This window comes from Pteropus medius, unplaced genomic scaffold, assembly GCF_902729225.1.
Source record: "Pteropus medius unplaced genomic scaffold, Ma_sr-lr_union100, whole genome shotgun sequence".
Lineage (NCBI taxonomy): Eukaryota > Metazoa > Chordata > Mammalia > Chiroptera > Pteropodidae > Pteropus > Pteropus medius.
The window spans coordinates 22,751,566-22,892,145 of NW_024351729.1; the positions used below are offsets into that span (position 1 = coordinate 22,751,566).

Below are 140,580 nucleotides of genomic sequence, written 5' to 3' on the forward strand. Positions count from 1 at the left end.
ACAAGCAGTTACTCATTAACCCTCATAGTCAGAGGGCAGGAATCTGTCACTGCCAACAGGGAGTTGCTGAGGCCTGGCTCTGCCTTGGAAAAGGTGCTTATCATCATCACAGCTTGGAGTCAGACAGAGAACGCCATGGACCGGAGAGAATGCAATACCAGGCGGAAGAACTGAACCTCAGTTAAAAATTGATTTTAACTCCTTCCTAATGGTTACTTACCTATGAGTACTCAGGACAAGCCGGAGATGGATTAGCTGCAACCATGGAAGGTAGAAGGGGATGGACGGGATTAGATAAATGGTCCAATTCCATCCTCTGTAACTGATCACGGGTCATTGATCAAGTTACTACTACTATTATTATTTTTCATATGTCTATCATCTCTGAAGCCCTACCTCACACCTTTTAATGTTTCCAGCACCTAGCCTACTACTTTGTAGGCTAGTTTCTCAAATAGTGCTTGCTAAAATGGATTTTAAAATTTTGCAGAACATTTTCTCAAAGCCCTTGAAAAGTAGAACTAACCCTACATGGAGTCTCTGGAACTTTGGAGAGACAACAGGTATGGGATGAGTAGCCAGAGCACACCCCCTGAAAAACAGTTAAGAATGAGGGGCCAGCATGGCGCCTGGCACATAGCAGATACACAGAGGTTCAAAAAACTGATGATGCCTGCAATGGACCAGAGAAGGGGAGCGGTGCCTGACATGCTGTCAGTTCTTGGTGACTTCAAAAATAGTCTGAGTAGCAATAGCTGCCAGCACAATAGCCAAGAAGAAAGGACAGCAATAAATTCAGGTCTCAAAAAAACAAACAAAAAGAAATGATAATACTACCCTGGCCCATTAATGAAAGTATTCTAGTAAGGAAAAAAGAAAGGCTAATGGTGCAAATCAAGTAAACTTTTCCTGCTCTGTAAAAATAATGATGACAATATAATTTGTGATAACTAACATTTTTTGAGCACTAAGCACTGTGTGCATGTAATATGTAAGCATTGTGGAGCATTGTGAGGTTAAACAAAAATCTTACAACAACCCTATTATGGTCCACTTTTATAGATCTCAAAAGAATTTAAAAACTTATCTCAAGTCTCCCAGCTCATAAGTGGAGGGGCTGGATCTGAAACCAGGCCTTCATGACTCCAGAACCCACATAGAAACCCCCAAACTGTCTCTTTTAAGGAGACAAATGTTTTCGGTGTTATTTGTGAATGAGTCAGGTCTCTTTCTGGCCCCTCCCTCTGTTAACAAGGAATCTGGGCCAGTGAGTTCTTTGTTCAATCACAAAGGAGGACTGGACCCCAGGGTTCAGCCTCTCTCAGGAGGCAGCTCCTGGAACTCAGGGGCCCTGAGTGATTCCTGTAAGTCAAAATAAGAAAGGATCTCATGGTCATGGCTAGAGTCTAGGTTCCAGGTACCATGCAGGGGTCGATGGGGGCCAGATGAAAGTTAGTCTTGGGGCACAGAGTCAAAGGCTGTGTGTAGATCCAGGGAACATCCCAGCTAGAGTCCTCAAAGGCCCTTCTCTTTCCCGAAGAATCTCCAAGAGCAAGGTTTTCAGACCTCACCCGGGACTAGGCCAGAGCAGAGGGTACCCCCTATGCCTGGACACAAGCATGGGGAAAGCAGGACTCATGGAGGGTCTATGTTCACAGAGTGGAACTGAGACAGAAGAAGACAGGAACAGGGAAAGGGACAGAGAACTAGATGAAGACCCAGTCACAACAGCAGCTTCCCTGCAGCCACCTGCCTGGTTGAGATGGAAACGCTGATTCCAGCTCCAGCCCCCAGACAGGCTAAGAATATCCCAGAAAAGCAACAGCCACCACCCCCGCCCTTCTTGATCTGCTCCTACATCTGGAGTGCTATGCTGGGCGCCAGCGAGGGCAGGGAAGAGACGGGGTGGTGGTGGCGGCGGCGGCAGAGAGATGCTTGCTTGGGGTGGGGGTGGGGTGGAAGGGAGGAGGCGAAAAAGGGGCTTGTGGAGGCAGGAGGTGAACTGAGAAATAAAGCTACTGGAGAGTGCTGGAAGGATTGGGCAGGGAGAACTGTTCTCATGGGGCAACGAAAGGAGGTGAAGGCAGGAGCCAGGGGTTGGGGAGAGAAGATCCAGGGGTGAAGATGAGGGAAGGCTGGCATCGGTGACCTAGAAGGGAGACCAAGGCTTTATTAAGGAAAGAAGCAGAGCTTATGGTGAGAAAAAGGAGCCCCCAGCTCGCCGTTGTCTTTCCCTTACCCTTAATCTTGGGTCCTCCAGCATCTCAGCACTAGCCTTTTCTCTCCCTGCCCCAAGGCACCTCTTCCTCATCTGTGCTTATCAACTGTATTATCTGTTATAAAAAACCCTATATTTGGGCTCCTCAATTAAGCTCTTCTAGCAAGGGGCCTGCTAGAATGTGAAAGACATTGAGAATGCAGGATCTCCTTCCTGGCATCTAGTAGCACCTCCTTAGTCAGGTTCATCTCTTCTCTCTGCTCATCCCCTGTTGCATGAGGAGAGGTTTCGCTCCCTTGATTGCCTTCCCAGGGCCTATTCCTCCTCACCCCAGCTCTCCTGGGGTAAGGTCTTCAGGAGAGGAAGGGAGGGCTGGGCTGGTGCACATGTTCTCCCTTTGCACACCTCAGGAGCTGAGACCTTGGAGTGGAATAGTGGATCAGCGGAGGTAGGAGGACAACAGAATGCAGTCATTCAGATGCCCAGACTGAGTTTCCAACCTGGCTGTTTAAAAAACCTGCATTGTCATCATCCTCTTTGTAGGGGCCCCTTGAAGACATGGGGGTGCAATGACCTTGGATTCTGGGACCTCTGGCCTTGATGATTACCGGGTAGACCCTGGACTTTGGCCATCTTAGCATCCTGTTATTTGTCTCGAGGGCTCCTCTAAAGCTTGGAGGGACCTAGGAAGATTTACATAGCTGAGAGCCTGAGCACCTCTCCCCTATGTCTCCTGGGATGAACTGCAGAAGTAAAGGCTTCACGCTGATGCTGTGCACACAGGGACTGAGCCTACCAGGCAGAAACAGATCAGGGAGAACCAAACAGGGCTGCAGCTAGAGAATGAAACAGATTCACAGGACAGATTTTATTTAGAATCAGAATTGTGTAACCCAAAGAGGCTTTAGGAAACATTTTAAAATTCAATTTCTAAGATATCTATTCCTTTAGGGTTTATTTTCTGTCTGGTAATAAAAATATATAGAATTCTTACATTTTAATATGAAGAAAGGGAGGCCCAGAGAGCTGAAATGACTTCCCCAAGTCATACAGTTTATAAGCCATGGACTAGAACTCCTGCCTCCTAGACTATGGCCTCTCAAAGAGGGGGATGAAAACAGCCAAAAGAAGAGTCTGAGCAGCATTACCTGAAAGGTGGGGCTCATCTTCCTGGGGGATCAACAAAGGGCTCATCTCTAAAGCGAAATTGTGATCTTCATCAATAAGGCCATGTTCCTACAAAGACTAAAACATTGATCTAGGCCCTCAAGTTCTTGGTCTAAGCCTGCAGTTCTGGCCTTAAAGAGCCTTTAGGAATAACTACTTATCTGGACAGGGCACTGTTCTAGGAAACCTCCAGAGTGGTGGAGACAGATAAGGAGCCTGGCCTCAAGGGGGTTTTCATCTAAAGGAATCTAATACAAAGGAGCATGTACGTCCAAGGGAAATGTACAGATAAGAAGTCACATACAGATACTAACATAGATAAATGAATCAGTCACAGAATATAGACCCTAAACACAACCTAACCGGAAACAAGGACTTGCAGATATGGTAGGGAATGTCGCTGTCCTTCCATAAAGCCCACCTTCTCATCCAGTCTTTCTGGTTTTACTACACTTGTCCCCCTTGGCCTCCACCCTGTAGAAATATAACCTCCCTCTCTCCTACCTTAATGCCTACAGCTTTTTAAATAACAGAAATCCTGTCACTCTTTATGGATTTGATGATTTTGTCCTTTAAAATTCCATCTATATCCATCTTGCACATCTTGGACCAGGGACTCAGAGGCCAGCCCTTAACCAAGTTGTTATATAGCAGCTGCTGCTGAGAGAAAGAGATTAGAAAGAGAATTAGATACCTTCCAATTAGTCCAAAAAGGCTTCCTGGAGGAAGTGGAATGTCAAGAGCTTGACAGAAGAAGGCAAGGTAGTGGTTTGAGGTGGGCAGGATCTGGCCCAGTGGTAGGAGCTCAAAGAGTCAAAGGAATAATCACACTAGGAAGTGGATAGCAGGTAAGCCAGAGAGAGGGTCTGAGGGAGGACAAGGTAAAGAATGAGAGCGAGGAGTGATACCTTTTAAGGTACCCATTCTGGGGACCCTGAAGCAGAAGGAGAAATTCTTTCTTTCTTTTTTTTAGTTAATTTATTTGGGGGGAGGGGGAAATTCTTGATTCTGACCCAGAGGACAACAGGAGGTCACAGCTGGGCCTGGAGTGGGGATGCCATGGTGGTGACATCTATGGGTGCTGCATGGAAGATCTTGTCCTAAATGTCACTAGTGTTATGTCAATGAGAGACTCCCAGGAGCAGAGCTGGAAGGACCCACGTGCCATTCAGACCCACGTGCCATTCAGATCCACATGCCCAGTGTTTCTGCCAGTGCAACTCAGTCTCTGTGGGGCCTGTCCTTAACTACTTGTGAACCAACTATTCCTTAGGTGTCAGATAAGGGCTGACTCAGAAGACCTTGTAGGAAGAAGTGGGACCAATTACAGAAGCTGAAAAAAGGGAGAATGGGGAGGTTGAGCAGGTCAGCTTGGGCTGCGAGAGAGTAAAGAACAGATCTGAGGGAGCAGGAGAGACCCTGCTGAGTCAGTGCATGTGGGCGCTGAGTCAGGAAGGGGTACAAGTCTGTGCATATAGTGGCAAAGAGATAGGGAATCAAGACAGGCAGACCACAGGCCTCCAGGAGAGTGTGAGTAAGCAGGGGCTATGGGATAGCTGAAAAAAGCTGGTGTCTCTGGTGGCAGGAGCTGCAGCCCAAGGGGATTCTGGAACAGCCTATCCAGAATGAACCACACACACGTGTGCATACATACCAACCCTGACAGCAGTGGATCCTTGGAGCCCTGTTAGTTGTCTGTGAGGAGCATGGAGATGACTCCAGGGACTATTCCTAGGATTTTGCTGAATCCATAGGCAGGGGCTTCTCTCCCCAGCATACTCATCTCCAAGGCCCACTTAAGAAGCCAAAGACCCCTGTGTTGGGGACCCAGAGAGCAGGCCTGCAGAAAGGTGGACACCATCCTACTAGGCTGATAAAACAGCCCAGAACCAGCTGGGCTCAGGACCTGAGAGTAAGGCCTGGAGATTCTCAAATACAGGACAAAAGCTTTGTGGACACTGAGGAGAAAACAGGCCCAGAGAGAAATGTGCAGGATCTAGCCTAATAGCTTGCAGCTGGGAATGGGGACAGCTGGGAACTGAATGGCAGGAAGCATTTAATGATGAAAATCCACCTCAACCTAGACCCAGGATTGGACTGGAGTTTGGGCCAACCCTCTTAGATCTCCCTCCACTCAAGATGCTTTGTCTGCTGTCTGAGCCTGGAGAGACCAACCCATATAATTTCCAGCATTTCTCCAGAGGCCAACCGTCCATCACCCACCCAAATATGGGATCAGACTGTGTTGGTAATGATAAAGAGCACAAGAGGAGCTCTCCAGGGACCAGAAACCAGGACCTCTCCCCACAGACTCAACTGCAGAGAATCAGGCTGGCAAATAGCGGCCTCGGGGACAAATCTGAGGGTCTTATCCTCAGAGCAAGGGCCCAAGGAGGTGGATTGTTACCTGCAGGCAGGCCCAGGCCCTGTCAGCACCCCATTATGGGCAGAGCAAAAATGGGCCTCCTGCAGGACCCTGTGGTGTCCTCGTGGGGCGGGGCGGGCGGGGAATGGGGGGTTGCGGCGGGGAGGGGGGAGAGCTAAGAGGGAACGGATCAGATGGCCGGATTAGAGAACCAGTACAGTGAGACCCAGCTGGGGCCAGGGCGCCCTGATGAGGGCACTCACTGCCCATGCTGCCCCTCAACGAAAAATCAAAAGAGGGGAGAGCCTGTTTCCATGGCTTCTCTGGTACCGCGATCCAGTGCATCAAAACAAGCTGACCCAGGGCCCTAGGACCTGCATGGGGAGGTGGGAGTAGCTACCCGCCTCCCCAGCTCTGACCCTAGGGGAGACTTCGAACGACCACCACCTCCTCTTCCTTTTTCTGGTGAAGGGAAAGAACCAGAGACAGAGGGTGGGGGTGGGCGGGACTTGGAATGGGCATGCAAGATTTTATTGGTCAGAGGAGCTGCTGGTTAGGCGGAGAACTAGGGCGAGGATTGGCTGCGTGAGGCGGGGCGCGGCGCCGCGAAAGAAGGGGCCCAAGGGGTGGGGCTGACGCTGCAGCTGGCGCAGCTCAGACTCTGAGCAACAGCCGCGGAGCAGCTAAGCAGCCAGCTTCTCCCGCCGGTTCCCGCGCCCGGGCCGGGGCTAGGCCCCCCCACCGCCAGGTCCCCGCGGGCTGCAGCAGCGGCGGCGGCGGCGGCGGCGGCGGCAGCGGCAGCGGCAGCGGCGCCGCCCGCGGTTCCCGCCGGGGCCCGGGCGCCGGCCCCGCTCTGCAGGATGGGCACGGTGCTGTCTCTTTCCCCCGCCTCCTCGGCCAAGGGCCGGAGGCCCGGCGGGCTGCCGGAGGAGAAGAAGAAGGCGCCGCCCGCGGGGGACGAGGCGCTGGGGGGCTACGGGGCGCCGCCAGCAGGCAAGGGCGGCAAAGGTGAGAGCCGGCTCAAGCGGCCATCCGTCCTCATCTCGGCGCTCACCTGGAAGCGCCTGGTGGCCGCGTCTGCCAAGAAGAAGAAAGGCAGCAAGAAGGTGACGCCCAAGCCGGCGTCCACGGGCCCTGACCCCCTGGTCCAGCAACGCAACCGCGAGAACCTTCTCCGCAAGGGCCGCGACCCCCCCGACGGCGGCGGCGCCACCAAGCCCCTGGCGGTGCCGGTGCCCACGGTGCCCGCGGCCGCCGCCACCTGCGAGCCGCCGTCGGGGGGCAGCGCGGCCGCCCCGCCGCCAGGCTCGGGCGGGGGAAAGCCGCCGCCGCCGCCGCCTCCAGCCCCGCAGGCAGCACCGCCGGTGCCTGGCGGCTCGCCCCGACGGGTTATCGTACAGGCGTCCACCGGCGAGCTGCTGCGCTGCCTGGGCGACTTCGTGTGCCGACGCTGCTACCGCCTCAAGGAGCTGAGCCCCGGCGAGCTGGTGGGCTGGTTCCGCGGAGTGGACCGCTCGCTGCTTCTGCAGGGCTGGCAAGACCAGGCCTTCATTACGCCCGCCAACCTGGTGTTCGTGTACCTGCTGTGCCGCGAGTCACTGCGCGGGGATGAGCTGGCATCCGCCGCCGAGCTGCAGGCCGCCTTCCTCACCTGCCTCTACCTCGCCTACTCCTACATGGGCAACGAGATCTCCTACCCGCTCAAGCCCTTCCTCGTGGAGCCCGACAAGGAGCGCTTCTGGCAACGCTGCCTGCGCCTCATCCAGCGGCTCAGCCCGCAGATGCTGCGGCTCAACGCCGACCCCCACTTCTTCACGCAGGTCTTTCAAGACCTCAAGAACGAGGGTGAGGCCACCGCCGGCGCCGGGGGTCCACCCAGCGGGGGCGCGCCCGCGGCCCCTGCCTCCTCCTCGGCCGCCAGGGACAGCTGCGCGACCGGAGCCAAGCACTGGACTATGAACCTGGACCGCTAGGGATACCCGAGGGCCGCGCCCGCCCCCAGCCCCCGCCCCTGATACATACTCAGAGCCCCGGGGACCATCAAGCTGCCGTCGCTGTTACCGCCGCTCCGCGCCCTGGCCGGAGTAGGAGCCGCCCCTACCCCGCAGGGGAAAGTGGAAGCTAGGAAGCCAGAGGCCACGGTGTCTGGATTTGCTGGGCGTAGGGTGGGAGTGGAGGATTAGCGCGGGAGAGGGACCCCCTACCTCACCCTTTCTGTCCGCCTGCATTCCCATCTCTCCAATTCTGCCCAGGTCTCCCCGTTCCCTTCTCCGTATGTCTGTAAGTCCCTCTCCCTTGGTTCTGTCCATTTCCTCCCTTCCTGTATCTTTATCTTCCATCCTGTCTGTCTTTCCATTTTCCGTTCCTTGGGTGTGTACTTCCGTCTCCATCTTAGCCCCAACCTATCTCCTTTTGCCCCCGTTTCTCTTTCTACACCTGTGACCCCATCTTCCCTTCTTGTTCTTTTCCCTCTCTCTTGGCATGTGTCACCACCTTCCCCCTTGTCTACCTGCACCCCACCCCGCCTGTGTCAGCTTGCATTTCTTCCTCCGACTGAGCCCCCGTATCCCCCTGCCCAGACCAAAAGAAACATTAATTCTTAATTTGGATCGACTGAGGTGCGGGGAGAAACTGCAGCCCCAGGAGCTCAGACAACCACCAGGATGGTCCCTCGCCCCACCCCCACCGCCTCTCCCTACCTTTCCAACGTGTTGCATGCCGGGAGTTGGGAGGAGGGTGATGCCGGCTTCAGGAGGCTGGGGTTTGGGAGCAAATTCAACCAGGAAGGCCACCCCGAGGGCAGCGGCGCCTCAGCGGAAGGATAGGAAGAGATCGAAAACTCTTTTTACTCAAGGGGAGGGGCACGCTCTTCCTCATCCTTAGGTGTTTTTGTTTTCCTCCCCCTTTTAATTTATTTGGTTGTTTCTGGAGGGGGGGGCGGGGAGGGTTTGGGTTGGGGGCTGTCTGAGGTGCTGATCTGATGCCGGACCGAATCCTCCCGGGAGGGTACCAGGGACTGGGTTGGGCCTGGTGCCGTGTCCAAGGTGCCAATGATGCGGGCCGACGGCGCGGGCCACAATGTCTGTCTGTCTGCCTGTCCGGGAGACAACTATAAAGCGCTGGAAGCGCCTGCAGATGGTTTTGCACCGGCCTTTCTTTGGGCCCCGGGCGGGAGGGAGCAGGAGTGGGACTGGAACTGTCGCAGGCATGGCAAGGAGGGCCCTCATGGGCCTAGTGGAGAATGTTGAGTCCCAGAAAGCTGCTACTCTACTCTTTCCGTCCCCTTCCCCACCCCCACCACTGGCTTCCATTTTACAAAGAGTAAAGTAAAGTAGTTAAAGGTTGAGGCCTGATGATAACGCTTAATTCCACCACTTTACCTCCGCCTCCATCTTGTCTGACCTAGCCCCTCAAATGCCCAGTCCATTTCTGGATTAAATGATGAAGATAGCAGAAGTTGTTCCCCTTTTACAGAGCTGTCCATTGAGGCAGAACTAGCTAGTTATTATTGCTGCTTTTTTCTTCTTCCTCCATCGCTCCCCACCATATATGCGGTTAAAAGTCCAGTCAGACCTAAGTCTGTGTTCATTCTCAGGTGGGGTATGACTGCCACACTCAGCCCTACATGCTTTCCCCCACCTGCTGTGCTGCTTCGAGGCTTCTTTGGTCACACACTCACCCAGAACAGCCTTTGGAAGGCCATCTCTGCTTGAGACTCATACCTGGCCCTTTATCCCCAGGAATGTTAGGACACAGGCAGCCCAGGGGACAGGAGCCATTCTTTGGGTTTGAAAGAAAAGAAAGAAGTTATTTAACCTGAGATCCCTGTGTAGTCCCCTTTGCCTTCTTAGACACATGGCTAAGCGCTCCGTTCACTGTTTCATTGGCCCAGGGAGGCCTGGCGTCTCTGACCCTGGTCGCCTTGGAGACATGGAGAACTTGACAGAGAACCCAGCGAGTCCAGCAAAGACAAAACCTGAGCTCGCTGTCCGTGGTGCTGACCGGAGCGCTCGGGCAGGGTGGGCAGGAGTGGCAGGTGGGGGCTTGTAGGAGCAAGAGGAGTTTCGGATTTGGCCTCAACTAAGTCTTCTGGATAATTTGGGATTGGGATGTGATCTAGTCTGGTGACGAGTTACAGGAGTCTAGCCCGAGAACCCAGTAATGCTGGCTTCCACCTGCCCTCCTTGGAGGACAGACTTCGACACTCCCCCTCGGCGCAGCTCCTTTGCACCCGGCCTGGAGCCGGAAATCCCCAGTCCAGATTTGTGAATCGAGTTCTCCGGGGGGGAGGGGGAAGAAAGAAGGGGGAGAGAACTGGCGGAAGGGAAGGCGGGAGCAGCCACCCATTGGCTGGAATTTGGCGCAGTCAGCGCGGTGCCGTCATCCCTCTTGGTTTGGAAGGAGGGAGGGAGGAGCACTTGGGTCACCCCGCGGCTGTCGCCATAGTAACCAGACTTAGCCAGCAGGCGGGGCCACCTCTCCATTCTCCCACCTCTAGCAGGGGAAACAATCCTGGTCCGCCTTATGTGAAACTAGTTTGTGAGACTACTTGATTGGAATTTCTAAGTCAGAAGAGCCTAAAGCGAATGGGAAAGAGACCAGAGAGCCACAGAGACCCCCCAAACATCCTGCCCTTGGGAGGGGGCCTGTAGATTCTTCCCCTGAGCCCATAGGCACGGCACCCTCCTTGTAACACACACACACGCACACACACACACGCATCCCTCCAGGAACTTGTGGTCTGGCACTCAGACCTGGAGTGAGAAAAAAGCCTGTCAAATTAAATCTCACTTTCTTGCCATGCCCTAAGGCATGAGACACTGCCATAATCCGATTAGGGGTGAGGGACTGGAGGAGGATCAGCATGAATACATGGAAGAATTAGCCTCCTGGGTCAAACTTGGTCAGACTTCTGTTTTCTGGCAGAGAAGGCAGTTGTAAGGAGAAAGGCTCAGAACGGTCTTCTGACAAGGCAAAGTGAAACACAAGAAAGCTTAGAAAGAGAGTGAAGTGCCTCCTTTTTCCCCCAGAAGTGAACCTCGAGAAAAATAAGCTCAGGCTCAGGAGGGAGGTGGAGAAGACCCAGAGCTCTAGAGAGAGCCTAGCAGGGGTGAGGAGTGAACTGAGGAAATATGGAGATGGAGAATAGGAGAGAGAAACTCAGCTGGAACCATGACTCAGCACTCCCAGCAGAGAGACCGCAGAGAGGATAGGGGAGCAGGAAAGCAAATGGGCACGTAAACAGTGATCCAACAGCTTGCATGATACACGCATTGATATACAACAAAAGGCACACATTTTAACCCAGAAGCAGGTGCATTTATGCTGATGAAGATTTGTTCAATCATTACATATGTATATCTACTCCCCCCATTCCCTGCCCCCCTTTTGGAGCAGAGGACGAGCTGTCCTGAGAGTTATGCTTGTCTGTCCCTGGAATACCTTGGTATTAATGGGAAAGGAGAAATGCAAAAAATTGCAGACGTGTGTGAGGGGGGGTTGTCATGGAAACTGTTTTGCCTGCCAGGCAGGATGCCCAGCAACCAGAGCATCTGGCAGTATCCAAGGGGATATCCTGTGGCCTCTACCCACTAGGACTGCCTCAGGCACTCAGATGGGCATCTCTGGGAAATTTCTACAACAGAGACTGCCAAAGCAAACCCCTCCAACAAGGCCACCATGACCAAGGACAACTGGCAGCTAGCTATGGGGGCCTGACCTTCATGTGCCCCATTTAAGTGGTACTTCTCACCCCTTTATATATCATAAACAACATTTACAAAGAATGGCCTCCAAACATCAGAGTTATCACGTAAAAGACCTTTTTTTAAGACCACTACCTTTCCTCGCAGCACCTTGCCAGACACTCTAAGAAGGTCATCTATATCCACACAGGCTAGATATGTAAATGAGCGATAGAAATTTAGTTTTAGTTCAGTGACAAAAGATTAGGTACAAGATAGATAAACCACAGGGCACAGCCTCAAGATTCAAGTTTCTTTGAGTTTAGTTTAATGCATTGATGAGGTTTTTAGAGGTAGTTTCTCTGCTGGGTTTGCAGACTGGCTGGCTGACTTTTCACCCCAGGCACAGTTCCCCCTCCTTTTTCTCAGTATTCAGGTGTAACCTCTTAGTTTCTGGCTTAGAATGCCTCCAATCCACTTTGGGCTTTTTTTTTTTAACCTGGATTCTTTGCACTATTTTTTTTTTTAAAGCAATTACCTGCTCCCAAGGTCCCTTTCTACTTAGCGCTATTGCCCACAGTAGTTACTTTCCTTTCTAAGACTTTTCCCTATTTCTTTACACTCCTTGGTCATAGTCTCCTGTGATTAATATTTAGCTTTAAGCTCATAAATCATAAAATCAGGTTTTTTTGTGTGCATTTTTATATATGACAGCCTAAAAGGAAGGAGGGATGATGGTAAATACTATACATAAGAAAAGAAGTATTTCTTGACAATCTTTCTACATTTTACTCATTTAAAAAATAATTTCTATGTTATCCCAGAAAAACACAGAATATCAAGAAAAGCCTAAAAAGGAAGTATAATGATGGAGAGTTTGCCCTACCAGATATAAAAATGTTTTATAGAGCTAAATAATTAGTATATATGGCACTGATACAGGAATAGACATATAAATAGAACAAAATAGATTATCCAAAGCTAAACCCTGGCATACGTGGAAATGTAATATATGACAAAGACATGACTTCAAATCCATTGGGACAGTATTCCTTTTCCTCCAGTGAATACTATCTTTATTTTTTATGAAATTCCCACGTATACATTGGTCTGTTTCAAGACATTGCTTAGTTCCATTGGTATACTTGACTATTTCTGAGCCAAACCACACTTTTAATAACTGTAGCTTTGCAGTATGCTCATTGTTCTTTTGCTAAAATTGTCTTGGCTATTCTTGAACATAGTCCAGAAAAACTTTAGAATCAAGCCTGTCAGCTTCCATAAAATTTCTTTGGGACTTATTGGGACCGTATCACTTTTATAGATTAATTTGGACATATCTGACATTTTGCAATATTGAGTCATTTCACCCAGGAACACATTAAGTGTTCCACTTATTCATGTCTCCTTTTAAGTTATTTAATGAAGATTTACAGCTTTCTTCATTTAGATGTTTCCTATGTTTTACATTAGGTTTATATAGGAGCATATTTTTTTATTGTTGTTGTGAGTCTGTTATTCACAATTATTCTTCTTGTTTTTACGTAGTTATGGGAGAACCTTAAGTTTTTGTATATTAACCTTATATCTTACTAAATATACTAATTTCATTAGTTCTTAATTGTTTCCCAGTTGAATCTCTTGGATTTTCTAAGTATGCAGTAATATTGTATGCAAAAAAGGCATTTTAATATCTTCCTTTCCAATATTTTCATATAGCATATATTTTTTCTTATCTTATTACATCGACTAGGACCTCCAGTAGAGTGTTCGGAGGTAGAAATGATGACAAGGCTAGAAGGGATAAAAAAGATATTCTTGCCTTGTCCCTGACTTATGGGAATACTCATATTTCACTAACTGCTTTTTATTTGTCTTTTAAAACTGAATATTCTATTTTGATTATATTTGGATCATAGTATGTCATCTCAAACCATTCTTTGGAAGTTGATAAAACGTTGATCAAAATAGTTATCCAGATTGCTCATTCTGTGTGGAACACCAACTGAGCCATGTTGGCCTACACAGTCCTGGGTATGCTCAATTTGGGGGTAAAGGACAGGATGGCTGAATGTCCCCCTGGGACTCGTTTCTCCCCCCCTGACATTTAAAGGCAATGTGATGTGACATACAGAACAAAAGACTAGGAGTCAGCGTTTTGAGTCCCCACTCTTTCATTTACTAGCTATTGATCTAAGACAGTTATTCAGCCTCTCTGAATTTCATTTTCTCATCTATCAAATTTTCTCATCTATCAGATTTGTTCTATCTGTCAAATGGCTGTAATAGGAATGACCATAGACTATTTTGGGGGTAAAAACCATTGCTACGGTAGTCAGCACTATTAATAAATATTGACAAAGGGATTAAGGGACCATGACAGAGTTCAGAATGGGGCCTGGGGCTGCTTTGACGAGCTCTGCTGGCTCCTGAAGTAGTGTGGAGCCCTGGAGGCCTGGGCCTCCTGTGAGCTATCTGTGACCTGGGTGACATGTGTTTACTCCTTGCTGTCAGGATGTGGCCCAAGTGGGACCTACGTGCCTCTCTCTGGAATGCCAGCCAGGGGACTTGCTTCAGCTGCTGGTGTGTAGATACTTGTGCCAGCCTGGCCTAGTACAGCGGCATTCTTGAGTCTAGGCCTTTGGGCCAGCAGGACAGGCCCTCTTGGGACTCCTCACTCCAGGGATCTCCCTGCCTCAGGCTGGTCGAGGACAGAAGGGAAGAACAGCTGAAACCCGCCTCCACAACTTGCCTGCTTTGTGAGTGGGGGGGCGGGGGTGACGAAGAGGTGAATTTTAGGGCATCTTGGGACACTAAGCATGAAGAAACTTCAGAATGAGAGCACATGGAAAAGCATGCACACATGTGTGTGCCAAAGCCCGAACTAAGATTCATGCTACAACGTATAGTGGAAATATGCTGAGATTTGTGGCAAATCTGGGCCCTGCTATTTCCTCACTGTGAGATCTTGAGACATTTTGCCCTCATATGTCATATAAGAATTAAAAAGGTGTAATATCAGGTGAAGTCGTATCTATGGATGTGCTTTGTCAGCTGTAAAGCACAGTACACATATAAGGTGGTCCTGAGTCTGGTCCTTAGGTGCATGGTCACAGACATGACTCCCGAACAGATGTGTATGCAAGATGAACCTTAGAACTTGTCTCTGAGCCTCTGTGTGTCAAGGGTAGAAAACCAAGGGGAAAAAAGTTGGCGGGGGACGGTTGGGAAGGTGATCATAGGAAAGGAGGATGAGGCCTAGAGGTTACCATCAGAGCCTGGGACCCTTCCTCACTTTTCCCATTCATCTCCTCATCGAGTGTCACCCAGATCTCTCCATGCTGCAGGATGAAAAAGGAAAGCACTGCCTGAAGCCTCCCTGACAACTTCTTGCTGTGTTGCTAAGCAACTTGGCCTTCTCTTCCAGAAAAAGGAACCCAGTGTTCAAGGTCTGGCCTTCTAGCCTCCTTTAGATACTTCTTCCTCCCCCAACCTCACAGAAACTCAAAGAAGGAGCTTCTCTGACTAATGGAAGGAGAACTGGAGTGTAGAGTTAGAGGATTAGACTGGTGGAAGTTTAAGCTTATAGGGTAGGTCTCTCTATTCTGGGCCGGTCAATGCTGGGGGGATGACAGTTATAAAGCAGCTCTCCATGCTGGATTCTTTTAGCATATGCTCTGCCCTTGCAGCAAACCAAACCAAATGAATTGGGTATAGTGAGCATCTCCATTTTACAGATGAGGCCACTGAGGCTCAAAGAGAGAAAGTAGCCTTCTCAGTCTCACAGGGAGTGGGCTCCTTCTACGCTACCATACCATTTAAGAGAAATACAAGGATCACAGTTGGTGACTTCTAAAATGCATTTCTTGCTTTGATATGTGTCTGGAACCCATGGTGAATGCTGGAACTGGGAACTTGTCTTGGGTTGGGCATATAGTCCTGCCACTTCTGGGCCTCTCAGAATCTGCTTATTTCCCCATAAGAGATTATCAGTGGAATAAGGAGTGAAGAAGGGAATGACAGCTGGGCTGTTAGGGTTTGAATTACATCTCTATCATTTAGTAATACTGTGATTTCAAACAAGTTATTTAACATTTTGTGCCTCAGTTTTCCTTATATATACAATGAGACTAAGACCAGAGCCACCTCCAGAGGGTTGTGGGGACAAAATAAACGTAAAGCTCTTTAAATAATGCCAGGTACATACATGTACATACACGTATGAGGCATTATTTAAATTATTATTATTAATTATTATTATTATTACTTCTAAAGCTCTTTTACATTCTTAGTGGTTAAAAGAATTTACTGCCCCAAAATCTGAAATTGGATTCTATTCTGCCCTTTCTTGCTGTGTGACTTTAGACTTAACCCCTCCATGCCTCAATTTTCTCATCTATAAAATGGAGAAAAGTCATAATATTTACTTCAGAGTATTGTTACAAGATTAAATGTGATTTGTATGTTAGTTATTGTAATATTAGTTGCTATAAGAAGAAAACCTCCAAATTTCATGTCATAGTCCAGTACATGCTGATGGGAAACTTTTCTCCATATGATGTTCTAAGGACCAAGATCCTTCCATATCATAGTTCTGCCATCTCTTAAGAACTAGTCCTCCTCTGAATCCAGGTGGCAGACAGAGAAGGCACACCCACTTCTAAATACTTTGGCCTGGGAGCAACATATACTATCATTTCCAATAATATTCCATTACTGAAAACAAGGAAAGCTGGGATATTAGACTCTGTCTGGATAATCACTTCCCAGTGGCAATTCTACTGTATAAAATAAGGAGCATGCAACTTAGGGGAGAGCTAGCTGTGTCTGCACACTGAGAGAAGTAATATTAGGAAATTATTTAGGTATTATTAAGTGTGAGAAGTATGTTAAGTGTTATTGCTAATATTATTTTTATTTAATGCATACAATAACCATAGGATGTAAACATTACTATTATCCACATTTTGTAGGAGAAAACTAAGTCCCCAACAAAGTAGACATATTCCCAAAGACACACAGCTGTTAACTAGCTGAAATCCTATAATTCTAAATTTGGTACATTCTCTTGTTACCCCATAAAGAAATGGAAGATGCTCTGAGTATAGAAGGCTGACCTATGCCATGTGGTTGTGGCCCCATAACCAGTAAAAAGGCTTGGTGAAGCTTACCAGGTGGGCCCAGGACAAGGTCTGGATTGGCCTGGCAACATAGACATAGCCACTCAAGCTCCTTTCCAGGGTACTTGGCAGGCATTTGATTGGGACTAGAAAGGAAGAGGTAGGTTCTTGCTTTGTTTGGGTATTTTTGTTTGTTTGTCTAATAATATAAAACTGATATATATATACAACTGTTTTACATATATATATTTATATATATATATATATCAGCGCTTACATAACCATTTAATCTTTCAAACATATATATATATATATCAGTGCTTACATAACCATTTAATCTTTCAACCCCATGAAGTAGGTTTTGTTATTGTATTCCTTTTACAGATGGGGTAATTAAAGCACAAAGAAGTAACTTGAGGTTACTTCTAGTAAGTGACAGAGCCAGCACTGGAACCCAGGAAGTCCAGCCCCAGAGCCCTTGCTCTTAAACATCATGTTATGTTGCCTTTTGTTTACAAAGAATTGAAAGGAGGAAACAGCAACCAGATTTAGTGGAAGAGAATTCTCAGAAAAAGCCACAGTGAAGGGGACACCGGGCCATTTTCTTCTAGACATGAGATCCGCCATTCCAGGACAGAAGACAGTCAAAGAGAAATCCCACTGACCAAACTGGATAGGAATTGCCACCAAAGTAGAGGGCATTCAGACCCCTAGCCTCACCCCAGAGTACAGTGATCTACTCCAAGCTTGTGAGTGCACAATTAAGAAAGACAATGGGGCAACAAAACAGTCCTTGCTTTGTTCTTTGTCAGTTGGGGGCCCTAACCAAGAACAATTGTAAGACAAGCCTTCACTTTGTCCATACCTGAATGGGCAAGCAGCAGGTCACTTTTACATGAGAAAGAAGCTCTCCAGGAAGATCCAGCAGGAGAGGGTCTGGTGTGCCAGTGAGGACTTGAGCTCTGGGATGACAGCCTGGGCCAGTCACTTAATGTCTTCAGGCTTCAGTTTCCTCTTCTGAAAATGGAGGTAACTACCCCCTCCTGGCAAGCTTGTGGCCGAGCAAAGGAGATGCCACATAGGAAGCATTAGCGTAGGCAGAGCCTGGCACAAAGTCAGGTTCAATGAACTGTAGGGCACATTTTTATTATCAGCAGGTCTACTTGATATGGTTTATAATCAGATTGAGGAACAAGCTGAAGTTGAGTTCATTTGAAAGACATACTGAAGAAGAGATGAAGGCCAGAGAAGCAGAAGACCCTGAGCAGCCCATTTTGATATCTGCTTATGGGTTACATGAGCTAACGTATGAGAAAGTACTCCGTAAGCCTCGGTGCCCTAGGTGGCATCATTGCCCTGTGATTATGCAAGTCTCAGGCAGGGTGGACATGGATGTCCACACACTGCATGCTAGTTAGGCCTTTGTTCCATCCACACATGAAGGCAAGTGGAGCTTGGTAGTACAGAGCATGCATTGCTGGAGGGGACATGGTCAGTGTAACCCGGGGGTGGGGGGTGGGGTGATCTTACAAATGAGATGACCAAAGGCCATTTGGGACCATGGAGAAACTAACCACTCAGTGCACTAGGAAGAGGCCTGGGAGAGGAATCAGAAGACACAGCCCTAGAGCAAGCCTTAGGACTTTGGTTAATACTCTTAACATATTGGGCCTTGGTTTACTTATACTCAATAGATAAAGCAATCCCTGTTCTGTCTTCTTCCCTGACCCTGGAGGGGATTAAGAAAACGATGGATTAATAAAATAATGGATGTGGAAGCTCTTTGTAAACTCTGTAGTGCAAACATATGGGGGGAGAGGCATGTAGTGATCCATATTTCCACCAAGGACATGAATGAGGAGATAGAAAAAAGGCTCAGAACTTCAAGGAATGAGAGAGGGACTGGACCCTGCCTGGATTGGGAGAGGGACACAATGATCAATACCTTGGAGAGCCAAGGACCAAGGAGTGAAAGGTCAATGAAGACTGGCCTGGATGTCAGGAAGCAACATATGGTAAGAGTGTGGCTTCTTTGGGACTTGACTTGGGTAGAGTAGTCATCCCCAAACCACAGTAAATGGAATCCCAGAAAAGAGATGTGACTATCTGAAGGTCATATAGCAAGTTAGTTGCCAAGCTGGGACTAGAACTCAGGTTTTTCGGTTCCCACTCCCATATCTTAGCTTCTCAAACTGTCTCTCTGTGTAGGACAGAACAGAGGGGGAGGCAGGGTGAGCTTGAGAATGTAATTTCATAGGTAAGAAGACCTCCTAATCTAATAACACCTTCCCCAGCTGCCCAAAGAGGCCCGAAACCCCTCTTTTACTGCTTCGCTCACAGCACTTCAAAAGTCTTAAGGTTGGAGAAGTTGCCTAGTCCACCTTCCCTCCCAATCTCTCAAGGAAGGGTCTACTGAATACTCTAGTAATGGAGCACTCCTCATCTGATATGTTCCGTGGCAGAAAGTTCTTCATTATATCAAGCTAACATATTTGTCTTACTGTAGCTTCCTACCATGTGTCCCAGTCACACTGCCCTTAGTCAATACTTCCTGGTCCTCTGCCACAAGACAGCTTTTGAGTCATTGAGGACAGCTCTGTGCCCCTCTCCCCACTTTGATTTTCCAGATTACATCTTCCATTGTTGGTTCTCCAGCCTTCCTCCTCTCCTCTTCCTGGGTCCTCTTGTATGTTCCCCATTTGGTCTTCTCCTGAAAGTGTTATCTAACATCGTGTACAATATACTGAGGGCACAATTATTTGAGCAAGGGGATCCTTTCCTCCATCCTGGGTGCCATAGCTGCACCAATGCATCCTCAGATCACAATGATTTTTCTACATTCACCCTGCAGGCTTCTATTTAATGATGCGTTGACTAAGATACCACAAATTTACACAGGCTTTATTGAACCCTACCCTTGCCACGCCTCACACTCTGGTCTCCTATTACTTTTTTTTTTTTTTTTAAGATCTAAGGGCCTCACATTTCATGCTAGGAAATTCACCTCATTACATTTGACCCATAATTCTGAGCAGTCCAGATTTTTCTGGAACCTGGTTCTGTGCTTTCCTTCTCCCTCTCAGCTTCCTTCCCCCTGCAAAAAGATCCTTTGCTTCTTCTTCCAAGTCACTGAAGACTCCTCTGGCTCCTCTGTTCCCTGGAATACATGAGCTCACCCTCCCCCTCACCCCACAAGGTCTATAGGGCATAATAACATGAACCATGTCAATGCCAGAATATTAGACAACTAAAACAGGAAGCCATTAAATTATAAAAGACAAAAAGAAAAGGAAGGAGATTATGACAAAGAGTTATGAATAGTAGCCTCGGTGTAATGGGACTATAGGTGACTTTTCCCCATATTTCATTATACTCTTCATCCAATTAATATTTAATGGAGGCCTTATATGTGTATTTTCAAAATTGTTTATGCTGAGTATGTGTTATTTGGAAAACCAGAGGAAAAAAGTGAAAATAAAATGAAAAGAAATGAAGACTTTTCTTAGGTGGACCTGGATGGTTTCATCACTTTTTGGGAAGGGGCATTCAGGCCCTCGCTGCACTTAATTGTCCTGACTTCCACCAGCATGTCCTCTTCCTGCTCACAGGGCGCAGGGAAATCTCCCCAATTGCCTTGTGGGAGCCCAGGCATTCCCTCCCACCATTCAGTGAGGAACCTTTGGTCTAGGAAGAGATGTGCCCCTGCGAAAGAAACACCAGGACCATAGGGAAGGGGGAGCAGAGACGTGCTTAGTCGTACAGCTCGAAGTCCAGGCTTTCATTTCAGATATCTTCCCCGGTGTTGTTTCTGTCTAAGGGAATGCGTTTAAGGCAGTTTTCCTGCCAGTAGGTTTTGAAAAAGGCGCAGAAAGACCATAACAGCCGGGGCCCTCGTCGGCGCAGAATTCAGTAGGGCCTCCAGGTGGTGAGGAAAACGACCCGGCCAGAAGAATGACCCACTGCCCGGACTTCCCGAGGCCGGACCTGGGATGAAGAACTGCGGTTCGCTCCTTTCGCCCTACTTTCTGAAGGCCAGGGTTAGCCTGGAAGAGTCGGGTCCTGCGCCCTCTGTCGGGGGAGACACCTGGTTCCACTGCGCCGCGTGCAAAGCCTTCCCAGGCTTAGCTGCATCTGACCTGGGCTTATCCTCCTCTGACCAGCAGAGGGCGCGCGCCACCAGTGAGAAGGCAGGTGCCACAGCAAGCAGCCGCTGGGAGCAGCAGGCGTGGAAGTGGGGGGAGGGTTCCCTCTTGAAAATGAGGCAAATCCAGAAAAGATAGCTATGGAGATATGCGGGGTAGATTGTAAGTGAAGATGAGAAAGTCTGAGTGAGGGTAGGATGAGGAAGAGAGCAGAGGCAGGGAAGGGGATGAAATGGGAGTGACTGAGGAAAGGTTGTGATTGGGAAAGATGAGACTAGATGGGATGGAGGTTGGGATGAGGTGAAGGGTAGGTTGAAGTCTGGCTGAGATGGGGGAAGGTGGAATGCCGGTGCGTGTTGGGACGAAATTGGGGTGGAGTGGAGTGAAGGGGAGGGTGGAAGGCAGGGTAAGGCAGGCTGAGGTGGACTGCAGGGTGGGGGGCAGGGGCTGCATCAGAGGGTTTCTCTCTTAGGGGGACCCACCCACCAAGGGCTTCTCGCTCCCCTCCGGTAGCACCCCAGCCTGCTCTGCCCTCATTCTCTCCAGCTCTTCCTCAGCAGGCCTTTATGCTCAGGCCTGAGCTGGGCATCTCACTTCTTTCTCCCCTGAAGAAAGGTTCTAGTGCAGCAAAGAACGGAGAGAGGAGGCAGCGGGGAGCTTGGGAGCTTTAATGGGTCTGGAAGGGAATAGAAACACACTGAGCCATCCTGCAAGAGAGTGGGGGTGGGTGGCAGGGTCCCAGATGCTACTTAGGTGAGTCATGGGGGACAGTGGCCCTTACCAAGCCCGTTGAGGTGCCCAGGAGGAGAAGATGGACTGAGTGAGGTCTCCACCATACTGGGATCAGGGCAGCTCCGTGGGGAAGAGAAAAAATGAGAAAAGATTTGTAATTCGAAAGAGAAAGGACATAATGGGGTGGCGGGGCGGCTTGCAGGAGCAAGGCCGAAGTATGGGTGCAGAGGAGAAAAAGACCAGGGAAGCCTGGGAACCCCCTTCAGGGATCTGGAGTCTAAAAGATGGAAGTTAGAGGAAGTGGTGGGTGGGGGAGAGGCACAGTCACCTTCCCTGGGGGGATGGAGGGGGGGAATCATTAAAGGAAGATTGAGAAGGCTTCAGTACCCTTCCCCCAGGGCTCCGTGCAGGGGATGGAGTCAAATCTGAGGTCAAATGAACAGTGGGGAGGCGTCAGGCCCCCTCCCCAGGACGTGGATGGGAAGGACCGAACGATGCTCGGGCGTCTGGGAAAGGGTGCGCGGCACCCAGCCGCCCCGTCTAGTGGTAATGGCCCCCCAAGTGCGAGGCGGCGGCCACTGCGCCAAAAGGCCCGGGCGGGGGCTGCAAGCCCGGGCTGGGGTAGAGCGCAGCGGTGGCGGCCGCGGTGGCGGCGGGGCCGGGGCCCGGCCAGTAAGAGAAACCCGCCGGCGCGACGCCGGCGGAGGCGGCCATGAGGTTGAGTTTGGAGAGGCCGGGGAAGGGCAGCGGTGCGAGGCCGGCCGGCAGCTTGTAGAGCGCGCCGTCCTGGGCTGCGGCGGCCGCGGCAGCAGCGGCGGCCGCGGCGTGGGCGTGCGCGGGGGGCGGCTGGCAGGCCTGCGCTAGGCCCTGGAAGTCGAAGCGGTAGGCGTAGCGCTTGCCGTGCACCTTGCTCATGATGTTCTTGTCGTAGTAGTAGCGCAGTGCCCGGCTCAGCTTGTCGTAGTTCATGTTGGGCTTGCTCTTGCGCTCTCCCCAGCGCCGCGCCACTTCGTCTGGGTCCGTGAGCTTGAACTCGCCGTGGCCCCCCTCCCACGCGATGCAGCCGACGTTGGCACGGTCCGCCAGCAGCTCCAGCAGAAACTGCCACAGCTGGATCTGCCCACTGCCTGTGGGGAGGGGGGCGGTCAGCCACAGGCTCCATGGGGGAGGCTGAAGGTGGGGGAAGAGGCGAGGCGGGAGACAGATCCAGCCCGCGGAAAACGGTGTTCGGGAGGGAAAGGATAAGCCCAGCTGTGTAGCTGGGCGCAGCTGGAGCGTCTGGCCAGAGAGGGGCTGATCAGCAAAGCCGTCCTAGCCATTACCTCGCTTTTCCACAATGAAAATACGGCTCACACTTAGGAGGACGCAGCCCCGCGGGCGCGTGGCTTTGTAAGAACTGGGGGCATAGAGCGGAGCATCGCCTCCTCTGCATGGAGGCAGTAGCGCGGCGAGACACATTGGCTCTCGGAGGTGAGCAAGGACCCGATATCAGCCCCTACTGTTACCTCCGCTAGGAGTCCTAATTCAGGGCAGAGCCTGCACAACCGCAGGAGGGGTGGACTGCCCAGGTGGTGGGACTGCCACATCCCAGCTGGATCACATCCAGAGATCCAGAGAGAAGCGCAGGCTTGCAACAGGACCGCCCCCACCACTGCAAGGCCCAGCCCCCAAAGGCATACAACTGCACCGCAGCTTGAGGTGGGAAAGAGGTGATGGCCGGCATCCTTGTGGTACCACATCGACAGGAATGAGGACAGTGGCCCCCTAGGCGTGAGAGGAGGGGCAGCCTCTGAAAGCTCCCCACCTCCGCCATGGGCTGGTGCTCAGAGCGCTGTGCTGGCACTAAATGCGTTCGGCCTCTTTTTCGGAACAGGCGGGATTCCCAGCATGCGAAGATGTCATACTTCCCCAGGGGGAGATGCACAGCTCTGAGGAGAGGGTCTGAGGCCGGGAAGCTGCTGTGCTTGGCTCCCTGCCTTCTCCCATCTTTGGTCCATCTCCAGGCTCTTCTGCCCTCTCCAGATTCTGGAGTTGTTGGAAGCGGCAAGGAGGTTTTCCCCAAATATGCATGATGAGAGAGTAAGACGCCCCAGAACTCCTGCTCCCCTGTCTTGGAGCCTCAATCAGACAAATGGAAAAACATTTTTGGATACAATCCACCCCCCTCTTTTAGAATAAAATGGATTTTCCTAGAAGTTGTCTGATTATTACTTCAAATCGGGTCTGGTGAACCTCTCTTGCTTTTTCAATGACTTGCTCAGAACCCAGGTGCTGCCGTTCACAATTTCAACCCTCACCCCTCCGTACAAGCCCGGCAAGGAGATACCTGGCTCCAGGTTGGGAGAGTTGAGGTTTAGGGTCAGAAGCAAGGGAAGGTTTGGGTGAAAATGTGCAAGTGGCATTGATGCATGACATCAGAGGCTTGGAAACGAATTCCTATTGGGAGCCGTATTCCCTTTTGAATAAAGCAGTTGCCAATTTTGTTTTTACAGTTACTATAACTCGGCGAGATATAGGGTATTTTGTGTGTGTCGGGGGATGGACCGTGGGGAGGCTTTGCTTGGAAGGCTAGCCAGGCTACCTTCCTACCAACAAGTCAAAGCCAAGGATCATCTAGCCACCAGCAGAGAGCTGGCTGTGAACCTGGGAATCAACTGCAATGACCCTGTGGACTTGGCCCGCAGAGCCTGGCTACTGTGGGTCAGTGAGGCAGGTAGGCGCTGCCCCGAGTACTAGTGGTGACACGGCCTGGAGTGGCCAGGGAGTAAATCTCTGGGTCCCTTTGCCCAGTGGTGCCAGGGCCTTTCACTCCTGCTCCCAGAAGGGAAAGGATGCCAAGCGTCTCAGTTCTGTCCCCACGGTGAGAGAAGAGTGAGTGGGGGCGGGGATCCTCTCCCTCTGCCCTGGTCTACAAGGTCAGAGCTGGGACTCCAAAGATTCAGGAGCCCAAGGCCATTGAATGCCCCCCTCCTTAACCTCCCCACAATCATGTCGGGATCCTCTGCTTCCTAGAGCCTGGTAGTGCACAACGCATCCTCTGTTCTGGAAGCGGTGGCGCCCATCCTTCCTGGGTGGGTGCTCTGGCTCCCGCCCACTGTCCTCGCCCCTGCCCACCCAGTCTGGCCAGCCAGCTCACCTTTTTGTACCGCAGGGCTCAACGGCCCCCACCCTGGGCTCTTCCCTTCCTTGAAGAGACCGTCTCCGACGGGATCTGTGGAAGCAGAAGAAAACAGGCGGTCTCAGGCGGGGTTGTAGGATTGACCCAAAGGGCTCCGGGTCAAGGCTTGAGAAAGGGTGCCTTGGCTCCTGGTGTTAGGCTGGGGGCCCGAGCTGCCCGGCTCCTCCTCCCGGAGCCTGGCCCCGGCGTGCGCCGCGTGGAGCCCCTCCATAACGCCCAAGTCAGGAAACGCGTCCAGGAAAAAGGAAATCCGCTTTCCGAACGGGCCGGCGGGAGCCTTATAAAGCCGAGCCGGGACTGCGTCAGCCGAGCCGGAGCGCACGGAGCCCAACCGAGAAGAGAAGAGAAGAGGGCGCCTGGAAGGCTGGGCCGGTGGGAACGATCGAAGCATGGAGGTGAGGAGCCACGAGGGCGCAGGGGCGACGCCCGGCGGACCGCAACCTCCCGACACTGCACGCGTACTGAGTCCCCCACTACACCGAAGACCCCTGCTCCCCCTCCGGGCTCTTTCAGCCCCTGAGCGGGCGCCCTCTGCCTCCCAGGCTCCTGCTCTGCTCACTTCGAGTCCTCTAGACCTCACACTAAAGCCCCAAAGCTCTCCATCTGCCTTTCACGTCCTCCAATGCCCTAGATTGCTCAGTCCTTCCAGGAATCCGAGTCTCTGGACCGCGCCCCTTCCCCTGGACCCCAGTGTCCGTTTCCCATGCCCCAGCCCAGACTTCCCGCCCTGGTCCTGGTGCCTCCAGCCCCCAGCTGGTCCCTGGTACCTGGCAGGTACATGTTGATCAGCAGGGGCTGGGAGGCTCCGCTCTGTCTCATCGCCGCCAAGAGGCTGGGAGGTGGGAGGTGGGGGGGTACGAGAGGGGGACAGGCTTTGCGCTCAGGCACCCAATCCCGCCCAGGCGACCATGGTGCCAGGGAGAAGAGAGGCGCGAGGTCCCAGGGCCTGGCGGGGGAGGCTGCCCAGTGGCGGGGATGGAGGGGTCTGGAGCAAAGCTCCCAGTTACCAGGCTTGAACCTCCGGCCCCCCCGCGCGGGCAGGGGCCGCAATTTCCGTTTAATTAAAGCTCAGCGCCTCAGCCCCCGGACCCCGCCCCCGCCCCTCTTATCGCCCCATCGCAATAAAGTCTCCAACGCGCGGCGCCGCAGCCAAGCGCACCCGGCAGCCCCCCGCGCCCCGCAGCCGGGAGACGAGCGGGGGATGGGCTTGGGCCTCGCGCTGTGATAGGGGTCGGGAGCGCGTTTCTTTTCCGCCTCCCTGACTCTCAGCAAACATCGTTGGGGCGGAGAACCCGGCCCCACCTCCGACCCCCGGGGCCACAGCCCCTTCTTCCCGCCCATTCTCGCCCCCCTCACCGCTCCACTTTCCTCCCTTCCTTCCCCACCCCCACCCGGGTTCCCGTCTCCAGGCTGCGTTATCTGCATCTTCACTTTTAAATTTCCGCTTCCCTCCCTCTCGCCTGTCGCTGCGCTCCCGGGCCGGGCAGCCGTTGCTCCCTTCATCTCCGCCCCCCTCTCCCCGGAGCCCTCTCCCTCCTCCTCCTCCTCTCCCATTCTCTGCTCTTCCCTGGAGACCCGATTTCCTTCCCTGTCTGCCTCTTGCTTTCACCCACTTCAAGGCTTTCTAGGGCTCCCGGCCCTCTGGAGCAGTGCTGGGGCGTCTCCGCCACAACTTCTAGGGGGTTGTCCTTTGTCCCCCTGTCTAAATCTCTCCTACTGCCATCTTCCCTCCTGCCTCCTCTCTCCCTCTGTCCTATCACTTTACTTCGCCTCCTTTTCTCGTTCTTCTGTTCCCACTAATCTGTGGTATACAGTAAGCTCATGACCCCCCTTCCATTTCTTCGGCGAATATTCCCATCCTGGTTATCCCTGAGCCAGGCTGAAATTGGCACCTTGCTCTAATAGGAGTAGAGGGACTGAAACAGGGTTGTGTACTGTACAAGGCCCCCAACCCAGGGGGAGTGGAGGCCGAAATCCGCTCCAAAAAGGGGGCAAAGATGCTGATTGTGTATTAGCAAAGCTGATGTAGTTCCCAGGTGGCCTGGAGTCTCTCGGTGCCTGTGGGGTTTCCCGACTCCGAAAAGGCTGCTAAGGAAGGATGCTAGCTAAACACTAGCTCTGGGCCAGGAGCCCACCTGCAGCCACGTAGCACTTGGCGGCTACTGTCAGAATGGATCATCTCAAGGTCTTTCTCTCCTACTGCTGGAGCCTAGGAAGTTACCAGTTACCAGGCTGCTTGGAACCCTCCGGCCTCCCGCGCGGGCGGGACTCCGGGGCACATAGATTAGAGTTGGCAAGTTTACTGCAGGACCCCTGGTCCAGGAGCGCCTGCCTGAGGATGGCTGGAAAGTCTCACTCAGTGGATTCTACAGGTCTCTCAATTCTTCCTCATTTGTTGTAACTGCTGGAGTGTTTGTCTTTATTGGAGGAGGGTGCAAAGGTCTGAGGGAGCCATGGAGGAGTGTGGGAGGCAGAGCCTAAGGGAAAATGGGGAATCCCAGGACCCTAGAGGATTCTCAAGGGGCAGGATGTGGACATGGAATATGGTAGGAGCAAAAATGAGAGGTTGTGATGCCCCTTGGAGACCAAATTCAGAGCTTCACAGGAGAGGAGGGCCTTGAGAGTATGACAAGTTCCAATCTCTCTCTCTTCCCTGCCTTCCTCTGATAGAAAACAAGAAGCAGGTCAGAGCTGGGAGAGTGGGGAGGCAGCAAGGTTCACCCACTTAATGTTCTTACTGGAAGGCCGAGACAGAAAGGAGAGGCTCTCAGAGTGGGGGGTCTATCCAGACATCCCAGCTGTGAACTGGTGAAGGATCAACATCTCAGGCTCTGAGCCCATATCTTACCGAAGACTCAAGTGCTAAAGACCTATGTGAGCTTCAGGAAGAGTTGTTCCCCAACACCACCTGGGTCTTGATTGCACCAGAAAGAAATCGCCTTCCTCCCGTTCCCTTTGGTCTTTGGCTGAGTGCAGCCAGTGGGCAAGTCCCAGGCAGGGAGCAGGTACCACAGGGCTCTGCAGACCATCAACCTGCCTGGCATGGGAAGAAGATGGGAAGGTGAAAACACTCAGGCCCAGCAGGGCCTCCATGCACCCCCCTCCCTTTTAGTTGCCAGTGTGGGGAGCACACTGGATCTGAGAAAATCTAGAAGGTCCATGCCTGCAAAGGCTACTATAAATATTAGCTCCACCAAATCCCTGGTTGTACCGGTGGGAGAGGGCTCTGTTTAGGGTCACATTGTCAGTTCCCGAAGCCATCTTGCTGATGTTTTCCAGCAGCCATAGACCCTCTTAGTGGTGGAGATGAGACTCCCTTCACCCATTGTCTGTCCCCCAAAACAGGGAGTGGGGAGAGGGGCTGCTGGGCTCTGAGGCCAGTTTGTCTGGATTCAACTCTGGGTCCCCCATTTCCTAGTTGTGTGGCTTTTGTAGAAGTTACATAATCTCTGTCTCTTCATCTGTAAAGTCAGGTTTACAGTATTTATCATATAGAATGATAAGGCTTATACAACATATGCTGAGTGATCGGACAAGGCTCTATACATTTAGCTGTTATTATTGCCATACCCCAAGGAAAAAATTAGGAGCCTGTGACCAGGCAGGAACCCCAGGCTCCTCTGGGGCCCAAAAAGGTTTGGGGGCTCTGTTGACACCTTAGGTCAGCCTCCACTTAACAGCCTGGATTTGGGGTCAGGAGTCCTGTGTTCAAGTCCTGGCTTTGTCACCAATTAAGTGGATAACCTTATTGAGGCTTCTCCCTCTCAAAAGAGCTCCAGTTTCTTCACTATTGAAATAGATGAAGCATGGAATGTGTTAACAGGATCAACTGCAACAGTGGCCATGGACTCTAGACCCCACCTAGGTACAAAGCAGAATTCATACCCCTCCTAAAGCTCTGTCCCTTGGTTTCCCAACTGAACCCTGAGATCCATGGGGGGAGGCAGAGGAAGGAGCATCCTAGATGACTGCCCAGTCCTTTTCCATAACACCACAAGCCTTTTCAGGAGTTTTTCATTGAATCCTCACAACATCTCTGTGACACAGACAAGTCAGGGATCAGTAACCCCAATTCACAATAGAAGGAATTGAGGTTCAGAGGTACTATGTGATAGGGTCTCAGGCGTTCTACTTCTTGTCCAGGGCTCTTTCCTGGAGCAGATGCCTGACTTTGCACCCCTGGGGACTTCCAGGTCCAAGTCTGACTGTCCTCCAACATTACCCTGCCTCCCCTGAGCTGGGGCAATGATCTAGGCCACTCCTTACCATACCATTAATAGGTCCACTAGGGGCTTAAAAACACAAACAAGATAAGGGGAGTCCCCAGGACCTTGGAGTCCCTGCCTATATGGGACTGAGGGTATCATTAACTGGGCAAAAGAGGGAACTGAGAAGAAATTACACTGGTGACAAGGACTCTGATGGCTGCTGTCTCACTCAGCCCCACCATATCTGTGCGCTTCTGTCACCTGCCACAGAACCAGGCTCACTGCGGTCCAGGGCTAAGAGGTAGCCTCTCCAGCTCATAAGTTCTCTAAAGAGTGGGGAGGGAGAGGACGAATGAAGAGGGGGTTGTTTGGAATAGCTAAGAATGAGGGTATGAGAATGCTTTGTACTTGCTGGAGCCCAAACCATGTAAGGGATTGTTATTATTTAGACAAAGGGTCTGGAGGTTCTGCTCAGAGAGAGGAAGTCTTCCCCCTTAGAAGGCCCTGGGAGATAGAGGAACTTCCCACTAATTCCTCCTCTCACATATTTGCTCTTCCGTAAAGCAGAGATTGTATAAAGCTCAGAAAGGGGTGCAGGTTTTCCAAAGATGGAGAGAGACCCAGGGTGACAATAAAGGCTGGAAATGCCCTAGAGGCTAGAAAGGAACACAACAGATCTCCTGCATCGAGCTAAGGAGGCCCTAGCCTACATGATGGTGCCTGGCCCAGGGGGTGTGTGCAGATTGATATTTAACTTTGAGCCCTGCTGTGTGGCTGTGCGCACCCCAACCAGAGAATGAGCAAAGGTGCCATCTGAACCAGCAGCATCCCTAGCCCCATCTGATAGGCCTTTACCAAGGAGCAGTGTGGGACTGATTGTAATTAACAGGATGCCCAAGGTTCTTGTCAGTTTCTTGTCAGCCCTGTTAGAGTTTAGTCATACACATCCTAAGCCAGTTTATGCTCCATAATCACAGGTCTTGGAGCCTGAAGGGAAGGTCAGGTTGGCAGAGAAGGACCCTCAGGTTGGCAGAGAAGGACCCTCAGAAGAATGAGAAGGGAGATCACAAAACAAGAAACCACGAAAGAGGCAAGAAGGGCAGACAGGTTCAGGAGCCTTTATTGAGGGTCCTCATGGGAGGTGCTGGGGCCATGGAGTTTATTGCTGGACTCTCCGAATGGACTGCAATTGCCCGGTGTGGGCCTGCGTGCCATATTCACTGTAGGTACGGAACTCCCCTCCATGCCGGTCGTGCTCCAATATGTACTGGTAGCCCCGGTAACCTGGGTACTGGTAGGCCACCCACCTAGATGAGTGAGGGCACAGGGGTGGTAAGGAGGCTCTACCCCGCAATGATGTCTTCCATTAGCAATCCTCTTCCTCATTCATAGCCCCAACCGCCAGCTCCAAAACCATTGCTACAGTTTCTCTCCCTGCCCCGCCCACTGCTCCATGCCTTTCTCACCTTGTCTCTCTCCTATTCCCATCTCCCACTGCCTCTTCTTCCATGGTTTCAATCCCTTCCTCTATTCCCATATTGTTCTCCCGACTCCTGTTCTCCTTTGACCTGGCCCCTCTTTTCCAGTCTGTCTCCACCATCTCACTTTCCTCTGTCCACCAGGCCCCAGCACCTCTCTTTACCATGTTTCTTAGCACTCCAATCCCCTTTCCCCACCCTCCTCCCTGGGCCCATTGCCTCCTTGTTCTTCTCATCTCCCCTGTTCCAGTTCCAGGACTCACGCTCCAGAGCTGACTTTGAGGGAACCCACATCCTTGCTGGTCCAACCCATGGAGGGCAGGGATGGGTAGTCATCACTGAGTTCAAACTTGCAGCCCTGGAAGTTGTCCCCCTCAAACAGTGTCACACGGCTGTCACTGTGGTTCTGAGACACAGGAAGATAGGGGTCAGGCCTTCCAAAGTGGTATTAATGAATACATTCTCAGCCCCACTCCTCCTACTCTGCTGCCCAACATAAGTTGTGCAGATACTTAGGCTCCATAAGCACTCTCAGGGTTTATTCCATTAGCTTCCCAAAATCCTAGGAAGCTGAGATGCTAAGAGATCCTTAGCCTGGTCCCTTCTATGGCTTTGGGTTGAGGTGGTGAGACTGGGGAGGGGTGTCCCAGAGACACTTCCAGGTCAGGGCTAGAAATCATCTTGTGACATTGACCTGTTTTTCAGGACGAAAATCAGAAGTCTTAAGAGAAATATGGTCCACTAACCAAAACAGTTTTTCTAAGGGCTTTATTAACTACCCAATCCCCTGCCCGGCACCCTGAGCAGTCCCTCACAGGGGAGGGCCCAGCTAAGGGATGTCGGATGGCAGGGTTAGAACAGACAGGACAGGGCCTCAGTGTTGGTTGTTTCTGGGTATCCATAGTCCCATGTCCTTCCCCCTGCAGGACTCTTTGGCCTCCTGGAATGGAGAAGCTGGACTGAGTCAACACCTGTTCTCTGCCTTCCACCCCTCAGCACCAGGCCTCACCAGTATGCTACCTAAGTGGTACCTAAGTCAACACAAATGGGAAGTAAGATGCTCCCCTTTAGTGTATTTACTTTATAACTATCACCCTCCCAACACACACACAGACTGACACCTTTTCAGCCTTGATCCCTGGACTGAGTTCTAATCTCATCTTCATGTTAACCCTTGTGACTTGGGACAAGTCACTTTGCCCCTCTGAGCCCATTTCCACAGCAGTGTATGAGGTTAGCAGCAGTCGCCCAGATCTCACAGGGATGTGTGATGACAGAGGCATTTGCTCACACTTGCCAACAACTGGATGTGAGGAACCCCATGCCTGCGCAAGGCTGGCAGGATCTCGGTGCTGTCCGTGGTGCTGATCTCCGGCTCCTGGCTCAGGCCCACATTCCAAACTTACAGAGATCTCTCCGGTTCTGGGAATTAATGCCACTACTACCCACCTAAGAGTTGTTTACACACCCCCGTGCAGTGAGCAGATGGCCTTTCCAAAGTGTCATGATGAGGCCAGGACTTGGAACTAGGAAGCAAAGGGGGCAGGGATGGGTGGGGATGCTCACCGCACAGAGCACTGGCCGGAAGGAGAGCAGCTGGTCACTGTGGTGGCCGCCACTGCCACTCCAGGCGCTCCAGCGAGGATAGTCACCCTTCTCCAGAATGAATTGCTGTCCCTGGAAGTCGGGGTACTCATAGGCCACCCAACTGGGGAAAGATACGGGAAGCTGGGAGGCATCTGCCCCAACTGCATTCCTTTCTCCTCGTCCCCCTTTCTTGCTGTGATTGAAAAGACTGAGAAACCAATCTTTTTCTCTAACCTCAGGCCCTTTTCTTGACATACCCATCACATTACAATCCTGCCCTTCTAGAGGCTAAAGACCCTAAACAAGCTGCTGTTTGAGGGGTCCAGGCTTCCAGCCCAGTGCCCCTAGATGGGATGGAATTTTCCAGCTTACAAAGATCACCCAACGAAGCGCTCCTACATCAAGGATTTAGATGCCTGCAAAAAAGTAGGAACCCCCCAACCTGCGTTGGTAACCTGTGACAGCAAAAACTTGTCATTGCAGGGGCCACAGGCTCTAGGAGACTAGGCTGGGGCTATCGGAGGAGATTTTGGTTTCTTTTGCTAGACAAAGCTCAGAGCCCTTTAACTTCATAAGAAAAACTTTGGAGAAGACGTAACTATGCTGGGAACCCCGCAGGGGTCAAGCTGGTCCCACAGCCTGCCCCCCATCGCCGCAAAGGGCTGCTTCCTGCCTTTATTCCTTTAGGTCACACGAGGATACACTCTTATGATTTGTCTTGCGACGGGTGGGGAGTTTGGGGGAGGCCAAGGAGTTTCCCATGTTGGCGGGTCTCTCTCAGGCAGGGCTTACAGTTGGGAAGCGGAGGGCTGCTGAGAGCTGAGGCCCAGGCTCAGAGCTTGGGCCAGGGTACCCCCCGAGACCCCAACTCAGCCCAGCCGCGCCCAGGCGATCACTCACGCGCCGTTTTCCACCTTGACAGAGCGCACCCTGCGCAGGCCTCCGCGCTCGCAGATGTTCGCGCAGTCACTCAGCAGCCGGCAGCGACGGCCCTGGAAGTCCTCCTCGTCCCAGAGCGTGAGGCAGGCGGGCGCCGGGCCCGGCGCGGGGGCGCTGCTCATGCCGCTGCGGCAAGAAGGACGGGACCAAGTGCTCAGCGTCTCGCGAGCCCTCTCCCCGGCCCAGGCCCGCCCAACCCGGAGAGGGGATGGGGGACCCGGGGCAGGACCTGGGCTGGCTTGGGCCCGGGCTTGCTAGTGGCTATCCCTCATCTCGCCCTCCCTGCCCAGAAAAGACCCTGCCCCAGCACCGAGTATTCACCGGGTGGGTGAGCGCGGTACTGACGGAAAACAGAAAGGCTGCGCGCGGACCGGGCGTGCAGGGCTTTATACCCAGCCTCCCCTCCCTCCCCGCACCCTCTCCCGCCGAGGTAGGGAGAGCTGAGTCAGCGGGCAGTCTGCGGTCAGCCCGGTGTCCCCTGGGGAGCCGAGGCTTTTCGCGAAGCCGTGGATCTGGCCCCAGCCCTCGGGGATCACAATAGAAAGTGCTGAGGCACAAGTTCTGCTCCCGCTGCCACCGAAGCTGACTCTGCTTTTTCTTTTGGGGGGGACCTGAGCCAGGCAAGGCGCAACCGACCTCGGAGCAGAGCGTGCCCTCCCTGGCCCAGATCCTCAGGGATAGAGGTACCAAGCTGCTTTGCGTCCCCCGCTAAAACTGCGCGTTTGGGACTCCAGGCATGCAAGTTCTTTGCAACATCTAAATTCTACCTCTTCTTCAGCCCTAGGTCGAGGCCTCTCTTTTGGGCGACGCTAGGGCAGACATAGGCAAGGCTCCTTCAAGCGACTTTTCTCACATTCTTCAGTACTCTTCCTTGGAGGATCCATTGCAGCCCTTTTCCTTCTAAACCTGAGTTCCCAGATCCCGCACCGCGTTCCTGGAGTTTTCTCGCGCGCAGGGGCCAAGAAGAGGCGATGACCAAGATTCGCCGCAAGGCGGCGCCGAGCGTGGGAAACATGAACTGACCAAGGGAGGGCGTGGATTTACAAAGCGTTTAGGAATAATAGTAACTAAGGAAGTGGCTCACTGGGGTAGGTAGGAAGAATGTTTCAACCTTAGAGTTGTCGGAACTGCGAAGCTGCCAGCAGCCAGAGGTCCAGGGGTCTGGGGGATCCGGTCCCGACCTCTATCTGAGAGCTAGCAGATGATCACTGAGCGCCTAGTTCAGGCCAGGCACAATGCTCAGAGCTTTTACGCACGCGTGATCTGAGCTAATTCTCGCCCCAGCTCGGTGAGGTAGGCAGTGTTACTGCCCTGCATTTCACAGAATAAGCGGCCGCCCCCGACGGGTTCCGGAACGTGATCAAAGAGGTGGCCCAGCTGAGATGTGAACCTGAACCTGGCTTCTGTTTTGACTGTAGGTTCTAGGCCCTTGCCCCCAATCCCAGTGCCATGTGGTTGGGGTAAGTGTCTGGAGAAGGGGAGGAGGAAAGGAGAGAAAAGGTTTAGGAACCCAAGGGAGGTTCCACGGAGGACATTTCCTCACAATTTGCAGCAGAATTTCCTAACTACACGACTGTCAATGAGACACAAAGGCTTCTGGCAATATTGCGAATTTTCCTTCACGGAAGAGGTAAGTATTCCAGCTGAAGTCGAGGGGTGAATGAAAGGGAACTAATATTTTGTTGTTCCCGTGAGCCAAGTGCTTTCCTCATAGACCCGACAACAGTCCAGTGAGGTAAGTTTGGGTACACAGACGTGGAAACTGAGGCTCGAGGAGGTACAGGGTCTTATCCAAATTCACATTGGTAGTCAGTGTCAGAGCAAGATTAAAATTTAGACCGTTTCATTCCAAAGCCCGTGCTCTTGCCACCTGAACTCCTGTGACTAAAAAGGCTCACAGGCCAGATCAGGCACCCCCGCTCCCAGAAGTCTAGCCTTGCTGGCCTTCAATTCTTTCTCCTACTGCCAAGTTCATTCCTACCTCTGAGCATTCCCATTTGATGTTCTCATTACCTGGAGCCTCTTAGTTACAAGATCTTGGCGTGGCTGGCCTTTGTTACTTCCTGGGTGACCCTGTTCCTGCCTTCACTGTCTATCACATCACCCTGTTTTCTTTCTAGTGTTTATCACTCTATAAACTTATCTTTTTCGTCTTATGTTTATGGTGTGCTGAGTGTTTCCTTTTATACTAGATGTAAGCTCCATTAAAGGGGCGGGGCTGTGTCAGTCTCGCTATTCTCAGACCTAGCACAGTGGTGGACACATAGCAGGTGCTCAATAAGACTTGAATAAGTGAGCGAACGAGGTGGTCAGGTTGGGTCAAATGTCCATGGGGAAGAGCTATATAGGAAATTCTACAATGAGCATGTAGGGGTCATGGTTTGCCCATCCTACTAACCTGCCCACCTCTGAAGTTCTGGGGTGCCCGGAACAGGTGGAGGGGGAGGGGCAGCCAGAGTCTCCCTTGGCTCTCTTTTTGCTGGTGAGGAATTGCTCTTGAGGATCACAATGTATGTGAAGGTGAATGCAAGAATACAGGGCCCTAGAACATGGGGAGTAAAGTCCAAGTTAGGAGAATTTGAATCAGGGCAGGGACGACCACAACCAGGTTTGAGAATGCGTTAGAACCATACCCAATCCCCTGACTCCCTATCCTAGAGGAGGTATGGAGAGACACAAATAAACTGTAATTTCCCCCACACCGTAAGGGGGAAATACAAACTATCGAGGGAGGCAAGGGCCGGTCCTGGACTCTTTGTGTACCGGCCCTTGGCCTTGGTTTCTCAAGTCGGGGCTATGGCAGCGGTAAGAGGTGAGGAACCCAATCTTTTCTTCACGCCCTTCCCCATCTCTGTCAGGCAATTCTGGGTTCGGCCACCAGGAGGCGCGGGTGGGCCGCGCTGGGTAGAAAGATGGCGCGGTGTGGCGGGTGGAAACCGGAGTTGATGAGAGGCTGAGGTCAGGAGGGGCGGCGAGCTCGGGTGGCGAGTGCGTCAGGCTGTGCGTCTGCGCTGGTCCGTGACGCGGGCCCCGGGCGTTAGTCCCGAGGCAGCGGAGTGCCTGTCAGAGGCTGGACGATGTGTTTGAGGGAGCTCAGGCATGAGTTTGGCATGATCCTGAGGTCGGGGCTCCACCTGGAAGGGCCGTTTCAAGTCCAGGTGTTGGTCAGAAGACTGTGTTCCGCAGAGGAGGGGGCAGGGAAGAGAGAGGAGAGAGAGAGAGAGAGAGTTAGTTTTCAAAAGCTTGGGGGGAAGTGGTGGGAGGTACAGCTGAGATCCAAGTTAGAATTAGGAGTCGGGCTGGGATTTGGAGTGGAGACCCAATGTGTTAGAAGGGCCAGTGCTCCTAAGATCTGATCTTGGCTCTGCACTATGCAGCTGTGTGGCCCTAGCCAGCCACTCCCCTCCCCTGTATCTGTTCCCTCATCAGGAAAATGGTGTGTAGGTCCCACCACCCCCACCCTGCAGTTCATGGCTTTTAGTTCTAGCTGTCTGCACCAGATCTTTCAGAAATGGGTGCCCCAGCAATCCCAATAGCCACTTCCCCAGAAGACCTCTAGACTTCTCTCAGGCTCTCCCCCATCCCCCCAGATCCCTCCCTGGTTCTGGGCCTCAAAGTCACAAGAAAGGGAAGAATGGGCCACTGAGAGGAAGGGACAAGGAAGAGGCTGTCAGGGGTGGGGGGATGCCTGGTATGCCAGAATGGGACTCTGGGCTTCTGTCCTTTTACTGTACTATGGACCCCCAGCTTAGTTTCTCCACCAGGCTGGTCCAGCTCCAGCCCCACTGCCTCCCTTCACCCAACCTCCTCCTAACCCTCTCCCACCCCCCAGCAGCTGGTCCTGTTTGTTTTCCTAGATCAGTTGCACTCTGAGCTTCCTGAAGGATGGATGCACAGGTGGCTTTGTTTGCCAGCTCAGCACCCTCACCCCTACCTCCTCCACATCCATAGCCTCAGCCTTTGGAAAGATGTGGAGGGGGGAACTGGGTAGACAAAAAACAAACAAACAAAAAACACTGTCCCTAGATCACACTTCCAGAGAGACCTTAAGATCTCAGAGATCTCATCACCCCAAAAGAACCCCACCCCACACCCCATGCAGTCTTTGATCTCATATAGGGACCTTTGGTTCCACAGAGAAATCCTCAGGACCACTTCCCTTCTCCCATGATTCTACCAAAATGTCCATCCCATAAGGCACCTTAAGATCCCACAGAGAAACCCTGAGACCCAGTCCTGTTTCCTATAGATCCCATTCAGACCCCCATCTCATATGGGGACATGTAAATCTGATAAAACCTCCAACCCAATCCTAGGCTCTCATCCAGGTCCCAATCCCAGGTAAAGGTCCTGAGTATCCCCAGAGAAGTGACGTCTCCCTCATGTAGAGCCCTTTCCCATGAAAGGCCTGACTTATTAGTGCGGCCGGGCAGGCGGTGCCTGGTGGCCCATGACCTCTCCTCAAGCTGTCCTACTCCACCCCTTACCCCTCATTTCACTGGGAAATCAGCCAGGGCTTTGGTGACTGAAGATGCAAATTCTGTGAATGGTGCCCTCCTGCACCCTGGCGCCATCACCAGCCCCTCCTTTGCAGCCTGGCTCCTCTGCTCCCCCACTCCCCGCCCCCACTCCAGGTCTGGAGCCAGGAACAGGCAGATGAGCACTTTCCCTGGGGCTGTGAGGTCTGGTCTCCTGGGAGACAGAGATAACACGGGTGAGATACCGGCTCAGCTCGGGCAGGGTGGGACAGCTGGGCCCCAAAGAGGTAAGTCCTGAGGGGGCGGGAGCCCTACCCACACAGACCCACTGTCCCGTCAGCTATAAACAGAGCCCCTCTTCTCTGCCCCTCAGTGGGGATGGAGAACTGGCCACCATCCAAGGAGAAGGGAGGCAGCTTTCACCACCACCGGCTCACACAAAGCCACTGGCTCACACAGAGCGACAGGGAGAGGGCACATGCATACACATGTTCGCCGCAGGCACATAGGCGGGTCCCACATGCATCACATGCGAACGGTCTCTTAGGGTGCAGCAGGCACTTTAAAGTCAGACTCATTGATGAGTAGACATTTATTCGCTTACCTATTCCTCAAATATTTAATAAGATGTATTATGTGCCAGACACTGTGCTGGGCGTTGGAGTCACACATGAATATGGGCTTTCACATGCACACATCCCACTCCACCATCACCTAGAGAAGACTGTCTTAGTCACCCACCCAGGATCATACAGATGCTGAAGAGTGAGGGTTCTGGAGTTACGCTGCTGCCTGAGTTCAAATCCAAGCGCTACTGCTTGCAAGTTAGATGAACTTGCACTCTACTTCTCAGTTTTTCCCTCTGTAAAATGGGAATAATAGTCTTAAAACTGTTGTGAAGATTTAAATGTAAAACATAGAACTGTTCGGCTATACACGCCCAATAAATTTGAGCCATTACTGTTGTATGGTTGTGGTTATAACTGGTTTTGCTGCATGGCTCTGCCCACCCCCTGGGGCTGGGGTCAGGGGAGGAGTCAGGACAGCAAGCATAACTCTGGGATCTGCCTCCCCCTTCCCAAACTTGCTTACGGCTGCCAGCCTCCACTCAGTATGGCCAGGCTTCCCGTTTCACCCCAATCCAGCCACTCTGCTCAGGATTTCGGTTTGGGAGGGTTGGGAGGGTCCGAGAGCAGTATCCCCAAATCCTTTGTTCTTGTGCAGGCCTCTGCTATCCTGGAAAGGACGCTTGAGAGTGGAACTGGAGATCGGACTTTTGGTCTCAGTGCTTTTCCCGGCTCCATAGGTGGTCTCGGGCAGGTCACCCCCTCTCTTGGGGCCTCAGTTTCGTATCTGTAAACTAACTGCTGGTTCTGGAGGGGCCTCCCAGTCCTGACTTCTGTGATCCTGTGATGCCTCAAAAAAGTTTCCTACCCTCCTTGCCTGGCCTCTGTTCCCCCCGCACCCCCGAGGCAGAGTGAGGGGGCAAGTTGCCCTGATGTTGCCATGGGGACTAATCTCCAAGAAGGTCAGTGAGCTTCTGGTTCTGCCTTGGCTGGATGGGGATTAGCACCTGGGTATGAGCCCCCACCCAATGCCTCCACACCCATGTCGCCCCACTCTCACATAGGCCCTGAGCAGCCTCCACACCCAGAAGTTCCAAGGCTGGTCCAGAGTCAATAAATAGGTGGGGAGTGGGGCAGGACAGCTGCCATAGCTGTCTGTCTGTCCATTTGTGGCCAAGAGAGAAAGGGAGAGAGATGGAGTCAGATCATGATCTAGAGGCTGGAATCTTGTCCTTCACCTTCTGCCCTTTAGTGGGGAGAGATGGGTCTCCCAAGACAGCCTGTCACCTCTACCTTCAGTCCTGGCTGTCCCATTCACAGTCCACGTGAAAGCCACCTCCGTCTCCTGTTGGGGGTAGTTTCCCCTTACCAGTGTGGGGTGGGGTGGAGGCCATTTCCATGTAGCCTCCCTCTTCCTCCATACACACTGTGCCTTCCACCTCTGGTTACCCCAACCTCTGACCTTCTGTCTTTAAATCCCTCCATCTCTCCAAAGTATATATCTCTGTCCCTCTGGTTTCTCTCAGGTTGTCTCTGCCTCTGTCTCTGGTCTCTCTCTAGCTCTTGCTTTCACTGTGTTTGTGTGTTGGGCGGGGGTGGGGGAGGGTTGGGGAACAGGGTGTCTGCAGTTTCTCTGGGCCCTGAAAGTTCTTCTGTGGTTCTCATACCCCTCTGCGCTGCACCCTCTGTCTGTCCTTCTGTCTTTCTGCTTGTATTCTCCACTTTCCCCTCATCCTTCTCCCCAATTCCATTTCCAGTTGGCTATTTCCCAGTCCCACCGCCGCCTGCACTCCAAGCTCAGTCTCTTTTCCGCTTCCTCCACTCCCTGCTCCCTCCCCCGCCCAGGGTGCTGACAGTGATGACAGGAAACAGGCTCAGGCTGGGAGCTGACAGGGGAGGGGGGAGGGGGCCTCTCCAACAGCAGCTGCTGAGCACACCCCCTCTCCCCACCCCACCCAAGCCCAGCACCTGCAGGCCTGCCTGGTGCCTAGAGACTCCACCCCTGGCCAGGCAGGGGAGGAGAGACTTGGATGAGAGGCCTGATCCCTGGCCAGGGCCAGGAAATATGGTCTTGGCGATGGTGGGGGTGTGGAAGTCCAGGGAAACTTGCCTGGAAGTGGGGGCGAGAAGCAGTGGCTCCCTGTTACAAGGGCAGACACCAGCCCACTGGTGACCTTACCTTCTCACCGCCCCCTCCCCAAGGACTGCTGTTTCTGTGTGTGTGTGTGTGTGTGTGTGTGTGTGTCTTGGGGTCATCCCCAGGGAGAACTCTGTTGTGCAGCCCTCAAGATCTGGAACCCCCATTGGGGTTGGGGGCAGGGGTGGAGCTCTAGCCCTCTTCTATGATTGTGGAGGGGAGAGGAAGACCTCAGGCACAGGGAGGACGTGCCAGTGCCAGGCCAGGCCTCTGACAGGAACATCATTCAGTGCCAGGCAAGGAGCAGAAAGCTGGGCCCAGAACAGAAGCCTGGTCAGGGAGGAGGGAGGCCAGGATGGGGGCTGCACACACTCTAGCCTGGGACCCAGGCATCTCTCCCCTTCGCCAGGGCTGCTGCACAAAGATCCCACCTGCAGTGCCCTCCTCTCCCCAGACCTGCCTGGGATCTGTCAGAGCCATCTCATCCCCACCCTCTTCCTTTCTCTCTGCTCCAAAGACTCAGCAGATCCCATGGGGGCCTGGAGGTAGTCCGGTGAGGGGTGGCAGCGGAGTGGGGGTGGTGGTGGTGCAGGAGACAAGCCAGCCCCTCTAGCATTATTCAAGTTGGGCCAGAAGGGACCAGGGACTGCTGACCTTCATTCTCCTCTCCCTGGGGGCTGCCTCTGCCTGAGCGTGCAGGGGTACAGCCCCTCCCAATGATGCTTCCTCACCCAAAGGGCAAACTGGGGGTCCTTATTGCTGTTTAAGGAAGATTCTTCCTTCCAGCCCCAACCTACCACTGGCCCCTTCCTCTGGGGCTGGCTCAGCACCGCCATCAATTTGGGGAAGGGGAATGGAGGACACCTGGAGTCACAGGACGTAGACTCAGCTGGGGACTCAGACTGATCCCAGGCCTTGTGTGGAGCCCTCACTTCTAGGCTGTCCAAGCAGGAGGCCAGGGGTCTAGGGCCATCTCTGTCCTCCTCCTCCACGTCAGCTCTTAGCACTTTGAGTTCCCGGAAAGGAGGACGGTCTGCCTCAGGTTTGGGTTGTAGCTAATTACCCATGGACTCCTGCCTAAGCTGAGGGCCACTTAGACTCACCCCAACACCCAGCTGACTGAAACAAGAGGCCTTGGGATTATGAAGTTTAGGAAAGGTGATGAGGTGCTATGCCTGGGGACTGCATCGGGCAAGGGCTACTAGACCCTGTGTTTGTCTTTTCCAATCAATCTGACTGTTTTCAGACATAAGAAGACTGGAAGAGAGGCTAGGGAGATGGCAGGAGTGAACCCTCGGGATGACAGCACCAAAGAAATCTGGAGGAGGAATTAGATCTCTGTCATGGTTGTAGCCCTCCACACCTCACCGCTAGTGCTCCAACCCCGTAAGGCCTCCAACTTCCCCGGGTCAGCTAGAAGCCCAGAAACCAGGTTATGAGGACTGGTGAGGCCCTCTCTGGAGGCCAAACTAACCTCCTCATAGTGCAAAATGGGAAAACCCAAGGAGAGGCCAGGAAATGACTTGCCCAAGCCACAGAGGTCGCTGGGACAGAGCTGGACCAGAAGCAGGGTTTCCACCTCCGGAAGGGCTCCTGTTCCGGGCCACAGCTCCCTATGCCCCCCGGTGGAGCCTGCCTGGCGGTCCGCATTAACCAGAATGGAGCGGGCAGCCGGGGAGTTGCGGGCCTGGCAGTTCAAGGCAAGGCGGGCGGGGCCGGATGGGAGCCGGATCTCCCCTGGGAGCGCCGCACAGCCTCTCCGACTCGTTTGGCGGCGGCAGCGGCGGCGGCAGGTGCCTGCGTGGCGATCTGGCTGGGCCCCCGGGCGGGTGCTGAGAGGCCGCCCCTGCCTCACGCGAGCCGAACGAACAAAACGCTCAGGTCCGGTTTGTGCGAGGGGCTCGTCGCGGGGCGGGAGCGGAGGGCCGGGGGCCTGGTTGTGGCCCTCGATGTGGTCCCGGTCTTCCGAGAGCGCAGTGCCGGATAGCGCTCCGCCAGCCGCCGCCCTCACCTGAGCACTTCTGCGGCTGACACGTCGGCGGCGGCCGGAGCGGCCAATACAGGTACGCACCTGGCCCGCCCCTCCCTTTCTGGCCACCCTCCACCTGACTGGGCCCTGCACACGCCCCGGAGCTTGTGCCGAAGCCCCGGCTCAGCGTGCTCTTATACGGCCTGTTCAGTCCCGCCCCTAGACACACATACACACACGCACACTCACACCTGTCCGAGCGCCCGTTTGCTCGGGGCAAATATTGACTCAGAGAAGGCGGAGCGCCCTCCGCCCCCCCTCCCCGCCCCCGCCCCCGCCGGAGCTCTGGGGCCTAAGCTCCTCGGAGGCCTTGGCGGCGGGTGTGTGTGTGCGGAGGGGGTGGGGGGGAGTTGTCGGGGACCTGGGCGCCTCTGGAACAACACCAGATGTCACTTTTCCACCCACCTGCCTCTGGCGGGGGTGGGGGAGAGGGTGGGAGGAGCTGAGGAGCAGAGGATAGAGGCTGCCTGGCTGAGGTGAGGGGGAGCGGAGGTGGGTCTCTTAGGGAAGGCGGGACTACTCTTGGTCTGGGGATTCAGATTCACGATGGGAGTCTCTGCAGGATGTGTGGCCCGCTTTCTGGCGGTGACCTCCGCCCGCGTCCCAGCGTCTAGTTCTTGGCTCTCTGGGACGTGACTTGGTTTTTCCCTTACTTCCCATCCTCTTGGCAGAGTGCCGGAAGCCCGGAAGCTGCTGAAAAAGGCTAGTGGTGAACGGCTGAGCCTTGGAGCAGGCGTGTCTGGGAAAGGAAAGGGGTGGTCACCTCGTCCCGCGGCCACCTGCTGCACTGACCGGGCCTGGCGCTCCGTTCCTGTCCACCAGGCTATGCTGGGGCTAAGGCCAGCCAGGCCCCTCCCGGAAGCGCCCTCCACTGGCCAGACCAGGGCCAGCGCCTGGCAGCGAGCCGCGACAATTCTCGCCTAGCTGTGGTGTGGAGTGGAGAGGAGCAATCTCGCAGCCCCTAAGCCTCCAATGAGTCACTGCGGTCTGCTTCGGCTGCTCCTACCATCAGTCTCTCAGAGCGCGCGCGCGAGTTGCTCCCGCGTCGGGGAAATAAAGCCAAGGCAGATACGGAAAAAAAGATAGATGCTTTACTGGTGGGGCGGTGGAGAGGGGGCTGGGCAGAAGCTAGGGAAGGAAGTCGGAGGGGCTGGCCTCTGGATACGGCAAAGAATCAGTAGGAGGCGGCACCACCAACCGGGACACCTCGATTTGTTGTGGTCCGAGGGGCGCCGCCGGCTGCAGGTCCGGAGTCGGAGCCCTGGAAGACAGAAAGCTTCGGCTAGGGGTGAAGGCGAGGCTTTGGGCCAAGCCTGCCCGCTTCTGCCTCCCCTCGCGGCCCTCCCGCGCTGTCGCGCGGCCGCTGGCCCGGGCGCCCCCACCTGGGAAAGCTGAGCGGAGGCAGGGCGATGACGCGGGGCCGCGAGGTGAGCACCACCTCCCCGCGGCTCGCCTCCACCAGGATGTTCTGGATAATGTTCTCCAGCAGCGCCTCCTGCAGGTTGGCGAAAGACGGGAGCCTGCGGGGGACGCGGGCGCGGGTGTCAGCGCCGCCACCTGCCACGCTCAGCGTTCTCCGTGCTGCACCGTGTGCCGCGTGCTCTACGTGGATTTTCATTTAACTCCTCACCCTCCCAACACTACGAGGCATCCTTGTTCCAATTTTACAGACACTCAGACTGGCTTAAAGGGCCCAAGTTGCCAAACGTCATGCTGCTGGTACAAGTGCTAGGATTCGGATCCAGGAAATAGTAGTCCCCATCTCAGGGCCAGGTTTGGGGAAAGGCGTCTAGCGATGAGAGAGGTTGCAGAAGGGGCTGGGGCTCCGGAATCCCGACCCAGACAGAAAGTGGCCACAGAGCCGTCCCAGGGGAAGGTGGTGCAAGAAGAGGTGGTACTTCTCTCCTGGTTCTAGAAAACCATTTAAGAGACTTTGAAGACTATACCCTCCTTCGAAGTGGTGTGATGGTGAATGTTAACAGCTGGGTCTTGGAGAAAAATATCAAGGCTCAGATCTCCATTCTGTAAATACTCCCACCCAGGCCTTACGCTACCAATGTAATGTCAGTGAACACTGACTTGGGAAGAGATGCACTCAGTAGAGGCCACCCCCGTATACCATTGCCTCGCAGGATCCTTCTGCACACAGCCTGCCTCCAAACCCACACCTGGGTCTGGCTGCTCACCGGCTGATGGCCTCCTTTTCATTTCGCTCCTGCTCCTCCTTCATTATGACCTTCAGCTGCTGCTGCCACTGCCATTTCTGGGACTCCTGGGACACGGGCTGCAACGCGGGCTCGATCCCTGTCCAGGTCAACTTCTCTTCCTTCTCCCCCATCACATCCTCTGCTTCCAGTTCCTCCTTGCCCATCTCCTCTTCCTCTTTTATGTCCTCTTCCTCCTCCTCTTCCTCCTCCAGCTCCTCCTCTTCCTCTTCCCCCTCTTCCTTCTTCTCCAGCCTCCATTTGTCCTCCTCCAGCTCCTTGCGTCCTTCCCTGTCCTCCCAGATGTTGGAGGACGGAGACAGGTCTGGCACTACTTGCAGGCTGCTGTTCTGGGCCATGAGCCTGGCGGACTGCTCATTCCAGAACTGGCAAAAGTAAGGCACCGGCTCCACCAGGCTTTGGTCTATGGCCTCGTGGAAGGTCTTGTCTTCCAGCAGGCCCCTGGTGGCAGGAAGGGAGACAAGGTCCTTGCTAAGAGGCCTTGCAGCCCCCTGTGGGGCTCTGGTTTCAAGGTTCCCTAAGAGGGGTGGGCGGTTCTTGCCTACTGTGTCCACAAACAGGTGCTAGGTGGGGGAGGGGAGCTCTTGGTCCATTGCCCCTCCCATCCTTCTTTAGAGGAAGGCGTCTTAAGGCCCCATGGAGTCTTAAAAGGGAACCTTATATGGTGGAAGCAGAGCCAGGAGGTCAGAGTTACACAGATGAGGGGCAGGAACCTGGGGAGAATGTTAACTGGCTCCAGACCTCATCTACTAGCTGTGAACAGGGCGGAACTCAGGACCCAGCCTAGGATCCCTCTAGCCAACTCCATTAGAACTTGTACATTCCTGGAGGGCCTGTTGCCACTTGTGGAAGGATCTTATAAGGAAGTTCTATTCTTCAGGAAAGGAAGGGCTGGGACTTTAGGGGCTGTGGGTGGACCCAGAGTTGAATGAATGAGGGAATGAGGGTCCAGGTGGTCACCTGATGATTGTGTTGAGACAGTCAATCAGTAGCTGCTTCTTCTGCTTTGAGATAGGGGCCCATTTGTCAGGGGATTTTTTCTTAGAAGCCTTCAACTCCTCCTTGGCGTACTTCCTCTTTGGCAGCTCCCTGGGTGGGCCATGACATTGAGTGGCCTGGGCAAGCCACCATACTGGGGTTGGGAGCATGAGCAGTAGTGGTGGCCGCATCGTCATAAAGACATAGATGAATTTCAGGTGGCCCCAGCTTTAACTCAAACATGGTGCTACTACATTTGGGGAATTAAGCTCGACCCTCAGAGTCAGCATAGGACCTAGAGAAGCTCTCTAAGGGGCTCTAGCTCTTTGTCCCTCTCCTGATAAGGGCTTAAGCAGTAATGGGGGCATCCTGGGCCCAGCAATGCTCCATAACCCCCACTGCATGGCACTTGCTCTAAGCCTCAGCAAAGGTTGGGTCTGGGCAGCCCCCGTTCCAGAGTGGGAGAGGTGGTTGAGAGCAGAGGGAGACCCCTCCCTCCCTGAGAGTTCACCGGTGCAAGAAGTATCGGGGAAAGTCGGAGAAGAAGTTGGCCAGGAAGTTGTCGGTGGCGTGGGTCCTGGCAGTGAGGCCCAAGTAGAGCATGCCTGGCGAGGGCGGCTGGGGGCATGGCCAGGATGTCTCCTCCTTTGGGATCTTAAGATTCCAGCTGGTGGGCCGGCAGAGAGACTGCTGTTTCTTGATAGGGGGCAGCGTCTTTGGGATGGAAAGGGGGAGGCATGAATGGCAGGGGTTTGGGGACTGCGCTCCCATCACCGATGGGTCTCTAGCCCCCAAACCAGGCCTTTGGGGTCACACAGGGGTTTGACTCCACCCACTGGCACTTTCATCCTTCCCTTTTAGGAGGCTGGACCAGGGGTTGGAAGTATTTCTGAGAGTGAGCAAGGATCCTCTCAAATTATCACAAGGAGATGGGCCTGGGGTTTATGGCCTTACCTTGTACCTCCTCATAGGTTCACAAGCTGTACAATATGCCCTTCTCTGTGGAAGCAAAAAGACCCCAGCTTAGAGTACAAGAGGCTTAGAGGGACTCCCCTCTGCTTTCCCTTCCCACTAACCCACCGGAGATCTAAGGCCAGTCCCAGGACCTGTTGCCCTCTTGGTCCTGCCCAACTCCTAACCACACCTTCCTTAGGGAAATGTGGCCTGCAAACAAGTAAAATATGGTCATCCAACTGAAGGAAAGAGGAGACGTCATCAAACACATGCAGGTTACCCCAAGGGAGCTTGTCCTTGTGCCCTGGAGATTTGTGGTTTGGTATGACTATGACAGGAAACAGCCTCCCTTATTAAGATTTAATTCAGAAATCCTTTCTTCCATGCCCTCAAGACATGATTTCCATCCACGGTTGGGCCAGAGCTTCGGAGGGGAGCACTCACTCCCTAGGGGTTTAGTGTGGTAGACACAAGAGTGATCCAGGTACAAGAATGGCGGAAGCTAAGAGATTGTAGGAGGAACCAAGACAAATGTTTTGTCCCATATTTATCATCAGTCTCCCCCCACAAATGCTCATAGCCCATGTTTAATGAATGCTTACTGGGGGGCTGGGCACTTTACACGTATTAATTCATTTAATTCTCCAACAGAGCTATGAAGCAGATGTTTTACTCGCATTTAAAAATCTTTTTAAAACTTTTAACCTTGGGAAATTTCAAACGTATACAAAAGTTGAGAGAATGCTACAAAGAATCTTCCGTTACCCACTACCCAGCTTCGACAATTAGCAACTCATGCCAGTCTTATCTCAGCTACACCCCACCTCTGGATTATCTTGAAGCCAACCCCAGCTATCACATTTTATAGTTGAAGACACAGAGAAATTAAATAACTTGACCAAGATGACAGAGCCGGAAATCGCCAAAGCCAGGAATCAAAACTGGGCCACTTGTTCTCAGAGACTGCACCCCAAACCACCATGTGGAACTGTCCTCCATCAGAAGGTGAGCTCTATCTTGTTTCCCCCGGGTCTTCAGTACCCAGCTCTAAGAAGGCGCTCGTTAAATACTCACTACATGAAGCCTTCTACATCCGGCGAGTCTCTTGCGGAGACGCCGTGCTTAGCATAAGGAAAGAAATCTAATCTCTTAGGTTTGCGTGTAGGACCCCCTTGGATTACTCCCTCTGTTCCCTCCGCTAAGGCCAGTCAGAAAGATCTGTGGTGTTCAAGGGCCACTCTGCCCTCCTCACCTTCACTGATTGCCTATCTGTGATGGTGAACTCCACTTCCTGCCGCACCTTCTCGTCCTTCCACTCCTGCAGTTCCTTATGGTACTGCTTCAGCAGTTCCTGCCGGTATACCTGCCGCCCGGGACAAGGAGGGAGAAGACCAAAGTCTGGGGGGCTTATAGCCAGGCCTTGCCCTAGACCTGTGCTGTGGGCTCCCTACTCTTTCAGGGACAGGCTCTCTGGGAGTCTGGGGAGTTCATAGCCCGCCCCGCCACCCAGGACTGGGAGCTGTGCTCCATCCAGTTTCTCTTTGGGGCTGATCCTACCTTGCACACCAGGTCCATGCTGTAGAAACTGGCATGCACTGAAGCCTTCAGAGTCACCACAAATGGGATCATCTCTTCAGGAGCTACCTTCCCTCTCATGGGACTGACGGACACCTGTTGATTTGGGGAGGGAGTCTCTGGAGCTTCACGGGGATGGGATAGGACAAGATGGGATGGGATGGGATGGGATGGGATAGTATGAGATATTTCTGGAGCCCTGCTGAAGGTTCTGATTCTGTGGACACAGGAAACTCTTACCTCCCCTAAGTCTAGAGGCTTCAGCTGCCAGACAAAGATGATTGTCTCATTCTTGGAGATGTTGTTGAAAAACAGCAGGCGCCTGCACTTGCTCTGCACAGGAATATTTCCCAGGGAGATGTGAGACTGGGACAGGAAGACGTTCTGTTGGTGGAGACAATACAGCAGCAACTTTGGGAGGTGAAGAAATAATCATAGCAACCACTGCCAGTTACTGGGTGCTTTTGACAGGCCAGGTACCATGGTAGGCAATTTACATGCATTCAATCCTCCCAGTAGCTCTATGGTATAAATACTACTATTATCCCCATTTTACAGATGTGCTGCTAAGGTTCGGAGAGCATAACTATTTTCTCCAAAGGTCTCACTCAGGTTCTGCTGGGATAAACCCAGACGATATCACTCTAAAGCCTATGATTTTGACCACTAAAATGGGCATGGAAGGGCTGAGGAATCACAATTTGCTTAGAGAAAATAGAACTCAACATAATGGAAGTCCCTGAGGGATGGTTGTAAATTAAAGGGTGATCAGCTGTTGGTATCATCGCTGGGCACAGAATAGGAGCTATGTTGTAGGAGTGTCTGGAAAGACTGAGGCCACATGAAAGGGGCACTTTCTCTCTGTCCAGACCAACCGCCTCCAGGGTCGGGACTATGTCTGATTCTTCTCTGTGTTCCCAGGGCCTCAACAGTGCTCATCCTGCAGTAAGAGTCCAAAAGGAGCAGGAGCAGAAGGGTGGACAGGCAGCTGTATGAGGTGATAGTGACTGAACGGGTGCGTGGAAAGATTCATGGAGAACTGGGTGGATGTGCGGATGCATGGATGAGTAAATGGGCATGTGGGTCAATGGGGAGATGGACGGATGGGTGGATGGATGAATGGGCCAGACCTCCCAACGGTGAGGAGCATAAAGGTAGTGTTATTAACCTTAGATTTCTTTCAGAGAAATCCATCTAGGTCCAGGAGAGGGACTGTTCTGTTTGAAGATAATATCTTACAGCCCTAGAATTGGAGAGCTTTTTTCTACCCTTTCTAATAACCCCATCCCAATGCCCAAAGAAGGTGGGATGGAGGGCCCTGCAGCAGGTGGAGTGGCTTGAGCAGGAACACCTGTGGGCACTAGGTGGCAGGGTAAGCCTCTTGTGAAGCTGGTGGTGCATCCTAAATCTGAAGGGCTGGTTCCAGGCTTCGTCTCTGTATTCCTCCTTTCTCAGCATCATCTCGTTTCCTTCCCAGCCTCCCCTTCCCTTTGCACTGGCCACCCTGGGCCCTCAAGGCTCCTCCTAGGCCTCAGGTCTTTCTAGCTTCTTTACCCCTACCTGTCTAGAGATCATCAGTCTTGAGTGTGTGGAGCTGCTGTCCCATGAGATGTTGTGGAAAGGGGCTGTGTCCCCCATGACATGGGGGTCATAACCCGCTCCCTGGAAGTGGATGATGGCTGAGTTCCATCCCAGGATGTGTATTGGCACATCTACCTGGGAAATTAGGAGGATGGGGGAAGGGACTGGTCAGAGCAAGATCTGCTGAGGAGGCCAACTCCAACCCCGACTCATGATAGCCCAGGCTGCTGCTCACCGTGTAGGTCTTGGCCTCAATAGGTGAGAAGATCCACAAGACCCGAGCAGTTGTGCCTGGCTGGATCTCCCCTTGAGGGTTGAGGCAGAAGAAGATAGGGTGATCGAAATTTTTTTCCTGAACCTGTGACAGGACGTTGGTCTGGATCTCATATGTCACGGGCACCGAGCCACCATTATACAGCTCATAAATCTGCAGAGAGTATGAATGGAGAAAGCTCCAAACCGGCTCATGGCTGCAATGCAGAGAGCCTGGGCTTCTGTTGGCCTCCATGAAGTCATGCTTACAGGACCAGAGCTCCCCTAAATACCTCTGATTTTCCTATGGCTTCATCACCCAAAAAGTACATAACTGTATTTTCAATCTGTGACATTTTAGGATAATCCGTAAGCCTTATTTTATTTGCTCTCAACTTACCTTTGTCAAGGTGTAAGGGGACACTAATGCTCATGTCCTTAGTCTTAGAATTTAGGGAAATGTCCATGCATGCACCATCTAGATCCTTCAGCATTTTCTAGGCTCTGGTTCTAATCACCTGTAAGGCTGCCACTTTTCCACATTTGCCATTAGAGGCAGTACTGCTTAAAGGTAGGTAAGGGAGCACAAGGAAGGTGTGAGGTCCCCCAAGACTAACTCTAAAGTATAGGAATCACAGAATATCCTAGAAAAAAAAAACAGAGATTTTCTGGTCCAATCCTTCATTTTAGAGATAAGAAAATGAAAGCCAGAGAGAATAAAGAGTTCATCTGTATTGAAGTGCCCTCCCCCGCCCCGGCCCCTGCCGCCCATCTTGCTCAGTACTCACTCCTAAATATGCTGACTTTATTTCTGTAGCCTGGACCACCCTCTGAGCTCCAGTCCTGGAACCAATGTCTATTTGATAACCCCTCTTGGTTATCTCATAGGCACCTCAAATTTGGCCAAAACTAAACTCGTCACTTTAAAACCTGTTCTTCCCCTCGGTTTATCTCCTTTCAGCAAATGGCACTACATATTCTCCTGAGCTCGAACCAGGAGTCCAATAATATCCTCAGTCTCTCCCTTTCTCCTACGTCCCAGATCCAATCCCTACCAATGATGCTGCCTCCAAAATGTAAATTAAATCTGTTCCTTCTATTTCCACTGCCCTCTTGCGGGTCCAGATTACCATCTGTCATCAACTCATGGATGAAGGAGGAAGTGTGGCCACAGTTGTGGAGTTTGGTTGGAGGCACAGCTGAGTCTCTTGGCTCTAAATCTGGGGGAATTTTCCACTGTCTTTGTTCAGGGCTACAAGGGAGCGGTCTGGTCTCACTGGAAAGCTCTCCTGGGAGCACACGAGTCTTTGCCATCCTTTTTGAATATCTGGGCCTCTGCAGGCTTGGGCATGCCCAGCCCTGGGTAGGGCTTCTGGGAAGCCAATGGGGTAGAGGGTGGTGTAGGGAAGTGAACGGAGCTCAGGGCTAGGGGTCCCCCTCTCAGGTCCCAGAAGCCCATTCCTCTGCCTTGAGGCCGAATGCCTGCACAGAAACAATAAGGGCTTCTAAAGGGCTAAAAATGTCAGGGCTGTGAACTGTTTGGGAGAATACTATGTTCCCCTCTTGGAGATTTCCAATGTACGATTTCAGAGCAAAGAAACCTGATTTCCCTCAAGTAATAAAGAAGAAAATCCTATAGCTTCATGAGAATTCACATTCCAGTTTTTCACATTCAAGAAAGATATCCTTCTTGGACCAATGAATTTCATTGTAGCTGACACCTATTAGTAAGCAGGTCATGAAACCAATTTAGTGGGTCATGTCCAGCATTAAAAAAAAAAAAAAAAACAGAATAAAATAAAAAGAAAACAGAGTACTTTGCATATAGTAGTATATGTACTGATCTGTGATACTTCCGTTTCAGTTGTATGCGTATGTATGTACTGAGTTATTATCCAAAATATATATCAGTGTGATTCATGGTCAAAGAAGTTTGAAGAGCCCTGTGCTAGAGGAGAAAATCCCTTCTTTTGCATGGGAAGGCGGCCTCGAACCAGAAAGTTGAAGCCCCTTGCCTTGGGTCTCTCCTAGTTGCCCAATCTCAGAGTTGAGCCTCTTAGAGTGAAGGCGTCTAGGGGGCAGGGTCTTTGTCACCCTGTCAAGGGCTGATGCAGATATATAAAGATCAACGGTTAAGCCCCTTGTGACCAGGATGAAGTAGACCACTGACCTGCCGTGGGGGCAGTGGGTTACCGATGGGGACAGGGATGAACTGGTGGCTTGTGGACATGAAGTGCACGTACTTCTGCTCCAGCTTCACTGTCACGCCTATGAAATTTAGCTGGAAATAGAGAGCTCATGAGTAGCATCCTCCCCTGGGAGGAAATGAAGCACCTAGAAGAGAGATCCAGCTCCCAGCTGCCTGGGAGACACAGTTCTCCGCTCTTCTCTCAGTTGTCCAGGGCAGGACCAGAGCTGGGGCCTTACCAGGATCTCCCGGCCGTGGGACACCTTGAAGAGCACAGGGAGGCGATCGGTGCCAACAAACAGGTGGCTGGAAGGGAGGAGACAAGTCCGAGATGAGTTACGGAACCCCAGGACAAGTGGGAGAACAAATGGTCAGACCTGTGGTTTTGAGCCTGCTAGCCCCTAAGAGTATGTGGAAGCCCCTGAGTTGGGACAGCATGAGGCAAATTAAATTTCCCCTGCAGGTCTTCCCAAGGTGGTGTCCACTCAGGGTGACATGGAGTCACACAGTGCATGGCCAGCCTCCTCCAGGAGCTAGGGGAAAGGGGGAGTCTCTAGGACTGGAAGTGCAGGGTGCATGGGGTGGGGGAGCACCTGTATTTGAACTCCACAGCCTGCTCCTGCCCAGGGCTCAGACTCCCAGCCTTGGGGCTGATGGAGAATATGCAATTGTCCTGCACACGCATTTGGTGCAGCTCAGTGCAGTCAAACTCTGCTCGCTCTGCCCATAGCTCCAGGTCGATCTGCTGGTCACTTGGAAAGAGGAAGGCCCTGGGAAAGGGTGAAAAGCAGGAGGAGTGAAGTCTCTCAGTCAGAACAGAGAGGCAGGAGTGGAAACCTCTGTGCCTCTCCATTTCATCTCCCCATTTGGCAAGCTGTCCCATCAATGGCTGAGCAAACATGACTGTTGTGGATTCTCATTTCACAGTAGCCCCTAAACCCAGGAACCGAACCAGGGCTGTGGTGACTAAACAGGAAGTGGGGTCACTTATATATGTGGGAGCTGGCCATTAACTCTGGAGAAGTTTCTTTGACAAAACATATGAGGCACCTAGGAATGCCAGCAGCATCAGCTAGGGCCCTGAGAGAGAGAGTGTGCAGGTCAGCTTGGGCACAAGGTGGAGAACACATGCCCCAGCAAGTCTGGTGCTCTGGAATCTGAAGCATAGCTAGGCATAGATCAATGCCCCTGAAATGCCTTGTAATGTAGCAAAGTACACATTGCACTCTAAGTAGCTGACCAAATGGGTGATAAAGGGGTCCCAAGACCACAATCTGAAAAGGAAGACCCTTTCACTCTCGGAGAGCTGGCACAGAGATGGCCCCAAACTGGGCAGAGGCTATGAACAGGGAGCAGTCAGAGGGGAAAGAAAAATGGCCAACACATCTGAAAAGGCTCAATAGGAGTTAGAAAAAGCAAATCAAAACCCCCTTGAATCAATCTTAAATATTTTCACATTGAAAATGTGAAAAAGACAGAACAGAGATACCAGAAAAAAAAAATAGTATATGTGGATACCTAATATATGACAGCAATGGTATTAGCAAAACAAAATGACTTTTCAATAAATATTGCCTGCATAATTTGCTAAACATATAGTAAGTAAGTAAGTAAGTAAGTAAATAAATAAATAAATAAAATTCTCCTTTATTACACAACAGAAAGTAAGTCTACAATTCTAGGTGGGTTAAATAATTAACTGAAAGAAAAACTTGTAGAAAACAATTAGTAGGATATATTTGTGCTTTCAGAGTAGGTAAAGAGAAACAGATAAATTATAATTTACATTTAAAGACCTGCTTAGCAAAATTTGCTATTAGGAAAGTAAGCAGAAGTTACGTATCAGAGATGATATTTTCAACACAAATAGCTGGATCAGTAGTTATTACAAAAAAGAAGAAAAAACACCTAGAAAAACTGTTCTAAATCATTAAGCAAATAAACCCCAACCACCTGATTTTAAAAATTACCAAAATTACTGACCAGGCACTATGTAAAAGATAAAATAACTATTCCATAAAAAATATAATAAATACTAATCCTCATTTGTGTCTAGATAACTCAACTTGACAGCCAATACAAACAAAACACAGTGACATCAAAAGTTAGCAAATTTGTGGACAGTGGCCTGATTATATACTACTGATGAGTGTAAAAAAAATTACCTCTAATGCTGGTAAGTTTAGAAAGAAGAGACACCCTCAAACATAGGTAGGGAGAGAAGGAACTGCTACCACCTTTTGGTGTATGAATTTAGAATAAAAAAAATGTATATGCACTTTGACTCAGAAATTTTATTTTGGGGAAGTAACCTGCAAGAATAAACGCATGCATGTGTATGCACACACACACGGATGTTTACTACAACTTTCTTTGTAGTGGCAAAACCAAACAAAACAACACACTGGGAACAACTAATGTCATCCAATAAAGAAGCGATTCAATAACTTATGGGCCATTCATGTTACGGAATACTATGCAACAATCAGAATGAGTTGAAACTGTGTGTACCGATCTGAAGGGAACATTATTGGTTTAATGCTGAGTGAAAAATGTTACTGATGTAACCCTGAGCAGAAAGTAATATGTACAGTATTGTATCAATACTATAAAAAAATAAAATAAAAGAGAAACAGAATAACCCTGTAACCGTGTCTGCAGGTCTATATGTTGTACAAATGCTAAGAGTGGAGGCACACTCCAAACCCTCATCACCCTAGCGGGGTGGACTTGGAGAGGGAGCTGGGGAGCGTTTTCTTTTTTTTTTTTTTCCATCACCTTTTTATTGTTTGACTTGTTACAGGTGAATAAAATGCTTTTGTTGTTTTATCTGAGGATATTGATCAGCAAGCAGCAAAAGTGGAGATCTTGCTATTTTGGGGTCAACCAGATAGTTGAAGCACCTCCATCTCCCTCACTGCCCTCACCCAGTCTCCCTCCAAATACTCCCGAGCTCCTTTCCCCTGCTAGTCCTCTCGTGTGGCTCCCCATCTGGGCACTGCAGCAGTCTTCCCACCTGTCCCCCTGCCTCAAGCTGCTAATCTGTTTCTCCCCCCACACTCCAGACCAGAGTGCCAGGTCTTGAAAGTAGATCATGTCTTTGCCCCCCATCTCAGCTTACACCCCACCGATGCTCTAGGAAGAAGTCTAAACTCTCGGAAGGAGTATCCCAAGGCCTAGACCTGGCCACTGCCAGCCTCCCCCAGCTGCATCCGAGGCCTGTCCCTCCCTCCCTATCAACACTCCTGTTAAGCGGTGTCCTTTCCTCTTACCCGCCTACATGTCAGGCACTCTGCTGGAAGGCACTTTGCAGCCTCTGCCTCTCTGCCCAGGCTGTGGGTCTAGCTTGGTTGTAGCTTTCTCCAGGAAGCCTGTCTGATGTGCCACCAGCCCCCACATCCAAAATAGTGTAAAGTATCCTCCAGTGCTGCACACACCTCTTTCACAGCACACATCGCCCTGCACCAAAGGGCTGGTCTGCCTGGACGGCCCTGCCACACCTGAAAGGCAGGGCCTGGGCTCATCTGCATTTCTATTTCGATGGGCAACCTGGAACCTGCACCTAGGAAGCCTCAGTAAAGCTTCAGTCAATGACTTAATGAGTGCATGAGGGAGAAGATGCTGTTAACCAACCTCTGTAAGGAAATCTCCCTTAAACGCAAGGCCCAAGGGCAGAGGCGTCAGAGGAGAAGGCTTGGAGGGCGCAGGCAACAATGTGGCTTCGTTTTCCCCATACGCTCCTCATCCTTGGGGTTCCCACTCTGTCTGTCCTGCCTGCTGCCACCTCCAGGCCAAGTCCACACTCCCTGTTTCTTGCTGGTCTTGGCAGGAATAAAACCTTCAGTTTGTTCTTTATAAGCTCAGCAGAGACCAACTAGAATTTTCAAAAACAGCCTTCTAAGGAATGGAAAGGAAACACAACACAAAAAGCCGGAGAGTCAGGCCATCCAAGGAAGGTTCCCTGTGCTTGGAATCCTGGAAGAAGCACAGACTGCCTTTCCTAAACCTCAAATGATCTCCTGATGGATGGGCCCAGCTTGACGGGCACTCTGCCTGGGTTTCCTCCCGCCTCTGTTTCCAGCAACCTGGACCCTCTCCACGGAGAGTGCAAACGGGCTTGCTCCTACACACACACACACACACACACACACACTCCACCAAATACCTTGTTCCATGCCAGGACACAAGCCGACACCGCTTTTCCTGCCCCCACCCCAAAGTCCCATAGGACCTGGCTCCCGGCCACTCAACGAGCCCAGTGAATAGCAGATCCGGAGCTCAAAGCAGACCCTGGGCCTTCCCCATCAGGCCGGCAGCCCTGCCTGCCAAGCTTCCTCAGTGATTCAGGGCCAGGAATCCTCAGTTACTCAAAGTCCCAGCCCTTTTCAGACAGGAACCACATAGCTTCCCCAGCTCAGGGAGGGGTGGGACAATCCAGAGAGTAAGGGGCAGCCATCACACCCCAAATGATGCAGCCCCCTCCCCCAGGACTCTCTGCTTAAGCAGGAAGGGTCCAGAGACCCCAGTGGTCCTGCCTGCATATTTTCTCTCTCCTCCTCACTGCCGCACCCAGGCTAGACTCCTGGTTCTCTCTCTAAGCCAGACCCCAGATGGGGGCATGTCTCTCTCACCTCCATTTAGCCAAACGAAGCTGGAAGTCATCAAAAGGAAGTTTACTAGGATATCAAGGCGCGTGGCAGAAACAGGGAGAAAGACAAGAAAAAGTCCTGACATGGAAACGGGAAGTTTACTGGGCACAAGTTTGGGGCCCAGTGGGAGGAAAGCCAAGCACAGGGAGGGCCAAGTGCGGAGGGCTGAGGAGAAGCATAGCCTGCCCTGGGGCCAGCCTTTACTCTTCCTGCAGCTCCGAGCAGCTTTACTCAGTCACAGCATCCTCCCTGACACGGTTCTGTGGCAGCAGATCCCTGTCTGTCCCTGCTGGAGACCCTCGACTCACCCCAGTGCAGGCTTGGCCCCCGCTGGACTAGGGGTCTGTCAGGGATCCCCCAGCACCCAGCACAGCAGCTAGTGTGTGAGAGCAGTTCAAAGTCTTGCTGACTAACTGGTGTAGGTGGGGGCTTTGGAGTTGGACGAATCTAGGTTTGAACCTGGCTCTGCCTACTAATGGCTGAGTGCTCTTGGTTGAGTCCTTAGCCTCCTTTGCCTCCTGTCTGCGAATGAATCAGCAGAGGATGATTTTTTTCACAGGCTTGGTATGAGGCTTGGAGGAAAAAGGTCTTGTAAGGCACAGTGCCTGGCATGTAGCAGATGCTCAATGGACACTTCTCATTCATTAAGTATTGAGATAACCATGCCAGTCACCAGCAGGTGATTCCACTGGAATCACCACTTCTGAGCCTATTGACACATCTCAGCCAGTGATATAGGCCCTGCATCCTGCTGGGCAATCCCAATTCCATCCTGGCCTCCGCAGCCCATCAATGGGGGACCCGCTCTTCACAGACGCTAGGCAGCCAGGTCTACCACCAGCAAGAGGAGGCCTCTGGCGCCTGCCTCCCAGGCCCCCCAGCCACCCATTCCATGCCAGCCATACCAGTCCAGGGGCACCACTCCACTGTTCTTCAGGGCCAGGAGCACCACGGAGGGTGGGGCCTCTACCGGCGCTGCCCCAAAATTGAAGTCAAGCTTCAGAGGGGTGAAGATGGGGGGGATCTGGCTTGTGCTGTGTGGAGCAGAGAAAGAGACTCAGAGACAGAGATGGGGACAGGGTGGGGCCCTCCCAGAGTGGGGCCCTCCCAGAGTGGCTGACACTCATCTCCCTGTAAATGGGAATTAGAGACTCTGGGACCCAGGAGCAGAGTGGGCTAGCACTTCAGACTTCAAGCCAATCCCTGTTTCGTCCAGGCCCCTCCAGGGATGGGCAAGAATTTGGGGAGAGATAGAGAGCCACTTCGTGGACAGGGCCTGGTGCTGGGCGTGTGGGCAGAAAGCTCCAAAAACATCCCCAGATAGGCCTTGCCCCTCCCCAGGCCCGGCTTACCTATGCCGGGTGGGCACCTTGTAGGTGAGCTCCAAGGGGGTGGGGTCACGTGTCAAGTAACTGTTGAGCGTGTCCAGGGAGAAGAGGTGCCACAGGTGCTGCCGGGTGATGCCCTCGGTGCTGCCCATGGAGCAGGCATCCAGGATGGAGAGTAAGGGGTACACGGCCGTCAGGAAAACTCGACACAGCTCCTGCTTCTCCCCAACCTTATTATCTGGGGGAAAGGGAGGTGGAAGAGAGGGGTGAGCGCACCTCCCAGCTCCCCTGGGCAACCTGCCCCCGGACCCTTGTCAGGGGCAGCAGGTGTCTCCCAGGCTTCGGACGTTTCCAACAACAGCCAACCCTTGTCTCACCCTTCCGTGTACCAGGCACAGTCCTAAGTGCTTTGCACACACCGCTGCATTCAATGTGAAACGTTACTCGTATTCAAACTAATTCTTACAAACAGCTTTGTTGAAACATTATTTATGTACCATAAAATTAACCCTTTTAATGCAGACAATTCAGTGTTCTTTGCATAGTCGGTGTCGTGCAACCATCACCTCTATTTCATCCTAGAACATTTTTATCACCACAAAAAGAAACCCAGTACCAAGTAGCTGTCGCTCCCCATTCTCCACTCCCCGCTACCCCTGGAAACCCCTAATCTATTTTCTGTCTCTATAGATTTGCGCATTATGGATGTTCCATAGAAATGGAATCATACACTCTGTAGCTTTTTGTGACCAGCTTCTTTCACTTGGCATATTTTCCAGGTTCATCCATGTGGTAACCTGTATCAGTACTTCTTTCCCTTTCCTTGCCTGCATGCCATTATTACCCCCATTTTACAGATGTGGAAATTGAGGCACAGAGAGGTAAAACAATTTGCTAAGATTACATGGCTAATGAGCGCGGGGCCCAGGATCCATTCCCCAGTAGCTTGGCTCGAGTCCACACTCTGAGCCACTCTTCTGTGCTGTGCTGGGTGCCTCCCAGCGGCCCCAGGGCAGGCTGGGAATAACTCCATTCTACAGAGAAGAAAGCTGAGGCCCAGGGAGGCTGGGGATTTGTCTAAGATCTCACAGTAAATCAACACAGCTCCAAACTCTTCATGTTGAGTCTTCTACAGCTCAGGCACCACATACACGAACACCCACACAGACAGAGGTAGTTGGTGTGAGGCACCCGAATGTGCACCCTAGCTCACTCACATTCACTCTGCTAGCTCTGTCTGGAACCTCCAAATTCCCCCACCCAAGTCCTGCTCACACAGTTCTTCCCCTTCCCTTTAGGCACTGGCTCTCCATGCCAGGTGACCCAGGTACCTCTGCGGGAGAGGAGAGAGTAGCTGATGGTCCAGGAGTACTGGGACCGGTGGTTGGGACAGGCAGTCAAGCAGATGGTGTCCTGGGACCGGGGTGGCATGCTCCCCTCTGTGCGATCCAGTTGAAGAGCTGCTCAGGGATGAGCCAGGTGGAGTCAAGGGCAGAGAGGCCCTGCCTCTCATCCTGCTCCTTCCCAGATACCCTCCCTGGGGCCAGCAGAGCACTGGCTACAGAGCAGGCTCTGAGCCAGAAATTGGGAAGCAGAATCCCTCCTCCCAGACCAAGATGGAGGGGACCTATCCTTGTGTCATTGGCACCTGCAGCCTGTGAGGTAGGTGCCACTAGTTTACAGTTGAGGAAACTGAGGCTCAGAGAGGGCCAGCCCAATGCCACACATCTAGAAAGTGGAAGCACCAAATTTTAAGCCCTGCTCTGCGTGCCCCAAACCACGGTCTGGTTAACGGTTTTAACCAGTGCCCTTCACTGCTCATCTCCCCAGCCCCAGCCCCAGCCAGGCCCAGTACCGAGGGGTTCGTTGTCAGTGCCCTCAGGGCTGCACTGCTCCAGGACCAGGTGATAATAGAGGGTACAGTGGCCTTCGTTCAGGAGCACAAGCGACCTGGACTGTTTGCTGTTCACCATCACATTCCCAAAATCCAGCTCCTTCTCCTTTGCCTGAGGGCCAGAGTCAGCCAGTGTGGGGGGGGGGGGCGGGGGGGGCCTCCTCCAGGCCCACCGCCCTGGCTTTCCCATCCCCCTGGCCTTAGAGAATCCCCAAGGAAGAGCAGGTATAGGGGTGTGGGCCATGGGCCAGAGGGCTCCTATCCCCTGCCCTCTTGGACTCGGGCCCCCTGGAGTACCCTGGCTTGTGCCCTGGCTCCCAGCTCCCCACACCAACCCACTCAGGTTCTCCCACTCACAGAAAGCCTGCTGGTGATGCCCATGCCCACCAGCCGTATCATGTAGTGGGTGGTGGTGGAGGGCTTAGCGTTTGGGGGCAGGCCGACTTCCCAGACCCACACCCCCACTCGGAACAAGTACTTGGTCTCCTCCAGAGGGCTGAAGATCCATGTCAGCATCTGGGGTCACAGAGATGATCCCTGTGTGGGGGGTCTTCCAGAACCCCCCGCCCAGGTTCCTGGCCGTCTGAAGTCCCACTGCAGGATATCAAGCTATGGGAACCCTTTCTGAGTATTTACCTCATATCAGGCACTTTATGCACATTGTGTATTATCTCCCTAAGCCTCTCAATCCTTTATTCCCACCAGGGAGCTGGAATGTGAACTCTCAAGGCTAACTCCAGAGTTTGTGTGGTCTCTCATCTTGCTGATTACTACCCCTGGATTCTTACAGACACCATGTGTTGCTGGTTTGTGGCCCAAGTTTGGCCTTCCAGCTAGTCTATAAGGCCCTAGACCAGGATGAGGGTTTGCTAGTTCGTGTCCTAGCCTGTGACCTCCCACTCCAGACTGCCACTGTGACCTCTAGGAGTCCCCTTCCACAACTCCTTAATGATAGCCATCCATTAGGCCCCAAATCTACCTGCTGCAAACCACCTCCCCGTGATCTCACAGTTTGGGGGACTATAGAGGGAGAGTGGACTTGCCCCCGGGCAGTGGCTTCAGAAACCCTGGTTCAAGTCTCAGCTCTGCACCTTCTGATTTATAATCTTAGCAAATGGATTTTTCTTCTCTAAGTCTCAATTCTTTTGCGCAAAATGAGAGGTGCTGATCATGAGGCTGGGGGAGGTGACTATGGATCGAATGGAAGGTGCACATAATAGGCCTGGCCTGATTAGGCATGAGTAAGAGATGATGGTGCGGGTAAGAACAGCGGGGACCTGGGGCAGGGCACTCACGAGGCTCTCGTTGGGTTGGATCAGTCCCCTGGCGGGCTGGACGGCCAGCATCTTCTGGTACTGCTGGGAGATCTTCCACTCAAACTCCAGGGGCAGACGCGTGGGGTTGCGGAAGGTGAAGAGGCTGGTGGAGGAGCAGCCTACCCGGGTGGGTTTGAAGAAGACACTTTTATAGGTGTCCAGCTTCAGCTGCAGTGGCTCCTCCCGGCTCTGCATGCTCACCTCCTGTGGCCAGAGGAGGAAGGGAAGTGCCCTGACCTCACCCTGCAGCCCACGTGCCCACAAATGTCCAGAAAGCGACAGTGGGTAGCTTTTCCACCTTGGAGAGGGCAGCAAAAGGCCCTACACCAACCTGGGCACGAGCAGCTTGTATCGAAGGCAGAGCGGGTTGGGACTGACTGAGGAGATGGTTCTTGAACTCAAGGACTGAGAGAGGTTGTGCAGACCATTTCATGGGCCAGACATGGGTCCACACCCTGGACCCTTTCCCTGGCCTGCCCCTTTTCTTGTCCCAGACCCCAAGAGGTGAACAGGCAGGGCCCTTAGGGTTGGGAAAGCTGTTCACAAATGTTGTGGGTGGCGGGGTCTTCTCACTGCCACGCCACTTCCTGGAGGAGGAGCAACCCCTTAGCTACTTTAAGTGAGCTTTAAAGGCCAACTCCCAATAACGGCCCACTCCCAAGGGCCCTGCCTCCCTCCTACCTTGAGATACTGGGGGCAAAAGTTGAACTGCAAGTAGAAAATGTGCTGCTTCCAAGAGTTGCCCTTGGGGTAGGTACAGATGAGGAATATTTGGTGGGCCCCAGGGGCCACAAGGCCTGAGGTGGGCCTCAGGGAGATGTCCGAGCTGCTTTTGGGGTCCAAGTTGAAGGTCATCAACATGGAGCCTTTGTTGATCAGGAGGAGGCTGCGGTAGGAGGGTTCGCTGGGAGACACTGCAGGAAATAGCTGTGGTGCAAGAGAAGAGAGACTCGCGCTCAGACCCACACGCCCTCACATTCCGACACACACACTCAGGGAAGTACATGTGGGCGCGGGTGGGGCCACGTCCAAGGAAATTCAAGATGCCTGCACACAACCCAGTCAGTGCCCTGAAGCAGGGAATGGCTTCAGGGCACTGACTGGGTTGTGTGGAGGCCACAGCTTAGCACCAAAAAATGCTTCTGTGTTCCAGGGGACCTACAGACAGGAAGATGGAGTGAACACAGGAACTGGCCCCAGGAAACTCAGGCCTCCAAGACTCCTCTTCAAGGTTAAGTAAGAGTTCTTTCGTTTCAGGGTGCCCTCACACCATCCTTTGGAGAACCCACTTTCAGAGATCCTGCTCCAAAAGCTCTGGGTAAGCAGTCCCTCCTAGGTGACTCTCCTGCAGGTGGCTGAGGGGAATCCACTTTGAAAAAGGGAAAGCCCCAGCAATCCCAGTTTCCAACACTCTTTAAGCATCTAGGGTATGGCCAGCCCCAGGCTAAGAGGTAAGCAGGCCACAGAACGCAAGGCCCAAAGTCACTGGCTAGGGCGCCCCATCCAGCTGGGCGACAAGCACACCGTGTGAGGCAGCAGGATAGCAACACAGGCCCAGAGTATGCTAGACAGCAGTAAAGGCCACACGTCACTGGGAGGAACTGGCCAAAGGAAAGGGAAGGGGGAGTCAGTGAGGAGAACTCTGCAGTCAGAGGGGTCTTTGGGAAGGGGCGCCCTTGAGCAGAAGTGTAGCTGGTAGAGGGCAAGATTGCCTCCAAGTACATTCTCCAAAAGTGGTGCCTTACCAGCAGGATGAGGCGTGAAGGTAGTGAAGACAAGTGAAAAGACCGATAACATCACTGACGCAGAAACCAGACTTGGCACTTGGCTGTCCAGCTCCAGAGTCTGTGCTTTCAAGCCCCATGTCACCCTGCTCCTCAGAGAGGAGAGGCCTGGGAATTGTGACTCCCCGTTGAAGAGGCTAATCCAAGGGGTCGGCTCTGTGAGCTTTCTCACCCAGGCCTGGGTCATCCCCAAGGGCAGGGGCTCAAGGTGTGGTGGTGGTACCTCTAACAGGTACTCAGTAAACAGGGGATAGACAAATAAAGGAGATGGAGAATTTAAAACCTGAGAAGGTCAGAGAGTATTCAGGCAGGAGCCAGTGGTCCTAGCCCCAGACTCTCCCCAGTCCCAGTGATGTGGCCCAGGAGAGTGCCCTCGATTGGCTTAGAGCCCCAGGGCTGGTGGTGGGGAGATCAGGACAGCCAGGGAGGTTGCTGCGGTTTGTTTATGAGGCCATCAGAGAGGAAAGAGGTATCTGTACGCCACGGCAGAAGCCAGGCTCCCCTGTCCCACTTTCCACTGCTGCTGGGGCCACGCTCACCTTGGGGGTGTCCAGGGAATATTGGGGGATGTGGTGCTCCAAGGCAGCCTGATAGCTGTGGCCTTGTGCTCGGAGTGTCAGGCACCAGGACGGGCACAGGGTGCAGTCCTCCTCAATATTATTGAAGCTCTGCTGGACCTGCAGGAGGGCCGGACCCGTGGACAAGCTCAGGGTCCTGTATGCAATCCTGTAGGGCACCCCATTTCCCCCCTTGTATTACAGGAGTCTTGCATTGGGCACAGAAGGGAGGGGCTCCCTGGGAAGACAGTGCAGAAAACAATAGTCATAACAGCCCCTCTCGCTGTATGTGCGCCAGGCCCCACACTGAGCACTCTGCAAACATGCTCCTTAATCCTCACAGCAACCCGAAGACAGGGCATCGTGTAGGAACGTGACTGGAGCATCACTGGCCGAAAGAAATAGAATGCAAGCCACAAAGGCGAGCTGCAAACGTAATTTTAAATGTCTAGGAGCCATATTAACAAAGTGAAACACATAAAATTAATTTCAATAACGTTTTATTTTACCCAGTAGATCTACAATCTTATTTCAACATATAATTGATATATAAGAGATTTGTGAGATATTTTACACTCTTTTTGTGTTAAGTCTTCAAAATCCAGAGTGTCTCTCACCCTTACAGCACATCTCAACCTGGACTGGCCACATTTCAAGTGCTCAGTGGTCACGTGCAGGCCGCCGTAACAGACAGCGCAGGGCTAGAGCATGGAACCTAAACATCTGATAGGCTCAGGCCTGGCCTCAGCCAAGGCAGGTGTCAACAGCCTCTTTCCTACAAACCTCCACATTCTCCCATTCACAAGATATTAGAAAGGAGGCAATTAAAGACTTGGCTTTGGAAAGACTTCTCAAAAGTTTGGATACAACCCTGTTTATAGGTTAAAAAAAAAAACAAAAACAAAAACAACAAGGCTCACGACATTAAGAGACTTCCCGAAGGTCACATGGTAAGGGACTCTGATCTCAACTCTGCTCTTCTCTCGGACCCAGCACCCAGGCCACGAGGAAAGAACAGCAGGGTAGGCAGAGCTGAGAAGGGAGGGAAAGGGCAGGGCTGACTGAAGATGAATGACACGCATCTGGGACTGAGGCTGGGCTGAGGACAGCCTGTGCTCCAAGTTTCCCAGCCAGAGGAGGCTGTGCTAGAAGCCCCTCCCCACACACGCCTAATTACCCGCTGCCCCTGCCTGCTCCTGGCTCCTGTCCATGGCTCTTTTAGAGGAACAACGTCTTACTTCAAGGACTAGTAGAGAAGCCAGGAGCCCTGCACCAAACTTTCCCCAAGGGCTGACCCTAGCTGAGCTCTCCCTCCAGAGGGAAAGGATGAGCCCTACAGCACCCCTCTGGCACCCCCTCCTACCCCACCCTGCCATTCAGGCTCAGGGGCAGAGAACCCACCTTCCCTGTCCCTTCTGGCCTCACACACACACCTTATACACAGCAAAGGCTTCCAGCTCCACGGCGTAAAGGCAGTTGGGGTGAGGAGGCCGGAAGTGCAGGCGCATGGCCATGGACTTGAGCGGGGGCACATCGCAGGTTTCTGGAGTCACCCAGAAGGGGCAGCCAGACCTGCATGTCCAGACCACGGTGATCTTGCCCTTGGTGTGGTTCACCAGGCACACGGGAACAGGGTTAGGGTCCTCAGGACTGGGGCAGGCACCAAAGTCCACCTCCACGGGCTCTATGCTGACGGGTGGGGGGAAGATGGCCAAGTCGCTGGTGCCGTCGAAGAAGTACTCAGTCATGGGGGGGATGAGGGGATACTGCGGGGCTGGCATAGCCTCCAGGTCCTGTGTGGGGAGAGACGGGTGGGTGGGGGCCCAGCTGCCATTCCTCCTGCATGTCCCTTATCTGCATGTTCCTTTCTGGAAAAGGCTACAAGAGTTCCACACAGGTCACCCCCACAGGGCTCTGGGGACACAAGACTGCCCAAGAATTGCTAGAGAAAGAGGCATGAACCTGGGGGGTAGCCTGTCCGCGGGGGCCCAGCGGGGCCTATCGAACCTGCATGGGAATCATGAGGGCTCCGTTCTTATCCTGCTCCAGCTTCTTCTCACTCAGCATGAGGCCCAGGATGTCAGGGGGGTAGAGCGTCAGGCCCCGCACCAGGTGTGTGCGATACCAAGCCAGGTGCTGTGGCCTCAGGATGGCTGGCTTGGTGCTGTCCGAGTGGCAGGTCCCGATCAGGTCCAGGAACAGCGGGTCCTGTGACATTTGTCCATGTGAGGCTAGATTTCAGTCCCCACTTGCTACCCTAGCCAGGTTCCAGTTGGTCAGGACACAATTTGTACAGCCTTGCCCAGGAGCTGGGTTAAGGTACTCACTTCAAGGCTCTTGGCTCTGTGTGCTGTGTGGGGTGAGGTCCCATTCCCTCCATCCCCAGTAAAAGCAGCAGAAAAATCGCTGGCCTGGAATAGTCAGGACAAGATTGGCACACCCACCTGACTCAGAGTGGACTTCATGTGCGTCTGGCCATGCTGTGGCTCCAAAAGCCACTCTGGGGCCCTGGAGGAGATGATCCAAGCAGACAGCCCCAGAAGTTCCAGAATACAGGGAGTGAGCAGCCAGCATTGTCTTCACTCACCTGGTGGTGGATGAGACAGGCCACCCGCCGAAAATAGATGATGGGGTGAGTGGGCTGGAAGGTGCAGTGCAGGGTCATACGGGCCTTGCCCACCAGAGTCCCGAAGGTAGGTCTGATGCTGAAGACACTCTCCCGGCAGTCGATGGCAAACTGGAAGTAGGCCGTGCAGTCTGACTTGTTCTCAATCCACAGGGGCTGCTCTGAGCGCTCTCTGAGGTTGACCCAGCTGAAATCGATGCAGTTGTGCTGCAGGGTTACATCAGGACCTGGGCAGAGACGGAGGCCCTGTAGGTGAGGCCTGCCACCTGGGTGGGGCTGGAGTATCAGCCTCCCTCCCCGAGGGTGTCTCAGAAAGGGTCCTACTGATGGGAGGTGGTGCCTTCTGGAGAGAGAATGCCATGCTGGAAAGGCCAGGAGCCCCAACAGCCTGAGCAGACCTCCAGGTCACCAAGGTTGAGGGTGGGAACATGATCTCCAGGTATCTGCAAATGATTCCTCCCTGAGCCCACCAGGGGGCAGCAGACACCGAGGCTGAAGGGCAAGGGGGCGGCTGGCTCTTAGGAGTAAGCGAGGAACATTTCCCAATCCTAAGCATGGGCTGCTCTTGTCCCAGGGAGGTGCAGCGTCCTGGGGTTGCCAGTACCTCTACAGAAACCAATGACTTTGAGCAGAGTTTGGGCGGCACAGCCGGACGGCATAATAGACAAGTAGTCCATAGTTCTGACGTCCAAGGTCTCCGGGTGGAAGAACACAGACACATATTTCTTCTCTCCTGGGGGCACGATGCCATAGGACGTGGGGCACGAAAAGGCCTGGTCTTTGGCTAGCATGTCTGAGGCTACTTCAATCCTGAAAGGGGCACTCACCTGTGGGGGCCAGGTGAGGATAGGAGGGGTCACATTACAGGGTGGGGAAGTCTGTCATTAATGAGGTGCCCAGCAAAGAGGTGAGGGCAACTGGTGTCCAGCCTGTGTCCCACTTATCAGCTTTGAGTGTGGACGACACCCTCCACCAGGAGGAAGGAAGGGGATCGACCAGAGGGGTACCTTTGTCCCCTCAAATGTACCATAAAGGCTAACTGTGGTCCTGGGGTCAGGACAGTCCTAGGGTTGCTCTTGAGGTTGCTCAGGGAATACCCCAGTCCAGTCTCCAGCTGAGAGGAGAGGGGGACACCTGTCAACATATGTGTATCAAGAGACATGGGTTATGTGAGGCTTAGAGCCAAAAGGGTAGAGAGAAAGGGAGGAATTCTGTACAGGGGTGGGTTTCAGGAGCCCCTTGTTCTGTGTTTCTGAGTCCTGCCCCCATCCCCCACATGCACAGAACACATACCACCGACGGGTTATACAGCCTGATCTGCCTCTCAGCAGTGCAGCCCACAGCCACAGAACCAAAGTGCAGCACTTTCTGGGAGCCCTCAACATCCTGGTCCTCTGGTCGCTTCTGCCTAATGCTCACCAGCAGCTGGGCGCATTTGGCTGGGGCAGAGATGGGGGAGTCTTAGGGAGATACCCGCCAGAGCCTCTGTGGCCCAGCTAACAGCCCCTCAAAGAACCTAAGTGTCTCAGAGAAACACTGGTCTGCAACACTAAGAAAGGCAAAGAAAAGGCAAAGCCTGCAGGGCTGGGGAGAGGGCCGGAAGCTGTGCTACTGTATGGGTCCCACTGGGGCCAGACCAGGGCGGAAGGTGGGACAGTAGGGCACACTGAAGCTTTTGAGACCCAGGAAGGTGCAGCAAATGGGCTCTGGGGCCAGGTGAGAGGTCGAGCCTCACCAGCAGCCTGCAATTGGATGCTGTTCTTCTGCTTGCTTCTCTCCCCGTACCAGCATGTGGCTTGAACATTGTAGATGACAGCCATAAGAGGCTGAAAAGTCACCTTGATCCGGCAAGCCTGGCCTGGCTCCAGCAGCCCCGAGGTGGGCAGCATCTGGAATGGGCTGGAGAACTCCCAGGTGAAGAAGGTGGGCAGGTCCCTGGAGAGCAGAGCAAGTCAGAGCCATTGGGCTCATTCTGATCACTACCTCTGATTTAGAAAGGCAGAGATGCTGGGCAGCCCTTTTTACTCCCTCTACCTGCTTCACCCACCAGCCAAGCTAGTCTCTCCTGCCCCCAGGTACCTTCCTCACAGTTCTCACTCTCCCGACCTCAGCCTCAGCCACTCCCCTCACCCTACATTGTTCAGGGAGAACCAGGCCTCGGCCATGTCCCCGACGGCACACGTGGGCAACTGCAGGGATGGTGGGCAGGTCAGGTTATGGCCAGGCAGGGTGGCCCTCAGGTCCACACAGAACATCCCCTCCGCTTTCTCAAACCACAGTTGGTCCACGTACTCCTTCTGCAGCATGGGGGTGGAGATGGGGGCAGAGGCAGTTCACGATCAGTGGTACCTGGGTGGTACTCAGGAACCACACACCCCTGTCTTGGTCCCAGAGAACCTCTTTTGAGGGGAAGCATTTTGAGAACAGGAAGAGGCCAAGGAACCGGCGCTTCTGATGGCCTGCAGAGTGGCACAGCCTTTCCCCATATAACCGGAAACCTCCTCTGTCTGTTGAGTTTGGGGTCTGAGCTTCTCCAGGGCTTCCCAAACTAAATCTTTTGCTACAGTTGGCAGGATGTGTGTATGGTGGGGGAGGTCATTGTGCCTGTGTCCCTCACTGCCTTCTGCTTGTCCCTTACCTCCTCCAGAGGCCGGAAGATGATGGGGAGCGTGAGAGTTATGCCTGGGCTCAGGAGGATGGGCTGAGGGATGACCGTGAAGAAGAACTTGGTCTTGGGGGGCCTGCAGGGGAGAATCAGGAGACAAGCACTTCGGGGTCATAGCTCAGAAAACTAGACAGGGCAGAGCAACCAGAGAAGACCCTGGAAAACATAGTCCTTGGGACCATGGAGGGGGAAATACAGGGGCTCTATCACAGGAGCACTTGCCTCCCTCATCTGACTAGTCCTCTAGCAGATCTTCACTCCAGGATGTCAGCGCATCGACCAAAAAGATACAGGGGCAAAGGAGTAGCACTTGCACCTCTGATGCTCAGGGTGGTCACAGGGACAAGGATGAAGAAGGCGGCCCTGATTTAACTAAATCCCTGATCCATCACTTAGCTGGAGGAAACTAGGATTGGAATAGAGATGCCAGGGATGCTTTTCAAATCAGAGACCTTGACAGAGCTATAGAGTTCCAAGGGGGGTCAAAACTGCAAATACTGTAGCTGTTACAAACATTAATAAGATGACATTGTCAATAAGTTTATACCAATAAATGTTAAAGTTTAGATAAGTAAACACATTCCCAGGAAAGGATATCTTACCAAAACTGACTCAAGAATTATACAATAAATTTTATGGCCATTCAACCTAACATCATCAAAGAAACTGGATAAGTATTCAAAAATCTTCCCTAAAGAAAATGTTAAGCCAGATGGCTTCACAGTAAGTCCGACTGAGCATCTGATAAAAAATAATTCCAGCCTTATCTTCCCAATAATATAAAACAAGGAAACACTCCCCAACATATTCTATCAATGCATCATAATGTTGTTACCAAAATCTGACCACGGCAGGAGAAGAATGAAAAATTACAGACCGATATCACCTATCAGCAAAATATTAGCCAAGAGAATTTAGCAATGTATAGGAGGAATATTCAATCATGATCAAGTTGGGCTTACTCTAGACATACACAGTTGATTTAACATAGAAAATCAATGGAACCCACCATATTAACAAATTAAAAGAGAAAAAAATCAAATGATCATATAAATTTTGAAAATGTGAAATAAACTTCAACATAAGCTTATGAGAAAAACTCTCAGCAACCTAGAAATAGAAGGGAAGCTCCTTAACCTGATGAAATCTAAGGAAAAAATAACTGCAGGAAAGATCCAAATGAATGGTGAAACACTGGAATCTTTCACTTTGAGATCATAAACAAGGATGCCTTCTATACCCACCCCTGTTCGACACTTTGCTATCCAACAGTTCAGCAAAGAAAGACAAAGAAAGAGCAGTGTCATTTCCAGGTAAAATGTGAATGTGTACATAGGGGAAAAAATTAACAATAAAATTATTGGGATTAATGAGAGGATTTTTTAAGGTTGCTGGACACAACAAGATTATGCACAAAACACCCATACTAAAAAAAAAAAAAAAAAAGACTTTCTAAAAATCTAGGAACAAACAGAAAATGAAACAACTTTAAAAAATATCATATACAACATCGCCAAAAATATTAAATACTTAGAAATAAAGCTAACTAAAGATGTGTACGACATCTATGGAGAAAATTTTACACTTTATTGAGAGACATGAAAAAAGGCCTAAATAAAGATACACCATATCCATGAAAGATTCATTTTGTAATGATGTCAGTTCTCCTCAAATTCATCTATAGGTTAAATTAAATTGCAGCCAAAATCTCAAAAAGCTTTTAGGTATATGTGTGATAAGCTGATTTGAAGATTTCTATGAAAATTCAAAGGGCCAAGAATAGCCAAGACAATTTTGAATAAGACTGAAGTTGGAGGACTTACACTTCCAGAAATCAGGATTTACTGTAAGCTCTAATTAATTCAGGATGATATTGGCCCAGGAGAGACAAGTAGATCAAAGGAACAGAACAGAGAGTTCAGAACTGGATCTGCATATATATGGACACTTGACATACATCAGTGGTGGGAAAGATTATCAGAGAAAGTATGAACTTTTCGATAAACAGAATTGGTTGAGGAAAAAAATGTCATTGGATCCTGATTTCGAACCATTCACAAAGATCAAGTCCATGTAGATAAAAAACAAATATGAAAGACAAAACTATAAAGACAACTGTAGGAGACTATCTTCATAACCTAGGTGGGTAAAGAAGGATTTCTTAAGCGAGATACAAAAAAGCATTGACCATAAAAGAAAAAGATTGATACGTTCGATTCCTTCGAAATTAAAAACTTCTATTCTTTAAAAGACGAGATAGAGAAAAAGGCAAGTCACAAGGTGGAAGAAGATATTCATAACAAATAACTGACAAAGGATTAGTATCCATGATAAAAACTTCTATTAAAAAAAAAGAGACAATCTAATAGAAAAATGGGCACAGTCTTGAACAGGAATTTCATAAATGAAATGGTCAGTAACATGAAAAGACATTCAACTGTATTAGCAATCAGGGAAATGCAAATTAAATTAAAGCCACGACAAATTACCATTACTGGAAAAAACTTTAATCCTGATAACAGCAATGGTTGGTAAAGATGTGGAGGCATGGGCTGGTGGGAATAATAATGGTACAGGTAACTTTGGAAAATTGGTAGGCTTTATCTACAAAAAGCAAACATACACATGTCCAAAGTTACAGCAAATCTACTTCTATATATCTACCCTAGAAAAACTCTTGTGCTTGGGCAATGAGGGATGTATACATGAATGTCGATAATGGTCTCAAACTAGAAACAACCCAAACAGCCCTCAACATAAGAATGGATGAATACATTGTATAAGCACACATTGGAATATTATACTGAAATGAAAAAGGATAAACTGTAACTGCATATGAATGAGTCTTACAAACATAATTGAGCAAAATAAAAGAGTTAAAAAGTATACCTATCATGTTATTCCATCTATATAAAGTTTATAAAAAGGTAAAATTAAACCATGTCATTTAAGGATGCAAACATAAATAGTAAATCCATTTGAGAAAAGTGAGGAAATCATTATTATGTAAATCATGGTAATGGTTCCCTTTATGGGTTGGGAAGGTGTTCCAATGAGGGGGACATATAATGGGAGAAAGTGAGCTTCAGACACTTATTATTACATTAAATAATCTAATCACAGGGGTTTCACTTTCAAAAATTCTTCAGACTGCATGTTTTATGTACTCTTCTGATTTTGTAAGACATTTAAAAAGTTTTTTAAGAGTGCCTGCTTTGGGGGTACGGGGGCTCAGGGACTGGGTCTCTGACCCCTTGTACTCGTACCTGTACTTCATCTTCTGGATTTTCAAGGATAGGTTTTTCAGAACCAGGTTCTTGGTGATCTCTGTCCCTAGCTTCCAGCCTTTCCATTGAAGCTCTTCGGCCACCTCAATGTCCCAGATGACCCTTTTCTTCACTTTCTTCTGCTTCTTCGGGAAGCACACCTGAGTGTCCATGGGGCTGGCTGGCTGTTCAGTTGGCGGGGAGAAGGAAGGATGCATTATTGGAGTAGGATTCAAAGACCCAGAGAAAGGGCAAAGATCTCCCCACTTCCAGAAAGTAACGAATTATGTCACAGCCCCCACCGGCCCTGGGGGATGATCTAAAGCAAGAAGGTGAAGGGAAGGCAGGCTCCGGAGTCAGATATTACCTCCTCCGAGATCACTGGAATGGTTTCCTTGCGACCCTGCCCCTGAAGCCTGCCCTGGGTCACCTCATCTGGCCATTCTGTTCGGCACACTTAGCAGTCTTAGCCGGCCTGTTCTGTGCCTCAGTGCACCCTCAGAGGTTGCCTCCTCTTCCTCTTCCTCCCCATCCTGCCCTTTCACTACAGAAGCCTCTCCCAGCTGGACCGGTCTCTCCCAGGCCCTTCTCCAGACCACAGGAATTCTCCACCATTCCCTCTCCCAGCCCTCAACTGGCTGGTGGAGCAGAGGAAGGAGCCAATTTGCCTGCAACCAACCCCCACCCCACGTGCTGACTTTAGGACCACTCCAAGCACTGCTCCTGATGATGCCAGAGGTTCCATGTGCCAACGCTTCCCTTCTATAATGGAAAATCCTTTCATTGGCTGATCCCTCACTCCTATCTATTTGAGAATGGAGGGGAACAGAAAACCCCCTGGGGTGCAAGGTGGAGGGAAGATGAATCAGGTACCTCTTCCTACCAATCACTGCTATGAAGGCCCAACTCACTGCCATCTTATTTTATCTTTGACCAAGTGTTGGTTTTATATTGTTACATAAGAATATATTCATCTGTTCAACAAATATTTGTTGATTACCTATTAGGCATCAGACACTGAGCAAAGTGCCAAGACTACAATAGTGAACAAGGATGACAAATCCCTCCTCTCTTGGAGCTTGCCCTCTCAGTTTCAATATTTACAGAGAGTGTCAGATGGCTAGTGTAGTATTTTCTTTCCCAATTTGCTCATGGAGAAAAGGTGACATGAGTGAGCAAGGGTAATTTATTACAAATATCAGTTGGTGTATAAGTCAAGTCCAATCAGAAAAACAGAAGCCACTCTGACTGTTTAAAAGCAGGAACGTAATGCATAAACAGGGGATAGTGAAGTAACCCTGAAGTTAGCAACATCGAGAAGCTACTACCACACCTAGGTTGCTAACCCTCCCCCGACCCTGGCCCTGCTGCACCCTGCCCCACCTGCCCTGGACATGTCCTCACACAGGCACTGGAGTTACTGCTGCTGCAAGCACTCAGGGCTGCACTGCTGCCAGTGACAGTGGGAATGGCCACTGTGCTGGCACTCAGGCATGATCCAGAGGTCATGATGCAGTCCTTCATGTCTCTAGTCCTTGTGATAGGGCTCGAAGTTGCCTGGGTGAGCATCAGGTGCCTGGAACACAATTCCAAGGGAAGCACTCTGGCTAAGCCAGAGTCTCTGCCAGTTTGGAGCTGAGGAGAGACAGAGGGACATGAAAAAGAGGAATAGACTCGTCATGGCCATCATTATCACAGAGGAGTGACTTCTTACCAGCTCTGGCAATAGATGTGAGGTAGTGCCACGAGGAACAAGCCTGAACACAAGAGACAGGGCTTTGCTTGGGAGCCTAGAGACTCACCATTCAGGAAAGGCACTTGGAAGAGGGACTCAGCCCTCCATGGACACACTTGGCATTTCTCAGCAAGCCCTCAGTGAGAGTTATTGAAGCACATGCATTACCTTTATCTGGCTTTATTTTTTTCCTTTGAATGTGTCTTGCCTCCTGTAAGAAGAGGAATAAGTGTCAAAGAAGAAGCAAATGACACTGAAGAGCTGTTGGTCAGGGTTTCTTCTATCAGTACACAATCTGTATTCCAGGTTTAAAGTAAGCATTCACTGAAATAATGACTCAATTCAAGGATAAATGATTCAACTTCTAAAATAGGGATCCATGGATGAACTGAAGCTGGAAGTTATACACAAATATATATGCAAATGTTACAGGCAAATTATATGCAAAATGTCATGTGTATGGACATGTGCTCTTTTCCGCAGCTTTCACCAAATGCTCAGAAGGGTGCTTGGCCCTGCTCTAGGGGACACACAAGTGTCCCAGTTGGCTTTGGCCCCATCTCCTCAAATCCCTTCTTCCTTTAGCAGACTTCCTTCACCACATACACCCAAGTGTGGCTACCATATGGGATGGCATCAATTTGATACCTTTTTGGAACATATGTACATTTTGCAGACTACTCAGTATCCTTTCCCATCTCCTCGAATAACAATCTCAAAATTAATAACAACTTTTATTGACATTTATTTAGAACTTACCATATGCCAGGCAATGTTGTAAGGTCTTCACATGTACTGTAATTCTTACAACAGTTTATTAGATGTGAATTGCCTTTCATTTGGCCTAAAATTATTTCTTTTCAGTTTGGGGGTTATTATAACACATTATGCTTCTCACCCTTTAGAAATTTACACACTTCCATCAGACACTCTCCCATGCCCTCCCCACCACCCACACAGAGCAAAAGATTCTGCTGATTCAGTTTTTTCTAACTGGTAACAACTCCAAACCCTCTGGAGGGGATTATCTTAGATTCATTCATCCATTCATTCATTCATTCATTCACAAAGCATTAACTAAGTGCCTGTTAAGCACAAGACAAGACAGGTAAGGATCCTACCTTTAATTGTGAAGTATAGGTTCAAATGGAATCAAAGAAATGCAGGCTGAGGAGACAAGAGAAGAAGGTTCCATTAATTTTCTGCTACTGGATGGCCTTGTAGTCCTGCCCTGACTCATTAATGCCGGTGACTTCAGGGGATTCTACAGGTGGCCCCCGTCTCGGGGCTCTGAAAGTATCCAGTCAACAGGTGAAACATCCCAGCGAGTGCATAGAAGAGATGAGAGGATGGGGGAGAAAGCTGGTCCCGGCCAGGTCCTAGGGCTTAAGGGAGTGAGCACTGGCTCTGAAGCTAGGAAAGCTGGGTTTCAGCATCTGCTTAGATTCATTTGAGATGGGCAAATTTATCCAAATCCCCCAGCCTCAGTCTCCTTGCCTGTAAAATGAGGGTTATGCAGTTTCACAAAGTCGAAGTGAAACTCAAATGAATAGAGGATGTGAAAAAGCCCTAGACAAACCTATATTACCATAATTAACAATCATTGCTTCCACACTAGCCCGCACTACTCTTCCAGAAGATTCACACGTTTGCAGTCATTGTGAACACACAGGGCAAGGAGGTGGTGCTTTTTAGTCCAATTTTCTAATCTCGAAGACCTTAAAAAACACGTTTTCAGCTTCCTTTATTTGACTAATTTCCAACCTAAAAATTTCTAAGATGACCAGTGGAAAAAATGGCGCGCCGTCTAAATTTACTTAGAGCTGTTCCTCCTTTCTCTTCGGTATCCCCAATATGACTGATCTCGCGCAAGTCGCAGTACCACGGGACTCTGTGAAGGACGTGAAGGGGATCCCTGGCCATTTCCTGGAGAAGGCGGTCTCCCGGGGCAGATACCTTCCCTGGCCCCTCGCGCCGCTCCCTGGGTCTCCGAGATCAACGATCAAAACTCACACCACCGCCATGTTGTCGTCTCCATAGATACAGGACGCACAGAGCACGGCGTCTCTTGGTATCCCAGGGCAAATGACGGCAGCCCGAATGAGTCATGTTTCAGAGAACGCGAAACTTTAATCCTTATCCTCATTTTTTTTTTTATTTTTTTTATTTTGTGACTTTCCCTACTAATAGTAATTGGGCTTCTACCAGTAGCAACATGGTATGTATAGTCCCTTAGTTGTGACTAAATTTGCTTCAGAAGTCTCCCTTTTCAGGAGCCCAGAACCCATGGAAGATAATGGGTGCTGGGTCCTGCTGACCATATCCTCCAAGGATCCAAAAAAGTCAATAGGGATGGGTACCGTTTGGTTTAAGGCTATGAGCAAGGGTAAGTGATGATTCAGGGAATTGGTGAGGACCAGGATGTAGGAGAAAGAGGGGAAGAAGGATGTAAAGGAGATAGACCCCAATCTTCCTGGTTGGAAGCTGGTGATGGGAGTAATAAAGATAAAGCACGCTCAGTGATTTGGGCCTCAGCACACATAAAAATATATTTTCTAAGTTTTTCCTCCACAGTCCCACGCCACCCACTACTCCCTACCTTCCACCCCTGCCACCATGGAATAAGAAGACTCTAGGCTGGGAAATCAGGCAGACCTGAGATTAATCCCGACTGCCACTTACTGGCTGTGTGACCTTGGACAAGTCACATGACCTCTGTGAGCCTTAGTTTCCTCATCTGCTACCTGGGAATAATTATCAAAAGGTTTGTATGAGAACTGAGTTATCAGGCATATGTAAAGTACTCGATACATGGTAGACAATCAACAAAGTTAGATACACACATACACACACACACACACACACATGCACAGGTCACTTACTAAATGTGAGGTCCCTATAAGCAAACAACTAGACCTGTGCACCCTTCTCTCCCACCACCACCCAGTCTCTCCGCTGCACACTGGAGAGGCAAGAAATTTCTCTTTTCTCCACATCTTCCTCTTGTTTCTCCAAGAAGGAGGCTGCCTTGCTGCTCTAGGGTGGAGAAAGACAAAAGGAGATGCCAGGGTGACCTCAATCCAGATGGCAAGTCAGCCTAGCTCCAGCACTCGCAAAGCCTTCTTTCACCTTCCTTCCCCTGCAACTCTGACTCAATTTAGAGCGTTGGTTCTGAAGCTAGGTCTGCTTCCAAGCTGTATTTAATTTACAGGAAGGAGATGAAGAGGTGTGTCCTCCCACAGAACCTTCTGACCTCTGAAATTAGTGGAGTAAGTCTTCTAAGCCCAGTCTGAGGAATGGAGAGTGAGAAAAGACTGCAGCCAAAAGATCCGCTGGGGGTGGTTCAGGGCCGGATCAAGGAGCACACATGGACCACTCTCTGCATTAGCGTGCTATGATCCCCTGTAGCAGCTGGGGTGGGGGAAGAGTGTGTTAACAGACTGATGGTACCTCTAGCCTGCAACAGCTGCCATGGCACAAAACTGTCAGGGGTTTAGGGGTAAACTGCTATATGGCAAGAGAATTCAAAGAGTTTCATTCTGCTTGGGACCCTCATAGGGTTTATAGGGTTTTCTAATCCTTTGGTGTCAACCCAACCCCCCTAGATAATTTTCTCCCTCTATTCCTCATCCCCACTTAGGCCAACAGCAGGGAGATGGAGGGGGAAAAAACCATGAGGTTTGATCCCAGAGACTTGAGTTCAGGTCCTGATTTTAGTATTCAATAGCTGAGAAATTTTAAGCAAATTGTTAAACATCTGTAAAATATTCCTCATCTGTAAAATGGGAACAAACAGAGGTAATATTCAAAATACTTAACAATTAGTAAGGCATGAGTATTGACTATGAGAATGGGCACCAGCTGGCTTTGGAGCCAGAGTAGGGTCCTAAAAGCCCACATCATGCCAAGTCTTAACGCTTTAGTTGTTGGGTCATGGGGAAGCCTTGGGGTACAGGAAGGGGACTAGGAGAGCGGCCACAGCAGTGGAAGACTCAGTCAGTGACTATTTACCAACAAGTACCAAAGTATCACCAGATTTCAATAATCAGTATAACTATATTGAATAATATTAGTTGCAAGTCAGATCTGAGGACAAACCCTACCTCACAAGCTACTGTAGACTTGGTTATTTATTTCAAGCCAAAACTTGAAGTCCCTTCCTCTCTAATTCCTCCTCATTGGTGGAGGAACTGTCAGCACATCTAATGGCTTTTTACTTCTACTCTGAGCAGTGTTCCTTTTCTGAGTGGGTTCTCCCAGCTGTCTTCCCGACACCATCTCCTGCTGGCCCTCTAGCTCCAAGCTTCTCTGTCCAGCACCATGGACAGCTCTGGCTGACCAGCCTATCCTAGGCCATCCACTTCGTCCTGCCTTCAATCTCCTCATTCCCCATCCATCCCAGCGCAGAAACCCAAGGTATGAACTAAATGAGGGGCATCTCTGAGAAGAAAGTACAGTGAAGTGGTTAAGAACAAGTTCTGGAGTATAGCAGAATGGATCTGAATCCCAACTGTGCCAGCTTTTAGCTGTATGATCTTGTTTCCTCACTCCTGTAAGACCCAGTCTCCTCATCTGTAAACAGAGAAACTTCAATAGCTCAAAGGTTGTGAGATGTAAGTGGGATAAAAAACTTGAAGAACTTTGTACAGTACCTGGCTCATTATATGTTCTGAATAAATGAAGAACACCACTATTCTGTGATTTTCCATCCTAATTCCTCAAACCCTTTTCCAATCCATTTTTGACTAGAGTCCTCTCCCAAGTAAAGGTATCATGACATGGCCATCGGCTCAGTGCAACTGGCTTCCTCTGAGTGTGGAAGTTGGCTTGGATTTCATGTATGAGGAGGGATCCCACCTTTGACTGATCCATGAGAGTCTATCTTTTAGATTTTTTTCATTTTTAAAATTGTGAGATATATAGAAGATTCACAAAGACAGTACAGGGAGTTCTCATAAGTCTTTCACCCCAGATTAACCTCTTACATGACCATAGATTATTTATCAAAACTAAAATATTAACCTTCATACAACAAATACTATTAATGAAAGTATAGAATTTATTTAGAGTTCACAAGTTTGTCCACTAAAATCCTTTTCCTGTTTTGGTAGCCAATCCAGGATTCCAACAGGGGCACTTCCTCAATTTTTCATGCCTTTGACTCTTTTGAAGAGAGCTGTCAATTATTTTGTAGAATATTTCTCAACATGGATTTATTTCTCATGATAGAGTAAGGTTATATGGGAAGCAGAGCACAGAGGTTATATGCCTTTCTTAGTTCATCATATCGGAGGGTATATGCTGTCAATGTTTTATTGGTGATGTTAACTTTGATCACTTGCCTAAAGTGGTGTCTGCCAGGATTCTTCACTATAAATTTGCTATTTTCACCTCTTTATTGGATTTTAATCATGCCCATTTTTGCTTCTCTAGGAAGAAACCCATCTTCACGCTAACCATTCCAACCCTACACTCTCAACCGCTCCCTGGAGCCACACTCATTTCCTATTATCTATCTGCCTGGTCACTTTCCTCTGAGTTTTCTTAAGCTGAGCAGTTGGAGGTGTGTGCAGAAGTCAGATGCAGAGACACCTGGGATTCATTAGGGCAAAAGAATGCTTTAGTTTGTTTTTGTGGACCTTCCTGTTGAGGCCCTACAAGTTTCTGCTTACAAGGGCACTCTGGGAAAACGTGACCAGCCACTGTTCACAGGAATGTCCAGCCTTTTCCCAGGTCTGGCCCGATCTCTGAGCACTTTCTTTAACATCTATCATTTGTCTTTTCTAATACTCTCTAATAGCATTTCCTTCCACTTGGCCAGATACTTTCTATCCACTAACTCAGATGCATGAGCCTCCTTCCTTCCAGAAGGCTCTTCACTCCTCCAAGAGTTTGCTATCATCAGAGATCTTGCCACCTGAGTAGACACATAGTATTTTTTCAGTTGGCTGAGTGTGGAGAGGTGTGCTTCTCCATCCCTCCCCCTTTTCTCCATCTCTATCCACTCCACGTTTATTCCAAGTCAGTGTGTCTTCTCACACTTCCCCTTTAGAAGAGAAAGGAGTATCGCACCTCCTCCAGCCTCATTCAGGTTCTATTTTTAAAAGCTTTTGTGTAAAAGTATATTAAAGGACCCTGGAAAGACTCAGAAGATGCCCTCATCATTTCCCATTCCCTTTTTGCTCTTTGTTCTGATTACTATTGCTGCGTAAGAAATTATTCCAAATTTCAAGATCCCAAACAATCATTCTATTTTGCTTATGAATTTGTGGGTCAGGAATTCAGGAAGAGCTTGACCAGGCAGTTCCCTCTTGGAGTCTCTCATAGAGTTGCATTTAGACATTGGCAAGGGCTGCAGCCATCTGACAGCTCCATTGGGCTGGACGTCCAAGATGGCACACATGGCTGACAGTTGGTGTTGGCTGTCAGCTGGATGCTTGCTAGGCTATGGACAGGAACACCTATCTATAGCTGCTCCAGCTTGGCAATCTCAGAGTAAAACCTGGCAGAACCTACATGGCCTTTTCTAGCCTTAAACCAGATTCAAGGGGAGAGGAGTGTCAAATAATTGTGGACGTATTTTAACCATTGCCACTCCCACCAAAATGGGATCCTCTCACGATATCTAGAACATTATTCCTCCAAGACCACCTTCCCAGACAGGTTCTTGGCCACGCTCAGTGCTATTAGACTTCTCAGGCTGATGCTGGGAGTGACTTCTCCTGGGAGACTGAGTCATCAGTTTCCACCTCCCTCAGTTGCTGCTACAGGAGACTTGGGTTCTGGTCTGGACTTTGCTACTTTTTTAAGCTTTTTAAAGGAGGGACGACTATTTCCAGTCCCCACACTCGGGCTGCAGATGCTAGTAGCAGGCCTAGTTGCCTAATGTTGCACTCAGCTCAGCCCTTCCCAACACAGCACTACTCGCTGTTAGAAGCCATCCTGCAGGCAGGCAGTGCCTTCAGGCTGTGTTGGGGAAGACCAGTGAGCGCAGGTTCACATGGCTTAGGAAAGGCCATGCACAGGGTGACTGAGCCTTTCCAAACGAGAGAGGAGGTTGCAAGGACAATTTGGGGATGAGTGCCTGAAGAGAGGCCTCCTCACAGGCAAGTCAGGGAGCCAGGGTGCAAGTGACCCCTGTGTTGAGGGCAGTCTGCCCAGGTAGCTCCAGAGGTCTCATGGTCAGGAGCTTCCCCCACTTTGTCTCCTGTACCCTGATTTTCCAGTTCTCCCTATCTCCAGCTTTCCCCGAGGACCTGTAGACTAGGCACATGTCTTGTACTTTGTACCTTGCTTGGACTTGGCTATAAGGGGCTACTCCACGTTTCCTCCCCATGCACTCACGGTATGTTGGGGGAAGGCAGAGAGAGCAGGTGTCTGAAGGGTGCTTTGAACCCAAGAAGACCAGCTCTGGGCCAGTGAGAAGGGAGGACTTCTTCATGGGAAAACCCTAAACATCTCCATTACTAGTGCAGGCAGGAAGGCCAGAGGAGAACCAAGGTCAAGAGTGCTGAATCTCAGGCTTAAAAACCTGAAGTTGCCTTGGGCCCTTTCCTCACCATCATTGCTCATCCAAACAGGCTTCAAGTCCTGGTCACTTTCCTGCATAAGTGTCCACAATCCATTATCTTCTTTTTGACCCCACAACCACCTCTTCAGTCCAGGTCACCAACTTTTCTCTCCAGTAAATGGACTCCTCGCTTCCAAGGCTGCCTTCTCTGGTCTGTCCTCTACCCTGCAGCCAGGTAAGCTTTCTCAAACAATCTAGTCACGAGCTTCCCAGCTTCAAACTCTCCAGGTGCTCCCCCAAGCCTTCAGGATAAAGTCCCAGTGCATGGAACACAAGGTTCTGTGCAATCCAACTCTTGCACCACCTCAGCTTTTCCAAATCCACATACACCACATAGCTTTGTGATGCTGACCTGGTGGTGATTCCTCCAAAATCCCAGGCTCACTCACGCCTCCAAGCCTTTGCATTTACTATGTCCTCAGTCCAGACCCCTTCCTTTACTCACCCGCAAACTCTTTCTTGCCCTCCCTGCATGATCTTCATCTCTAGGAAGTCTTCCTAGTTCCTAGCCTCTCTGCAGCACTCCAATAGCCCCTGTGAGAGTGTCAGGCACAGCACTCAGTACATGGTGTAGACATCCATCTCCTTGAGCTGTTCCCTACCATCCAGTTCATTGAGGACAGAAACTGCCTCTTTCCCTCACTTTGGCACAGTGCCTGACACAAGGGTATCCAGTAAACAATGACCGAACAGGTGAATGAAGTTTACAATTGTGGATTGAGCCACTTTGGGGGCTGAGCATGAGCCTGAGAGAAGAGGCAAGCATTGGATCAGTAGCTTCCTGGGTCCGAGTGCTATAGTTGACCTTCTGAGTCTTGGCATCATAGAGGATGGGGCGAGCTAGGTTCTGGTGGAAGAGGTTGGGGCAATCACACTGCAGAGATGGAGGATGACAGGCTGTCTCTCTTTGTCTCACTGCTCACACAGTCTCCTCAGATCTGGGCCCAGGATTCCCAGAAAAGCTGCAGGTCCAACTTCTACCCCAAGGTTGGTCTTTTGAGGGGCTGAACCTTTGCAGCCTTCTCTGTCTGATGAATGAATGTGTTTCCTGAGGACACCCATCTAGAACATAACGGTCTGGGGACACCTAATGGCTCTGTTTATAGGATAGAATGTGCCCAGGCCCAGTAGGAGAGGTAAGCCCCCTCAACTCCATAGGAGAGAGCCTCTGTCTACAAGGGTGAGAATGTGCAAATGAGTGGACAAGAGTACCTTGACCTTGACCTTTTATGTTTCTCACTATAAATAAGTTCATGGACATTCTGGTTCCTGTGAGCCTGGTCCATGACAGTCTGCCACAGAGCAGTGAGTCAAACCTAGATGTACTAACAAAGCAGATTTCCAGGCCTGAAATGCTAAGAGTACCTTCCATTGAGGACCCAAGTTCACCAAGGGAAAAGCCTGTGGTATAAACAGGGGGCCTTAGAAACGTGGGGGAAGGGAGAAATGGGTAAGAGGGAGTCAGATGTATGGTGATGGGTGGAAACTAGACTTATGGTGGTGAGCACGCTACAGTGTGTACAGATAATGAATTATAATGTTGTAAAAGTTATATAATGTTATTAACCAATGTTACCTCAAAAACAAAACAAAACAAAATGCAATGAGCCCAAAAGCCAGATAGATGCATGGGTTCAAATCCTGCTTCTGTCACTTGCTTATCTTGGGCAAGTTACTTAGCCTCCTTGTGTTTCTGTGTCCTCACCAGGAACATGGTAATATTATAGTATATACCACAAAGGGTTGTTATGAAAATTAAATGGGTTCTACATGTAAAGCACTTAGAACAAGGCCTGGCAACAGGGAGTCTTCATTAAATGATAGCAGTGGTCATTCATTACAGCCTGTGGGGACCTATTCCCCCCTCCCCCCAGAAGACACAGTCTCCAAGGAATAAAGTTTTCTCTGGAGTTTTCCTCTGTGGAGGTGGGAAATGGGTAAGGTAAGGATCTGAGCAGTCACCCCCAACACTGCACTCTCCGTACGAGGCTAGGACCAGGGTGGCCGTGTACTGCAAAAACTGGCTCTCCACTGAGGGGAAACCCTTACTAGTAGCACGGACCAGTTTCCATGGTGTAAATCGTCTCACCAGGGCCTATTGCACCCAGCTCATGAAATTTCTGAAATATAACAATCGTACCACTGGGCCTGGGAATCTCAGCCGATCTGCGGTGAGCGCAGAAAAACCTGCCTTGGGATGGACAGACTAAGAGAAAATGAAGAAGGGGGTCATCCTGTTTGGGTAACAAACTGGGCCTTCTCTAGACCAAGCAATGTTTCTCAAAGTGTGGTCCGTGGACCATCTGCCGTGTTTGGGGTGTTTGTAAAAGTAAATTCCTGGGCCTTGCTCTCCAGCTTCAAAGCAAAATCTTAGAAGTGAGTCCAAGGATCATTTTTAAACAAGCTGCCTAGCTGATCCTGAGGTTTAAGAAATGCTAGGTAAGGAACCCCCGACTTATCCAAGAAGTCAGAATGGGCCACAAGGCAGAGGTACAGTCTCCAGAATCATTTCATACCACAGTCCATTATCCACAGTGAATAATCAGAAAGCCAGGCATCGAGAATAACCAGAGTAAACAGGGGAAGCTCCTTGACCAGAGCACAGGAGCTGGTTCTAGATGAGTGAAGTGACCATGTACTAGTTATCTCACTTCTCTCCTCCCACTGTGTTAGGGCCGGCCTCGGGGTCAGCACGCTAACACCCTGCCTGGCGCACAGCACAGCACTCTGTTGGGGCTCTGCAGAGCTCCTGGGGAGAAAGGGCCTGCAGAGGGCATGGGAGCACTGGAGGTTTTGTCCTTCGGGGAAGGTAAGCACACCCCTAGACAGGTCTACTCCCGGCTTCAGACTGCCTGTGTATGCACCCCACTCAGCATCCTGGACTCTATGGCTCTAACAACTTAAATAATTTTTATTACAAAAGGAAGAAAAGACCAAAACATCCCCAAAATTCTCCATGGGCTTCCCCCTCGGCGCCAATAAATAAGGTGGGGAGACTGACCAGAGGAGGGGGTGAGGGTCATGGTTCAGCAGAAGAAGGAGCTTAGCCTGGCAGAGGTGGGAAGGACCTCCCCGCCCACTCCCCTGGTCCTGGGCGCTGTGCTCACATTGGCTGGAACACAGACTCCGCCCACTGACAGCAACAGTCTCTGGGTGTGTCCCGAGGAGTGTGGCCAAGGAAGAAGGTCATGCCTCAGGATGGCCAGAATGGCTGTGCCACCCTGTGGCCTTCTCAATTTGGGGCAACATTGAGTCCAGCCGGCTCCCTGCTGGATCCCAGGGAATCTAGCAGCATCAACTGAGGTGCAAGCCCACCGAAGAGGGGCCTAAGACAAATGGAATGAGCTCACCCCATTGGGGGAGGCAGGTATCAAAAATTGCAGTGAGAACTGGCTGGGTTGGGACCCACCGTGCCAGCTTCGAGGTCTATAGGATAGAAAGACAGACCACCCCGCCCCCTTGCCAGCTCAGCTTGCAGCTCTGTCACTACACCAAGATGGTGGTGGTGGGGGTGGGGACGCTGGCATCGCCCAGTCAAGTCTCAATAGTATATCTCTGTGGTGGAAGAGATGGTGGGATCCAGTGCCCCCTGCTCGGGTCCCTTCCAGGGCCAATGCCTTCCTGGCAGGAAGGCCTTTGGATCCAGTTGGGCAGTCTCGGGAGGGCAGTGAAAGGATCTTTTCAGCTCCCTGGCACTGCCATGCCCAGCGAGTGAAAGCTGTTCTCTTCCAGCAAGAGCTGTCCCAGGCGGTAGAGCAGCTGGGGGTACCAGTGCACACCCTCCCCTGGGGTCCAGCTGCTCCACGCCAAGTTGTGAAATAGTCGCAGGGGCCAGAAGACCCACTGAGCCAGGTGGTGGTCAGCCACGGCTGCGAAGCAGGAGGCCACCACATCCTCTACCACCAGTGTCCCGTGCCTCGTTAGTGGGGCATAGGCCCCAAGGGCAATGTGTGTGGAGACAGCCGCCACTCGGGCAGGCTGCAGGCCTGGCACCCCAGCCACCAGCACATAGTGACCAGGCTGAACTTGACTAGCAAATGTGGCCCGGAAGTGGGCTGCCGGTTCTGTGTGGTTGTTGGCAGTGAAGAGCAGGTGGGCAGGAGTGAGTGCCAAGCGGCGCGGGGGGTCCTGGGTCTCGATGACCTGGAAGGCCCTCAGCCTATCTGGCTCTCGATCCAAGAAAATGAGCACGTCGCTGAAGGTGGGGTTCCCATCCTCCCCCATGGCCAGCACTCGGTCTCCTGGCCTCACAGCTGACAAAGCCACACGTGCCCCGCTCTCCAGGCGCACCTGGGCTCCAGCAGGGAAGCAGCCACCTGTCTTGGCCGCGGCTGAGTGCTCTGTGGGAAGAAGGGACATGAAGGTATTACTGCTATGGAGCTCAGATTCTTAGTCACAACCCCACTCCCCAGCCCAGCAGAGCTCCTCTTGCTCCCAGAGAGCCCCCACCCTATCTTGGCCCTGCCCCCTTTCCCATGCAGCCTTGAACCCTCCCACCCCACAATGTGGTCTTCTGCTCTCCTCCCAGCCTAATCCCTTTTGCCAGTGAGGAACATATTGTGGCTCCAGTGAGTGAGAAAGAAAGGGCCCTCCTGAAGGCCAGCTGAAGTCCTCCATCTAGTCTAAATCCTGACAAGGCTGTGAAGCAGGGAGGCCAGAGGTCAGCTGAGCCAGGTGGGGGGTGGGGGTTGGGGGTTGAGGGTCAGCCATGACTTGACACCCAGAAAGCTGCAGCCTCGTGGAAAAGGCGAGTCGCTTGGCTCCTCTAGGGTCTGGATGTCCCATGATTTCTCACTCCTTCATCAGACGCTCCCCCGAAATTGCCCTCTCAGACTGACACCCCAAGTTCTGTGCCAGAGCTGGCCCCTGGAGCCTAGACGGAAGTGAGGGGAAGACCAACTGCAGGGCAAATACAGACTCCGGGGAAGTCTGGCTCAGTGGCAAGGGCGGAAGCACTGTCTTCAGTTCGTGTGCTGGCTCTTCGTGCAGGGACAAGACACAGTGGTATCAGTTGGTGGGATGGAGAACAGTGTTCGGCGGTCAGGAATAATGAATGGAATTGCCACTCTGGGAGCTGGCTCTGGGCCGGTGTTTGCAGGGGAAGAGTGAGTGTGACTTGGAATAGATACCTTTGGCAAGAAAGTGCTGGGGGGAAGAGTAGGGGTGGGGTTACCACTGTAGGCCCGGGGAGGGGGCGGGGAGATGGGGGTGGTATCAGGAATAGGAAAAAGTGGGCCTGGTCTCAACGTTCCAGGTCTACAAGTGTGACTACTGCATGGTGCCAGCATGGAGGGCTGAGCCTGCCACCCCGTGGAGTCAGGCTTGGCAGTCACACAGGAACCATTTGAAGCATCCGTGACTGGGTTCAGTGTGGGTGACAGGGACACTGACAAGATTTGAGGGAGGGGTGAGGCCTCAATGCCTGCCAATTCGGATCAACAAGGCGGCAAATCTGGGAAAATCCACTTTATTGAGTCCACTCTGTTTATTCTGGCCCTCATGGCTTGCTTTGCCTCAAAATGTCCAACATCAGGACCCTGAGGGAGAGGCTAGGGACGCCTGCGCCCCCTAGGAGGGGGATACGCCCTGCCCTCAAGGGCCTGACCTGCAGTCGATGCTGGGTTCTGAACCTCTGGGCTCCTGGCTCCTGGTCAGGCATGCTGATGTCTGGGCACACCCTGGCCCCACCGCCCGACTCGGTTTTCCACCGCACTGGGTGGGGAGGCTGTCTCTGTCACAGCCTGGCTTCCACATCTGTCCAGCTTGCTCTGTCTTGCACCTCCTGCAGCAGGCTCTGGACTGTGGATCTCAAGGTTGGCACCCAGCAGCGCTGGGACAGGGCCCTATCTCCCTAAGGCTCCTGCTATTGACACTACCAGGCACGGGAGGAGCAGGCTGTCACAAGCAGAAGTGGGGAGCGCCGCCGACGTCCTCTTTCCCGGGGCTCCCGCCTCCAACCCCGGGCGGGTCTCTTCACCTTCTTGGCCCCAGCGGGCCCTGCGCCTCCTGCCCACGCCCTGCGGCCCCGGCCCCGGGCCCAGTCCCCCGGCAGCGGCTCACCGGACTTGACGGAGCAGTGCACGTGGGCCTTGGACTCGTAATACACCCAGTCGAAGCCGGCCTCCACTGCCAAACGTGCCAGCAGCCCATACTTATTGCGGTCGCGGTCCGACGTGGTGATGTCCACTGCGCGGCCCTCATAGTGAAGCGACTCCTCCGAGTGGTGACCGTCTTCGTCCCAGCCCTCGGTCACCCGCAGCTTCACGCCAGGCCATTGGTTCATCACCGAGATGGCCAGGGAGTTCAGGCGGTCCTTGCAGCGCTGCGAGAGGAAAGCGCAGCGTTAGGGAGAAGAACTGGCGCACATGCAGGTGGAGCCGCAGCCTCGCCCTGGGCTTTCCCACCGCACCCACTGGAGTTGGGAAACTGGGGGCCCTAACGTGCTTCCTTCCACTCTAGTATCCGGCTGCCCCAGGGACCGGAACCGCACGGTGGCGCCACAAATCTGGAGGGCGAGTCAAGTCGCGTACCCTTGGGTCTCCCTTTTCTGATAAGTGGCCCCTTCCTCCCGTGCTCGCTCTTCCCCGCTCAGGGTACTGATTATTCCACAGACCAGGCTTCACCCTTCCAGTGCCCAGTCCCTATGGCTCACCGAGGCACCGGAGATCAGGAATTGACTGCCCGCTATCTGGAGGGTGGGGGTGGTAACGAGCCGACTGCCTGCGGCTGGCCTGCTAGGCATGCAAGGCCGATGGTGCCCAGTAGGTGTCACCATATCCTCAGGGCTGAGGCCCGGGAAGACCGGCCCTGGAGGCACAGCAGGTGCGGAGCCCCAGCAGCGTTGAGGGGTGTGTTGGAAGGGAATCACTGGCCTGCCTGGATTCCTCGGGCGCCACAAAGCAATCCTGCTGGGACTCTCTTACGATCCAAAACCCGCCCGCAGCCCTTCCCGGGATTCGGCAGCCCTGGAACCAGAAGTCGGTGGAAAGGCCAGTGCCGGGCCTGGCTCAGAGGAGGGCGACGCGGAGCGTGTTCCACTACAAGGGTCGCGGTTGGTTTGATAATCCCAGGCAACGTTCTCCCTTAGTCCAGAGCCCTCCGTACCTCTGCGCCACCCCTGAGAAGGGACACGAGAAACCGAGCCTCTGATCTCAGGGAGCTGGCTCCACGCTCTGCCTCACGCGGGGTGGGAATAGAGATGCATCCCAGGGGAAGAACGGGAGAGATCACCTGTCTGTGCTGACTTCCCGGGTGCCTGCAGCCCAAGGGACCCTGCAGTTAACTGAGAGGAGGGGCTGGCGGGAGAAGGGGCCCATCCACAGTCCTTGACTCTGAAGTGCGAGGTGCTGCCAGGTGTTCGCAGCCCATGTCTCAACCTACCCCCAGCCCGCACAGCCCGGCCCCACAGACCCTTGGACTCGGTCTCCCAGGAGCCAACGGCGTCTACAACCCAAGGCCCGGCTGTCCTCCCCGGCGAGCAGCCTACCTGGGGCGCTCACTGCCCCGGGAGGGAGCTCCACGTATCTTGCCGCCAGGCTTCTAGCCCCCCACCTATGTCCGCCCATGGGCCCCTGCTCCCCGCCCCTCTTTCCCCCGCTACCCCTCCTCCTCGGGTCCAGAGCTTGGGCGCGCGCTGTCAATGATTGCCCAGCCCGTGGCCCGGATCCTTATCTGCATTCCTCGGCGCCCGGCCCGGCCCGGCCACCAGCCAACCTTCGCCCCGACACTGGCCGGCCAGCCCCGGCGCCAAGGCGCATGCCGAGGGCCGTGGTCTAGCTGCTTTTCCTAAAGCACCTAGAACGCGAGCTTCCTGCCGGCGGGGGAAGCCCCGGGAGACTGCCTAGGTCTCTTCCCTCCGACCCGGTTGCAGAGAAGAAAGGTTTTCTCCCGGCCCACGACCACCTCCCACTCTCGCCGAAGTTGGGCTGAGCGCAGGTCCTGTTCCGAGCACGCAAGAGACTAACTTTAGCTCTGCTCCCTGCGTCCTTGGCATCCCAAGCCCCTCTCTTCCAAGCCTCTCAGTTCCGTCACCAAGCCCAGGGATCCCCCAAATTCGGTCCCAGAGCTGGAAGGCTCCAGCTCCCCACCCTTCAACTGCAGCTGCGCCGCTCAGCTCTCTGGACAGACACGTGGGCTCACCCGGCAAGTTCCCTTCCCCACCTCCGCCTTCCACGCTGCTCCTTAACCCCAGACCTCGCCGAAACGCTGCTTCAGGAGAGGGCAGAGCGGCGAACCAAGAGCGAGCGTGGAGGAAAGGTCATGGGGCCCTCCGCGCCCGGAGCTTCTTCGCCTCGGGGTGCCGAATGGCTTCGAAATGAAAGGGGCGCAGCTGTGCACCTGGTTAGGCCTGGAGGGACCTCGTGGGTACCGAAGGAGCAGGAGGCAGCCGGGTCGAGGTACCTCCGGGTGCCGCGTCTGACCCGAGCTGCCAGCGCTCTGGGGCAGAGGGACCGCCGCCAGCCGGCTGGGCTGTGGCGCTCGGCAGTGAGGAGCTCTTCTCACAGCCTCCGGCGGTATCCGGGATGCCGACGCTCCCGTCGGGACCCCTGGCCGGCCCATCTCGGGCAGGAGGCAGCCGGGCTTGGAGAGAGGGGCAGGTGCCAGGGGGCGTGCCAGCCAGTCGAGAAAAGGTGCCAGGGGGGCGGGTAGGACCGGGCAGGTGGCAGTGCTTCGGCGGCGGCGCCCTGCGAGGGCGGGTCGCGCTCACCTGGGTCATGAGACGGTCGGCGCCCGTGTTCTCCTCGTCCTTGAAGATGATGTCGGGGTTGTAGTTGGGAGTGAGCTCCTTGAAGCGCTCCGAACTGCGCGCGATCTTGCCTTCATAGCGCCCGCTGGCGCCCAGGGTCTTCTCCGGCACGTTGGGACTGAACTGCTTATAGGCGAGCGGCACGAGCTTGCGCGGCGGGCGCCGGCGGCTGCCCACCACCCGGCCCGGCCCGCAGCCCCGCGCCGCCGGCACCACCAGCAGCAGCAAGAGCAGGCAGAACCGCAGTCGAGGCCGGAGCCGGGCGGGAGACATGGCCGGGGAGCCCGGGAGAGCGGCAGGCGAGGGCGCCTGGTGGGCTGATGGGTGGGCAAGTCGACCCGGGCGCTGCGGGGGGCTCAGGCGTCCGGGTGGCTCCAGGGGGCTCCAGGTGGGGGCGCCATGGGCTGCGTGGCGCAGCGCAGGGCCGGTGGGACTCAGGTGCGGGGCGGGGGCCCGGGGCCCTGGCTGGTGGCGGCACGCTGTCCCCCTCGGCGCCTCGACTCTGAGCTGCCCGGCTCGCCGGCCGCCAATAAATAGGCCGGCCCGTTTGTTTTGGCAACGCGGCGGCGGCGGGGGGCGGCGGGCGGCGGGGCTGCGGGCCGCCGGGCTGGGCTGGGCTGGCCGGGCCGGCGGGCTGGCGGGCCCCGCGGTTAGCACCCCGGCCCGGCGGTCAGGCGGCTCGGGCGGAGCGGGAGCTGCTGCCGTCTGCGGCGCAGCCCGGGGCCGAGTGAGAGGGGAAATGGAAGAGATCCGGGCTCGGGCCCCGCGCAGACCGCACCCTACCCATGTCCCTGCCTCCTGTACGCTCGACAGCGAACCTGCAGCAAGGGCAGCACAGCCTCCTCCCCCTCGGGCGGGCGGCCCCGGCACTAGCCAGCCCTTGTCCAGCTTGCTCCTCCGCCGCGCGTCCGCCCGCCCGCTGCCCTCGGCGGCCCCTGCTCTGCCAGAGTTTGCCCTCCCCGCCCGGACGCGCCCCACCCCACCTTGGCCTCGCCTCTGGGCTCCCCGCGGCTCCGGGGTGCCCCGCCAGGCGCAAACCTCCCGGACAGGAGCTGCCACCCCCACAGCGACCGCAACCCACGGCGCGGCCGGACGCGAGGGGCGGGGGGCAGTGGCCGGACCGCACAGCCGCCTACGGTGTGCCCTGCGGGGAAGTAAACCCAAAAGGCTGGAGGCCGCTAGTAACCTGGTGCCCCACCCTGGCTCAGAAGACGCAGCGCCCTCTCAGCTTGGTGCAGCTGAATTCTGTATCGACCCGGTGCACATCCCAGGGCCGCCGGTGTGAAGCTGGGAGTGGGGCGTCGGTCCTTAGAAGAATCAGTAGGGGTTTTTGGGTTGGAAACACTGTTAAAAGGAGCAAGATGAAATTGCAAAGAGACAGGCCAAGGTGTAGAGAAGAGCAGCCAAAATGGTGACCTCAACAGAATACTGGCGAACTTCACCGGCCACGTTAGAAGGGCAACACGGATCCCAGTGACAGGGACTTGCTAACAACGCAACGACAGCAACCACAGAAAAAGATTCAGAGTCTCCGGCATACGAGAGCTGCTAAGTGATTATTCTCTTAGCTCTACTTCACAAATTAACAAGGACAGAGAATATGTAGAGGCAGCCGGAGAAGTAAACATGGGTTGTGTATTTTAATATGCCATTCAGGAAAGCTGAATGAATTAGTTTTCATTCTGCTAAAACAAGAAAAAGGAAGCATGTTTTTTTAAAAAAACACTACCACTAACATCACAGTAAACTACGTATATGATTTGGTTGTAATATATTCTACAAAGTCAAAAGCGATAGAAATAAAAGGGTGAGAAATTAAAAGGTTTAAAAATCCTCATTCCATTACTCAGCCATAAGAAGAGATGAAATACTGCCATTTGTGACAACATGGATAGACCTCAAAATAATCATGCTAAGTGAAATAAGCCAGACAGGAAAAATTGAAAATCACATGGTATCACTTATATGTGGGATATAAACCTAAAAGCAACAAATGAGCTGGACAGAGACTCATGGACGTGAACTATAGGCTAGTGGTTACCAGAGGACTATAGACTAGTGGTTACTAGTGGGGTGGAGGAAGTGGGGGGAGGTTGATGGGGTAAAGGGGGTCAGATATAGGGTTTAGGGAGAGGGTGAAGTGGGTAAAGGGGATCAAATATATGGTAGCTGAAGGAAACTGGACTTTGGGTGGTAAACACACAATAGAATATACAGATGTCAAATGATAATGTACACCTGAAAATTATGTAATTGTATTAATCAACGTTACCTCAATAAACCTAATTTAAAAATTTTTAAAAATTCTCATTCCAAGAATATTACTACAATAGGTACAATTTGATTGATACTTTCCTGCCCGATACATGGAAACTATAGATATTATTATACCAAGTATTCTACTTGCATTATTTAATTTAAACTCACAACCCCAAATGTGCTGTTATTATCCCCATGTTACAAATGAAGATTTTGAAGTTCAGAGAAGATCAGCAACCTGCTCTTGGCTGAGGATCAGGGTTCAACCCCTAAACCCTGGGGTCTGGCCCTAGTGCAGATGCATTGGCCCTCTGTGCAGCATCCACTCATCCAGTACTGCCTGAGTTTGGGTTTGAGGGAGCTTTTCACAGTTATGCTCTCATTTCATCTGGATCAATTTTGTGACTATAAATTCCTCCTTGGAAGAGACTAAAGAGAGTGCTTAACCCAAGCACTTCATATCACAGAAAAGCAAACTGAGGCCCACAGTAGAGGGTTTAGGATGGCTCTGCCAGGAGTGGTGTGGCCTCTGTCACTTGGAAACAAAATGGATTGTTTCTTTCCTCCCCTTTGCCCATACTTCCTCCTCATGCCCCATTCCTTAAGTTAGCATTTGGTTTCTAGGTCTCTGAGTCACAGATCACTCTAATGTTGCTTCCTTTCCTTGTTTTCTAAGTGCTTTAACTTGTGTTTTCCAGGGTTCGAGAACAATCCTTGCAATATTGCCCACCTCCTCCTTCTCTCCTGCTCAGACTTCTGAGCTGACCATGCAGCCAGGTCAGTACCTCTCCCAACCCAGACAAACAGGGGATCCCTGTTTTTATGAAATTCCAAAAGAGAAAATCCTGTAGGCTTCTGCGGTCACCCATCCCAGTCTTTTATAGCCATTTTCTAGACAAGTTTTGCCTTAAGTTCATCTTTCCTCCTCCTTCTCTAATGCAAATTCAACTTCTTTCCCCTTTTTCTGGTCTTAGTGGCTAGGGCCACTATCCGACTCAGTATCCGTATGCGTGGACTTGAAGAGTTGTTAGATTCACTTTCAATCTTCTTTTCACCAAGTGAAAGACAGTTTCTTTAAGATTCTCTCAGAGGTTCTAATTTATAACTGTTTATAACTTTGCTAGTCTCCCTTTCATTTGCCCTCTTAGTCTGGGATCTTCTTGAATACAAATCTCTGGTAAAAATCTGATCAGTGGCAAAGAATTCCTTATGCAGTGCTGATGCAGCTCAGCATGAGGATGCTTCTACAGCAGCACGACCTCCTTGGTTTAGGTTGTGCTCCACTAAATCTAGACTCTGGCTGACTTAGGAGCAGTGATTAGGGTGTGTACTGGGAGAATCAGGTGGGGGCTAACATTGATCAAGTCTTTTCTCTATGACAGGTGCTTTAAGCACTTAGTCAACAGTCACAGTAACTCTGTGCACAGAAGTTATTCTCATTTTACAAATCTACAACTCTAGAACTCTAGAAGTAAAGTAACTTGCCTGTGGTCTCACAGTTAAGATTTGAACCCAGAGCTTTTTTACTCCACAGCTACAGTCTTTTCTTAGGACACAAGGGTGGTTCGCGATGGGAAGCTCAAATTTAGATTAGCATCAGTCCAATCTCCTTCATTGGACGAAAGGGTGAGGAGGGCAGAGATTAGAAGCATCGTAATTTCTACAGCAGCGGCCCTGGAGCACTTTTTATCCAGGCTGGGGCCTAAGAACCCTGGTCATTTCTTGGCTGCCTATGTTCTTAGTTGTTTAGTAGATGTAGGGTAGCTTTTGAATTGGGCTAATCCATGAGACCTATCAAAAATAGTCTGGCTCTTTTTCTGGTCACTGCCAGGCTCTTGCCAGCAAGAAAACGGGAGAACTGAGGTGTGGCACTCTGGAGGCACCAAAGGCCTGGGGTCTGAGCAGCAGTGACGGACTCTGATCAGAGCACTTTACATCTGAGTTCTGAGCCAAGTAGCAAAACCGCTTTTCTTCTCTCATTTTTAGAGTCCTCGTGCCCCCTCAATCATCTATGTTTTGAAGAAAACAAAGTAAAATTTATTTCTTCGGATATGATTATTTTGTTTATAAGAATGAAAGTTGGAAAAATTGGTTGGAAGGAAAGGGAGGGAGGAAAATACACCGGAGGACCTGATCATTTAAACATCTCTTTAATAGACTAACATGTTAGTGTCTTCAATCTTGAATTTAACGTTATAGTACAAATATAGTGTACTTATAGTGTGATGTATTCATATATTCGTGTGCATATGTATGTGTGAATATATATTCACATGTACACGCATACTGTGTAGGTCTATACTTTATAATCAATAGTCTTATTTTCTCTGAATCCTGCCACTTGACCAGATCAATCCTGCTCTAAATCCATGGGTGCTGAGCCACAGCTAACCAAGTTTCAAGAAATCAGTCAAATATCTTCCAGGGACTCAGTGCACAGCAGCTCTGGGTCTGTAGAAAGAGCACTGGGCCTGGAGTTGGCAGATCTGTACCTCAACACTGTCCGCGATACCTTCTACCTGTGTGGCCTTGAGCAAATTACTTGCCTTCTCTCAATTTTAGTTTTCTCATTTATAAAGTAAAAATTAATATCACCTACCTCATAGGGTTGTTGCGAGGATTAAAATACAAGCTGTAAAGTATAAATCTTATGTTTAATTCACTTTTATTCTCTGATTCACTAGTAGTAGTCGCAGTTCTCTCATTCCTGTTACCGTCCAGGGGGTATACTTCACGATGCTCATATATGTGTGCCCCAAGACAGTAGTGGGGATTCGGGGGCCCTATTTCTTTCTGTGAGGGAGCATCTACCTTGTGCACATTAGTATCATAGGCACATAAGGATAGAGAATGCAAATAGAAAAGTAGAAGACACAGTTTTTGTCCTCCAGGAATTTACTGTTTAACCTTAAAGATAAATCATGGGGGAAAAAAGGCAGTTACCAAGCCATGAATGCCACTCATGAATGGGTACAGAATAATGCATTTTAAACTAGATAGGTTAATATATAAGATAAACTTGGTCTAGAAGACTATAGATATAGAAAACAATGAGCCAGGTTAGACTTCTTAGAAGAAATCATTTTTGAAGGAGGAAAATGAATAACTGAAAAGCATGAAGAGGATCCTCAGGAAAAGATAATGGCACTCATAATAATGAGAGCCAAGTTGGATGATCTCGTAAAGGGGAGAACCCCTAATATTAGCTGATGTAACCTTCACAAAAACCTTATGAAGTTGACACCATTATCTTCATTTTATGAATGAGGAACTGAGGTTCAGAACTTGTGAGTTGAAGCCAGGCTGTTTGACTCAACAATAATCCCGTTTCTTGGTGAGTGATTCCTAGAACAAGCATGCTGGGTTGTTGACCTTTGTTCAAGTCACTCATTTTCTCTCTATATCTTGGAGACTCTTTTATTATCTTCATCTTGGGCTTTTAAGATCTCATAGTCTATTTGACTGATCACTTCCCCAACTGGTTGGGATCACTCTGACTTCTACTGTGGAGTTTTTGAAGACGTTAGCGATCCCACTAAATTTAGTCCATATACAGAAATGGAAGCATGCCTGTCTTTCAAGCTTCAGATCAACCCAGATTGCATTTGGAGATCCAATTAGAGCCACTCAAAACTAAGAATGCTTTGAAAGTTAGCTATTGATTAGAAATGGGACTATTACCTTTGCCCAAACAATAAGCTCATTACAAGGCACTTCAGAGAGATTCAAGCATTAAAGACCTTGCTTTGATGACTTTGAAAAGGTAAGAAAAGGCAACAGAATTAGTGACAGAGTGTACTTTCCTCTCAAGTCAGAGACTAAAGATTGTGGGAAAGTCTTATAGACAGGAAGATATACATATAAATATATTTCTGTATATGGATAATAACATGTTTACTAGTTAATGGGCTCTACTTCCACTCTAGTATCTCTATTAGGGAAGAACTTAGTTGCTTACAGAAAATGTTGGAAAATATCAGTCCAGTGGAATGTTCAATCAAGGCAGTGGAGTGCTATTCTTTTAGTAACTCAAGGGATGCTCCTGACATGCCTGTCAGTATTCTGTAACTCAGTGTGTACTAGGCTACCCGCACTCTCTCACCAGTCTCTCCTGGTAGAGACAGCATCTTAAGAATGCTGGGAACCTGTAACCAAAGAAAAAAGGCATAAGGTCACTTGCTTTTTAATAACATATTCTTAGTTTCTGCAAAGTGACAAATTCATTCCATTATAGACATAGCTAACAAAATGGTATTCAACCCTCATTCTCATCTTACAACTAGTTGCTGCAAATAAAAAAGATTACATTCATTTATATTCACAAGTTTCTGAAACCACTTCAAGATACACCTAGTGTGAATAGACGTGTGTATGTGTGCACATGTGTGTGTGAGAGATCATCTTTCTTCATTTATTCAATCAACAACTATTTTTGAGCACCTACTAAGTGCCAGACACTGTTTGAGGTGGTTAGGATGTGAGAATAATAATAATAATAATAATAATAATAATAATAATAAAATCCAAAGATTCTTGCCCTTATGCAGCTTTTTTCTGGAGGGGAGGCATTGGGGAGACAATTAAAAATAAAAAAATAAATAAAATATATAATGTGTTAGAAGGGAATAAGAAAGGACTATGAGTGAAAAAAATAAAACAGGGTAAAAACAGTGCAGCCGGCCTGTGGGGAGGGGTGTGAAGTCAGGAGGCAGAGTGTTCTGCTAAGTGGGGTGGTCCGTGAAAGCCTCATTGAGAAGGTGTGACTTAAGCAAAGACCTGAAAGAGGTGAGGGCTTCAACTAAGTCGCTATCGAGCGTAAGAGCATTCTAGGCAGAGAGAAATGCATAGGGCAAAGGCCCTACCATGCTTGTGTATTAGAGAAATAGCAAAGAGACTAGTGTGAGCTAAGATGAAGCTAGGGGAGAAAATGGAGTAAGCTTGGCTTTCTACTTCTTGATTAGGAGGGTGTTTTCATACTTTTTATAAAGCTCAGAATGAAGATAATTTACTCTTTAAAGAGATTCATGTATTGACATGTAATACGAACACAACACAGTTAAGTTAAAGCAAAAGCAGGTAACAATAGTATTTATACATATGACTCTTTTAAATTTTAAAAAAGATATAGTCATGACTCTCCCTTTCTACTCGATACGCTTGAAAAATTTAGTATCAGATTGTAGGTTTCTTGAAAGCAGGAGCTGTGTCTTTGTGACCATATATAATATATGCGTGGTTATTTAATGTATGTAACATAATGCCCATTGGTAGGGATGCTAGTGAGTTAGCATTTAATATATATGTATGACTTGAGTAAACGTGTTTAATTATTCCTGTTTCTTGTTGAATATGGGATTTGCTGTCTCATTCCCAACACATTTCCTACAACCCTGTGCCATTCCTTCCAATTCCTTTGCAGTGACCTGGGGCTTTCCTGTTGGACTTTCTCATTCGCAGTGCAAGCCCATGTACAGAATAAGGTTTAACCAACTTGGCTTTTTACATCTCTCTCTTGGTCAGGAATATGGCTCGTTCTCTGGAGCTTTGATTGGGGATCTTTCTTCCCATTGAATTCTTCCCACTCATTATCCAAGTTGCTTAACTGTTGAAATGTTTTCCACCTTCAGATCTTTCCATCTTTTGATATCAGTTTCATACCTGCCTCAGTTCTACTTGAAGACTACTATTAAGTTAGTTTTAAGATTTCTATCCAGAAACATACTTATGTCTTAGAGTCTCACTCCCAGGAACTATTTTCCAGATGTCGTTCTGATGGAAAGCTCAGCTCCCAGCAAGCAGTCCCTGCTTTAAAATGGCTTTGATGAATGACCCACAGGAACGGTGCCAGTCCCTGAATTATCACATAGCACTTAAGGTGAGAAACATCAAGTGCTCTTTGTTGTTCCTCCATCCCTACCCTATATGAACAGATTAAGTAAATATAGTTTTGTTTGGCACAGTTAGGCTATTTCAGTCTTCGAATCCTAAAAATGCACATAGACTTTGACCATTCAGTAGTCTGTGGTGCTGGTGCTGGGGCCTCACTGTAGGCTGGTGACACCTCCCAAACACGGTGTGCTGCAACTTGTGCCCAGTGCATCCTGGGTGCATGATAGCCCAGTACAAACTCAAAGTTGCCCACTATACAAGCCGGGTGCCCTAGTGTCTGCAAGAATAATGTCCTCTGCCTTTTGGTGAACATATCACCGTGTTAATTTTCCCCTTTTGCACAATCCAGACACTGCATCTCTTTTTTTGATTGACGATACCATTGTACAACTTATCTATTCCCTTTGTGCTGCTATTCTATGTGTAAATTATCCTGCCGCATTTAATTCATACTCGCTAAAGAGAGCAACATAATGGACATTATCATTACCAAGAAACCACTTGAGTGGGGGTATCAGTATCACCTTCATACATCATCATCATCAGATTATTGTTTATATTGTTATTTTATCAGGTTACTACTGAAGCAGAAAGCCTTATTGCTAACTCCCCTCCCCCCACCCAGTGTTGTCCTGTTCCTCCCGCATGTGACATAGGACCAACTAGTATTGCTTTGTGTCCTGAAAGCGTCAGGCGGCCATAATAAATGAAACTGGCAGTGCAGTCTTGCCTTCTCGTCTGGCGAGAGTCTTTTTCTGTCTTCAACAAGGACTCTCTTTACCACCAGGATTCCCAGCAGTACTGCTCTTGACCCCTGAACCCAGACCCAGATCCTGAGGGGCTTCCCCACCAGCTCCAACTCCTTTCACCACACCCTGCTCAAGGCCTGGGGTAGGAGGGGAAAGGTAGGATAGAGTGTCAGTCAAGAGGATTACCCTTCCCCTACTCTGTTCTCTCTTCCCCTGTCACCGATTTCTGACCGCTGTCGATCCTATCAGGGGTCCATAAAGCAAGGAGGACTCTGGCCCAGGAAAGGGGGGTAGGGGTTAGGCAAACAGGCCAGGGAGGCAGTTAGTTGAAATTTAACCACAATATTCTTGGTCTCTATTGTTTTGAGTGAGGCCCAATATTTCCACAGCAGGATTATAGGATCTGATTAACCATGTTAGACAACAATGCCGAGCTGGGATGGGCTTCCCCTTCCAGCTGCCAATATGAAAAAGTAAATACAACAGCCAGATTTCAGAAGGGACTCCCAGCAGCCCCCAAGCCCTACTCTAACCATGCCACAGTTTTTGGCCTCAAAGTGAGAAGAGGGAGGAAGAGTGTGGCACTGCATGCTCCTTTAACTCCTGGCGCTTGGCCCGGCAGGACAAGTAATCTGGGCACAATCTTCCCAGGTGAGTCAATGGCTGTGTGCTCCCCACACCCTGAAGTTCTTCCAGTGCCTCTTCCGGGTTCCCCTATGCTGGCCCAGATCCTCAGGCACCCGTAGTAAGACTTAGGTGCTGAGACGCTAGCACTCATTCAAAGGGTCCAAACCTGCTGGGCTCTAGGATAGAGAATGTGAGTACAGGTAGGACTTAGCTTGGAAGAGCAACTGAGCCTTTGCTAGAATGCTTTGGTGCTACCTAATGAATTCCCAGGTGTCACGGTAGAGACATGAGACCCCAGAATAGAGAGGAAGCATAAAGGGCCACTGTAAAGCAAAGTCTCGGGAAATGAGAAAGTATTCCTCAAAGGATCTGGGATGAAAGATGGAGGTCAGATGGGCTTGTAGCTCAAGCAAAGAGGAATTCCCTTGGGTCCCTCTCCTTCACACACAGACAGGAACCTCATACCCAGCCTCTCAGAGTGGGATCTTCTGAGGCCCTCTCTGCGAAAACATAGAAGAAAAATAAGCAATAAGGAACCTTCGACAAGAATAACCAGTAGCAGCTTCCAGGAGGTGATAGCAGCTAGACAAAACTCTCCCTCAAAAGCATGGGCCCCCTTCTCCTCTGGCATTTCTGTCTCTAAGTGCCTGTCATACTCCATTACAATGTTGCGAGCCCATGCATTTACTGATGTCAGTAACAGGAACTAGAAACCGAGGGCCTTGATCTTCGAGTTTGGTGTCTTCCTTGCAATAGGTCACTTAACTCTTTTTGAATAGTTTCTTCTAGGAAAATTAGACAGAAAAACATCAGGGCAGAGCTTAGAAAAGCATGCCTTGATTGTGTCAAAACCCAGTTAAGATAAAGTTGCATCTGTTAGTAGTATAACGCCACCACCGTGATATTTTCTGAGTTAGGATTAAAAACTGACCATGTTCTCAAGGAGTATAACCTAATGTAAGGACGAAAACAAAAAGCACATGGGAAATGTGTATATAAACACAGATTACATTAATAGCGCAAATAGTGACGGGCAGGGTAAGCAGAACAGATAAAGGGAGCATCCCATATCGTGAGAAAAGGTTATTGGGAGGATTTTAGGCTTCCCCTATTATACTCTTGGAGCAAATCTTCCTGGTTTTGTGAATAGAAGAAAATGAAGGACAAAAAAATTGGAGAGAAGAAACTGCTCTGGTGACAAAGTCAAGACCAAGACTAAATCAGGACTAGAAGAGTCACGGCCTTTTCCATTCCTGCTCCTTCTGCCATCTTTATAAACGGAGGATCACGTGCGAGGCTCCTGCTTTTATCTCCCAGTGGACCAGGGTGAAGGAGGTGGCAAGGGCTTCAGAAAATAGGAGGTTTGAATAAATAGGAAGGCAAGAGTTCAGATGTACCACACTGTAAAATTAAGAAGCAGGAGGGCTGAGTATGCGGGAGACAAAGCTCTCTCCTTCCCCAAGTGCTCACTGTCAGGGACCCTCATCGACCTGAGGAAGGATCTTGATCTGACAGGGAGTCTTCCCAAGTCCAGAGCAAAGGAGCACAGCCTTCGCTCCGTCACAGTACACCCTAGGAATTCCCGGGCGAGCGCCTCAGGATGCTGTGCGAGGACAGGGACTATAGAAGCTCCTTCCTCCCTTCTCAATAACTTCACTATCCTTCAGAAACACTTCTTGATGCGGGAGACTGGCTGACTGGCGACGGGAGAAAAGAGAATGACACTAGCAGGGTTTTCCAGGACTCAGCTCGGGCTCTGCCTTCAAGGGCTGCTGGGAAAGCCCTTCCCGAGGCCTGAGGAACGGAGGTGCTGCCCAGCTGGAGTGCTAAGGGATGAAGATTTCCAGCAAAGAGCTGGCCTGTCCTGGCGGACTGTGGGGGAGGGGTGAGCCTGCCAGCCAGGCCGAGTAGGCCTTGCAGCCTAGGTGGCGCTATTTCTCTACTTTTTAGGTCAAGTTCCTGCAGGAACTTCCTCGAGGTCCCTAGTCCTGCTCCTGGTTTGCTGGCTTGCTCGTGTAAACCACCTTATATTATTTTTTTTTCTAAAAATACTCCAAAGCAATTGAAAGAGTCCCTTCTCCCACCAGCCAGCCCTGGCCCCAGCCCCGGCCCCGGGGAGCGGGCGGGTAGGCGGGGAGGTGGGCCACTGCTTTATTAAACACAGGGAAAACTAATATTTACGGAATAAAATTTATGGAGCAGCCACGAGAATTCGACCCTTTTATGTGCATGTGGAGTGGGGGTTGGGCCAGGCTGGGGGCCTCAGGGAGGGGCCCAAGCCAGGGGGCAGGGCTGGAATACAGCCCGGCTGGGCCAATTCGTCAAGGCAGGGATTTCCCTGGAGTTGCCCTGGGACAGATGATTCTCAGCCACCACCCCTAGCTTTGGGGGATAAGAGCTTCAGGGCAAGAATGCCCGAGGCAGGGCCTCTGGAAGCAGTGTTTATCGAAGGATGTGTTTGGGCAATATCCCCATGGAGACGGCAACCTTTGGGGACAGAGTGGGCAGTGGGCGGGGAGGTCACTAGGCATATTCTTATTCAATTTTTTTCAAAAGTACACAGTCTTCTGAGAACATGAAAAAAGTTATGCTACAGGGATTTTACTTATAATTTTGGGGGATTCACAAACCCCTGATCCCCCTATGATTAAAAAATGCCTCCTCTGGAGTGCTCTTAGGACAGGGGGATTATCCAGGGTGAATAACCCATATTTTCTCCCAGATTGCTAGGAAAATCTTTCCATTTTCCATGTGGTCTCATGTCTGGTAGATCCTGAAATTTAGCGATCTAAATTCTGCCAAAAAGAAACTAAAGAACAAAGTGAGCCATCTATAGATTGTTTTTACTTGGTTCCCAACTCACTTCAGTGACAGTTAAGACCGCGGGACGCACCATGGGACACTGTGGTCTGGAGGTAAATTAAGTTATCAGCGGCAACTAGGAATGAGCCCCAGTGGAGCTCTCGGACTCTGCCAGCAGGTAAAGGCACGGGGTAAGTCTTGGATTCCTCAAATGCTCCTGAAGAGTGAATGGGGAATAGACATCTTATTAAAAGGAGGTCATAGGAGAAGGATGTTACAGTAGAAGATAGGAAAGAAGAACCTGACATCTTTCTTGGAAAATGTTTTCAGTAATATACAGAATAATACAGTTAAGAACTTAGCTGTCTGGGTTCAAATTCTGGCTGTTATTAACTGTGTGACATTCGATAAGTCACTTAATTTCTTCAAGACTTCATTTCCTAGTGGGTTAACAGTATCTTCCTCATATGATGCTGTGAGGATTCAATGTCAGGTGCTTCTTAACCTGGTATACAAAAACTGCGCAATAAAAGTTACTATTGCTCTTATTATAATCATTATTATTCTATTATTGCTTGGATTGTCCACTCTCCTGTGACTTGACATCAGGACAGAAACACCTGTCTCAGCTGGAGAGGATATGAGGATGAGGAGGCCCTTGACCATCACATGCAAATAAATCAGAAAAGGCCTCTGTAGGTTCTGCCCTTGACCCCTTCCTTCCTCTACCTAACAGTAGGACGACAGCTTCCAGTTAACATCTGAGTTCTACTTTCCTTCCTGTCTCTGCAAGGTGAAGTTTCAGATGGTCTTACCTATGAAGGAAAAGCTAGCAGAGAAGGCCAAGGGGCTTTGCCAATCCTGGTCTGCTAAATCTTGTCAGATTTGTCCGAAAAGTCAACTTTCTAAAAGTCTAAGATTCTGTCTACCTCACACAGCCTTTACATTTTTTCTTGCTAAGCATTATGGATTCTATAGGTCAATTCTGTTGTCCCTGAGAATTCCCGTGGCCACTTCCTGTTCTCTGTTGTCCTATCTTTCCTAGTTCTTGTCACTGTGTTATTTGAAGTGGAGTGAAGGATGGGAAAGTAAAATCCCTTTTTCTCCCACGCCAGTGAGAAACTACCTTGGTCCTAGTGCTCGGATCTCTTTGTAACTTCAATTCCATATTGTAGTTTAACCTGTTGTCTAGGCCATGGAAACAGACAAAAGACTCCACATCATTTGGGCAAAGGAGAGCAGCAGCCATCTGTTCTGCCTTATGCCTACCAGGGAGAACGTACTCAAGATCCAAGTTCCCGCGTGGAGGCTAAGCACAGGCCACAGCGGAGAAGCATAAGAAGAACCCGAAGGATGGGCCTGAAGGCCTAGGCTTTGTCCAGAGACGACAGTGGGGTGGAACTCGGCAAAGTGAAGCGGGTTATGTATTCCCCAGAATAAATACTCTCAAAAGCAGGCGAGTGTGAGTGTTTTTTATTCCATGCTAAAGAGAGAAGTGGGTCTCTGAGGAGTACCTGGGACTAGTAAGGACTCTTGAGAACGGGAGACAAGGTTTCCTAAGCATGTTGTGCCCTTTTACTGACTAGCCCCATCCCCTAAAGTCCACGGTAGCATCTTAGGTCTAGAAAACCTCCACTAAAAAGGAGGAGGGTATGTGATTCCCGGAGACTAGCTTCCACGTGGATAGGGAAGGCCAATGCCCGATGGGCTGGGGCCAGAATCCCTCGGTTAAGAGTACCCATTCCAGTGGCCTGTCAACGTGAACTTCAGTGATCTTGCCTCTGACTGTGTAACTGCGTCAGAGATAGCACTATCACTGGAGCGCCTTTCAAGGTGGCATTAGGAAACTATTGTCCATGTCCATCCTCAGCAGTTGAGACAGTGACAAGTTAACCGAAGAGTCCCCTTAGTTTCTTCCTCTTGACCTTTGACAGCTGAGGTCTCTGCACAGAGCCTGAAGTATCCTAGAAAAAAAGGAAGCCTGGAATTAACAGGGGTTTTGAATAGTTCCACTTAGGTTAGGAAAGGAACTTCCTCCGATGGCCCTGGTTAGAATGAGGCCTTCTTAAAGTGGCTGACACAGTGTTTTGAAGTCTACGTCAGGCAGTGAATGTGATATGAGACTCTATGCAAGAGACACACACATCCCTTCTCTCCCAGGAAGAGCCTCACAGGCCGTCACTGAAAGTGGGATAAGGTAGAAAAAAGTCAAGGCCCATCATTCGGTACAAGAACTGCAGAAAGGAGACAGCAAGAGGAGATGTAACAAACCCTGACTCTCCATCTAGAAAGCCACGATTCGGAAGCCTGGTAACAAATATCCCACATTAATTAAGGCAGCATCAGCTAGGCGGTGATTCCAGGGACCGCTGGCTTGGGAAACAGCAGTTCACGCCTCCAACTCTCAGAACGCCATCTAGGAAGCTGCTCACGACTCACTGTGGGCTCAGGCACCGGGAGGGGTGGTGCTGAGGAAACCGGCTCTTCTGGCTGGTTCAGAAGCTGGCCATCGGTTCCTTGCACGGAGGTACTACTTGAGGTCTGAGGATCTGAAATCAGAAAGATCAAGTGAAGTCAGTGATAAATGCTTTCTTATCAGGAAGACATCAGCGTTTACCAAGCATTCAGATAAAGGCCAGGGGTTGGTACTAATATGTAAACAGCAGTAGCCACAAATCCAACTTCCAGATGATTTCTGAAAAGCCCTGTTTCTACTATGAAGAGTCCCCAGGCCCACTTTTGAGTCAGGTAGACAAGAGCTTCCCTGACTCAAAATAGCCAGCTGGTCCTCTGCGCTTTTCCTGACAGGCCTCAGGGAGAGTCCTCTTTCTCTGGGTTCCCTGGCTGACCCTCCTGGGTGCCTAGGCCAGTTTAACAGAACCTTCTGCGGCGGTGGCAATGTTCTGTATCTGCACTACTCGGCTTGGTAGCCACTAGCCACAGGTGGCTGTTGAGCTCTTGAAATGTGGCTAGAGCAAATGAGGAAATAAAATTTTCGTTTTATTTAATTTTTATTAATGTAAACTTAAATAGTCACAAGTGGCTAGAGTTACCACAAACCTATTAAATAGCACAAACCTAGACCTTAACTCTAAGCCCAAGAGACCAAGTACTCTTGGAGCTACTCACCAGTGCCTTGATGCTTCTGCCTCACTTGGACCTCCTGTCTGGTAACTGCCATATAGAGATTCTGTAGATTTGTGACAAAGGGTCTTCCTTCACCAACACTGCATGCCTCTGGAAGTTTCTACAGGGGAGAGGAGATGCTGTCATTTGTTACGCTGTATTGCCAGAGAAAAGGGACTTAATATTCCACTGGCAGAATTGGCATCAACCCCTCAAAAGAATTTATATAAAGAAGTTAGATCTCAAATAGGGCACCCATATCCAAGCCTGTTGGGACCAATATATAGACCTCTTGGGAAATCTCCTTCTCTAAAAGGTAACTCTAAAGTGTATCTTTATTTCTTCCAATACTTAGTCTATTATGTTTTCTCATAAATACCCCATAGGTCTCTAGGCTCTTTCTTCCAAAGACATGACCTTGAAGAGGGCTGTTTCAGGAAATCACCTTCCTTAAATTGTCCCTAAGCTGTACAAATTATTATTTTAATGAAATTCGCTCCTAAACTTCCATACCAGAGAGGAAAATGAGAAATGATGAAATCCAGGGTAAGAGAGAGAGAAAAATATGGGAATGACAGACTAAGGGACAAGAAAAAATAATGGAGTTGTGACGTTCAGTCAGAGGAGGTGAGAGAAATAAAGTTTCCACAGCTTCGGAGGCTTACCTGACGTTTTCTATTCCCTATTGCAATCCTACTGTGCTTATTATAATCTATGAACTCACAATGGGGGTGATACTCCTCCTAAGGGGGATGAAAATTAGTTCTTGGGTGGGGGGGTGGTGGTGAAAAAAATCTTCTCTTTTAAAGTATAAAGTACAGATACACATAAACATAAACAGAATTTTGGTATGTCTTTCATATTATAATTTCCTGAGGGGTGTTATTAGGAAAAAATGTCTTAAGGGTTCTTTAGGGAGGTGATAATGAAAAAAAGGTTGAGAAACACTGTTATTTTCACATTATATTTATGATTCCTTCAATACAGAATGAACTGTAGATTTATGTTTATAGCAAAGTGCTTTGCCTAGTTTGACTTTCATATTTTTGGCTGAACTGCGTTGAAATAACGTTGAAGACCGAAGGAAGTGCAAGAAAAATGAGATGAAAGAGTATGGTACCCAGTGGTCCCAAACCTGGCTGCACTTTAGAATCCTGGAAAGGGCCCAGAACTACTTCATCTGTCCCTATGCATGCAAATCGTTACGCTTCCCAGCCAAGTTAGCAGGTCTCCCACGAAGAAGTGCCAGCAGCTCATATGAGAACTAAACCAAGAATCTTGGATTGGCCCATATCTCTTGTCAAGGGCACTTTCTCTGGGCTACAGGGCATTCATTGCTGAAAACCCACTGTGGAAGAAGAACAGAAGAGAGAAAGCGGGAGAAGCCGTGAAGTAGTTGCTAAGCCAGGGTCAAGATGACACAGTTATCTTTCTCTGAGCACGGTGGTGGCTGAAAAACTTGTTGAACCTTAGGAAAAGTAGCATACACGTTTCTACTCCAACCCAACTCCCATAAAAGTTATACCAGTCTTGGACTTTCACTGCAAACCACAGACAATGAATCAGAAGCCCTGAGTCCAAACTTTACTTCCAGCCAGTAAGCACGCTAGCAGTAAAACAGCGCTCCTCAGCAGCATTACCTGAGGAATGAACTGAAACAGGAAAGGTAAACTATCAGGCCACACACCTCCACCTCACCTCACTCTCCATCCAGGTTCGGCTCTCCCCAAGCCACCTCCTCCCACACAAAGTCCTCTACTCCACAGGCAGAGAGCCTTGACAGTGGAGAGGCCAACAGCTCTTCTCCTTCCTCATATCTCATGTCTCTAGGATCTCCCTTCATACTGCTCAAGAGATGGGGCCTCTCTCAGTGTCATCCATACACAGCTTGGTAGGCACTGTTCTGTTTGTATAAACGGGCTCGGCAGAATCTAGGCAGTCCAGGGTCATTGCCTCCTGCCCCTTCTTTGGAACTAAACAGACCCATAAATTTCCCAGGGTGATTTTTAGCCAGCTCAGGTACTTAGTCTCAAAATGAAGTATGAGAAATGAAAGGCTGCTAAAGCCAGTGCTGTCCTGGACCAGAGTCCAAATCTAGAGCCTATGTATTAGCCCACCCTCTGTCCTCCCGCTTCTCAGAGAGCTCTGGTCCTACGGTTGCTGCCAAAGGTTATCCTACTTGAGTATACAGTCTCAGAAAAGTACTAGAGAAAGAATATTGGTATATTTGCTGCGTATTTACTGCGTGCAATGCACTGTTCTAAGTATTTCATGTATTAACCCATTCTTGTCTTATTCACTGCTATTTCCCTGGCACCTAGAATAACCTGGCCCATTAGTAGGGGTGCAATAACTATTTGCGAATGAATGAACATGGTAGGCAATAGTACAACCTCATTTTCGTGAGGAAGCCACGGATATTAAGTGGTGGAGTAGGACTGGAATCCAGAGAGTCTGGCTTCAAGGCCCACAGATATAAAAAGTACCCTATTTACTTCTCTGAACATCAGGATTTTAGTCAAAAGGGGAATACGGCCTTTACCAGGATCACTACCCTCAACCTGTTACATCGCAGATCATCTGCCTACATTCTCATCCAGCCCAGGAACAAGCTCCCTCAGGTGACAAGAAAAAAGTGAACAGATGAAAAAAGAGGCAGCTGGTCCTACCTGGAACCCTCAGGGGCTGAAAGGCCACACTCTCAATCCTATTCTAGCTGGTCCCCGTCATCCCTGATTCCTTGGAAATCATCTGCAGAATATACTAGGGAAGGGAGGTGAAGAGGCCCGAGCGTGGAAAAGAGGAAACTTTAGCTCCCTGTGCAGGACAATGGTGAGGGCGAGCTGGGGCAGCTGGCAGAGATCAAAGAGAGAACGCTAGAGTCAGGACTAAGAAAAGCAAACAGTAGTGCCTCCTGCTTTAAGTACAACTGAGCCCGGAGCAAAGTGTACCAGCCACAAAGCGGGTCACTGCCCAGAGTGGGGAGGGGAAGAATACTGTATAATGTGTTCTGCTGCATAATGTGTTGAACTGATTAACCCAGAATCAATTCTACTGAGCAAAAAAGTTGAGATACCGACTCAACTTTGCCAGGCACTACAGGATTGGGGGAGGGGACAGAGATGTACCAGGCCTTCCCTCCTCAGAACAGGACTGAGTTCGTACAGAGATGAGGAAGTCAGAGTCGCTGCCTCAAAGAGTTTATATGTACATGTGTGTGTGTACTTTTTATTTATAATATAATACAATACAATACAATACAATACAATACAATACAATATATATTTTTCAAGCATTATGCTATAACAGAGTTATAAACAAAATGTAATAGGAAGAAACCCAGAGAAGAAGAAAGAGACAAATTCTGACTGAGAGTCCAGCAAAAAGCTTCAGAGGCGGTGGAAGTATCTGAAGCATAAGATAGGCTGTGTGGACACATCTCATGGGAAATGAGACCAGAAGGCTAAATTCATATCCACTAGTTTGCAAAGGACTTCGTTTTCTGAATTAAGGATATGCCCATGGGAATGTCCTTTTGTTTCACAAAGCGGCTTTCTCTACTATACTACTGCTTGCCAAGGCTTCCTTGGCTCCAAATTAATATTGATACAACAATGAGGAATCGGAAGCTTCCTCTAGGTTTCCCTTTTGTAGGCTTTCTGCTACATTTACGTAAATTCTTTTAGTACTTCTTCGCTGCTTACTGCCAGTACTGTCAACAGCCACAGGAGCTATATCACTCTCCCGTCTCCGAGAGTTATTTTACTCTCCCATCTCCAATCCACTAAGAGTTTGGCTTCTGCTATACGGCCATATCAGAAGCTTTAGAAAAACCAAAGTTACAGAAATCCTGCAGGGCATTTTATTTTCCCTCTTGTCCCTACTGCAGTCCATCTTGGTTCCTAGGGGCCACACTACCCTCTTAGCAATAACTCCCATCTTCATCAGGTCTAAAATTTGTTCCCAGTGGTCCAGAAATTCTAAGACTCCTTCCTACTCTCTGATCCCACCCATCAGGATCTGTTGGAGAGATCCCATTGCCATTTTCAACTAGAAATAAGAGGTCTGATCCTATCCTACCCCCACCTCCATCTCATCCCTCCTTTCTTCTGGGGCTATTTTCAGAAAAGAAACCTTTAGGATCCTGGTAGGGAAAGGCTGGACCCCGATACACTGCTCACCCTACTCAATATAGGCCCACAGGCTGAGGATACAGATTTCACAGAAGAAAAAGGGAAAACGAACAAAGTGGAGCTTCTCAGCATTAGCCTCGAGCAGGTCTTTGGTTCTGGCATCAGCTCCAGAAGCTGGCACAGCCCCAAGTCCCTGACACTGACCGTCGCAATGTTACAATCACAAGGCAGGGCCCTCAAAACATGGCTTCCTAAGGGTAAGAACTCTTCTCCTATCCCCTGCAATCTGGTAAACTCTGCTGGTAATGGATACCAACTTCCTTCTCGGGGAGCCCAAGCCTCAGTTTAGGAAATCATCATCAGCTCCCTTTAGGAGTAAGAGCACGCTGAAAACCCTTCTAAGGTCTCCAATTACCAAAGGGTTACCAAGATAAATAGAAAAGAACAAGAAAAATGGTTTGGGAGGGGACTCTAATGAAAAAGACTTGTCAAGAAACAGAACTTCTGCTCTACCACCCCCCTGCCCCGCCCCAATCCATCCATTTACCAACTATTTACTGACCACCTAGATGTGGAGCAATGGAGAGAGATGATGGAGGTGAGACTAACAACATCTACGCCACAGAGTTCGTGAAAGGATTAAATGAGTAGAGTAAGTAATCAAAAAATGTGTCCTTTCCCTTTGCAAGACACACTGAGATCCTTCTTTCCTGGCCCTGGTCCATTGCCAAGGAGGCTCAAGAAATGCCCTAATGCTATAGTGCACAGAGAAGCCAGGGTTTGACACAATTATTAACCCTTCCCCACTGTATTCCAAAGTATATGACCTAAAAATTCAGTGACTAGGCGAAGCCCAGAGCAGGGAGATACCTGTTCACTGCCCACCATTGCCACACTAGCCCACTCCTCAGTCTCCGGTGAAGACCGAGGCCGCATGGCTTTTCTATCAGAAGGTCCTCATTTTAAATTCTGGCTTTGCCAGTGAGTGGCTATGTTACTAACCTCTTTTAGCCTCTGTTACATCACCAGAAAAATGAAGAAACCAATACCTACTTGTATGAGACTGACAGACGGATTATACAAGGTAACATTTGTAAAGGTTGCCTGCTCCGTATATATGATGTCTCTCTAACTCCCCCGAACGGCTCTCGATGCTTCTCAAATATCTCCTTTAGTCTCCTCATATTCAGGAGCTACCCAAGAGGCCAAGGTTTCACTTTCATTCTCTTCACCCTCTTTTTTGGGGGGTGGGTATAACAGAGGAGAGTAAATCTACCCCCTGCAGGAGCACACAAAGCACAATCAGCTTGATCCTCAACAAGTTCGAGCAGTAGATTCCACACGGCCCACCTCATCCAACAATGCTTCTACTGGGAACCATTTCCCGCCACCATTTCCTGCTCCCTAATGTGCTCAGGCTATGGCATTTCCACCTTAAAGTAACGCACTCAGTAAGACTATTTGGAAAGCAGAAAAACGTGACTTGCAGATACGTCGACCAAACAGTTAACGGCCAAATGGTTTCTGATGGGATTAATCTCATAGTAGCTTCAGAGTCAGAGAAGAAAGGTTAATGGGACAATAAGGAGAGAGATGATGGTGATGTCCATCTCACTCTCCCTATTCTCCGCTTCCAATTTTTCCACAGCATCTCACTGGGATGAGCTGCTTCTGAGTTTCAGGCAAGATCCAACCTGAATACCCCTCTGTTTTCTTAGTCCACTGATCACAAACTTGGGTGACTTGGGAGAGAACACAGTACCCTAAATACACAAGGCACACTGCCCTTGAAGATCGTGTGTGAAGTCGATGAGACAGCTGACACAGCTCTTATGTTTGGTCTGGTTTAGCTTTGTTTGGGTCTGTGCCGCACCAGGCCTGCCCTAGCCATTCTGCCCTGCTGCTGCTGACCTCGCCCGGCCCTCCCATGAGCCTCTGGCTCCTGAGCACCCACCCGCTCAATGCTGGGCTCCTAAGGAAAAAACACAGAGGCCTGAACTTAACCTTGTATTCGGGATCTTGCAAATTATTAATAGTCTACCTCACCCCTCCACCTTCTTAACACAAGGTGGGAGAATGGATGCACGCAAACATGCATACATTCGAGCAGGCGTGTATGCGACCTAGTCAAATCATTAATTCACTTTTTTGTAGCCATTCTTCAAAATGGGATAATTCTGCTGCCTCACTCTTTCTCATGGCGCTGGAAATATATTGTAGATAAGATAGGTGCAGAGTTCAAAATAGTTTGAGATAAAGTCCAGTCTTACTTATATTATTCAGATTTTTGTGGTTCTGCTTGAGGCCTACCTACCTCCCTGAACGGCACAGTCAGAAGAGAAGGGAGACAGTAGAAAGACTATACAGAGAGGTCTAAACAGGACGCTTGAACAATATGAGTAAGATTAACATTTTGGAATACGTTCAAAGTACTAGGTATTAGGCTAAGCGTGTAAAACATTATCTCGATTAATCTCCACAGTAACCCTATCAGCTAGGCACTGAAATCATTTTCATTTTGTATATGAGAAGACAAAGGTTCAAAGAGGTTACGTAATTTCACCAAAACTTCGGCTAGAAAGTAGCAGAATGGAGAGGTGGGAGACCCAGGAAACTGAACTCTAGAGCGTACACTTGAACTGCTACACTATGAAGCCCCTTGGAATCACCCAATGAGACATCCATTTCTCTCTGCCCTCTACACCCCGCCAGAGGAAGGCTGGTCCCTATTCTGAGGTCTACTTGTTCTAGATGCTAGCTCTCATCTTCTTTCTTAAATCTCCGAATAGCTCAAGAGGCTGATGGAGGGAAAAGAAAATGTCCTCCAGAGAAGGAAAGCCTGACTTAACCCCTTGGTATCCTCCAATGGTACTAGAAAATCAGAAAAATGAACCTCTGGTATGGGGAGGCTCTAGGCTCTAAATCTCCTTTTAAAATTAGTACAGCCCCTCAAAGTCATAGCAGGAAGGCCTCTCAGCTCTGCCCCAAAAGAAAAATAATGGTAAAGGGAGTGGAAGTGAAGGCGGGGGCAGGGACTGCTGCTCTCATAAGAGCCCTTTGTGGTGGCTGCCTCTGAAAGGAGGTTTTGCTAGACAAGGTGGAACTTCTCAAGGTGACAAGCAAATGGTACAGCCTAAGCTGTGACCCTTTGCTCACTTCTTAACTACCCCCTCCCCCTTGGAGGGCCAGAGCCTAAACTGTCTCCAAAGCCCCACCCGGCCCCAGCACAAACCCCCAAAGCCCCACCCGGCCCCAGCACAAACCCTGGCTTTCTAGCCTGGAAAGAGATTAAGGGGCAGCAAAGGGGCTGCGGGGACAAAAGTGGTTTCCTGGGGGGTATGAATCCTCAGAGGCCCTTGGAAAGTGCAGTAGCAACCCTCATTCCCTCTTTTCTCTACTCCCAACTCCCATTCCTTCTCCAAGAACAAGCAGTTTCTGTCAGCTCTGGCTCAGGGACGAGACTCCGACCAGCCTACCAGGGGACAAGTGTGAATGACAGTTTAGGATCTCTCTCCAATTCTGCCACCTTGCCATCCTTTTCCCAAATGGAAATGAAACAATGTGGTAGAAATCAGAAAGAAAAAAGCATCAGGTTTAGTAACAAAAAGCAAATCACAGCTATACGGCAGGCATCTGGCTCTGAGCGTGCTGATCCCTGCCCTGGGCCACGAGCACTATGCGTAACTACATATTTCATTCCTTTTTTTTTTTTTTCCTGTTTTAGTGGAAGGGAGGACAGTCAGCTAGCTGGGTCTGTAGGGCACAGAGGTGATTTAGAGGACCTGGTAGTATTCTCTGTAGGACATCTACCACCAAAAGGATTCTCTTTCACTCCAATTACACGCTTGACAGCTGGGAACACAGCCCATGGTGGCTGTGATCTCGTGGGGTCCCTGCCCCCACCCTGCCTGCTCCCTGTAGGGTGACACAGTGTCCTCTCCACCTTACATAATCTTACTCTATAATGAACCACATCTCTCTCCCCTCCCTTCCCCGCCACCACACACAATCAAGGCTCAATCTTTATGACCTTAGGTAGATAAAGATCATAAAGGAAAAGACTGATAAATTGGACTACATTAAAATTAAGAACCCTGTTCCTCAAAAGACACAATTAAGAGAGGAAATAAGCAAGCTATAGAGTAGGAGAAAATATTTGCAATACATATAACCAACATAGGACTTATTTCCAGAATATATGAAGAACTCTTAGAAATCAATAAGAAGAAGACAAATAACCCAACAAAGAATTGGCAAAGGGCTTGGTCATATCTAAATGACCAGTAAGTCATTAGGGAAATCAAAACCATAATAGGACATCACTACGTATTTACTATAATGGCAAAAAGGAAAAAGACAGATAATACAAGCGTTGACAAGGATGTGGTACAACCGCAACTCTCATATGCTGCCTGTGTGACTATAAATTGATATAATCACTGTGGAAAACTGTCTGGCAGTATCTACTAAATCTAAGCAAATGCACGACTATGAAACAACCATTTCACTTTTATGTATAGCTCCAACACAAATGAATAAATAAATTATGGTACAGTCTTACAATGAAATGTTATACAGAAATGAAAATTAACAAAGTACTGCTACACACAACATGGATGGATTTCATAAACATTTTGTTGAGTGAAAAGTCAGACACAAAAGAGTGTATGCCACATGATTCCATTTATATAAAGTTCAAAACAGGAAAATTAATCTATCATATCGGAAGTCAGGAGAGTGGCCACCCTCTGCTAAGTACTGGAAATTTTCTAGTTCTTAATTTGGGTGCTGATTACACCGCTATGTTCATTTTGTAACAGTTCTTCAAGCTATATGCTTGTGATATGGGCACTTTCTGTATTCATCTTATATTTCAATTTTAAAAGTTTATTAATAAAAGATAAACTACTACAAAAAAACAATTTGGCAGGGCCTCAACAAGTCAAATGTAGTTATTATATAACCCAAAAGAATTGAAAACATATGTTCATACGAAAACTCATACGCAAATGTTCACATAGCATTATTCATAATAACCCCAAAGTGAAAGCAACTCAACTGTCCATCAGCCGACAAGTGGACAAACAAAACGTGGTATAGCCACATAATGGCATATTATTCTGCCATAAAAAGGAATGAAATACTGATACTTACTTCAATGGATGAACCTTGAAAACATAATGCTAAGTGAAAGAAGCCAGACACAAAAGACCATCTATTATATGATTCCATTTGTATGAAATATTCAGAATTGGCAAATCCACATAGAGACAGAAAGTAGATTAGTGATTTCCAAGAGCTGGCAGTAGGGGAGATGGGGAATGACTGCAAATGGGTACGGGGTTTCTTTTTGGGAGTGATGAAAAGGTTCTGAAATTAGATAGTAGTTATGGTTGAACAACCCTGTGAATATTGTGAAACCACAGAACCGTACACTTTTGGTGTATACTTTTTGGTAAATGTTATGGTATGTGAATTATATCTCAATTTTTAAAAGAATTTTAAAAAAAGATAAAGTCTCTATTCTCCCACTCTCCTCTGCCTGTTTCCTCTTATAGGAATAGACTCTGGGGCTCCAACAGGCCTGGACAGCTTTTAAAGGACTTTAACATAATCAGTGGAGCAGATTCCTGCCTAGTGACTGAGTGACTGGAGTTAGCGTAGAATGGGGACAGAGCACAGGATCTAAAGCCACATGGCCTAGCTTTGAAAATAACTCCACCACTTACATATTCATTCTTATGGTCTTGTCCAAGTGACTTAATCTCTTTGGGCCTCAATTTTCTCTCTATAAATGAGTAAAATAATTCCCATCAATAAAGGTGGTTGTGAGAATTGTTAAATGAGATAAGGTATGGAACGTATTAATTCCTTTCCCGTGAAATTTCCAAGCAATCTCAGCTCCCTGAAGGCAACTAGAAAATGCACTTTATTTCAGCAAAACTGTGTGGGTTCTGGAGTTAAAATGCTCAAATCCCAAGTCCATTACTTTGCCTTTCTAAGCCTTAGTTTTACCCATTGTAAAATGGGGATAATAACACTACCGCACTGTAGAGTTATGATGAGGGTTAAATGAGACAATACATGTAAACTGCTCTCTACACTGCCTGGCACACAGAAAGCACTCACTAAGTATTAACTGTTATTATTAATTCAATCATTAAACAAAATTGAGTATGCCAGATAGCGTGCTGTGTCCTAAGGATAAGACAGAGTTCACTGCCTTCAAGGAGCTCATAGTCTGGTTGGGGAATCAGACGCATAAACAAATAATTGTTCTTCATGGCCAGGCACACACTGGAGCCTTTGATTCCCAGTCAATAACACTAGGTCTAAGGCATTAGAAAACAAAGCTGGATATGTAAGGAACGGTGTGTGGTGGGGGCAGTGGTGAACAGACTAACTATGAATCAACAGTAGACCCTTCTTTTTTCCATAAATAGCCTACAAGAATCTAGATAAATAGGCATGCAGACTTCCTCCTCGTCATGACTACAAACTGGCCGGGGGCTAAAGGGCATCTCCTATATATCTGTCTCCCCTGCTCTTCCAGTGGCTGGCTCCTACTCACCTTTTAGATCTGTTTAAATGTCACTTCTCCTGGACCCCTGACCATGTCATGTAAAGTATTTGTTCTTATAGCACTCTATTCTTTTTCCTCTAAACAACTGTAATAAAGTTCTATTATTTGTTTGCTCATTTCCCATCTCCTCCACTAGGCTGTGAGCTCCTAGAGTTCAGGTTCATTCAGCATATATTTGCCAAATATCTACTATGTGCCAGGCTCTGAAGTAGGTGCTGGGAATTCCATTTGGGAGCACAGACATGGCCACTGCCCTCATGGAGGTTATATCTATATTTGCAACAAAGCTTTGAGATAGAAGTTTATCCCTCTTCTGACTGGCCCAGTTAGATATGAGCCCTTAGCTGCCAGTTTCTCACTGAGTCTAAAAAGCAAGAGGCTGGCGCTCTGGGGACTCCTTGGTTCTTCCTTTTGCAATCCTACATTCCCATGCTCACAGTCCAGAGGAGTTTAAGCTAGGGCCAATGGCACAACCTCAGAGCCAATTCTACAAGTTCTTTCCTTATAAAGCATTTCATGTCAGCATTCTAAGAGCAAGAACAGTTGGTATTAAGTGAAAGATATACTGGCTGGGGTGGGTAGGACGTGAGACTCTTCCTAAACCCACAGAGAATAACTAAACCTGGCACTCAAATAACTAGATCTGGAAGTACTGAGCTCTCAGCACTTTTCGAATTCAGTGCCTTGAGATTGTCAGACAGCTGCTTCCCATAGTCTGAGTTTCTCTACCATTGAACCTGACTTCATCTCAAAGGGGGCTTCCTGCTAAAGCCAGCCTGAGGTCTAGAAATGCTGAATTAGTCTCCAGTAAATATATTCTACTGCAAACTCTCTGGAGCAGGCCAAGGGAGATAATAAAATTCAAAGGATTATTTAAAAAGCTGCTTCAAATTCTGTATTAAATGAACAAGGGTGTGCATATGTGTGTGTGTGTTTATACAAACACACAAATATGAAATAAATCCTTGGTTAATAGCAGGAGATAATGTCCTGAATGCAGATTCAGAGGAAAAATCTCAAGTCACAGAAACAAATACATTTATTCATTCAAGAATCACCTACTTGGCATCTTCTCTGAGCCAGATTGTTCTAGGTCCAAAGAAATAAATGAATGATTGTGCGTTCGACAAAATATTTTCAGTTCTATGATACAGGTCTATATATAGTCTGCCATGAGAAAACAGTAAAAAGCAGGCAGGATTTTTCATCCTTGTCAGGGATTTCCCAGTCCACTCCCAAACTTCCTGCTCTTAACCTGCACGACAGGTAAACAGAAGCAAGGCTATGGGGTGGATCTGGAGGGTGGGAATGGGGTCAAGGTATGTCCATTAAATCAGAACAGCAGGTTGAGCTGAAAACAGGAGGGAAATCCACAGGACCCAGCCAACTAATAGCCCTGGCTCAAATCACTCCTGCCAGATCTATCAGAATTAATGATGCGACTGTAGGAAAGCTGGCAAGGAGAAACAGTGCCATGTGGAAAATTATGTTTGTAGCTAAATCTGCGTGAGACTGTCGCAGGAAAATGAGATTCTCTGGAAATCTCTGCACACAAATTCCTAACTCAGCCCCAGGTTAGGTGAAGGCACATCCTCAGCATTAATCTCCCTTGCCCCGCTCTGAGCAGGTCGTAAGTATCATGCTGTTCTCTTGGTGCAGGGACTTTGCAAATCCTAGATGAATACACTGAGCCCATCCATGATGGGTCCAACATAGAACCACCTATAATTTGGAGAAAATGAGTATGGAAAGAGTGGCTCTCCCAGGATCCAGGATCAGTGGGGAAGGGATACATTTCTTCATTCAACATCAAAACTTTGCTATTAACTACATTTTCTCACCATACTAATATAACGCTACCTAGTACCAACAGTTCAGCTCTTCCTGGATTCATATTGATATAGCTACACTCTACTTCCTGGTTTCTTTGATGATCAATAGCACGTATTTTCTAGATGGATGGTACAATATGACTATGGAAGAAAACTGTTGTCTCTATCAAATACGACTGACTACAGAGTAAATTAAGGTGGCCAACTCAGTTAAGCTTCCTTCTTTGAGAGTATGTGCTATTTACTCAAAGCCCCTTTGGAAGGGCCAGATGAAGGAGGGGGTCAAATCTGTACTATGTGACCCTAATCTCCTGGCCCCAGCTAATTAATTAGAGCAAGGGTGGACACTTCATCCAAGAGAACCCAGTCCCTGGACCAGATTTTCTCTGCCAGGTATGTGACCCAAAAGTCAAAGAACCTGGATTCTTAGTTTTGTTTGTCTGTCTATTTGCTTTATGCCATAGACTCCTCTGGCAGTCTGGTGAAGGCAGACCTTTTTTAAATGCATAAAATAAAATATATAGAATTACCAAGGAAACCAATTAATTAAAATGCCACTATTTAAATACGAAAAAAACAAATTTATAATATAATAACATATGTGCTCCTTTATTGATACCAGTAGTGGGTCTAATAACTACCATAATTTCAAGTAGTGATTAGCATAAACTATATTTCACAATATCTGCAGTGACTATAAAATGACAGGAAAATATCTGTGATTTCTACTGGTGACAAAAATCACAGATACTGCTAAAGCCACAGTGGTTTTTGCTAACATTTATAATAAAAGGAAATGCTAAATTTTAGTTACAGGTTAATGAAAATAAAGATGTAATCTGTTCCCTACCCAGTTCATGAAACCTTAAATTCTAAGCATGGATTCTCAAGGAATCCATGGACCCCAGAGTAAAAACACCTGCTGTAAAGACTCTCATTGGATGACAGTGGCTGCTTAATGAAAGGTCTATATAGAGCTAGTCAGAGTTAGGAGCAAGACAGCCAAAACCACATGTAAGTCAATAGTTTGTAGGAGCAGAAACAAACTGGCAGTGGGTTGGCTGTGAGGAGCAGAGATGAGCACTCCTGAGATCACAGAGAAAGAAGCTGCCTTTCCAGTTCCTGCGAGGCATGGTTAACTCTCCTGAAATTAGGAACCGAGAGTTCTCCCCATGCCCTTTCAGTCAATTTCCTTTTTTCCTTTTTACTAAAACTAATTGAGGGGGATCTTCCTTACAGTTAAACGCTGAGATAATACCTTAAACAAATGAGCTTACTGAAATATATTTATAACATGCTGTGTTTATTTGTGTATATTAACATTCCACAAGATTACAAATTCCTAATATCTGAGAGTATGCACACTCTCGATTCTGTAAAGCCCATGGCTGCTGACCACCATGAACCTGCTGTAGCGGATACTAATAATGTCAAATGCCTCAGGGGAGGGGGCAAAGCTGCCTTTTCTCTGCTCGGTGGCTAAACCTGGCAGGCAAACCTGGGCAGTTTATCTCTAGATATTGAGCTTGTAGGAGGCAGACAAAATGGAGCAGGGTGGAAAATCAATGAAGAAGTCTCAGCACTATCAGAATGACTGCAGATCTTTTGGCTTAGGGAGGGCAAGGGCAAAAGAGAGACATAAATGTCCAGGAGAAGAAACCGAAACTGTCAGAGGTCCTCTTGGTGGTGGTACCTGGTGTTTATTTTATTATCCTTTAATCCTTATATATTTCATATGTTTTTATATGCACTAAATACCTTATAGTAAAAATATTTTAAAACACACAGTGAAATCCAAATCAAACATCCAAATGAAAAAGTGAAAATTAACACAACATCTGTAGTGACTACCGAAGTCCAAGCACGGCAAGTTCATTGAGGGGTACACTCTGGAGACCTACAGTAGTGCCTGGCCCCCCCATTCTCTGAGTTTAAAGAAGGACAAGGGTTCCAAGCAGTTGAAGGAAACAAGAAAACAAAAGAAAATTCTGGATACTAAGTCATTTTCCAGAAAGTCGAGAAGACTGGCAGGTTGTGGGGTTAGGAAGTTGAAATGGTAGAAGGTCAGTTCCTAAGCCCGAGTCATCTACCACTAGTTTAGCTCAAAATACTCACAACAGGGCACCTGCCTAATCCATGGTTGAGGCTGCAATGGAGGGATGTGACCCCAAATGGTCCGATGATGACTCTAAAATCTAGTGCCTAGGGAAAATTAAGCAGGGCTAACAAGGCGTTAAAGAGATACCAGAAAAAGATGGAGAATGGGGAAAAAAAGGAGAGGTTAAAAGATATACTTCAAGTCAGACCTCGACTCAGGCAGGACAGGGGTTTGGTGGTACCGTGGCAGTGGCGAGGATGGGTGGTGGGAGAAGGGGGCTGGACAAAAGCAGTGTGAAATCCACAGAGGAGTCAAGACAGGCCTGATTAGGAGGAAATTTCCCTACGCTGGTGTGAACAGGATTGAGGCTAAAAGCTGCTTCCTGAGACTTCTAGTCCCTTAGCCCTGAACTGAGCACTCCGTGTTCTGTCTCCTGTCTATAGACTTGGTACTCTAACATGGCCGTATCATTTGTAGTTACATAGTACATCTTGCATTCTTTTGGATCTAGGTTTCACTGAGGAGAGAATGCCCTAGTTACCTAATTTAGCATTTCCTAACTGATACACTCCACTTCCTTGCAGAAAGCCATAATCTTGTGGGTTTAAGATTCCCACTGAGTATGCTAACCCCCTATCCTCAGGCTCACTTAGGAGGCGAGAACAGGCAGCCCTGACACCAGGCTGACCCTAGGGAACACAGCAGCTACTCCAGGGTTCATCTCCAGGTGAGAGGATGAAGAAAGGACCAAATCTAGGCTCTGGTTACAGGGCATCTTGAACACCTGTTGATAATAAAACATTATCTGTCAAGCCTTCGGCCCTCCAACCCACCAAAACAGAGAAAGAAAATGGGAGAGAAATTTTATTCCCTCTGATTCCCACCCCAGGGAATAACATCGGCCCCCTCCACCCCAAAAGCCACTTGTCAGAGTAGAAGGGCACCTAAAAGAAGATCTAAAGGAAAGGCTCACCAGGGATGTGAAAGACTCTATTGGTCTCCTCTTAGAAAGGGAAAGTGGGCAGTGGATGCTGCAGAAAGACTAAGGGACACATGGCCAAATCAGCTTTCTTCCTTTCCTACTTCCATTGAGTCCAACTACCAAGGTAGCTCTTGTAAGAACTTTAAAAGATCGCTCCAGCATCCAAGTGAAGAAAACACTGTAGGAGAGCAAAGGCAGAAGCACAGACACCAGTCAGGAAGCTACTGCAGTTATCATGGCAAGAAACAACGGGGCTCAGATCCAGGTGATAGAAGCAGTGGCAGAGTCTGCATTTATTTCGAAAGAGCCAATAGGATTTCCTGGGGTATGAGAGAAAGACGGAGTCGAACATGATTTTTAACCCAAGCAAGTGGAAGGATAGAGCTGCCGTCAATTGAGAAGGAGGTTATTGGGGAAGCATGCTTGGCGTATGTGTGGAGAGGACGGTGGGGGAAATCAGGAATTCAAGCTGAGTATGTTGAGTTTGAGATGGCTCAGATGGAAATGTCGAACAGGCAGCTGAAAACATAAGTCTGTTGTTTGGCAAGATCTGAACTGGAGATATAGGTGTAAAGATGGTATTTAAAGCCATGAGATTGAATGTAATCACCCACAGAGTGAATGTAGGTAGAAAATAGTAGAGGAACAAGGAATGAACCCTGGACGTAGTAAAAAAGAAAAAAAAAAAAGAGAGAGAGAGAGAGAGAGAAGGAATCAGCAAAGGAGATTGTGAAGAAGTAACCAAGAAGTAGAAAATAAGGCCAGGAAAGTACACAGTGTGGAAGCCAGATGAAGAAAGTGTGTGAAGGACTCAGTGACCAACTATGTCAAAGGCTTCTTGTAGACCAAATAAGACGAGAACCAAGAATTAACTATTGGTTTTGTGATGAGAAAGTCAGTGGTGACCTTTTCAAAAACAACTTCCGTGATGGAGTGATGGAAGTCAAAACCCCACTGACAAGATTCAAGAGAGAACTGGAAGAGAGGAACACAATAAAAATAGACAATTCTTGTAAGAAGTTTTGTGGCAAAGAGGGCAAAGAAGTAGGGTAGTGACAGGTGGGCAAATCAGGGTATCAAGAGGAAGATTTTTTAAATGGGAAAAATAATGGTACATTTGTATGTTAATATGATAAAACTATAGAAAGCAAAAAATTAAGAGAGAGGAGAATTACAGGAAAAATTTCTTTGATAGGCGACATGAAATCTAATGCACAAATGGAAGGACATGTAGAAAGGCAGTGTATGAGGGTGTACACGTTAGCAGTAAATAGGAGTGACGGTGTAAGTGTGTTAAAATTCACATCCGATTGACTCTCCTTTTTTTACCCAGCAAAATAGGAAGTAAAGTTAAGGTGATAGGAGCTTGCAGAAAGAGAATAAGGTGTGAAAGTCATCTAGAATGATGGCAGAGTGAGTGGATTAGGGAAATATCATGATGTGATTGCCTGGAAGTATTAAGGGCGCATTTGAGGTTCGTGGTCAAGAATTTAAATTGAAACTAGTCAGCATGGTTATTATTATTATTTCTTTACTATATTTGGCTGCATGTGCAGATCTGGAAGAGGTAGAAAAGTGGGGTTTAACTGTACACGACACCAGAGATGAGCAGTAGCATCAAGAGCATATGCAGGGAAGTGATTATGACTGACCATAGAAGCTAGGTAAGGAAAGGAAGCAGGGCATCGAAGGAGTCAGGACAATGAAAAGGAAGGTGAGATTAATGGACTGAAGGTCTCCGTGGGATTAAAGGAATGTTGAGTCAAGGTAGAGAAAGAGAGCAGGACCGGTAAGAGAAGGAAGTGGTTTGAGAGCAGGATGTGTAAAATTGAACTTATGGGGGTGTTGCAGTTATTGGTGATGACAAGGTCTAGACTAGACTCTAGAGCAGAGTTTCTAAACAGCAGCACTACTGACACTTTGGGCTGAATAATTCTCTGTCATGGGGGGCCATGCTGTGCACTAAAGGATGCTGAGCAGCGTCCCTGGACACTACTCACTACACTAGATGCTAGCAGTACTTCTCTAATTATAACCACCAAAAATATCTCCAGACATTGCCAAAATTCCCTGAGGACAAAATCTCCCCTTGTTGAAAACCCTACAGACATGCTCTACAGCGTGTCTGTAGAAATCGATGAATGAGTTAGAACAAAAGTCAACATAATTAGAGAAGACCAGAGAAAGTGGCAGTGAGTCAGGAGCTAAAGTCCTCAAGAAATGAGTGGGGATGACTCAGAGTCAGTGCATTACAACGACGATGAATGGTTCTGGATGAGATATAATCTGATGATGTGAGATTCAAAGATGGGCTTTTGGGGGAAGAGGAGGGATAATGGTTCGAAGGCAGCAATTAGAAGCAAGGAGGACACGTACGTCACGACCTCCATACTCTTGGTAAGAGTACTAATCGGTGAAGAAATAGCCACCATGTAAGAGGGCTGAAGAGAAAACAGTGTGCTCAAGGGAAAGCCAGGCTTCTGAGGAAAAAGGAGAAAGGAACGCTCAGAGAAGAGCTGAGCTAAGATGTTGCTGATGATACACTATTAATTCCAGAAGGCGCAGTGGAAGGGTTCAGAAACCGGGGATGAGTGGGAAAAGAGGACAGAATGGGAAAGCGCAGGACGTGCTCTTCCAACGGGAAGGTGGGATCCAGGGGGAGGGCTGCTAAGCAGAGCGGTGGTGTATTGGACACAGATCTTCAGAACAAGAGAAGAAGGAAGCCTTCTGTTATTTTGACAAGAAAATGGACGCAGGTGAGAATCTGCCGGGAATGTGGCAATGCCACTAGAAGTCACGCCATAATTACCAACCCTAGGCTAGAACTAGTCTAGAACAAAAAGATAATTTTCTAAGCTTCACCAAAGAACAGCACCGGTTTTAATATCAGGAAGTCAACTAAACAGACCCATTTCTATCAGGAGTTGAGAATAGGGTTTTCAAAGGTCCAGGAGCTAAGGAAAACTTCAAGAGTGAAGTTTGGGCAAGGTTAGCACAGCTAGGCCTAGAGCCCTCAGTCAAATTCTTGAGGGCAATAAGAACTTCCTCATTAGAGGATTAGAAATTACTGCTTTGAACATATTTGTGCACATCTTCACATGTTAATAATTCTACAGATTACATTCCTATCTGCTAGGAATATATATCTGACATATCTGATACTGCCCCAAAACTGCTTTCCAAAATAATGTATCAATTTACCCTCCCACCAAAACTGGATAAAGAATGCCCAATTCCCCATACTCTTGCCAAAGCTATAATAATCTATCTTAATTTTTGCCGAGTGATAGCAGGAGAGGATCTCATTCTTGTTTTAATGTGAACTCCTTTTTGTTTTGTTTGCTTGTTTGGGTAGGGGAAGATATGTCAGTCTAAGAATAATGAAAACTGTTTTCAAATTAGTTTATATACATAAATATTGAACCAAGAGGATACCATCTTCATTAAATATACTGATTACTAAAAGAAATGAAACATGAGAATAACAATAATTACACACATAACCAATACTTTTGAATGTTTACTCTGTGCCAGACATTATGAAAAGTACCTCAGTATGTTACATATTGAGCTCTCACTCTATAGAAGCATTAATATGCCCATTTTATACAAAAAGAAACTGAAGCCAGATAGGTTAAGTAACTTTCTCAAAGTCATACAGCTAGTAACCGAGTAGAACCAGGTTTTGAACCCATACCACCTGATGCTGGATTCTCCATTTAGACAAGATAAATAATAAACTCAACCAAGGTCACATAGCTAGTAAAAGGTACAGTCAGGATTCAAATCCAGGTCTGCCTAACTCCAGAGCACACACATGTAAGGTATTTGTTTGTTTAAGAGAACTTGCGTTACCTATATGAATAATGTAATAACAATGTGGGGAAGAATTAATTCCTATCTAAACTTTCGGGGTGGGGGCGTTGGGTTCTGGTTTTGGTATTTTTGGTTCTGTTTTGCGTAAGGTTTGAAAAACAAAATACCTTGGTTGACCTAAAGGCAGGGACACTGCATTGCATGACTCCAGCGGCATCTTACTTTATGTGACTGGAACTCCCTGGAGTTGTGCAATGTACAACCTACAGGGCCAAATGTGGTGGCCCCACGACCAGAAACAGACTGGCTAAAGGAAAAGGGACATTTCTCCTCACAATAGGCCAAAAGAGCTAAGGGAAACAGAGTGTCCCCTAGTGGTTGTGACCAGCGCTGACCATTTCCGAAGTCTAGCCATCTCCAGAACTGACACAACGGGGGTAGTTACTTAAATGAAATCGGGAGACATGAAAACAAATTGCTGCTCTCTCTACCTACCGTAGTCCCTTACAAGAGAATGCAAGACACAACAAGACTCCCCTTTGGAGAATCAATGGTTCCCTGGATAATAAAGGGGAACAGAGGGTAAGTATCACCAACAATAAGATGCCTACACAGTAAATGAAGAGAGGAAAGGGAAATGATTTTACTGAATGAGAGAAGGTGGTAGAGGAGGAGGGATATATATATATAAATAGACTCAAGACTAGATAATCAGTCCTGGAAATGTCTTAGTAATCTTCCAAAAGGCACCCCTCCACCACCACAAAAAAAAAAAAAAAAAAAAAAAAAAAAAAAAAAAAAAAAAAAAAAAAAAAAAAAGAAAGAAAGAAAGAAAAGGGAAAAAAAAAAACCACTAGAAAATTAGGAGAACCTTGAAAATGTTCTCAAGGGGGAAAATGATGCTAAAAGAAACCCAGATGTGGTGAATATAAAATGAATGGAATTTTGGATTCATTCCTACTGTCAGCCTCTCTTAGAATTGAGGCAAAGGCAATTGCAGACTTGGGAAGAAAGGCTTAACTTGACCAAATTAAAATGGCCTAAAGCCATGAAGAGACCATGAGTAAAACAGAAACACACATCAGCTGGGCAGAAGTGGGGCCCTGAGAATCAGCACAGCAGCTGAAAGAAACGGAGAAGATTCAGCCAAGGTAAACATGATCATAGTGAATACTAAACATTTGCTTGACTGAGAAGGGGATATTCTGGTTAATCACATTTTCTAGTTTAATAGTTACCATTTTTTTTTTTTTACTATCATAAAGATGAATAACTTTCAAATAATTCAAATGTATATTGTAAAATAAAAATAACACTAAAATATAAGACACCTCATAATCTTCTAATGGCACGGGGTGTTTATCGAAAGTAACAAATCATCATTACTGCCTAAGAATCTGGACTCAGTTACTGACCTGTCAAAAATCTGGCTAAGAAACAATCTAGAAAGACATAGATGACACCAAACAAGGAGGTGACAATGACTAGAGAAGTAAGAGACTTTTTTTTTTTTAGTTCATAGGGCTTAGCACAGTAAGAAGCGTGGTGAATGATAATAGCAATGGGATGGAGAAAAAAAATTCCACATGCATTTTGACAACTCACTAGACTGTAAGTTTTGTAACAGCAAAACTGTTTTGGTCATTGGTCTATCACTGCATCTACAACAGTGGCCGGCACATAGTAGGCACTCAAAAATATTTAAAGAAGAAATAGTGCTGTTCTTTGAATATGCTTTTTTCCCATTCTCTCAAAGACTTATTTCTGGAAAGAAAAAACGAATGTTGTTCACTCTAATATCCTTTCTTCACATTCTCTACTTAGGGAAATTCTTATCCTTCAAGCTCCAGCTCAAATTTCTTCTCTTTCTCAAAGGAAATAAGCCCTTCCTGCTGGAATTATTGATTATCGATGGATTATTGAAACTAGAAGAACTGAAACCTAATACAAACTTAACTCCTTCAAAAAGCCAGAGTTAAATCTTCTTAATTCTTTTCTTCCAAAGCACATTACTTGGGCCTACATTTGCTCTCAGTTTTTTTTCTATATCTCATTGCAGTTCAGTATTTACATGCCTGACCCTTCCCCTGGGTTATAAGCTCCTTGAGAGCAAATTCTGGATTCAGTTATTCTTGAACCCTCATCTTCTAACATAATGCCTTACAAGCAGTAATTACTTAAGTGTCTGCTCAGGTTAGTAAAATAGGATTATACTATTAGTGTCTAATAAGAAGTCAGCATATGATTGGTACTCGATAAATGTTTATTACGTGATTGAACTGAAAAATAGATAATACCAACAAAATCAAGTTCTTTGCCTCAAATTCCAGGGCTGAAAGGCATCAGGCCTTGAAGATAGAGACATGGTCTCTTTCCCATGGTTTAAGGAGACCTCGCCTGGTTCATATGCCCAGTATCGGGCACTCTGGCACCAAAACTGTAGAGATAATCTTGAGAGGGTTCCAGGAAGAGTAACAACTGACTTGGGGAGGGAGAGGAAAGAAAGGATGAAAAAGGAGTGATTGGGGGCATAAGCCAGGCAGATGGCCTAAGTGACGTCTGAGACTAGACATGATAACATTCAGCTAATGTTAGGAGAGTGTAAACACCCAAGAGGGGAGGAATTGTTTAGCCTGGTCCCAAGAGCTCAAAGTAGGAGAAAAAATGAAACAAGGGATGGAAGATCAAAGCCAGTGACAGGAAAGCCAACCAGGAGAGACACCGTTCTCCTTGGACTCAGAGAAAACAATGTCATATGCATTTTCACAGATACCAACGAGTGTTATTATCCTCATCCTCAGGCATAAAGGAGGTCCGCAAACAGATGGATTACTGAAATTTCAAGAACTGAAACCTAATACAAAGAGCCTATGCTTGCAACAGAAAGTCCTTTAGCTGTTATGCAAAATACAGCCCCATACTCAGTGTTATAAAAGCAGTGTCCAAAAAACCCACTCATTCAGACTGTACCCATAAGTAAAAGCACCTTAAAAAGAAGGTAAAAGAAGGAAAAGGAGAGAGAAAGAGAGTCAGCAATGCAGTGGGACTGGAACTCTGGGGTTCGGTGAAGTGCGTGAAATCTCCCGTCTGTGTTCTCATTCCCCACTTTCCATTTTACTCTAACAAAGACACCTCTCAAAGTGGAGTTTGCTGAAAACATATTCATTTCTTCCTATTTCCCATTCCACTCCAAACTCGCCTGCCCGCCTGCCTCTCAGGAAGTTTTAGTGGGCTTCACTGGTGCCTGCAACATTAACAGTAGGTGCTGTGAGTGGCAGAGCCAAGAAGATATGGTTTCCTGCTTTAAGAACTTGTAATCTACTTGAACAGACAAAATATAAATATGTGAAAATAGCGAGAAAATAACTGCAAAGAAACATTTGACAAATGCAAGAGAAAATAGGATATGCTACTTATATAACCACTAATGGTCTGTGAAATGAGAGGAAGAGAAGATCGAACTGATAATTCTGGGAAGGCTTCCTGGCAGAGGTGAGTTTTCTTCTTGAAGAAGAAAAATAGAAATGGACTGACTGAAATCAATTTATGGGTTCATAAAAGCTAGAAAAAAACCTTAGGTTGTATTCTATCAAAATTACTCAGTGACAGATGAACTAAACAGAAGTCCAGGAAGCTTAAATAATACGTCCAAGTGATAGATAAACAAATAAGTGGAAGAAATGGATTCAAATCAAAGCATCTGACTTCAAATCCAAGGCAGATGACAGGAACAAATGCAGAGAAGCAAGAATGAGTAATGCCTGTAAGGAACGTGGGCAGATCGGCTTGGCTGCGACAGAGGGGCTGTGGTACTGAGTACTGAGGTACTGTGGTACTGAGTTTCACAGGGTACTGAGAAATAAGAAACCTTGGTCTACTCCCAGATAATCTGCGTGGCTATGTTCTAGCAGTTATCATGCCTACTCCCAGATGCCTACTAAGTACTCTAGAAGCTCCAAGATACACAAATAGCAAAACTAATCAAGGAGCTACTACTCCACATATGAACTCCTGGTTCTGTTCACAACCCCACCCTCCTCCTTTGCCCCCTCCAGCATTAAGGAAACCAGATGTACAAATGGTTAACGGAGAAAAAAAATCCCACCCAGACCACTTGAAACGCGGCTAGTCTGGCTGGGCTTCGAGTAGCTCAGCGACTGCTCCATGTCGGCTATTTATAGCCTCTGGGTGCCCAGCCCAGCTTCCAGGTCACTAATTGTGGCCCAGCCCCGAGCCAACCCCCACACCTCCTCCCCCGCCCTGCAACACAGGGAATAAGAAGCAAATCCAGCTTTGTTTGGCCTAGGAAGAACTGCTAGGAGTGAGATCTGAATCCAAGACCCTATATCATGTCCAGAAGGACCTGTCCCCGTACTGCATATCTTGCAGATCTGAGCTTTCCCGTCCTTCCATTGCAGCTTCCTCTTGGGAAAAAGACTCAGTGAAGCTTTCTCTGTTAGTTCTGTATCAGTGCTACCCCGGGGCAGTTCTCGACTATCATTCTATATCTGAAGCCTTGTCTCTATTCCAATTAAACCTGACCATTGTCAATGGTGTTCGGATTCAGGGCAAAAGACTGGGACCAAGGAGAAAGAAGAGTTAAGACGCTTAGAATAAGAATAAGAAATCTCCTTTCTTTCCCAGTGTCTCAGTGTTATGGTTACCATTCTTCTTAGATAGCCCAATAAACTCCCAACTCTATATCCTTGCCCGATGCTGCCTAAGACTATAGATCCCAATGTCAGTCTTCTCCTTCTCATTTGGGGGTTCATTTGGGCCTTTGGAGATAACACGCCAGGGGTTCTGGTTATTGGAACCAGAACCAGAATGCTGCTGTGCTATCTCATCATCACCCACAAATACCAATTCTCAGCCCCAAATGGCCCCAAATCTTTCCTCTCAAGACCACAAGGGGAAAAAGTTTCCAAATTAAAAAACTAAAACTGGCAACAAAGGTGCCCCATGGCAGTAACCTTTAAAACTGGCCATTAAAGTTTATAAGTCAGACGGGCACCAACGTGAACGATCAAGAAGAGAAAAACAGCCCCCTCCCTTGGGGACCCGGAGCCACAGCCTTCCCCCTAAAGCCACAGAGCTGATGTCACAAGAAGCGCTTGCTGCCATCAAGGGCTCTCTGTGTCCCAACTACAACCACTCACAATGTAGGCAGCCTCTGTGTGCTGGAGGCGGGTGGGTGTCTGGCTGAGAATAAAGGAAAGGGGAGGGGCAAGGAAGCATGGGTTGAGGGTATATAGGAGGTAGAGAAAGGTAGGAAGAGGGAGAAAAACAACAAATCTCCTCCTAGCCATGAGGGCTGCCTGCAATTCACAGGCCAGGAGGGGACAGGTCTGTCAGGCTGCCTAGGACAGTGGTTCTCAGCTTTTTTTCCACCAACAAACAAGAGGCATACCGCATATTTTCATCAGTAACTACAGGTCATTATGCAATGATTCCTAACCATCCTGGGGTAGAGGGGGTACATATCGGAATTTTTTTGGCACGAGTGTGGATGGTTTGAAAAGGGCTCCAAATCATTCTGACCACTCCTCCATGGGTTACGTACCCCTGTGAAGAATCACCAGTTTGGGGAGCCTTCTACTCCTTCCCTGCTTCCCTCCCTCCCTTCCATGCATTCACAAGCACATTCTGTGCCAGGCCCTGTTCTAGGGGTATTCGGGAGACTGAAATGAACACACAGACGAAACCCCTGCCCTCGCTGAGAATCCATGCCTTTGCAGGAGAGAAAAATAACATAATAAAAAGTAACATCTGTGGTACGTTGGGTACTGATAGGTGCTAAGGAGAAAAACGGAGCAGGAAAGTGCTGGTGGGGTGGGGATGGAGGTGGGGATGGAATTTTAGGTAGGGTGGCCGGGAGGTCCTCAACTAGAAGGCAGCATGTGACAGAAGGCCCAGAGGAAGAGAAAGAATGAGCCATGCGGCTCTCTGGGGAAGAAGCATTCTTAGCCAAGGGACCAGCACATGGGGAAGTCCTAAGGTGGGTCGCATGTCTGGTATGCTCAAGGAAGAGTAATAAGGTGGCCACTGTGGCTGGGGCCCGCATCCCACTGTCTGTGATAGCTACTCCACCACTGCACATCCTACGGCTCTGACGAGTCGGGCTGATCGCCTGTAGGAACATATTGTCCAAGCCAGGGACATGCTCACAAGTAGAAGAAACTCAAGTAGCTTGGAGAAAGGGGACACTGGTGGGTAAGATGAGCTTAGTATTAAAGTCCTTCTCTTTATTTAAACATCTCAGAGTTCTTTTGAATAAAATCTCATCCGTTCGCACAAAATCCTTGTAAGGAACAAAGGTCATATCCCCTCAACTAAGGACCAGAGGGAAAAATCGTTTCTTACATGATTTTAAAGCTAGAAACTGGAATAGAATTTACTCTTGATACCCAGTCCAATGTCCTATTATTCATAAAATCGGAGACTATTCAAAGCTGGAAAAGGCCTTAGGAGATGATCTTATGCATTTCCCTCATCTTCCTCACGAAGCGGCTGCTGAAATTAGAACCCAGGGTTCTTAGAAAAGGGGGTTAACACGCCTCAGAAAGCAATGTAAGGGGACAGTGCAGATTTTAAAAGAGAGGAACATTTCTCTCAAAGCCTGCATTCCAGAATGTCTCCTGCAAAGGAAGATATGATGATGACATTAGGATTATAAGACACTAAAGAGTGTTCTCTGCCCCCTAACCCCTAGAAAGAGTCTGTTATCTCCACGTGCTAGGTCCTTTATCTAGCTCCTTTCAGCCCAAATACCCTTCATGAGAGCCAGGCCAAGGCCGTGGGCTGCAGATTCTGAAGACCAGAACTAAGTCTACAGTGTGAACACAGATACACACACACAGGCGCGTATAGTCAGTGGGAAGGAGGGGAAAGGAAAGCACACACAACACAACACACCAGGGCAGCTGCAGAAAACAACTGCTTGTTAAGTTAAAATTAAACTCTGCACAAATATTGACCTTTGGAGGGGACAGAAACCGGTCCCATATTTACCAGTTTTATAAATGGGACTGACCACAGCTGCCCCACGCGCTTGGCCAGCATGATGGCAGGATGGGGCGAGGCCACGCTTTGGGGGTGGGGGATGAATGAGAGGGGCAGGAGAGATTTTAAACACTCTCTTAAACGTAGTTACTACTGGTAGGTCAAAGTTCCCGAAAGCCTTAAAAGAGGAATTTCTAGGAAAGCAAATAAGGCAGTCTCTGAAAGTGGGGGTCAGAGAAGTAGGGATAGAGAGGAAAAAGGAAGTGTCAGAAAGAAAAAATGCTAAAAATAGTGAAAAATATAACAGAGATTGAAACTGAATGGAGAGAACACTGGGGAGCTTATCCTTTTGAACCCTGGCCCTTGGTCAAACCAAGAGTCATAAGGTAGAAGACCAGGTGACCAGCTTAACTTAATGGAACAATCTAAACTGACCTGGTTTGAGTCTTGGCTCTGCTGCTCACTTGCTATGTAACCTTGGGAACCTCAGGGACCCCAGCTTCCTCATCTATGAAATAGAGGTAATAATACAAAAATGCTGCCTTAATTCACAAAGACAACCAAAAGAAGACAATGTAAGTATGAAAGCACTTTGCCAAGCATAAATGCCACACAGACAAAAATCATTACTTTTTCTGATTCTATCCCAGCTAACTGTGTACCTTTACACTCCAAACTGGCCAATAAACTGTAGTCTCTCTAAGAGCAAAGCCAGGAGTCAGAAGGGAGAACTTGAGCTTCCCTTAAACTTGTTAGAAGCCTCCTAAAGGCATACACCTACATCCTTCTCTTGCTGCAGGATAAATGGGAGGCCAGCTTGCTGAGGTAGGCCCCAAGAGAGAGGGTGAGTGTGTCCATGTGTCCATATCCCTGGAGACTGTGAATGTCAGCATACTTCCATTCTAAGCATCCAGCTGCAAGAGGTCCAGATAAGAAGGGAGAAAAAGGGATTCATCAATATTATTTCCCTAAATGCTCATCTCTGGCTACCCACAGGTTTTCAGGAACAGACATCACAGAGGTTGGGCTACTCAGTTCTGTTCTAAACCTGATGCCTTCACCCTCTTTTACACTTTCTTTACACTCATGACTTTCACAATTAACAATAATAAGCATAAAAAGTCTGGATCCAATCTCTATGCAGTAGAACATGAAACACCTGCCCCCCAGCCCCCCGCAACTGAATCACACCAAGAATCACAATCTGAAAGTACTTCAAATAAAAATACTTTGAAAAATACATGAAAAGATTTTGCTGAAATTAGCGGCCCAGTTTTACTGAAAGCTCCTGTGCCTTAATGTGGTACACTGTTTACATTCTACACATTAAACGCCTAGGGTAGACAAGCATCTATCACTTTAGGGCACATGAAAAAGGCGGTGATGAAGTTAAAGTCCTTTCCCTCCTCGGTGCTAACCAAACATGTCACTAGTATCTTTTGACTCTGCTTCACTTGTTCAATGTTTTACCTTAATATATTACAGTTTATGTTGTTAAACGTGTGTCACAAAATATAAACAATGTACAGCACAACCATGTCAGCAATTTAGGAAGAATTTCCAACGCTGCAGTCTCTGCAGTCACGGGGCAAGAAGATGTTTTGCATTTGGTGCACCAAATACATGCTGAAACGCAGACTCCAAACAAACTGGGAAGGGGGAGACAGACAGGAAAGAAAAGGGGAAGAGAATGGAGGAATTATACTCCATGTGGGGAACCAGCTTCCTTCAGTTTGGCTCCAAGAACTTTTTCATAAGTGGAATCTTTATGAATTTCTATAACCCTCTTCCTATGGCTCTGTCCTTCTTCAGGGGCTCCGGAGAAGGGATATGACTCCAGGTTCATCCACTCAGGGGCTCTCAGGCTTTTGTTTTTCTAACGTAGGAACGCGTCCTCTCTTCACACCATGCCCATCTCTCCTGCAAGCAATGACTCTGCCAACACAGGTCTTTGTTCCGTCTTCTATAAACTATGGAGAAGCTGAGCTAGCTAACTGACCTTCCCTGGATAGCCTGAGTGTCAAACCTACTCCGCTAGAACCAGAACTGATATTATTTTTAAGTATTCCATACTTTTAGGAAAAAAGGGAATTAAGACTGTCACCCATTTAAAACTCCAAAAAAGTTCATCCTTCTCACTCTAAGTACCAAAGCTAGCAGAAGCCCTGAACAGAACTCGTCAGTCTATCACTCTTCGAGATCCTCTTCCCACAATGTTCTCATCTAAATAAAATCAGTGCCTCAGACAGGGAGGTTTCCAGGCTAGGAAAAGGGTGCAGGAGCTGAAAACGAGCATCTCCAAAAGCAAAATGTTCTTAAGGAGAAATTCATGGCTAAGTAAATCTCTGAAAACACAATAAAGCCCACGATGGGACAAGCGATGATCATCGAGCAATTAGAAGTGGTGTGACCAAGGATGCTTTGCTCGTGAAGGTCTCTTGATCCTCTACCCACAGCTCCACCTGTGAGACCCAGCTGATCCCCTCCCAGACTAAATTCAGGTTGCCTACATTCAACAAAATGCAGCAAAATACAGCTCCACATAGGATTTCTGGTTGAATGTTGTTTGTTTCAGTGATCTCCTGCTCTCTCCTAGCCAGACTGGTAGATGGGTCTCTCAGAGGAGTCCCCATCAGAGCATGTGCCAGGGCTGATTTCTATTTAGAATGCCTTGGTCTAAGCAAGCAAAATGGCGTTCTTGGGGGCTTCAAGACAGAAGGGCACTTTAATATTAAAGATAACAGCAATATAAATGCTCCAAAGGCTTACAGGAGGTAATGCTAATAAGGCCTAGGACGCAGAAAATGGAAACCAGGGTCCCAGAAATGCTCTGATATAACCCAACGATAAGGACAACAAGGACAAGAAGAAGACTCTTACACAGGGACTGGATAAAGCTGGGAGCAGAATGAAAGCACAAAGAAGAGACCCACAAACCTGAGAACATCTCCACACACATCTACTTTATATCTGAGGCCCAGACATTGCAGAAGTTTTTGACTGTATAAGAGCTATGTCCGTAATCCAGCAACAACTACATTTCAGGCACACAGGGAAGGATCCCTCCACTGTAATCTTTGAAGCCCCTAGAGAAGCAAAGAAGGAAATGTTGCTACCGGGTACCAGTGAGTGCTGCCGACTCACCAGCGCTAGGAAATGTCTGAACAGAGTCTTATTCAAGCCAAGGGAAAACGCTGTTAAAACACACAAAACTCCTTTGACTAATGTGAGAGGGGGAAAGAGCCTCTATAATTAACAGAAACTGTCACAGGCATTGGGGGCCTCCGACGTGTTCAACGCAAACCACTTAAAAAGACCCGGTCTTCTAGGGGAAGGCTCGGGTTTGTGAGTGGGGCTCCAACAGGCTGGGGACAGCTTTTCCAAAAGAATCCCACCATATTAAAATAAAGAAGAAGGAGGGGAGGGAGGAGGAGGAGGAGGAAGGAGGAGGAGGAGGGAGAAAAAAAGGTGGGGGGAAAGAAAGGAAAAACCCAAACCTCAGCTGAATGTTTTTCTACCACTGGAACTAAAAAGCAGAATAGAAGAAGAAAAGTCCAAATGCAACTGGTTTTCAATTAGGGCCTAATTAGAAAGAAAAGTGGCAGTGCTATTATTACAGATCTGGAAAGGAAGAAATGCAGTCGATGTCTCGAGTTTGGGTTGAGCCATCCACTTGAAAGCTGTGAAGATTAGAGGGACAATTTATGGTGAGATGCTGCAGGGGAAGAGAGGAATGGAAGAAGGCGGCCTAGAGGCTGGCTGAGCGTGCCAATCAGGAGCCAAAAAAGATAGTCAAAAACATTTACTGATCACCCACAATTTGCAAAGCATTACGCAAAGGGCTTTAAGGAGAAATAAAGATCCTAAGGGACGTAACTCTGACCTGAAGAGGCTTATAAACACTGTCTCTGCAGTAAGTACCCACCTCTTAACACTCAGCCACTATATACACATGCACAAATCTTCAGAGAAAATTTAACCTCGACTTCTTTTTATACACAAAGTCCACTCTGACCACTCATGTGGCCTCTCTCTGCCTTTCTCCCAGCTCCCTCCTCATTTCCATACATGACACACAGACACTCCCGAAAAAGATGCCATCATCAAATATAATTCCTGAATGAAGCTATCTGGACTTGCCTCAGCCCTCAAAAGTCTGCACCCTGGCTCACGCAGCCCGAGACCCTCTGTCAAGACGAGAAATCTCGCAAAAGCTGGAAAGGAATTTTCTGCTTTCTTTATGATTCCAGAGGATTCAGGTCCATTTTCTAGGTAAAAGCCATAATATATGAGAACAAACAGAAAGGAACTAGGGACGGGCACCCTTATCTATGGCTATTAGGAAGGAAGGGGTCAGCTAGTTCCGTTCCATATTTGCTATAAAACAAAGCAGTTTGACTGGTAGAAGCATGAAGTACTTTCTTCCCTTGCTCTGGGGTACCCTCTCCCTTGTTGATTTAGTTCAGGCAACCTGGAGGAGGGACAGGAAGGGCCAGGGCAAACATGTCACAGCCTGCAGTGAATAGGGCCAACAGAAAGGAGAGGCAAAGAACAGAGCTGAGAGGAGAGGAAAAGAGGAGAGGCCTCTTTTCCCATCCCACAACCTGGGCTCCATCCAACACAAAGTTAATTCCTAACCTCGGCTCACCACCCTGCCCACTGCTTGCATGATTTATCCCCCTATCTGCCTGCACTGCCTTTACAAGCCTCCTAGCCCTGCACACCATTATAAAAGCTGTCTGTAATGCTGGCTCGACCTGGCCTGGCCTGGGCTCCTGCCACGGTAACCCTTCCCCACCCCTACATTTTACAAGCCTTCCGCCATCATGGAACTCTGAAATCCCACGAAAGAACAGTAAACATCGCAGGGAAAAGAAAACACCTAGCCAGGCCACTCTAGACAGCAAAGTCACAAATGGACTGATGTCTCTAAGCCAGGGATGAAGTCCTCTAGGCATCAACGGTGAGCTGCCTTCTTGCCTGAGCTCAACTGGATAATAACAAAGAGATGCATACAGAGATGTGCCAATCTTTTATGGGGCATGGCCAAGCATCCTCGTGCCTTGGGAATTCCCAGGCTCAAGGCATCAGCCAGTATGTCAGGGGAACTCGCAAGTAAACACAGGTGTCAGGTTCAGAGAACCATGTGGAAATGTGAAGTTTTAAATAACGGAAAGAGACTAAACATTATTCAGACCACAAACTAAGTCAGAATCAGCTCTGTCACCTCCTTACGGGCTCCTTAGGGAGGCAGCATGGTGTAGTAGGAAGAGCATGGGCTTTGGGTTTAGCCGACAGGCTTTGAAAGCTGGCTTCATCACTTATTTATGAGCTATGTGACTGTGGGCAACTTATAGTCTCCGAATCTCAGCTTCGCTCTCCACACCATAGGAAAATACAAACTCGTAAAAAGGTTGTGAAGAGTGACAACAAAATTTACAGCCAGAGGGCCAGGTACTCGGCAGGCACAAAAATGGTAGCTACTATGATTATCTGGGGTGTCAGACATCCTAGACTAGGAAGGGTTCTATTGCTTCCCCATGCAAATCTCAGCCTGCTCTACAGGTTTCCCCTCTAAAACAGACTCCGTTGGTTCATCTCCTGACCAGAGAATGAGCCAAAAGGAGTCCCTTGGGGAAGTATTCTTTCCCACCCACGTCTTGAGTACTCTTGTCCCTCCATCCCTTTGAACTCATATGACTCAGTTCTGCTCCTGACCCTCCTCACAAGGCCTCCGTTGGCTCTTTCAGCCTCAGTTCGTAAAGGCTCTTCTTCTCCTTCATATGCCTCAAGAGAACCTGCCGGCACCCTCTGGGTTCCCTTCTTTTCAAGATATGCCCGGTTGCCCTATTACAACGGAGTCTAAGCCAGAAGTCAGGGTTCATACCTTCCGCGGCTAACTTAGTGGAGAAATGGACACTAAAGAATTCTCCATGAGTCTCTGGAGTTCTAAAATGCCCTGCCAATGAGTCTGAGTGCTCCCCAGAGCTCTGTTATTCACTTGGGGGTAGGTAGTGGGGAGCTGGAGGGGGAGGGCCGGCGGAGGGCAGGAAGAGAAGAGAGCCTTGATTCAGGGGCCAGACTGAGTCCGCCACAGGCCAGGCTCCGCTGAGGTTTCTCGGGTGAAACACGCCTCTGTGATGGCTGTGCCTGTGAAGCGGATGGAAATGCCCATAAAGCCCTATCAAACCCTGTGCAGAGAAGGACAGGGATATATATAGAACCGGGAACCAAAGGGGCCACAAGGGATTCAGGCGGACAGCTCCGCCCAGCCCTTAAACCCGCCCCAGGGAAGGGGGGAGGCCCAAGGAACAAGCTCAAGGAATGAAGGTTGGAGACAGCCCGGCGGGTTTACGAAGGGAGTGGGGGAAATGAGGGGCGTCGGGGACAATGCGAGAAGAGAGCTAATGACTAGGTGGTGGGAATCAATCAGGGCTGGGCAGCTGTGCCTGCTCCAGTGCACAGATGCTGAAGAGCCAGCCTCTGAGTTTTGGTCAGTCCTGAGGTGACTTTTAACAACACTCTGCCTGGTGTGCTACAGCCCTGACAGTGCTCTGCTTCCTTCTCAGAACCAAAGAGCCTCTTCCGAACTCTGTCCTCCTCGGCTCTCCTGACCAGCACCTCCAGTTTAAATTTGTCCAGGAGCCAGTGTTTCCCATCCCAATGCCCTGAATCTCATTCCCAGGCACCCAGAGATGCTGAGGTGGGAAACAGGTGAAAAAAAGAAATCTATCCAGATGGGAAGTATCAGGAAACAAGAATAATATCCTAAGATGGACATCTGTCGAAAGATAGAAACAAATTTACAGAAAGGAAAATGAGGCTCGCAGAATAAGGCAAGATTCTTATAAGAAACCATGGAATCTGATAGAATCAGGCACTAAAAAAGACACTGTCATGCCAGGGACAGAGAGCGAACAGGCAGGCTCTTCTTCCACTCTGGGATTTGCTGGATACCTCTCTCCCCATCAATCCTCTTCCAAAGTAGAACATCGGAGGTACAGATGCTGGGTGACAGAACCTAGCAGACATGGAGCCCACAAGGATGTCCTACCCGAGCAACAGCCAGGGTAGCGAGTCTCCCTCTCCCTGTCCCCAGTTCAAAAGAGAATCCTTCCCTCTCTCCACCTGGAGTCTTTCCTTAAGCCAGCAGAAGTCTGACAATGTTTTGGCGCCACCTGCTGTCCTCGTCTGACACCTGAGTAGAATAGATCCTAGAATTGGATGGACGTCAAATTTGCCTTCTTGAATTCATCATAAACCCTACAGGAACGGAATCCACAAAAGAAACCATAACTTCTACCAAAGGGAATATTCCTATGCTGCGCAATGGACAAATCCAGTTCTCCACCCTTCTCCTGTCTCTTGGGACAGATGTCTTAGGCACTCCAACTAGCCCGAACCCCCTCACGGGGTTTTTAGGTCCAGTCTTAACAGCCATCAGTCTGCGAAGTTCTTTCTCCAAGAGTCTTTCTGATTTGAGAACTGTGACTACTCGACAAACCCCTTCTCCATTTAATAGACTCCATATATTCTTAAACTATTTCTATATAACAGTTTGGGTTTTCTTGGAAATTCTAATTTTGCGCTGAGATGACGTGATCTTTTGTCATCAAACGGTAGAATAAAAGCAGTGTCACCCAATGAGCAATGACTTAGATGTTTTACACCACTCTACCATTTCTGTGGTCCTCACTAGTCTGGGCAAATATTCTAATAAGCAATAAGCTCACTGAGAAGTCAGTTCACCTCAAATATAAACATTTGTTCACCCATTTAACAAATATTTCTGTAGCACCTAATATGAACCAGGCACAGGCTGGAGGCACAGTGAATAAGGCATATGAGGTTCCTACTCTCACGGAGTCTCCACACTAGCACTGTGTATCTGATTTATTAAGGTCGTCTAGCAATTTCTCACTCATCTTAACGAATACCTGTGTGAATAGCAAAAAGTAAGACAAAAATATAAACAGATTTCATAAAGAGACCGAATGAAGAAATACAAGAAGCTATGAAAGGAAGGGTATAGACAGTGGGCAATGAACATGTACAGAGAAAGAATTGTTAATATTATTCCTTCCTCATATTCCTTATGGATAAGTTTTTTCCCCCTGAAACCCATTCCTGGACCTAACCCGAGGAACTACACGCCAGCTTCTAAGGTCGGCTTCCTCAAAACTCGAGATTTACACGTCTTTAGTAGAAATTACTGAGAGATGCCTGGGATTGACAGCTGAAATTACATGCAAGTATTTTCCCAAACGTCACCACAGGAAATATGTGGGGCTCCATAAAAAGCATTGTCATCTGGTCGGAGAGAAGCTTCCGAGAGGCCCTAGCATGACCCAGTAAATCGAGGGGAACAGAGTTAACCATAGAACCTTAGGGCGAGCCATGCCCTCTCCTGCTCACATTCTCTCCTAGCTTCACCATATGACACCTGTCATTAGGAAAAGAATCTTAAAGGATTCGAGAAAGGGAGTTTCCAAAGCTTCCCTGGAACATTCTGGTCAGGTGAAAGATCCTTCCCTCTACGTCAACTGTATCCTTATTGCTATAATTCAAGTTCATCCTTGAGTGAAATGCAGAAAGTTATCTGTCGTCCCGCATGTGCTAAATTTCCATATTTAAAAGAGTGAGCTACCACTCAATCTACTATCTGGATTTAACGGTCCCATTTTCCTTGGATACTTTTTAAAAATTCTGTTTCCATCCCTTTCATGATTGTCCTGATTTTCCTATGGGCTCTCAGGCCCCAAGGA

The 140,580-nt window shown here is 49.2% G+C and overlaps 6 protein-coding genes across 8 annotated transcripts in view; 1 reads left to right on the plus strand and 5 right to left on the minus strand.

Moving 5' to 3' along the window:
- The first annotated feature begins 6,546 nt into the window (after positions 1-6,546).
- Positions 6,547-9,507, plus strand: CDK5R2 (cyclin dependent kinase 5 regulatory subunit 2). Its single transcript, XM_039844800.1, has one exon. It carries the CDS (start codon positions 6,611-6,613, stop codon positions 7,721-7,723), a length of 1,113 nt encoding a protein of 370 aa, XP_039700734.1. The 5' UTR covers positions 6,547-6,610; the 3' UTR covers positions 7,724-9,507.
- Positions 9,508-21,968: 12,461 nt separating this feature from the next.
- FEV (FEV transcription factor, ETS family member) lies at positions 21,969-25,425 on the minus strand. The gene is made up of 3 exons (XM_039844158.1): positions 25,374-25,425; positions 24,565-24,639; positions 21,969-22,555 (listed from the first exon to the last, which is right to left on the minus strand). The coding sequence occupies exons 1-3, from the start codon at positions 25,423-25,425 to the stop codon at positions 21,969-21,971; spliced, it is 714 nt and encodes a 237-aa protein (XP_039700092.1).
- A 4,487-nt stretch (positions 25,426-29,912) lies between these two features.
- On the minus strand, positions 29,913-33,168 carry CRYBA2 (crystallin beta A2). Its single transcript, XM_039844803.1, has 4 exons — positions 32,780-33,168; positions 31,859-32,000; positions 30,556-30,698; positions 29,913-30,121 (listed from the first exon to the last, which is right to left on the minus strand). Exons 1-4 carry the CDS (start codon positions 32,938-32,940, stop codon positions 29,974-29,976), a joined length of 594 nt encoding a protein of 197 aa, XP_039700737.1. The 5' UTR covers positions 32,941-33,168; the 3' UTR covers positions 29,913-29,973.
- Positions 33,169-43,033: 9,865 nt separating this feature from the next.
- CFAP65 (cilia and flagella associated protein 65) lies at positions 43,034-75,642 on the minus strand. The gene is made up of 35 exons (XM_039844802.1): positions 75,419-75,642; positions 74,723-74,768; positions 73,669-73,812; positions 73,271-73,442; positions 71,867-72,051; positions 68,574-68,676; positions 68,066-68,232; positions 67,671-67,870; positions 67,229-67,374; positions 66,540-66,762; positions 65,897-66,162; positions 65,317-65,517; positions 64,743-65,102; positions 63,292-63,429; positions 61,650-61,895; positions 60,948-61,172; positions 60,010-60,168; positions 59,614-59,764; positions 59,090-59,218; positions 57,783-57,996; positions 57,336-57,464; positions 52,375-52,551; positions 52,021-52,087; positions 51,764-51,874; positions 49,577-49,768; positions 49,321-49,476; positions 48,001-48,144; positions 47,743-47,856; positions 47,438-47,548; positions 46,186-46,230; positions 45,743-45,945; positions 45,214-45,342; positions 44,215-44,694; positions 43,411-43,548; positions 43,034-43,289 (listed from the first exon to the last, which is right to left on the minus strand). Exons 4-35 carry the CDS (start codon positions 73,433-73,435, stop codon positions 43,157-43,159), a joined length of 5,607 nt encoding a protein of 1,868 aa, XP_039700736.1. The 5' UTR covers positions 73,436-73,442; positions 73,669-73,812; positions 74,723-74,768; positions 75,419-75,642; the 3' UTR covers positions 43,034-43,156.
- Positions 75,643-84,062: 8,420 nt separating this feature from the next.
- IHH (Indian hedgehog signaling molecule) lies at positions 84,063-91,072 on the minus strand. Of its 2 annotated transcripts, none has more exons than XM_039844804.1 (3): positions 89,879-91,072; positions 87,232-87,493; positions 84,063-85,511 (listed from the first exon to the last, which is right to left on the minus strand). In XM_039844804.1, exons 1-3 carry the CDS (start codon positions 90,188-90,190, stop codon positions 84,853-84,855), a joined length of 1,233 nt encoding a protein of 410 aa, XP_039700738.1. In that variant the 5' UTR covers positions 90,191-91,072; the 3' UTR covers positions 84,063-84,852. The 2 variants fall into 2 exon arrangements, with proteins under 2 accessions (XP_039700738.1, XP_039700739.1); XM_039844805.1 differs by lacking the exon at positions 89,879-91,072 and adding an exon at positions 89,509-89,841 and having other exon boundaries at positions 84,111-85,511.
- A 12,629-nt stretch (positions 91,073-103,701) lies between these two features.
- NHEJ1 (non-homologous end joining factor 1) overlaps positions 103,702-140,580 on the minus strand; it is a 65,734-nt gene continuing 28,855 nt past the window's right edge. The window contains exons 5-7 of one of the 2 annotated variants that reach the window (XM_039844817.1): positions 105,373-105,490; positions 104,683-104,792; positions 103,702-104,207 (exon numbers count right to left, since the gene is read on the minus strand). In XM_039844817.1, coding sequence (XP_039700751.1) covers positions 104,133-104,207; positions 104,683-104,792; positions 105,373-105,490 — 303 coding nt within the window. In that variant the 3' untranslated portion in view covers positions 103,702-104,132. Of the gene's footprint in view, positions 104,208-104,569; positions 104,793-105,372; positions 105,491-140,580 lie in introns of both variants that reach the window. The other variant, XM_039844816.1, reaches the window with a different exon arrangement.

Coding starts and splice junctions, on each gene's coding strand:
- CDK5R2 (XM_039844800.1), top strand. CDS start 6,611: ATGGGCACGGTGCTGTCTCTTTCCCCCGCCTCCTCGGCCAAGGGCCGG.
- FEV (XM_039844158.1), bottom strand. CDS start 25,425: ATGAGACAGAGCGGAGCCTCCCAGCCCCTGCTGATCAACATGTACCTG. Junction 24,640..25,373: donor GATCAACATGTACCTGCCAG/GTACCAGGGACC, acceptor CTGCTTCCACAG/ATCCCGTCGGAGACGGTCTC. Junction 22,556..24,564: donor GAGCCCTGCGGTACAAAAAG/GTGAGCTGGCTG, acceptor CCCTCCCCACAG/GCAGTGGGCAGATCCAGCTG.
- CRYBA2 (XM_039844803.1), bottom strand. CDS start 32,940: ATGAGCAGCGCCCCCGCGCCGGGCCCGGCGCCCGCCTGCCTCACGCTC. Junction 32,001..32,779: donor GTCAAGGTGGAAAACGGCGC/GTGAGTGATCGC, acceptor ATCTTTCCCCAG/TTGGGTGGCCTATGAGTACC. Junction 30,122..30,555: donor CTCAAAGTCAGCTCTGGAGC/GTGAGTCCTGGA, acceptor TCACTCATCTAG/GTGGGTGGCCTACCAGTACC.
- CFAP65 (XM_039844802.1), bottom strand. CDS start 73,435: ATGCTCACCCAGGCAACTTCGAGCCCTATCACAAGGACTAGAGACATG. Junction 65,518..65,896: donor CCTGTCTCATCCACCACCAG/GTGAGTGAAGAC, acceptor CAAATGTCACAG/GACCCGCTGTTCCTGGACCT. Junction 61,173..61,649: donor TTTGCCCCCAGTATCTCAAG/GTAGGAGGGAGG, acceptor CTCTGGCCACAG/GAGGTGAGCATGCAGAGCCG.
- IHH (XM_039844804.1), bottom strand. CDS start 90,190: ATGTCTCCCGCCCGGCTCCGGCCTCGACTGCGGTTCTGCCTGCTCTTG. Junction 87,494..89,878: donor CCGACCGTCTCATGACCCAG/GTGAGCGCGACC, acceptor TTCCTCTCGCAG/CGCTGCAAGGACCGCCTGAA. Junction 85,512..87,231: donor GCACTGCTCCGTCAAGTCCG/GTGAGCCGCTGC, acceptor TTCTTCCCACAG/AGCACTCAGCCGCGGCCAAG.